Source organism: Salmo salar, chromosome ssa13 (assembly GCF_905237065.1).
Source record: "Salmo salar chromosome ssa13, Ssal_v3.1, whole genome shotgun sequence".
In the NCBI taxonomy this organism is placed as follows: domain Eukaryota; kingdom Metazoa; phylum Chordata; class Actinopteri; order Salmoniformes; family Salmonidae; genus Salmo; species Salmo salar.
The window spans coordinates 96,534,666-96,678,844 of NC_059454.1; the positions used below are offsets into that span (position 1 = coordinate 96,534,666).

The 144,179-nt window shown below is 45.2% G+C and overlaps 1 protein-coding gene and 1 long non-coding RNA gene across 2 annotated transcripts; both read right to left on the reverse strand.

Annotated features, from left to right (window-relative positions):
• Window positions 1-23,173: 23,173 nt before the first annotated feature.
• Window positions 23,174-86,522, reverse strand: LOC106568302 (zinc finger SWIM domain-containing protein 6). Its single transcript, XM_014138514.2, has 14 exons — window positions 86,021-86,522; window positions 53,776-54,132; window positions 52,087-52,235; window positions 51,807-51,957; window positions 42,353-42,523; window positions 41,620-41,817; window positions 41,337-41,483; window positions 39,568-39,714; window positions 34,847-35,107; window positions 34,618-34,753; window positions 32,947-33,104; window positions 32,654-32,817; window positions 27,789-27,870; window positions 23,174-27,592 (listed from the first exon to the last, which is right to left on the reverse strand). Exons 1-14 carry the CDS (start codon window positions 86,445-86,447, stop codon window positions 26,730-26,732), a joined length of 3,411 nt encoding a protein of 1,136 aa, XP_013993989.1. The 5' UTR covers window positions 86,448-86,522; the 3' UTR covers window positions 23,174-26,729.
• On the reverse strand, window positions 45,340-46,441 carry LOC123726104 (uncharacterized). The gene is made up of 2 exons (XR_006758402.1): window positions 46,209-46,441; window positions 45,340-45,374 (listed from the first exon to the last, which is right to left on the reverse strand). It is a non-coding gene; the product is annotated as an uncharacterized lncRNA (long non-coding RNA).
• Window positions 86,523-144,179: the final 57,657 nt, after the last annotated feature.

Sequence of the window (144,179 nt, forward strand, 5' to 3'; positions counted from 1 at the left end):
TGGTCAGGAGTTATAGACCAGGTGGATATTCATATGATAAGGAGTTATAGACCAGGTGGATATTCATATGATAAGGAGTTATAGACCAGGTGGATATTCATATGATAAGGAGTTATAGACCAGGTGGATATTCATATGATAAGGAGTTATAGGCCAGGTGAATATTCATATGAAAAGGAGTTATAGGCCAGGTGGGTATTCATATGATAAGGAGTTATAGACCAGGTGGATATTCATATGATAAGGAGTTATAGACCAGGTGGATATTCATATGATAAGGAGTTATAGGCCAGGTGGATATTCATATGATAAGGAGTTATAGGCCAGGTGGATATTCATATGATAAGGATTTATAGACCAGGTGGATATTCATATGATAAGGAGTTATAGACCAGGTGGATATTCATATGGTCAGGAGTTATAGACCAGGTGGATATTCATATGATAAGGAGTTATAGACCAGGTGGATATTCATATGATAAGGAGTTATAGACCAGGTGGATATTCATACGATAAGGAGTTATAGACCAGATGGATATTCATATGATAAGGAGTTATAGGCCGGGTGGATATTCATATGATAAAGGGTTTTTGACCAGGTGGATATTCATATGATAAGGAGTTATAGACCAGGTGGATTTTCATATGATAAGGAGTTATAGGCCAGGTGGATATTCATATGATAAGGAGTTATAGACCAGGTGGATATTCATATGATAAGGAGTTATAGACCAGGTGGATATTCATATGATAAGGAGTTATAGACCAGGTGGATATTCATATGATAAGGAGTTATAGACCAGGTGGATATTCATATGATAAGGAGTTATTGACCAGGTGGATATTCATACGATAAGGAGTTATAGACCAGATGGATATTCATATGATAAGGAGTTATAGGCCGGGTGGATATTCATATGATAAAGGGTTTTTGACCAGGTGGATATTCATATGATAAGGAGTTATAGACCAGGTGGATTTTCATATGATAAGGAGTTATAGGCCAGGTGGATATTCATATGATAAGGAGTTATAGACCAGGTGGATATTCATATGATAAGGAGTTATAGACCAGGTGGATATTCATATGATAAGGAGTTATAGACCAGGTGGATATTCATATGATAAGGAGTTATAGACCAGGTGGATATTCATATGATAAGGAGTTATAGACCAGGTGGATATTCATATGGTCAGGAGTTATAGACCAGGTGGATATTCATATGATAAGGAGTTATAGACCAGGTGGATATTCATATGATAAGGAGTTATAGACCAGGTGGATATTCATATGATAAGGAGTTATAGGCCAGGTGAATATTCATATGATAAGGAGTTACAGGCCAGGTTGTTATTCATATGATAAGGAGTTATAGACCAGGTGGATATTCATATGATAAGGAGTTATAGGCCAGGTGGATATTCATATGATAAGGAGTTATAGGCCAGGTGGCTATTCATATGATAAGGAGTTATAGACCAGGTGGATATTCATATGATAAGGAGTTATAGACCAGGTGGATTTTCATATGATAAGGAGTTATAGGCCAGGTGGATATTCATATGATAAGGAGTTATTGACCAGGTGGATATTCATATGATAAGGAGTTATAGGCCAGGTGGATATTCATATGATAAGGAGTTATAGACCAGGTGGATATTCATATGATAAGGAGTTATAGACCAGGTGGATATTCATATGATAAGGAGTTATAGACCAGGTGGATATTCATATGATAAGGAGTTATAGACCAGGTGGATATTCATATGATAAGGAGTTATAGACCAGGTGGATATTCATATGGTCAGGAGTTATAGACCAGGTGGATATTCATATGATAAGGAGTTATAGACCAGGTGGATATTCATATGATAAGGAGTTATAGACCAGGTGGATATTCATATGATAAGGAGTTATAGACCAGGTGGATATTCATATGATAAGGAGTTATAGGCCAGGTGAATATTCATATGATAAGGAGTTATAGGCCAGGTGGATATTCATATGATAAGGAGTTATAGACCAGGTGGATATTCATATGATAAGGAGTTATAGGCCAGGTGGATATTCATATGATAAGGAGTTATAGGCCAGGTGGATATTCATATGATAAGGATTTATAGACCAGGTGGATATTCATATGATAAGGAGTTATAGTCCAGGTGGATATTCATATGATAAGGAGTTATAGACCAGGTGGATATTCATATGATAAGGAGTTATAGACCAGGTGGATATTCATATGATAAGGAGTTATAGACCAGGTGGATATTCATATGATAAGGAGTTATAGGCCAGGTGAATATTCATATGATAAGGAGTTACAGGCCAGGTTGATATTCATATGATAAGGAGTTATAGACCAGGTGGATATTCATATGATAAGGAGTTATAGGCCAGGTGTTATTCATATGATAAGGAGTTATAGGCCAGGTGGATATTCATATGATAAGGAGTTATAGGCCAGGTGAATATTCATATGATAAGGAGTTATAGGCCAGGTGGATATTCATATGATAAGGAGTTATAGACCAGGTGGATATTCATATGATAAGGAGTTATAGGCCAGGTGGATATTCATATGATAAGGAGTTATAGGCCAGGTGGATATTCATATGATAAGGATTTATAGACCAGGTGGATATTCATATGATAAGGAGTTATAGACCAGGTGGATATTCATATGATAAGGAGTTATAGGCCAGGTGGCTATTCATATGATAAGGAGTTATAGGCCAGGTGGATATTCATATGATAAGGAGTTATAGACCAGGTGGATATTCATATGATAAGGAGTTATAGACCAGGTGGATATTCATATGATAAGGAGTTATAGACCAGGTGGATATTCATATGATAAGGAGTTATAGGCCAGGTGAATATTCATATGATAAGGAGTTACAGGCCAGGTTGATATTCATATGATAAGGAGTTATAGACCAGGTGGATATTCATATGATAAGGAGTTATAGGCCAGGTGGATATTCATATGATAAGGAGTTATAGGCCAGGTGGATATTCATATGATAAGGAGTTATAGACCAGGTGGATATTCATATGATAAGGAGTTATAGACCAGGTGGACACCATACTCAAACCCTCTAGTTCTGCATTCCTGCTGGTTTCTGTCTCGCCCTGGTACTCAATGTAGGTTCCTGATTGGCTGGCCAAGCAGGTAGAGATCAGTAACAGCCATGAAGAATGGTATCATGCAGAATACATCCACTAACACCCAGAGATGTTGGTAGAGAGAAAGAGAGATTTTGAAAATGCAATCCAATCTCTTTTACTGGTCACAATGCTACAGCACCAAAACATCTTTGATCTGGCGATCTTTTGTCCTCCCTCCCTCCGTCCATGGTACTGGGTAAGAGGTGCACAGGCAGGGACATGTTATAATCAGGCAGATGTAATAAGCAGGCAGTAAGACAGTGGTTTTAGGGTCATTAGTCAGAGACTGGGGCACAGTGAGAGGTGGTTTGATTACAACAGTACTGTGGGGCATTCTTCCCTCCAGACCTCACTACTCCTCTTCTTCATTCATATTCTACTCTTTAAACAACCCATTCACCAGTTACCACTGCTGCTGCTGCAGTCCTACACACACTGACAATATGATTCTCTCATACATGCACGCACACACACACACGCACGCTCGTGCACACACACACACTCTTAAGAACATACCCACAGTCGCACACACAAACGTGTATACAAAACACAGACTACAAACAAACATATTCACATTTGTATTTCTCATACATACATACACTATATATACAAAAGTATGTGGACACCCCTTCAAATTAGTGGATTCGACTATTTCAGACACACCCGTTGCTGACAGGTGTATAAAATCGAGCACACAGCCATGCAATCTCCATAGACAAACATTGCCAGTAGAATGGCCTTACTGAAGTGCTCAGAGACTTTAAAAGTGTCACCGTCATAGGATGCCACTTTTCCAACAAGTTACTTTGTAAAATTTCTGCCCTGTTAGAGCTGCCCCCGTCAACTGTAAGTGCTGTAATTGTGAAATGGAAACGTCTAGGAGCAACAACGGCTCATCCGAGAAGTGGTAGGCCACACAAGCTCACAGAACAGGATTGCCGAGAGTTCAAACTGCCTCTGGAAGCAACGTCAGTACAAGAACTGTTTGTCGGGAGCTTCATGAAATGGGTTTCCATGGCCAAGCAGCCGCACAGAAGCCTAAGATCACCATGCTCAATGCCAAGCATCGGCTGGTGGTGCAAAGCTCGCCGCCATTGGACTCTGGAACAGGGGAACCACGTTCTCTGGAGTGATGAATCTCACTTCACCATCTGGCAGTCCGACGGATGAATCTGGGTTTGGCAGATGCTAGGAAAACCCTAACTGCCCAAAAGCATAGTGCCAACTGTAAAGTTTGGTGGAGTAGGAATTTTTTAATTTTTTTATTTCACCTTTATTTAACCAGGTAGGCAAGTTGAGAACAAGTTCTCATTTACAATTGCGACCTGGCCAAGATAAAGCAAAGCAGTTCGACAACATACAAAAACACAGAGTTACACATGGAGTAAAACAACATACAATCAATGATACAGTAGACAAAAATAAGACTATATACAATGTGAGCAAATGATGTGAGATAAGGGAGGTAAAGGCAAAAAAAGGCCATGGTGGCAAAGTGAATAAAGTATAGCAAGTAAAACACTGGAATGGTAGAATTATAATTTGAAGAAAGTTCAAAGTTAAAATATAAATAATATGGTGCAAAGGAGCAAAATAATTAATTAAATAAATAAATACAGTAGGGGAAGAGGTAGTAGTTTGGGCTAAATTATAGATGGGCTATGTACAGGTGCAGTGATCTGGGAGCTGCTCTAATATGGCACGGCCAATTTTTCAGTTTTTTATTTGTTAAAAAAGTTTGAAATATCCAATAAATTTCGTTCCACTTCATAATTGTGTCCCACTTGTTGTTGATTCTTCACAAAAAATTACAGTTTTATATCTTTATGTTTGAAGCCTGAAATGTGGCAAAAGGTCGAAAGTTCAAGGGGGCCAAATACTTTCGCAAGGCACTGTACCTGCTGGAGCGCGTGCTACAGGTGGGTGCTGCTATGGTGACCGGTGAGCGGAGATAAGGGGGGACTTTACCTAGCAGGGTCTTGTAGATGACCTGGAGCCAATGTGTTTGGCGACGATTATGAAGCGAAGGCCAGCCGACGAGAGCGTACAGGTCGCAGTGGTGGGTAGTATATGGGGCTTTGGTGACAAAACGGATGGCACTGTGATAGACTGCATCCAGCTTGTTGAGTAGGGTATTGGAGGCTATTTTGTAAATGACATCGCCGAAGTCGAGGATTGGTAGGATGGTCAGTTTTACGAGGGTATGTTTGGCAGCATGAGTGAAGGATGCTTTGTTGCGAAATAGGAAGCCAATTCTAGATTTAACTTTGAATTGGAGATGATTGATGTGAGTCTGGAAGGAGAGTTTACAGTCTAACCAGACACCTAGGTATTTGTAGTTATTCACAAATTCTAAGTCAGAACCGTCCAGAGAAGTGATGCTGGACAGGCGGGCAGGTGCAGGCAGCGATCGGTTGAAGAGCATGCATTTAGTTTTACTTGTATTTAGGAGCAGTTGGAGACCACGGAAGGAGAGTTGTATGGCATTGAAGCTCGTCTGGAGGTTAGTTAACACAGTGTCCAAAGAAGGGCCAGAAGTATACAGAATGGTGTCGTCTGCGTAGAGGTGGATCAGATATTCACCAGCAGCAAGAGCGACATCATTGATGTATACAGAGAAAAGAGTTGGCCCAAGAATTGAACCCTGTGGTACCCCCATAGAGACTGCCAGAGGTCCGGACAGCAGGCCCTCCGATTTGACACACTGAACTCTATCAGAGAAGTAGTTGGTGAACCAGGCGACGCAATCGTTTGAGAAACCAAGGCTACTGAGTCTGCCGATGAGGATGTGGTGATTATCAGAGTCAAAAGCTTTGGCCAGGTCAATGAATACGGCAGCACAGTATTTTTTCTTATCGATGGCGGTTACGATGTCGTTTAGGACCTTGAGCGTGGCTGAGGTGCACCCATGACCAGCTCTGAAACCAGATTGCATAGCGGAGAGGGTGCGGTGGGATTCGAAATGGTCGGTAATCTGTTTGTTGACTTGGCTTTCGAAGACCTTAGAATAGAATAATGGTATGGGGCTGTTTTTTATGGTTCGGACTAGGCCCCTTAGTTCCAGTGAAGGGAAATCTTAACACTACAGCATACAATGACATTCTAGATGATTCTGTGCTTCCAACTTTGTGGCAACAGTTTGGGGAAGACCCTTTCCTGTTTCAGCATGACAATGCCCCCATGTACAAAGCGAGGTCCATATAGAAATGGTTTGTCAAGATCATTGTGGAAGAACTTGACTGGCCTACACAGAGCCCTGACCTCAACCCCATCGAACACCTTTGGGATGAGTTGGAACGTCGACTGTGAGTGCCCAACCTTACTAATGCTCTTGTGGCTGAATGGAAGCAAATCCCGGCAGCAATGTTCCAACATCTAGTGGAAAGCCTTCCCAGAAGAGTGGAGGCTGTTGTAGCAGCAAAGGGGGGATGAACTCCATATTAATGCCCATGATTTTGGAATGAGATGTTCGACGAGCAGGTGTTCACATTCTTTTGGTCATGTCGTGTACATACAAGCACAAAGGGAAACACAAAGCAAGACTCTTTCCGTCTCCCACCCACACATTGCATAAACATAAACACAGACACTTACACAGCTAATGCACAGAGCTTCTCAAATCCTGGCACACACACATACACACACAGCCCTACAGTGAAGCTCTCTTTCTATCTGACTCTTGCTCTCTCTCCCATAGGAATTATAGATACTATTTTTCACACATGCATACATGTACACAATGCAGATAAACTCTCTCTCTCTCTCTCTCTCTACACAGTACTGTACCTCTTTCTCTCTCTGTCTGTCACTACTTCTCTCTCCACCCTTTCCTTCTTGTGTTTGTGTGTGCCAGAGGCTTGAGTAGATGTTTATGTGTCCAAAAAGGCGAGAAACAGAACATATATTCCTATTCAAACTGTGAGAACATACATGCACAAAAAAAAGAGCGTTCGCTAGTGTGAGCCACATAGCTAGCTACGTGTGGTTCATTCCTGTTGTCTGGTATGCAGGAGACATTAACATATGCATGATATGTACATGAGGGATGGCTGAACCCTGCAGGGCCTTGCCTGGTGCTGTATTAGTATACATTATGTGTCACACCCCTCATTGACTTCACAAATTGGATTCTGTGGGATGGTGTTGTCGAGCTGTGGCTGCTGTACACACACACACACACACACACACACACACACACACACACACACACACACACTCTCTCTCTCTCTCTCTCTCTCTCTCTCTCTCTCTCTCATTCCTCTGTCTCGTGGTATATAGCCATATTCCCTGAGATGAAAGCAATGTGTGTTAAATGTGTGTATAATATATTATAGTGACTGGAGGTGGCTCAGTGAATAGAAGATAAGAAAGGGAGGAGAGGAGGAGAAAGGAGAGGAGAACGGAGAGGAGAAACGAGAGGAGAAACGAGAGAGCCGAGTGCTTGTTCTGCAGAATGAAAAAGCAAAAGCTCAGACGTGAGAGTGAGAGAGAGAGAGAGAGAGAGAGAGAGAGAGAGAGAGAGAGAGAGAGAGAGAGAGAGAGAGAGAGAGAGAGAGAGAGAGAGAGAGAGAGAGAGAGAGAGAGAGAGAGAGAGAGAGAGAGAGAGAGAGAGAGAGAGAGAGAGAGAGAGAGAGAGAAGGATTGATCTATTCTAAAGCAAACAGTAAAGGTCACAAGGATTAGAGAAGAGGGAGGAGGAGAGGAGAGAGAAGAGGGAGGAGGAGAGGAGAGAGAAGAGGGAGGAGGAGAGGAGAGAGAAGAGGGAGGAGGAGAGGAGAGAGAAGAGGGAGGAGGAGAGGAGAGGAGAGGGAAGAGGGAGGAGAGAGAAGAGGGAGGAGGAGAGGAGAGAGAAGAGGGAGGAGGAGAGGAGAGAGAAGAGGGAGGAGGAGAGGAGAGAGAAGAGGGAGGAGGAGAGGAGAGGAGAGGGAAGAGGGAGGAGAGAGAAGAGGGAGGAGGAGAGGAGAGGAGAGGGAAGAGGGAGGAGGAGAGGAGAGGAGAGAGAAGAGGGAGGAGGAGAGGAGAGGAGAGGGAAGAGGGAGGAGGAGAGGAGAGAGAGAAGAGGGAAAAGAGTAGGACAGAGAAGAGGGAGAGGAGGAAAGAAGATGGAGAAGAGAGAAGAGGGAGGAGAGGAGGTGAGAGAAGAGGGAGAGGAGGAAAGAAGATGGAGAAGAGGAGGAGAGAGAAGAGGGAGAAGAGGGGGAGAAGAGGAGGAGAGGAGGAGAGAGAAGAGGGAGGAGGAGAGGAGAGAGAAGAGGGAGGAGGAGAGGTGGGAGAAGAGGAGGAGAGAGAGGAGAGAAGAGGGAGGAGAAGAGAGAAGAGGGGAGGAGAGAGAAGAGGGAGGAGAGGAGGTGGGAGAAGAGGAGGGGAGAGAGGAGAGAAGAGGGAGGAGAAGAGAGAAGAGGGGAGGAGAGAGAAGAGGGAGGAGAGGAGGTGGGAGAAGAGGAGGAGAGAGAGGAGAGAAGAGGGAGGAGAAGAGGAGAGGGAAGAGGGAGGAGAGGAGGAGAGGGAAGAGAGGAGGAGAGGGAAGAGGGAGGACAGGAAGAGAGAAGAGGGAAAAGAGGAGGAGAGAGAAGAGGAGGAGAGGAGAGAGGAGGAAAATAAATCTGACGTCTCACACTTGATCAGGAATTGTGACTATTGGTCTCCATAGCAACTGAATAGTAGATATGGCCTAATTTGCTCCCTGAAGCTATGAGTATTTGTATTTTTTATTTGTATTTATTATGGTTCCCCATCAGTTCCTGCCAAGGCAGCAGCTACTCTTCCTGGGGTCCAGCAAAATGAAGGCAGTTTATACAATTTTAAAAACATTACAATACATTCACAGGTTTAAACTACCAATAGGACATTCAAAACTGTAATATCTTCTGCTTCACGGAGTCGTGGCTGAAGGACGACACTATCAACATACAGCTGGCTGGTTATATGCTGTTTATACCTCCCCATCTTTTACACCCCTGCTGCTCTCTGTTATTATCTACACATAGTCACTTTAATAACTCTACCTACATGTACATATTACCTCAATTACCTCGACTAACCGGTGCCCCCGCACATTGACTCTGTTCCCGTACCACCTGTATATAGTTTCGCTATTGCTATTTTACTGCTGCTCTTTAATTACTTGTTACTTTTATTTCTTATTCTTATCTGTATTTTTTAAACTGCATTGTTGGTTAGGGACTTGTAAGTAAGCATTTCACTGTAAGGTCTACACCTGTTGTACTCTTAAGTCCTTTTCTTGTGGCACCTGACCACACGGTGAATGAGTACATGCACGTAAGTGTGCTTGTGTGTGTGATGTTAGACGTTCTTTTCAATTCAAAGCTCATTTCAGGAGACGAGTCAAAGCAGTGTCGGTGCTGCAACTCACTACAAAGAGTGTTAAAAGTCTGTGTCTTCATCATGAAGTTTCTCACCCAGTCCACTTCGGTCAAGTTTCCAACAATGATTACTCACCAGTGATCACTGTGTTCCCGTGTTCAAATCAGACGACTGGCCGTGGCAGGTGCTGACGCTAACGTTGCCTTCTCAAAGCTTCTTGTCTTCTTGCCCTCCTATGACACCGAACGTTACCATGAGCCGCTCGCTCACAGCAGATGGGAGCTTCCGTCCATCTAGCCAAAATCCCACGTATTTGTCTCTGTGTCGTTGTCGCAATGGATTTAAAACCCTAGCAAACAGGCATGTCAACATTTGTACCATCAGCAGCAGCACTTGTTCCATGGAGAGTGTCATGATTGATCTGAGGTAAACAAAATACTTTAGGGGGCTGGTCAAGGTGCTGCGCGCACATACGCTTCAAGCCCCCGAGCCATGCCCGAGCCATGCCATGCCCAAGCCCTCTCTCGGCTCATGACATTCCCGTTGCTAATGTGAATAGAAAAGCTTATGTACATATTATGTTAATTAACATTTCGTCCAGATAGTTCCACTCCAAGTCTCTATCTCACCAGAGGGGAGCCAGGATAGTTTAGTGGTGGTATAATCTAACCTAGAAACACAGTTTATTATCCCTCCATTAGATACAATGAAATGGTCCTGGATCCCCTCTGGTAGAAAGGCCTCTGCTTTAACTAAGGTTTTTCAATGAACTTAACAATGTATGAATGTCTTTCTATCTCCCTCCATCTGTCATAAATCTTACAGGGTATGTGTTAGCGGAGAGGGGGGTCTAACGGTGTCTGGTGGGGAGTGGTTGGGGGCCATTTTGAATTTAAATCCACCCCTCCTTTCTTTGTATGAGATAATGAGTTGTAGAGGCCTGATCTGTTCATCATGGTGGCGAGCTGCCTATAGGCTCCTTAGGTTACTTCATAAATGGATGAATGGGGATCAGAAATCATGGGACTGGAGAGATTTGTAATAAGGCATGCTGCAACCCGGCACTAAAGGTATTAATTAGTATTTAATTATAAACCCTTCACCATAAATAACAATAAAAGTGAGGGATTCAGCAGGCTTTCACTGGAATACACTGGGGATGAGAGAGAGTGGGGATGAGAGAGAGAGATGGGGAGAGAGAGAGATGGGGATGGGGATGAGCGAGAGAGTTGGGGATGAGAGAGAGAGATGGGGATGAGAGAGAGAGATGGGGATGAGAGAGAGAGATGGGGATGAGAGAGAGAGATAGGGAGAGAGAGAGATGGGGATGGGGATGAGCGAGAGAGTTGGGGATGAGAGAGAGAGAGATGGGGATGAGAGAGAGAGTGGGGATGAGAGAGAGATGTGTGGGGATGAGAGAGAGATGGGGATGAGAGAGAGATGGGGATGAGAGAGAAATGGGGGAGAGAGAGAGGAAGGGGATGAGAGAGAGATGGGGATGAGAGAGAGATGGGGAGAGAGAGAGAGATGGGGATGAGAGAGAGATGGGGATGAGAGAGAGATGGGGGAGAGAGAGCGATGGGGATGAGAGAGAGATGGGGATGAGAGAGATGGGGAGAGAGAGAGGAAGGAGAGTGGAATAGAAAAATAAATCACTGTTTGTTAAGTGGATTGCCTCATTTGTTTGAATTGAAATCCCACAGAGGGAACGTGTTCATATAAAGCTCAGACAGTACAGTCAATTTGAAAGTCCTTTGTGTCTTCGAGGCAATACATCACTAATAAAATATAAATAAAAGGCTGTATCTCACCTAGGCTACTAACCTAGATAGGCCACCTGTCTCCACCATATTGCTTTCACCTAGGCTACTAAACTAGATAGGCCACCGGTCTCCACCATATTGCATCTCACCTAGGCTACTAAACTAGATAGGCCACCGGTCTCCACCATATTGCATCTCACCTAGGCTACTAAACTAGATAGGCCACCGGTCTCCACCCTATTGCATCTCACCTAGGCTACTAAACAAGATAGGCCACCGGTCTCCACCATATTGCATCTCACCTAGGCTATTAAACTAGATAGGCCACCGGTCTCCACCATATTGCATCTCACCTAGGCTATTAAACTAGATAGGCCACCGGTCTCCACCATATTGCATCTCACCTAGGCTATTAAACTAGATAGGCCACCGGTCTCCACCATATTGCATCTCACCTAGGCTATTAAACTAGATAGGCCACCGGTCTCCACCATATTGCATCTCACCTAGGCTATTAAACTAGATAGGCCTCCTGTCTCCACCATAGAAAAGTTCCGGAACTCCAATTTGAGCAGCAGCAGCTGAAAAATGAGCTCCTACAAATATTGAAATTTACATGGTTTTTAGAGTGAAGTACATTGGAAAAAAAGCAAAAGAAAACTGCAAGACTGAATAGGAGAAAAAACAAGCAACAAACAAAGAAGATAGGCTTTTGAAAAATAACTATTTTTCATAAAATTGTAGTTATCTTAGCAAGCTGAATTGTTTACCAGTTGCTAAGCAGTTGCTAGGGACTCTTTTGGAAGAAGCTAGCTAGCTAACGAAGAACAACAAAGAATATCTAGTTAACAGAAGAAAAGAAAGTGAAAATCAGGACAGAAGAAAAAGGATATCAAAGTGAAACAGTTCTCTAAAGACACAGGAGACAATAATACAAGAAACAACACTTCTGTAGCTTGTCAACTATGTGTCTGTCTATCCCTGTTCTCTCCTCTCTGCACAGGCCATACAAACGCTTCACACCGCGTGGCCGCTGCCACTCTAACCTGGTGGTCCCAGCGCGCACGACCCACGTGGAGTTCCAGGTCTCCGGCAGCCTCTGGAACTGCCGGTCTGCAGCCAACAAGGCTGAGTTCATCTCAGCCTATGCTACCCTCCAGTCCCTAGACTTCCTGGCGCTGACGGAAACATGGATTACCACAGATAACACTGCTACTCCTACTGCTCTCTCTTCGTCTGCCCACGTTTTCTCGCATACCCCTAGAGCATCGAGCCAGCGGGGTGGTGGCACTGGAATCCTCATCTCTCCCAAGTGGACATTCTCTCTTTCTCCCCTGACCCATCTGTCTATCTCCTCATTTGAATTCCATGCTGTCACAGTTACCAGCCCTTTCAAGCTTAACATCCTTATCATTTATCGCCCTCCAGGTTCCCTTGGAGAGTTCATCAATGAGCTTGACGCCTTGATAAGTTCCTTTCCTGAGGATGGCTCACCTCTCACAGTTCTGGGTGACTTTAACCTCCCCACGTCTACCTTTGACTCATTCCTCTCTGCCTCCTTCTTTCCACTCCTCTCCTCTTTTGACCTCACCCTCTCACCTTCCCCCCCTACTCACAAGGCAGGCAATACGCTTGACCTCATCTTTACTAGATGCTGTTCTTCCACTAATCTCATTGCAACTCCCCTCCAAATCTCCGACCACTACCTTGTATCCTTTTCCCTCTTGCTCTCATCCAACACTTCTCACTCTGCCCCTACTCGGATGGTATTGCGCCGTCCCAACCTTCGCTCTCTCTCTCCCGCTACTCTCTCCTCTTCCATCCTATCATCTCTTCCCTCTGCTCAAACCTTCTCCAACCTATCTCCTGATTCTGCCTCCTCAACCCTCCTCTCCTCCCTTTCTGCATCCTTTGATTTTCTCTGTCCCCTATCCTCCAGGCCGGCTCGGTCCTCCCCTCCTGCTCCGTGGCTCGACGACTCACTACGAGCTCACAGAACAAGGCTTCGGGCAGCCGAGCGGAAATGGAGGAAAACTCGCCTCCCTGCGGACCTGGCATCCTTTCACTCACTCCTCTCTACATTCTCCTCTTCTGTCTCTGCTGCTAAAGCCACTTTCTACCACTCTAAATTCCAAGCATCTGCCTCTAACCCTAGGAAGCTCTTTGCTACCTTCTCCTCCCTCCTGAATCCTCCTTCCCCTCCTCCCTCTCTGCGGATGACTTCGTCAACCATTTTGAAAAGAAGGTTGACGATATCCGATCCTCGTTTGCTAAGTCAAACGACACCGCTGGTCCTGCTCACACTGCCCTACCCTGTGCTTTGACCTCTTTCTCCCCTCTCTCTCCAGATGAAATCTCGCGTCTTGTGACGGCCGGCCGCCCAACAACCTGCCCACTTGACCCTATCCCCTCCTCTCTTCTCCAGACCATTTCCGGAGACCTTCTCCCCTTCCTCACCTCGCTCATCAACTCATTCTTGACCGCTGGCTACGTCCCTTCCGTCTTCAAGAGAGCGAGAGTTGCACCCCCTTCTGTAAAAACCTACACTCGATCCCTCCGATGTCAACAACTACAGACCAGTATCCCTTCTTTCTTTTCTCTCCAAAACTCTTGAACGTGCCGTCCTTGGCCAGCTCTCCTGCTATCTCTCTCAGAATGACCTTCTTGATCCTAATCAGTCAGGTTTCAAGACTGGGCATTCAACTGAGACTGCTCTTCTCTGTGTCACGGAGGCTCTCCGCACTGCTAAAGCTAACTCTCTCTCCTCTGCTCTCATCCTTCTAGACCTATCTGCTGCCTTTGATACTGTGAACCATCAGATCCTCCTCTCCACCCTCTCCGAGTTGGGCATCTCCCGGCGCGGCCCACGCTTGGATTGCGTCCTACCTGACAGGTCGCTCCTACCAGGTGGCGTGGCGAGAATCTGTCTCCGCACCATGCGCTCTCACTACTGGTGTCCCCCAGGGCTCTGTTCTAGGCCCTCTCCTATTCTCGCTATACACCAAGTCACTTGGCTCTGTCATATCCTCACATGGTCTCTCCTATCATTGCTATGCAGACGACACACAATTAATCTTCTCCTTTCCCCCTTCTGATAACCAGGCGGTGAATCGCATCTCTGCATGTCTGTCAGACATATCAGTGTGGATGACGGATCACCAGCTCAAGCTGAACCTCGGCAAGACGGAGCTGCTCTTCCTCCCGGGGAAGGACTGCCCGTTCCATGATCTCGCCATCACGGTTGACAACTCCCTTGTGTCCTCCTCCCAGAGTGCTAAGAACCTTGGCGTGATCCTGGACAACACCCTGTCGTTCTCCACTAACATCAAGGCGGTGACCCGATCCTGTAGGTTCATGCTCTACAACATTCGCAGAGTACGACCCTGCCTCACACAGGAAGCGGCGCAGGTCCTAATCCAGGCACTTGTCATCTCCCGTCTGGATTACTGCAACTCGCTGTTGGCTGGGCTCCCTGCCTGTGCCATTAAACCCCTACAACTCATCCAGAACGCCGCAGCCCGTCTGGTGTTCAACCTTCCCAAGTTCTCTCACGTCACCCCGCTCCTCCGCTCTCTCCACTAGCTTCCAGTTGAAGCTCGCATCCGCTACAAGACCATGGTGATTGCCTACGGAGCTGTGAAGGGAACGGCACCTCCATACCTTCAGGCTCTGATCAGGCCCTACACCCAAACAAGGGCACTGCGTTCATCCACCACTGGCCTGCTGGCCCCCCTACCTCTGAGGAAGCACAGTTCCCGCTCAGCCCAGTCAAAACTGTTCGCTGCTCTGGCACCCCAATGGTGGAACAAGCTCCCTCACGACGCCAGGACAGCGGAGTCAATCACCACCTTCCGGAGACACCTGAAACCCCACCTCTTTAAGGAATACCTAGGATAGGATAAAGTAATCCTTCTAACCCCCCCTTAAAAGATTTAGATGCACTATTGTAAAGTGGTTGTTCCACTGGATATCATAAGGTGAATGCACCATTTTGTAAGTCGCTCTGGATAAGAGCGTCTGCTAAATGAGTTAAATGTAATGTAAATGTAATGATATTGCATCTCACCTAGGCTACTAAACTAGATAGGCTACCTGTCTCCACCATATTGCTTTTACCTAGGCTACTAAACTAGATAGGCCACCGGTCTCCACCCTATTCTACTAGATAGGCCACCGGTCTCCACCATATTGCATCTCACCTAGGCTACTAAACTAGATAGGCCTCCTGTCTCCACCATATTGTATCTCACCTAGGCTACTAAACTAGATAGGCTACCTGTCTCCACCATATTGCTTTCACCTAGGCTACTAAACTAGATAGGCCACCGGTCTCCACCATATTGCTTTCACTTAGGCTACTAAACTAGATAGGCCACCGGTCTCCACCATATTGCTTTCACCAATTTGCTCCAGGGTTGACCCTGGACGTGACCCCACTCTCCAAGAATGTTTCCAAGGGGGTTGGGATATGCAAAAAATGCTTTCCCCACGTGAAATAGGACAAATATAAGCACCCACCAAATGATTACTACTGTTGCTTTCACCCGTCACGTTCTCTAAGATCAGTGACTATGAAGGAGGAGGAGGCAAGGAGAAGATATTTAGCACTCTTGAGGAGGCAGCAGCAGAAGGTACACCACAATCACCCCCACACCTTGTCAACACCCATCAACACTCTGGGAGGCCCTCTCTGTTGCTAGGTAACAGCAGAGGAGAGTTTCCTACCTCACCCCTAGTTGGGACTCTGATTGGACTGTCATTAGTGTTCCACTGTGGTACACTGATGGGAAGCTATTTTGGTTGAAGACACTTTTCCACCATGGTCCATTCATGCTATCTGGAATCCTTGGGACGTCCCAATGTTACCCCATTTAATATGAAATGTAAAATAATTAAGGGTTAGGTTAGGTGAGGGTTATGGTTAAGGTTAGGGTTAGGGTTTAGGGTAGGGTTGCCCCAAGGATCCCTGATAGCACTAACCTTTCTACCATCAAAGATAATTCATATTCATTATCGCAAGTGCAACTGAAAAAAAAGGGGGAAATATTTCAAGAGAAAGAGCTGACTGCCATTACTTAGCAGTGCTACTGAGACAAAAGAGCATCTTTATGAAAGACTTTCATAGTTGGCCTCAATCTATGCTTCTAAAAACTCAAAATAGTTTCGCTTTTAAAGACCTTTTCAAAAATAAAATATTTGCTGTTGCTATTTCTTTCAAAGTGACATTTATGGCACCCTATTCCCTATATAGGACACTGTGTGTGTGAGTGTGTGTGTGCCTGAGATGGTATGTTAATTCATGGCTATCCCCCCAACCCAGAGGAGGAGCAGGGATTAGGTAGGCCTATCTCCCAAGGACACCCTTTCAGGTGTGCGTGCATGTGACTCTCTCTATTCCCCTTTGCGTTCTTTAATCTTGTGAGGAGCGATAGTCTCATCACCCCGAAACCTCCTCAAAACACACAATACAGTATCTCCTTTGTACAACTATTTGAATTTACCATCAGATTCCCTTTATTTCCCCCAGCCCTGAGTTGTGTCAGCTACCTTAAAGCGTCCTACACAATGCTGTTTGAAGACTCTGTTCTCCATCTGTGGGTGAGGATCTGCTGCAGGATGGATCTACTGTGATATTATACAATTACCAAAGAGACAGTATATACATTGAGTACACCAAACATTAGGAACACCTTCCGATTATTGAGTTGCATCCCCTTTTGCCCTCAGAACAGCCTCAATTCCTTTCGGGGCATGGACTCTACAAGGTGTTGAAAGCGTCCCACAGGGATGCGGACCCATGTTGACTGCAATGCTTCCCACAGTTGTGTCAAGTTGGCTGGATGTCCTTTGGGTGTTGGACCATTCTTGATACACACAGGAAACTGTTGAGCATAAAAACCCAGCAGCATTGCAGTTCTTGACACAAACCGGTGCGCCTGGCACCTACAAACATACCCTGGTAGCCATTATTTTGGCTACCATGGCCATGCCTCATAGGATGACATTGTTCCCATCCATAGAGCACGAGTGGTCACTGAATGGTTTGATGAGCATGAAAACGTGTAAACTATATTCCATGGCCGTCTCAGTCTCCAGATCTCAACCCAATTGAACACTTATTGGAGATTCTGGAGCGGCGTCTGAGACAGTGTTTTCCACCACGGTTAAAAAAAAAACATTATGGTGTTGCATCCCTCTAATTGAGATCCAGGCATTTGTAGAATCTTTTTTTAAAGTTGTTTTGGCTTGTGGTGGCCCAACATGTTGATGTATTTTTGTAGTTTTATTGTCACATACACCAGATAGGTGCAGTGAAATGTGTTGCGAAATGTGTTGCTTTACAGGGTCAGCCATATTAGTACGCACCCCTGGAACAAATTAGGGTAAGTGTCTTGCTAAAAGGCACATCGAATGATTTTTCACCATCTCGGCGAGGGTATTCAAACCAGTGACCTTTCAGTAACTGGCCAGATGCTCTAACTGATATAATGTAATATTATAGAAGTATCACAGAGACAAAAGAAGAAGAAGGGTTGGTCTGTTAAATGCCACAGAAGCTGGACACTACGGGGCGATTTCGCAAACACATATTAAGCCTAAACCTAGACTAAATTGCACTTTTAAACTGGACTAACTGAAATTGCATTTCTCAGACATGGTTGAAAATAGTCTCAGATTTGCCCTAGTCTAGATTGAAAAAGTCTGATTACCAGAAGGACGATTAGAGTTAATCTAGATCTAAGTGAAGGTTTAAAGGAAACCTGGCCATCTGTTGGGGCGGTATGCAAATTGGAGTGGGTCTAGGATGTCCGGGAGGATGCTGTTGATGTGAGCCATGACCAGCCTTCAAAGCACTTCATGGCTACCGACGTGAGTGCCACGGGGCGGAAATCATTTAGGCAGGTTACCTTCGCTTCCTCGGGCACAGGGACTATGGTGGTCTGCTTGAAATATGTAGGTATTACAGACTCGGTCAGGGAGAGGTTGAAAATGTCAGTGAAGACACTTGACAGTTGGTCCGCACATTCACAAGGCCGTAGGGCCAGACGGATTACCAGGACGTGTAGTCTGAGCATGCACTGACCAACTGGCAAGTGTCTTCACTGACATTTTCAACCTCTCCTTGTCTGAGTCTATAATACCAACATGTTTTAAGCAGACCACCATAGTCCCTGTGCCCATGAACACTAAGGTAACTTGCTTAAATGAGTACTGACCCGTAGCACTCACATCTGTAGCCATGAAATGCTATGAAAGGCAGGTCATGGCTCACATCAACACCATTATCCCAGAAAGCCCCAACAGATCCACAGATGATGCAATCTCTATTGCACTCCACACTGGCCCTTTCACACCTGGACAAAAGAAACACCTATGTGAGAATGCTATTCATTGACTACAGCTCAGCGTTCAATATCATAGTGCCCACAAAGCTCATCACTAAGCTAAGGACGCTGGGACTAAACACCTCCCTCTGCAACTGGATCCTGGACTTCCTGACGGGCCGCCCCCAGGTGGTAAGGGTAGGTAACAACACATCCGCCACACTGATCCTCAACATGGGGGCCCCTCAGGGGTGCGTACTCAGTCCCCTCCTGAATTCCCTGTTCACTCTTTGTTTACATACTGTGTCCCATGGTGAGGTGGGTGTGGATGTGGGTGGGTTTGGGTGAGGGTGTGTGTGTGTCTGTTTGTGTGTGTGCGTGTGTCTGTTTCGATAAAGAATTAACACAGCATTGTACCACCACATCTAATGACGTAAATTAGTGTGACAGACACGGTGCATTAGGCCAGTGGGATTGTGAATAGAACCGCGTCGCTTCCAGCTCTGACATGGATTATAAGGAAGGCTGCTGAAACATTACATCTCTCTCTCTATTCAATACATTCACACCAAACAGCAGTATGTACTGTAGACTGCCTCACCATTGCTCCAGGGTAAGATGTTTATCCATCTACCTAATGGTTAAGGTTAGATGTAGGTGAGAGAATCTGATCCTAGATCTGTGGTTAAGGCCAATGTCGATCGCAAGCCACAGATAATGATGGTACTGAGGACAGGAGTGGTGTTCATTTACAGCCAAAATCAGATTATCAGGACATGATGTATTCCCACGACCTGAGCATGATGGATGGTTGATGCAGTCTAATCCCCTCCAGGTAGAGAGGGATGGATGGATGGGAGACAGGGATGGAGGGATAACTGCAATTATGTACTAAAACTAAACCAATTAAAACTTTGTGTAATTAAGACATCAAAGTCAGTGGGAAATGTCTGCAGACATTTGACTTCCAGGACACATATCTCTAGAATTCCACACCTAACCAGCAACTGATTTTGACGGAGTGACCATTCTTCTGTACCATGACAAGAACACTTAGAAATGAATGAATAGAGCAAGCTCAAATATGTCCATAGAAGACATGGAGACATTGTGAGATAAGCGACACATTGATTAGAGAGGAGGACGTGTTGTTGTTGTACGAGGAGAACTGTGGAGGTTAAACTACGCCAGGAACAGAGAAGGAGCTCCACTGTCCACACAAGCATTCAAATGTAGAGTTTACAAGGTTTGTTTGTGTTAGCTGAAATCAAATGCAGATCCTTTATACACGCACAGAGGAATCACAAACAGTAGCTAGTCTCTAAAGCGAGTGCATCGATCGGACAATATTGCTTTAGAATATGGAGGTGAGGGGTAAGGGAATAACAGATGTAGAATCAAAACAATGGGGTCAAGCCAGCTGAGAAAAAGTAAATCAATTTTAAATTACAAAAGAAAGATCACACATTCACACTTTTGAACAATCAATGGTTATGCTGCTTTGTATGTGTACTTTTTGCTGGCAGGTAAAATTGCTCAGCTCCTAGTTGTATACGTACGATTAGAACGGCTTTTCTTTCCTACCTGCAGTATCCTTAGATCTGACATGATCAGAGAATGCCTTAGATCTGACATGATCAGAGAATGCCTTAGATCTGTCATGATCAGAGAATGCCTTAGATCTGTCATGATCAGAGAATGCCTTAGATCTGTCATGATCAGAGAATGCCTTAGATCTGTCATGATCAGAGAATGCCTTAGATCTGTCATGATCAGAGAATGCCTTAGATCTGTCATGATCAGAGAATGCCTTAGATCTGTCATGATCAGAGAATGCCTTAGATCTGACATGATCAGAGAATGCCTTAGATCTGACATGATCAGAGAATGGCTTAGTTGAGAGGGAATGTTAAAAGAAGAAAATATTCCACAGCCACGTTGCACAATCGATAGAATCATACTCAAAAGTCTGAACAAGCAGCACAGCTCCAATAATGTCAGTAGCAGTCTCACAGTAGGGGCTCCATTCCACCTTTGCTAGACAGCTCTCCGCCTCGTTCGAGAATGTTGTGTTTAGGGGCTGGCTGTCTCCTGATAAAGTATCAAAGCACTGCTGTGAAACAAATCACAAAACAAGACGTGTCCATCAACACCAGACTTTTACAACGGGTCATTTCCTGTCCAGAGAGGAAGTGGAATGCAGACATCCACTAGTGCAGTGGTCGTTAGACTGAAATGGATACGGAGTCTCCTTCCTCTGGAGTCTGGACAGTCTCTGTGGTGATGTAAAGGAGTAGGATAAAGTTGACCCTTGACAGACAGATCAAAGCTCCTCTCTCCTTACCTCTCTGACCAGCTGTTTCTGTAGCAGGAAGGAGACGCATCACCATGAGAGACAGGATGGGAAGTGACTGATGGGTGTGACGGCAGACACAGGATTTGAACCAATTTAATGAGATGAGTAAGTGCTGGGCTGGATCAGAAATGTGTGCACCCTCAGGATCCCCCAAGAATAGATGGAGAAACAGTAGATTAGTTGCCAGTACTGAGAGGTGATATTACCTCAGCTATAGTTGCCAGTACTGAGAGGTGATATTACCTCAGCTATAGTTGCCAGTACTGAGAGGTGATATTACCTCAGCTATAGTTGCCAGTACTGAGAGGTGATATTACCTCAGCTATAGTTGCCAGTACTGAGAGGTGATATTACCTCAGCTATAGTTGCCAGTACTGAGAGGTGATATTACCTCAGCTATAGTTGCCAGTACTGAGAGGTGATATTACCTTAGCTTTAAACACAAACTTCTCTCTGGTCAAGGCTGTAACAGTTTGTTCTTCCAGAGGTAATGAGAGAACAGAAATCTGGAGAGAGAGAGAGAAAGACAGATGCAGAGAAAGAACATTGCCGTCCCAGATGGACTGGGAACCATGTGGCATTCCCGGGAACGAGAACAGGAATGGGATCATGGTCTGGTTCAGCCAGGATGTGTGTGTGTGTGTGTCCCAGCTGATCTCTGGTGCCAGATATGGGCTTACAGAAACACTCCACTGCCTGGCTATTTATACAGGAGATACACTCACTGACGTGGATACTGTAAATAAAATAAAATGTATTTAAAAGCCCTTTTTACATCAGCATGTCATAAAGTGCTTATCCATAAACCCAGCCTAAAACCCCAAACAATGAAGATGTAGAAGTACATCTGTACGATTCAAAGTGTGTGTGTGTGTGTATGTAACGCTCATTTATCATGAAAACCCCCAGTCTCAGTTTCTCTAACACCTTCTGAGAAGGGGGGGACTACATCTTGGAGTATATCTATATAATAGTGCATGTTAGAGTCCTGACAGGGGACAGCTCAGTCCTGACTCTGGTCCTGACTAGTCAGGTACAGACCTTTCTCCCTGTTTCAGGGACATGTATAAGAGGTCAGTCTTATCTTGCTCTCCCAAATACATAGGAAGGCGGAGATATATAGGCCTAATCTCAACCCCAACTTTTTTTTTTTTTTTATCTGGTTCCTGTTCAGTAGAGTTCATTGTAAGCTTGGGGATTTACTGTGGTCAGAACTGATACACACAAAACACTTCACAGGTAGTAAATCCAGACAGTGGTGATTGATTTGAATGGAACGACTACTGGGGGCGAGGGGGTCAAAACATTGTCAACAATAAGACAAGCCATAAGGCTGCTGAATAACTAATCAAAAATGGCCGCCGGTCTATTACATTACCCACCCCCCCATTTGTTTTTACACTGCTGCTACTCGCTGTTTATTATCTATGCATAGTCACTTCACCTCTACCTACATGTGTAAATTACCTCTAACCTGTACCCCCGCACACTGACTTGGTACCAGTACCCCCTGTATATGGCCTCGTTATTGTTATGTTACTTTTTTACTTTAGTTTATTTGGTAAATATTACTTCTTGAACTGCACTGTTGGTTAAGGGCTTGTAAGTAAGCATTTCATGGTAAGGTCTACACTTGTTGTATTCGGCGCATGTGACAAATAAAGTTTGATTTGAAATTGTTTAGAGTAATTGGGGCTGTTCCTGTTCCTCCATCCCCCTCTCTTTGTGGTTCCAACTCAAACTTCCTGTCCCCTCTACAGCCCCCCTAGATGCTGTTAACGATAAAAGACAGGAAGAGGAAGGAATCTTCCTATCGTCATCTAACCAAGTAAACTAAAGTGTCCAGCCTGTATCACAAAAAAAGATCTAGGGGAAATACTACTTTTGAATTCCACAGAATCATCTGGAGTGGAATGTTTACATCTCTCTATTAGAAACATCACGGAATATCAGGAGTGATAAAGAACAGAACACTTGGAATACTCCCCAAATACACTAAACACTAACACTGTTTCGAGGAAACAAGTGAGCAGGGAAAAAAAACCTTTCCTTTCTACTACTACTCTCAGTGGATTCATCGTTTCCCAGGAGAGGTCCAGCGTTTCACTCACTTACATTCTGGGATAAAAGAAAGGAAAACAGTGTTTCTCCTTTTTCCACTGATGATGCAGTGTGTAAAATAGCAGAACTAGGAACCTTCAAAAATAAATGCAATTAAACACTACACAAGATCTCCTCTCAAAAAACAAATTTTAATTAAAACAAAAAAGTTCAATCATTAACAAGTTTATAAAACAGTGATTTAGTTACATAAATAAATTGATATTGGTGTATCAAATCTGAATTTTAACATCATGAGCAATGTTGACACGGTTGAAGAAGTACAATCGTTTACCTATCATAATAAATAAAATGGAACATGAACGATATTTGTCTCTGGACAAAGGACCTATGGACAAACCTCTAGGGGAGGAGGGGACAAGAGACACCCCAAAACAAACAGAGGAGAAGGGCTTTTTAAAGCACAGAACACAGAACCATTCCGCTAAAAATGAAAAGACACTAAAAGTTGTAACCAAAGTCGGTTGGCTTTTTCAATTCAATGAACAAAGTTTGGTAGTCAGAACTCCCGTTTGGTTGTTTTAAAGCGTTAAGACAAGGCAAGAAAGAAGGCTGTTCTCGTTGAATAATTCTAGAGAGATAACTAAAAAGTTAAAAAAGGAGAAACATATAAAAAAGCGTAACAAAACAAAATTGAACAGTCAAGACCAACATAGCAACTTTCCGTCCTGCACAGTCAAGGAGTCGACAGAAGAGGCATGTTGTAGGTTCGTTGTAGAGGCATGTACATGTTTTCATTTGTTGTTGTGCATATAATGGAGATTCTTTTTTGTGACTTGAACACTGTGGAAGGAGACATGATGCGTGAACAAACCAAATTTCACCACAGCATATTACTATGCTAATTATTAGTAAAGAGTCAGGGATTATGTCGGATCTACATTTCACGGCTTCGTAGGCACTGGGCCGGAGTTCTCCATTTGTAATGCTAAGGCTCACTGATCGGGCTCCTGGGCAGTTTCTCTCTCTTTCTCTCCTCTTATACCACGCTGCCCAATACAACTGTGTTCAACTGGAGGATACATATATTTTGCTGGTCCATACAAAATACAACATCCATGTCATTTTTTGCAAACAGCCGGATCCTGTCAAGCAGTCCAGTGGATGTCAGTCTGTCTGTCTCTCCGGGGTCGCCCAGCTAACAGTCCTACTGAGATGACCCCTAACCTTTGACCATTGTCCTGGCCCCTGATGACGCAACGCGACACGTTTTAAAAGTCCTTCTGATATGTTTTGGTTATAAAAACCATGGTACTGCAGCTTCAAGTATTTTGCATTACATAGAATATGATTTAATAAATTAGTTAACGTATACATTTGTTTTCAATATTCAGACATATACTATCATATATACAGTACAATAAAATGCTCTCATTCTCTCTTTTTTATTTTCCTTTGCTTTTTTTGTTGAGAAATCCCTGAGAATGTATGTTGATAGTTGCTAAGTTTCCACAAGCGCAAGCACTATGACAGTATAATTGTGTTTTTCTGCAAGTGTGTGTTTACAGGTTGTTTCTGGAACTGCATGAGTTTCTGAATGTGTCCGTTACTATGTGTTTCTGCACGTGTCTAAAGCATCAGGGTAAACAACACTGCAGAGCCTCAGCAGACAGTCAGCCTGGAGTTGGTGATCCCTGTTACTAAAGCCTCAGCAGACAGTCAGCCTGGAGTTGGTGATCCCTGTTACTAAAGCCTCAGCAGACAGTCAACCTGGAGTTGGGGATCCCTGTTACTAAAGCCACAGCAGACAGTCAGCCTGGAGTTGGTGATCCCTGTTACTAAAGCCTCAGCAGACAGTCAGCCTGGAGTTGGTGATCTCTGTTACTAAAGCCTCAGCAGACAGTCAACCTGGAGTTGGTGATCCCTGTTACTAAAGCCACAGCAGACAGTGAGCCTGGAGTTGGTGATCCCTGTTACTAAAGCCACAGCAGACAGTCAGCCTGGAGTTGGTGATCTCTGTTACTAAAGCCACAGCAGACAGTCAGCCTGGAGTTGGTGATCCCTGTTACTAAAGCCTCAGCAGACAGTCAGCCTGGAGTTGGTGATCTCTGTTACTAAAGCCACAGCAGACAGTCAGCCTCGAGTTGGTGATCCCTGTTACTAAAGCCACAGCAGACAGTCAACCTGGAGTTGGTGATCTCTGTTACTAAAGCCACAGCAGACAGTCAACCTGGAGTTGGTGATCTCTGTTACTAAAGCCACAGCAGACAGTCAACCTGGAGTTGATGATCCCTGTTACTAAAGCCTCAGCAGACAGTCAGCCTGGAGTTGGTGATCTCTGTTACTAAAGCCACAGCAGACAGTCAGCCTGGAGTTGGTGATCTCTGTTACTAAAGCCACAGCAGACAGTCAACCTGGAGTTGGTGATCTCTGTTACTAAAGCCACAGCAGACAGTCAGCCTGGAGTTGGTGATCTCTGTTACTAAAGCCACAGCAGACAGTCAGCCTGGAGTTGGTGATCTCTGTTACTAAAGCCTCAGCAGACAGTCAACCTGGAGTTGGTGATCCCTGTTACTAAAGCCACAGCAGACAGTCAGCCTAGAGTTGATGATCCCTGTTACTAAAGCCACAGCAGACAGTCAGCCTGGAGTTGGTGATCCCTGTTACTAAAGCCACAGCAGACAGTCAACCTGGAGTTGGTGATCCCTGTTACTAAAGCCACAGCAGACAGTCAGCCTGGAGTTGATGATCCCTGTTACTAAAGCCACAGCAGACAGTCAACCTGGAGTTGGTGATCCCTGTTACTAAAGCCACAGCAGACAGTCAGCCTGGAGTTGGTGATCCCTGTTACTAAAGCCACAGCAGACAGTCAGCCTGGAGTTGGTGATCCCTGTTACTAAAGCCACAGCAGACAGTCAACCTGGAGTTGGTGATCTCTGTTACTAAAGCCACAGCAGACAGTCAACCTGGAGTTGGTGATCCCTGTTACTAAAGCCACAGCAGACAGTCAGCCTGGAGTTGGTGATCTCTGTTACTAAAGCCACAGCAGACAGTCAGCCTGGAGTTGGTGATCCCTGTTACTAAAGAGAAAAAAAACAAGAAATTGAAGACTGAACTGGATAGTGAACTGTTTGTGTTGTTATTTAACTGTTAACACACACTGACTACACTGAGTGGGGGAAGGAAGGGCTAAGGACAAGGGGGGAATAAAGCTGGCTCCGTACGAGGTACTGGTCACGTCTGATGGAGTTGCTCTGTTTGGTTTTAAGCCTTGTTTGTCTCATTGTCTCTGAGCTGTGAGCATTTGAACAGAGGGGGACAGGAGTGCTATGTGGACATCTCGCCACTGGACAACATATACTCAGTGTAAAAAGATTTTATTTTTCTCTTTAGTTCTCTCTCTCTCTCTCTCTCTCTACACTCTTTCACACTGTCTTTATACATAAAGGGACACGCACACACACACACACACACACACACACACACACACTTCCACAACATGACAATTGTATTTTTTGTTCGCTTGTTTGTGAACTAAATAGGGTCTATACACATTAATACCGATGTGGCCTTTGTTGTTTTCAGGTTTTTCTTTCACTTTTTCCATCACTTTTTAAGTTAAAAGGGATACAAAGGCAGAATCAAGTAAAAGGGGGCGTGATCGCTCTCAATCTCCATCTCAATAGATCCATCGACCAATCACAATAGTTTTTAAGTTTAGTCTTTCGTCAACCGAACCTCTCCCGTACGAGCATCATGAGTTTCTTCTTGCCCTTGTAGATCTGTTTGAGGTTGTCTATGAACTGGGTAAACTGGATGTGTCCGTCCTGGGCCATGAGGAACGTCTCTCTGGCCTTACTGAGGAACTCTATAAACTCGCTGTAGTGGCGCGGGCTGATGTGCGTGAGGCGAGAGTGCGTGGTGTTGATGTAGGCTCCGATGGTGGCGTCCAGCAGCTGCCTGAGTGGAGCCTTGTCCAGCGACATCAGCTTCCCAGAGTTCCTGCGGCTGTGCAGCGCCACCATGCCCGGCGTGGTCAATGTGCACCGTCTCAAAATGTCTGACAGCACAGTGGCGCACTTCACACTTTTCACCACCAGGGGGATGACGGCAGCCAGCTCATTCTTCCCCAGAGAGTGACTCAGAGCGCAGGCCCACAGCACGTCGTTGATAGCTGGGTGGGTGTCCTGGTTGTAGCTGAGGTTAAGGTGGGCCATGGCTAGCGTGGCCAGCTTGTATGCCCTCATGGGATATCCTCTGTGCTCCATGTACCTGGCTATCGTAAAGAGCTGTGTGTAGCTCATCCCCGTGACGGCCGCGTCCAGAACGATCTGGTAGGCTGTCTCGAAGGCGATGTGGTCCTTCTCACAGAGGGTGAGGGCGGAGAGGGAACAGTTCTGGGGGTCCTTCATGGCACACTGGAGGGCCAGTGTCCGGGCGGAGGAGGCCAGGTTCTCCTGCTGGTGACAGTCCAGGTGCAGCCGGACGATGGTGGTGTTGGACATGACGGTGGTGGCCACGATGCTGGTGGCCTCGGTCGGGGTGAACAGGGTGAACCAACTCTGCATGATGCTGTCCAACGCATACACACCTACAGCAGTGGAGAGCAGAGGAGAAGGTGGTGAGGTCATGAAAATATGTTCTACACACACATACATCACCATACACCCCAGTTGATACACCACAGTTGACATTATGTAGATTGGAAATCGGAACCCATTCAACAACAGGATACTTCTGTTCGGCAGCCACACACACTGGAAAACAGCATTTGAATAGTAACTCACCAACTTCTGTGGCACAGGTGACCAGCCACCGTACCATCTCTCTCCTCCTCCAGTTCAACGTGGACAGAGTCATTCTCATCACCTTCAGGGAAGAAAGGAACAGGTACAGGTTAGGGAGGTGTGTTTGTTTGCTTGCTTGCGTGCATGCATATATATGTGTGTGTGTGTGTGTGTGTGTGTGTGTGTGTGTGTGTGTGTGTGTATAAATAACTCAGCAAAAAAATAATAAATGTCCTTTTTCAGGACCCTCTCAAAGATAATTCGTAAAAATCCAAATAACTTCACAGATCTTCATTGTAAAGGGTTTAAACACCGTTTCCCATGCTTGTTCAATGAACCATAAACAATTAATGAACATGCACCCGTGGAACGGTCGTCAAAACACTAACAACTTACAGATGGTAGGCAATTAAGGTCATAGTTATGAAAATTTAGGACACTAAAGAGGCCTTTCTACTGACTCTGAAAAGCACCAAAATAAAAAAGCTGCCCAGGGTCCCTGCTCATCTGCGTGAACGTGCCTTAGGCATGCTGCAAGGAGGCATGAGGACTGCAGATGTGGCGAGGGCAAAAAAATTGCAATGTCCGTACTGTGAGACGCCTAAGACAGCCCTACAGGGAGACAGGACGGACAGCTGATCGTCCTCGCAGTGGCAGACCACGTGTAACAACACCTGCACAGGACCGGTACATCCGAACATCACACCTGCGGGACAGATACAGGATGGCAACATCAACTGCACGAGTTACACCAGGAACGCACAATCCCTCCATCAGTGCTCAGACTGTCTGCAATAGGCTGAGAGAGGCTGAGGGCTTGTAGGCCTGTTGGAAGGCAGGTCCTCACCAGACATCACCGGCAACAACAACACCTATGGGCACAAACCCACCTTCGCTGGACCAGACAGGACTGGCAAAAAGTGCTCTTCACTGACGAGTCGCGGTTTTGTATCACCAGGGGTGATGGTCGGATTCGCATTTATTGTCGAAGGAATGAGCGTTACACCGAGGCCTGTACTCTGGAGTGGGATCGATTTGGAGGTGGAGGGTCCGTCAAGGTCTGGGGCGGTGTGTCACAGCATCATCAGACTGAGCTTGTTGTCATTGCCGGCAATCTCAACGCTGTGCATTACAGGGAAGACATCCTCCTCCCTCATGTGGTACCCTTCCTGCAGGCTCATCCTGACATGACCCTCCAGCATGACAATGCCACCAGCCATACTGCTCGTTCTGTGTAGGATTTCCTGCAGGACAGGAATGTCAGTGTTCTGCTACGGCTAGCGAAGAGCCTGTTGGATCGGAGGGTGAGAGCTAGGGCCATTCCCAACAGAAATGTCCGGGAACTTGCAGGTCCCTTGGTGGAAGAGTGGGGTAACATCTCACAGCAAGAACTGGCAAATCTGGTGCTGTCCATGAGGAGGAGATGCACTGCAGTACTTAATGCAGCTGGTGGCCACACCAGATACTGACTGTTACTTTTGATTTTGACCACCCTTTGTTGAGGGACACATTATTCCATACCTGTTAGTCACGTCTGTGGAACTTGTTCAGTTTATGTCTCAGTTGTTGAATCTTGATATGTTCATACAAATATTTACTTATTTTGTTAAGTTTGCTGAAAATAAACGCAGTTGACAGTGAGAGGATGTTTCTTTTTTTGCTGAGTGTATATGCAGTTGAAGTCTGAAGTGTACATACACTTAGGTTGGAGTCATTAAAACTCGTTTTTCAACCACTTCATAATATCTTTGTTAACAAACTTTAGTTTTGGCAAGACAATTAGGACATATACTTTGTGCATGACAAGTAATTTTTCCACCAATTGTTTACAGACAGATTATTTCAATGTATCACAATTCCAGTGGGTCAGAAGTTTACAAACACTAAGTTGACTGTGCCTTTCAACAGCTTGGAAAATTCCAGAAAATTATGTCATGGCTTTAGAAGCTTCTGATAGGCTAATTGACAACATTTGAGTCAATTGGAGGTGTACCTGTGGATGTATTTCAAGGCATACCTTCAAACTCAGTGCCTCTTTGCTTGACATCATAGGAAAATCAAAAGAAATCAGCCAAGACCTCAGAACAAAAATTGTAGACCTCCACAAGTCTGGTTCATCCCTGGGAGCAATTTCCAAACGCCTGAAGGTACCATGTTCATCTGTACAAACAATAGTACGCAAGTATAAACACAATGGGACCATGCAGACGTCATACAGCTCTGGAAGGAGACGCGTTCTGTTTCCTAGAGTACTTTGGTGCAAAAAGTGCAAATCAATCCCAAAACAACAGTAAAGGACCTTGTGAAGATGCTGGAGGAAACAGGTACAAAAGTATCTATATCCACAGTAAAATGAGTCCTATATCGACATAACATGAAAGGCTGCTCAGCAAGGAAGAAGCCACTGCTCCAAAACCTCCATAAAAAAGTTAGACTATGTTTTGCAACTGCACATAGAGACAAATATTGTACTTTTTGGAGAAATGTCCTCTGGTCTGATGAAACAAAAATAGAACTGTTTGGCCATAATGACCATTGTTATGTTTGGAGGAAAAAGGGGGAGGCGTGCAAGCCGAAGAACACCATCCCAACCGTGAAGCACAGCAGTGGCAGCATCATGTTGTGGGGATGCTTTGCTGCAGGAGGGACTGGTGCACTTCACAAAATAGATGGCATCATGAGGCAGGAAAATTATGTGGATATATTGAAGCAATATCAGTCAGGAAGTTAAAGCTTGGTCGCAAATGGGTCTTCCAAATGGACAATGACCCCAAGCGTACTTCCAAAGTTGTGGCAAAATAAGGACAACAAAGTCAAGGTATAGGAGTGGCCATCAAAAAACCCTGACCTCAATCCTATAGAAAATTTGTGGGCAGAACTGAAAAAGCCTGGGCGAGCAAGGAGGCCTACAAACCTGACTCCGTTATACCAGCTTATTACACCAACTTATTGTGGGAAGCTTGTGCAAGGCTACCCGAAACATTTGACCCAAGTTAAATTTAAAGGCAATGCTACCAAATACTAATTGAGTGTATGTAAACTTCTGACCCACTGGGAATGTGATGAAAGAAATAAAAGCTGAAATAAATCATTCTCTACTATTATTCTGACATTTCACCTTCTTAAAATAAAGTGGTGATTCTAACTGACCTAAAACAGGTTATTTGAACTAGGATTAAATGTCAGGAATTGTGAAAAACTGAGTTTAAAATGTATTCGGCTAAGGTGTATGTAAACTTCCGACTTCAACTGTATGTATGTATGTATGTATGTATGTATGTATGTATGTATGTATGTATGTATGTATGTATGTATGTATGTATGTACACTACCGGTCAAAAGTTTTAGAACACCTACATTTTTTGTTGTTGAAATTCACACAGTTTAATGTCTTAACGTACTCAAATTAAAGCATAGAACAAATAAACAAAACAATTACATGATTTATTTTTTGTTTAACAGAATGCAATCTACATTTTTGACTGAAAGTAGCCACCTTTTGCAGACACACTCGTGGCATTCTTTCTACAATGGAAATCAAATATTGCTCGGAAATTCCTTCCCAACACTGTTGCAGAAGTTCCCACAAATGTGTTGCACTTGTAGGTTGCTTTACTTTCACCCTTCTGCCCAGTTCATCCCAAACCAGCTCAATGGGGTTTAAGTCTGGAGACTGTGCAGGCCATTCCATGATTTGAAGCCTTCCGTCTTGTTCTTTTCTTCTAAGGTAGTTCTGACATAGCCTGGGGAGTATGTTCTGGGTCATTATCTTGCTGTAGGATGAACCCCTGACCAACTAGACGTACACCACTGAAAAATGCTGTGGTAGCCGTTTTGGTTCAGGGTGCCACTCACTCCGTGCAAGTCGCCGACTCTGGATCCAGCAAAGAGCCCCAGACCATCACGCTTCCTCCTCCATGTTTGACAGTTGGTGTCACACACTGAGGAACCATCCTTTCGCCTACTCAACGGCGTACCAAAACCCTGCGTGATGAACCGAAGATTACACATTTTGATTCATCAGTCCATAAGACCTTCTGCCAGTCTTCAGTAGTCCATTGGCAGTGCTTCATGGCCCAGGCAAGCCTCTTTTTCATATTTAGCAATGGCTTTCTTACTGCCACTCGACCTGTCAAACATGCAGCTCGAAGTCTTCTCTTCACAGTTGAAACTGAGACTTGATTACTTCGACCAGTGTTAAGCTGTGCTTGAAGAAGATGTCCTGTGAGTCGACTATCACCCAAGCTGTTGACTCTCAGAAACATGTCTTCTGATTCTGTTGTGGCTTTGGGTCTGCCAGACCTCTTCCTGTCAAAGTTTCAAGTGCTTTTTGATGGTGACACCTTGGCTTTCTTTGCAATTTCTCGAAAGGAAACACCTACACATTTAAGGGTTATAATGGTCTGTCTTCCTTTGTTAATTGCCTTTTTCCTCGCCATTATGATAGCAATATACTACTTCCTGTAGTACAATACTGTCCAAATAATGCTTAAGAGGGTGTAGTAACAGTCTGTTCCAACACCACTTTAATACAGACAGAGGGTTTGTAAGTAATCAACAAAAGTTGGGACACATGTAGGAATTTTTCGCATCAATTTTCAAAGCTTAATTTACTTCCATCGCTGCAGAACAGCTGTAAGTTGTTAACCCATTATTTGTTCCCTGAAAAAGGCCTTTTTAAATAACTGTGAAATGTACATTATTTTTCAGTTTTTGGTAACCTAAACATTTTTTAAACCTCTGGCAGTTTACCGCTTACCTTTGTACCATTTCAGGATATTCACTGGACTTGAACTGCATAAATGTCTATAAAACTGGGAAAATGGGGGTGGCTAAAACATTTGACCGTAGGGGAAATATGTTACCTGAAGGCCCAGCTCCAGTGAGACTTTAAGCAGTGTGAGGTCTGGCAGGCTGTCCATCAGAGTAGCGATCTTGAAGGCATCCTGAGCCAGTTTGAAGATGTGAGACGAGGAGTGGATGTTCTTCTGGATGGACTCTAACACCGTTTCTAACTTACGCCCATCACCTGAGAGACAAAAACCCAATTTAAAACCACCTATTTGCAGAAAAAAAAACATTGTCTGAGCATGTGTGTATTTTTGTGTTTGTACAGTGTGTGTGTTCGTACATACAGTACGTTTGTTTGTGTACGTACCTTTGGCTGCGGTAAGCATGGTGGAGGCCAGTTCACATTGTTGTGACTCTATGTGAGACAGAGTGAACCAGCGAGGGTAGCGGTTAGGGACCATAGATACTATATGGTGAGGTCTGGATAGATCACCTGATGGAGCCGTGGTTTCCAGGACCGGTAACCTAAAGACACACATTTAATACACTGATGTTTAATATAACTGTTTTGCTTCTAATAAGGAAGCATGGGCCTTTAAGGGGTCTTCTAAGGCTTATGGGAAATCCTGGTCTCTCTGCAAGATTCAGTACTTCTGTTAAAACAGAGTTCAGAAATAGAAAGTCTTCATGCCACTTGCTATATCTGATGCTGATTCTAGACTGGGTTGTTGAAAATAAAGATTTAAATATAATACAATTCAGAAGAGTTTAACATGGGCAAAATTAAATAAAGTTGTATAAAAGTTTCATAAGCCTCTCAACGGTCAGAAAGATACCCAAATGAAACCCCACGTCATAAACGAGTGCACAAAACATTATGGACACCTGCCCTTTCCATGACAGACTGACCAGGTGAAAGCTGGATTACTGATGCCACCTGTTAAATCCAGTGTAGATGAAAGGGAGGAGACAGGTTAAACAAGGATTTATGCTTTGAGACATGGATTGTGTGTGTGCCATTCAAATGGTAAATAGGCAAGACAAAAGATTTAAGTGCCTTTGGGAGAGACAGACAGGGAGAGAGAGGGAGAGACAGACAGGGAGAGAGAGAGGGAGAGACAGACAGGGAGAGAGAGGGGAGAGACAGACAGGGAGAGAGGGGGAGAGACAGACAGGGAGAGAGAGGGAGAGACAGACTCTCACTGTTAACTGCGTAAATATTTGTATGAACATAACAGGATTCAACAACTGAGACATAAACTGATTGTGCGTTCCTGGTGTAACTCAGGCAGTTGTTGTTGCCATCCTGTACCTGTCCCGCAGGTGTGATGTTCGGATGTACCGATCCCGTGCAGGTGTTGTTACACGTGGTCTGCCACTGCTAGGACAACCAGCTGTCCGTCCTGTCTCCCTGTAGCGCTGTCTTAGGCGTCTCACAGTACAGACATTGAAATGTATTTCCCTTGCCACATCTGCAGTCCTCATGCCTCCTTGCAGCATGCCTAAGGCATGTTCACGCAGATGAGCAGGGACCCTGGGCATCTTTCTTTTGGTGTTTTTCCAGTCAGTAGAAAGGCCTCTTTAGTGTCCTACACTTTCATAACTGTGACCTTAATTGCCTACCGTCTGTAAGCTGTTAGTGTCTTAACGACCGTTCCACAGGTGCATGTTCATTAATTGTTTATGGTTCATTGAACAAGCATGGGAAACAGTGTTAAACCCTTTACAATTAAGATCTGTGAAGTTATCTTTGAAAGACAGGGTCCTGAAAAAGGGATGTTTCTTTTTTTGCTGAGTTGATATATAAATAAAACTGTATTATTCAACCAACCATTCTCCTGAACTCATTTTAAGTGCTGTTTAATTATTTAATAAGGATTCCAGCGAAAGGGAGCTTTGTGATTAAACAGCACCCAGGATAGCTTCCTGTCTCGTCACAGACACACACACAGAATTTGAGACTCAAATGAGGCTGAGCTCCTTTTTCAACTGAAGTGTTATTTTCTGATACAGGTTTGTGTGTGCGTTTTGTACTCACCTCATGGCTCTCAGTGCAATTTTGTACGCCAGTTCAGCGTCGTGAGGTAGTAGGGAGGTGAAGAGATACTTGGCGAAAGTATGCATGGGAACACTCTCTCTGTAGAGCAACTCTCCTAGACCACTGTATGGACCAGCTACAGGAGACAGAATACCGGGTTAGGGAGTAGAGGTAGAGAGAGAGGGTGTGGGTGTGTGTGTGTATGTGTGTGTGTATATCTCCCCCTCACCCTCTAGCAGGAAGACTGCTTGCTTGCGGAAGATCTTGACCAGGGCATCATTCAGTTCCACTTCCTGGAGCTTGGCCAATAGCTGCTCTTCGTTGCGACACACCTTCTCCTGGGCGTATAGGCCATCAGGCATCACCCTCTGCTGCCCTAAGCCAATCAGAGCCGCCTCTACAGCCAGTGCTACGAACGATTGGCCATCGTCCAGGAAGTGTTGTGCTGGGAAGAGGTGGGGCTCCGACCTTTTGGCTGAACTCACAGAGCCTGTAGAAAGAAAAAGAAAGAAACGAAACAAAAGAAACCACATAAAAAAACAGCACGTCTTTGAAATGTTACCAAATCTAATACAGTGAAACAGCAAGGTTGTGGATCAACCTGTCAGATTCAATACAGCAAGGTAGTGGATCAATCTGTCAGATTCAATCTACAGCAAGGTAGTGGATCAATCTGTCAGATTCAATCTACAGCAAGGTAGTGGATCAATCTGTCAGATTCAATCTACAGCAAGGTAGTGGATCAACCTGTCAGATTCAATCTACAGCAAGGTTGTGGATCAACCTGTCAGATTCAATCTACCGCAAGGTTGTGGATCAACCTGTCAGATTCAATCTACAGCAAGGTAGTGGATCAACCTGTCAGATTCAATCTACAGCAAGGTAGTGGATCAACCTGTCAGATTCAATCTACAGCAAGGTTGTGGATCAACCTGTCAGATTCAATCTACAGCAAGGTTGTGGATCAACCTGTCAGATTCAATACAGCAAGGTAGTGGATCAATCTGTCAGATTCAATACAGCAAGGTAGTGGATCAACCTGTCAGATTCAATCTACAGCAAGGTTGTGGATCAACCTGTCAGATTCAATCTACCGCAAGGTTGTGGATCAACCTGTCAGATTCAATCTACCGCAAGGTTGTGGATCAACCTGTCAGATTCAATCTACCGCAAGGTTGTGGATCAACCTGTCAGATTCAATCTACAGCAAGGTTGTGGATCAACCTGTCAGATTCAATCTACAGCAAGGTTGTGGATCAACCTGTCAGATTCAATCTACAGCAAGGTTGTGGATCAACCTGTCAGATTCAATCTACAGCAAGGTTGTGGATCAACCTGTCAGATTCAATCTACAGCAAGGTTGCTGTAGATTGAATCTGTGTTCAGTAAGGTTATTATAGTAAATTAAAACTGAAACTCAACTGAAATATATATAATTAACAAAATCGGTAAAAAAATACAAATAAAAAACACACTACTATTATTATCTTTGACTCGAAAACAAAATAAAAACCATCTTGAATTATGTTCAGTTTTAGTTTTTGAGAGGCAAAAATCGAATGAGGTTTTCAAGCTTTTTCCCCTAGTGGGATTTTCAAGCTTCTGAATCTGGCGGGGCACATTGAGATTGACTTTATAATTTACTGATAGACTCAGTGAGATAACGAGCAGCCCCGCAGAGATTGGGCACATTTGAGTGGCAAGGCTAAAGAAATCAACTGTAGACAAAAGTCAAGGAGTGGAGTTGGGGGAGGTGACTCTGTAACAGTCGGACACTAATGTGGTTTTCTAACAGCAAGGCTCAGATCAACATGGCAGTGTTGCCACTGTTTCTAAAAAGGTTTTCTTTATAATGTCCCACCCCCATATCACACACTGAAAGCATATTATTATTATGCATGATGCAGAATTAATTAGAGAGAGCCTCAAATCACATGTATTTCTATATATCCACTGTACACATAAATTAAGGAAAATTGGTCCCTGTTTCAGTCATGTGTTTGGTCACATTCGTGTGAGTCAAACAAAAAAACCCTAATGATTATTTGACAATAGAGCCTCCCACCGTGCAGGCGATGGCTGCAGGATGAAGTCCGTGAGGAGCAACTGCAGAAACTTGCAATCGACTGCAGTCAAAACTTCACCTTAGACCACATAATTTTTGTAAAGTTCATGCAGTCGACATGTCTGACAATTATTTTCCCCAGAATGCAACACACTTTAAAAAGGTGCGTCTTTTGAGATGAGCACGATGCAAGACTGCTCTCACACGGTCACACCGAGTATCTGCGCATGTGCACCGGTGCGCTTCACGCTGCTACAACCTGGTAGCTACTGAACCAAAACAGTGAAGAAGTTTAGCGTCGCGCTTCAACGCTCCTGGTTGTTGACCCACTACTACTGTTTACTTCATGTATCTACGTCATCTCACTGAGTCTACCTTTAAACCTAACCTATGAACTGACCCATCACCTTATACATTACTGCCTCACAGTGGCAAGAAGTGACATCCCCCCACAAACAGTGTATTGGATAGGCTTCTTTCTGTCACTAACATAAAAACTAAATCATATAAAAACGAAATACATTTTTATAAAGCTTTAACTCAATAAAAATGAAGAAAGTGGATCTGAAAACAAACTAAAACTAAGCTGAATTTCAAATAAAACCTTAAAAACGAATATAAATAAAAACACAAAACTATAATAACCTACAATACAGTCACCTCCATTATTATGAAATTAGCTCTGTGCTGTCCCAGAACACTACAACATGCCATTTCAGTGATGCAGAGCTACTGGGTGTCCAGGTGTTAGTTTAACCTCCAGCACCAACACACCAGATACGGATATAGTCGGATATAGTCTACAGTCTGCACCAAAATGACTTATTTCAACCAAGGCCAAAGTCTCTTAGGGCTTCACAATGATCAATGTTTGATGTGCTGGTTCCGTAATTGAGATATATACGTTGATCAAAAATATAAACGCAAGATGTAAAAGTGTTGGTCCCATGTTTCATGAGCTGAAATAAAAGATCCCAGAAATGTTCCATAGCAACAAAAAGCTTATTTCTCTCACATTTTGTGCACAAATTTGTTTACATCCCTGTTAGTGAGTACTTCACCATTGCCAAGATAATCTATCCACCTGACAGGTGTGGCATATCAAGAAGCTGATTAAACAGCATGCTCATTACATAGGTGCACCTTGTTCTGGGGACAATAAAAAGCCACTAAAATGTGCGGTTTTGTCACACAACACAATGCCACAGATGTCTCAAGTTGAGGGAGCTTGCAATTGGCATGCTGACTGCAGGAATGTCCACCAGAGCTGTTGCCAGAGGATTTAATGCTAATTTATTTACCATAAGCCACCTCCAACGTCATTTTAGAGAATTTGGCAGTACGTCCAACCGGCCTCCCAACCGCAGACCACATGAATGCCGTTGTGTGGGTGAGCGGTTTGCTGATGTCAACGTTGTGAACAGAGTGCCCCATGGTGGAGGTGGGGTTATGGTATGGGCAGGCATAAGCTGTGGACAATGAACCCAATTGCATTTTATCGATGGCAATTTGAATGCACAGGGATACCGTGACGAGATCCTAAGGCCCATTGCCGTGCCATTCATCCACCGCCATCACCTCATGTTGAGGTGTTGAGGAATGATAATGCATGGCCCCATGTCGCAAGGTACTGTGTGTGTCCAAACTTCTGAATGGTACTGTGTGTGTGTGTGTGTGTGTGTGTGTGTGTGTGTGTGTGTGTGTGTGTATATACATACACTACCGTTCAAAGGTTTGGAGTCACTTAGAAATGTCCTTGTTTTTGAAAGAAAATAACATTTTTGTCCATTAAAATAACATAAAATTGATCAGAAATACAGTGTAGACATTGTTAATGTTGTGTAGACATTGTTAATGTTGTAAATGACTACTGTAGCTGGAAACGGCAGATTTGTTATGGAATATCTACATAGGCGTACAGAGGCCCATTATCAGCAACCATCACTCCTGTGTTCCAATAACACGTTGTGTTAGCTAATCCAAGTTTATCATTTTAAAAGGCTAATTGATCATTAGAAAACCATTTTGCAATTATGTTAGCACAGCTGAAAACTGCTGTTCTGATTAAAGAAGCAATAAAACTGGTATTTTTTAGATTAGTAGAGTATCTGGAGCATCAGCATTTGTGGGTTCGATTACAGGCTCAAAATGGCCAGAAACAAAGAACTTTCATCTGAAACTCATCAGTCTATTCTTGTTCTGAGAAATTATGGCTATTCCATGTGAGAAATTGCCAAGAAACTGAAGATCTCGTACAACGCTGTGTACTACTCCCTTCACAGAATAGCGCAAACTGGCTCTAACCAGAATAGAAAGAGGAGTGAGAGGCCCCGGTGCACAACTGAGCAAGAGGACAAGTACATTAAAGTGTCTAGTTTGAGAAACAGACGCCTCACAAGTACTCAACTGGCAGCCTCAATAAATAGTTCCCACAAAACACCAGTCTCAACGTCAAGAGTGAAGAGGCGACTCCGGGATGTTGGCCTTCTAGGCAGAGTTCCTCTGTCCAGTGTCTGTTCTTTTTGCCCATCTTAATATTTTATTTTTATTGGCCAGTCTGAGATATGGCTTTTCTTTGCAACCCTGCCTAGAAGGCCAGCATCCCGGAGTCGCCTCTTCACTGTTGACGTTGAGACTGGTGTTTTGCGGGTACTATTTAATGAAGCACACACAGTGTCTGGTCTAGAAGAAAAGGAACACTAGTACCTGTCTGACAGAACCAATCACACCCAATCATCACTGATGACATCACTAATTTCTTCCTCAGCCATCCTCCAATCACAGCTCATGAATAAGAGATGGAGCAGAATAAAAAAAAAAACTGTAGAATTACAATGCATTACATATGCAGGAAAGAGAGTGAGAAAGTGTGTGCGTACGTGTACCTGAGAAGTCTAGGAAGGCGTTGCCCCCCTCCTCGTCTCCCCGTCCAGTGTCCAGTAGGGTGCTGAACAGAGTGCCAATAGGGTCCAGCGGGTGGCCCACCCACCCCTCCATGTTAGTGACTGACGTCATGCCTTTATGGAGCAGCTCTGGAGAGGACACGGACCACATACTGTTATTACTCTATTTACACATTTAATACACAGTTATTACTCTATAGTTACACAGTTAACACACGTATTACTCTAGCTACGCAGTTAACACACGTATTACTCTAGCTACGCAGTTAACACACGTATTATCCTACGTATTTACGTATTAGGGTACCTGAGGTTTGATTATAAACTTTGTTTGACTTGTTTGGAGAAGTTTATTGGTAACGTTTGGGATTCATTTTGAAGGAGGGAAACCGGTGGATTATTGAATGAAGTGCGCCAGCTAAATTGAGTTTTTGGGGATATAAAGAAGGACTTTATCTAACAAAACGACCATTTGTGATGTAGCTGGGACCCTTTGGAGTGCCAACAGAAGAAGATCTTCAAAGATAAGTTATTTATTTTATCGCTATTTCTGACTTTCGTGGCGTCTCTGCCTGGTTGGAAAATGCTTTTAATGCTTTTGTGTGCTGGGCGCTGTCCTCAGATAATCGCATGGTGTGCTTTCGCCGTAAAGCCTTTTTGAAATCTGACACAGCGGCTGGATTAACAAGTTAAGCTTTTAACTGATGTATGACACTTGTATTTTCATGAATGTTAAATATGACTATTTCTGTAATTTGAATTTCGCGCGCTGCAATTTCACCGGAAGTTGTCGAGATGGGACGCTAGCGTCCCACTGATCCGAAAGTTAACACTGTTATTACTCTAGTTACACAGCTAATACACTGTTATTACTCTATTTACACTGTTATTACTCTAGTTACACAGCTAATACACTTATTACTCTATTTACACTTATTACTCTAGTTACACAGCTAATACACTGTTATTACTCTATTTACACTGTTATTACTCTAGTTACACAGCTAATACACTGTTATTACTCTATTTACACTGTTATTACTCTATTTACACTTATTACTCTAGTTACACTTATTACTCTAGTTACACAGCTAATACACTGTTATTACTCTATTTACACTGTTATTACTCTAGTTACACAGTTAATACACTACTAACTCTATTTACACAGTTAATTCAATCAAATTTATTTATAAAGCCCTTTTTATGTCGGCCGATGTCACAAAGTGCTGTACAGAAACACAGCCTAAAACCCCAAACAGCAAGCAATGCAGGTGTAGAAGCACGGTGGCTAGGAAAAACTCCCTAGAAAGTCAAGAACCTAGGAAGAAACCTAGAGAGGAACCAGGCTATGAGAGGTGGCCAGTCCTCTTCTGGCTGTGCTGGGTGGAGATTATAACAGCACATGGCCAAGATGTTCAAATGTTCATAGATGACCAGCAGGGTCAGATAATAATAATCACAGTGGTTGTAGAGGGTGCAACAGGTCAGCACCTCAGGAGTAAATGTCAGTTGGCTTTTCATAGCCGATCATTCAGAGTTAGAGACAGCAGGTGTGGTACACTGTTATTACATGGTTTATACATAGCTAATACACTGTTAGTACATTGATATTACAGTTTATATACCGTCCCTACAGTTAGTACACCGGTATTATATTGTTAACATACAGGTACAGACAAAGACAGGAGTGAGAGTGAGGCCGTCCTTTAGTGAAACAGTATAAATGAAACGATGAAGAACTAACTGACCTTTTTTGTGGTTGCGGAGGAGCTGTAGTTGTTTCTGTTGCTGCCGTTTGAGTGTGTTGACAATAGCAATGGCCAATCGCAAGGCTTCCCTAGGATAACCATGTGACCGCAGTGCGTCAACCCTCGCACACGCTGTTGGGACGTGCTCTGCAAGAAGGAGGGGGGATTTCAATAGACTACCAAAACCAAAGCTACTTCAACTAAATAAAACAAAAAAATCCCAAAAATGCCATCTAAATCCCTCCCCTCCTTTCGTCATTGTCAACAACAAATACACACTCACCGTGCCAGAGGGGCCAGCCGCGGGCGTCAAACAGTGCCCCTCCACTGCCGTGGTTGTCGTGTGGACAGTGTGTGTGTGTGTGTGTGTGTGTGCAGAGGTCATGTGTGATGACACACTGCAGATGTGTGTCCTGCCAGTGCAGGTCGCAGGCCTCAATGGCCCTCGTAAACACTGTCCTATGAGGACGAGACGACAAGTCTGGGAGAGAGAGAGGGGTGAGAGAGGGCGATTAGGGAGAGGGGTGAGGGTGGGTAGAAAAGGGGAGCGAAAGAAGAGGACAATGTGAGAATTTTCATTAGAAAACGTTGCTTTGATCAGCCACCTAAAGCTAAAGCTTCCTGGGTGAAATGCTCATTCACTGCACTGTTCCTACTCAGAAGCCTGATATACATTTTTTAAAGGGATTGTATTTTCTCTAATTTAGCTCAGGCAGGGACAGGGGCAGCCGTAGCGATAAGACCCCGCTTGGGTTATTGGGCTTATTCCATCAGACAGAGAAACTAATAAGAACAGCTCGTAGGGCAGAGACATGGAGAGAGGGAGAGAGTTGATTAAAAGAGAGGCATGGAGACCGAGCGAGGGATCAACAGAGAGTGATGAAAAGAAGGAGGCTTTTCTCGCACACGCAGTGTGGTTGTCCCACCTGGGTGGCAGGGGCGCCCTGAGGCAGTGTGTTGGTCAGGTGTGTGTGAGATGTGTGCATGTTTGTCTGTCTACGTGTGCGTTTTCTCACCTGGGTTGCCGTGCGGTAGTGCGTGTGTGAGGTTGGGTAGTTCGTTGCCATGGTTTCCGTCCTCCCATGGACACACATCGACGCTGTTCCACCGTCTAAGCTGTCTCAGCCACACACACTTCTGCTCCGACTTACAGTGGGGGTTCAGCACAATACACATCCACAGGGTGCCTACACACACAAAGGATGTTTCTGTCATTATTATTCATCCTTGAATCATGTCATTTGATTCTGTGAAAAGGGAAAAATAGATGCCATTAAAAGGTTTTGGACCTTGTGTTTATCTTTTCAATAAACACATGCCTGCCACACACACTTTGATTACCTGAAGCATGAGCTGAAAGGGAGATGGGTTATGGATGAAGGGAGTGAGGGAAGGATAGAGGCAGAGGAAAGAAGAGCGATTTAGAGAGTAAACCGAAGGTATCAAAAATAAGTATGCAGGAAAAAAAACAGGGAAAAACAGTGACAATTATGAAAAATGAACAGAAAAAGAGGACAGATGACAGAATGAGACACGAGGAGAGAGAGGTGAAGCTAGAGAACAGGAGGAGAGGGGGATGAGATGGGAAGGAGGGAAGGAAGGGGGGGAGGAGTCACTTTATTCTCTGTCTTTGTTTGCACGGCATCAAGGACAACAGAAAGAAGAGAGGAGAGGGGAGAAAACAGAGAATGGATGAGATGGGAAGGAAAAGTAGGGAGTGAAGAAAATTAAGAGAAAGAATGAAGAGGAGGAAAGATTGCAGAAAGGGAGAGAAGGAAAGAAGACAAAGGGAAGAGGAAGAGGAGAATGTGCATCCATCAAGCAGGAAGAATCTCCAAAACATTAAAAATGATTATGCATTCAAATTATCCAGAAATAAGACATGAACTATCCTTAGAACAGAAACAGAGAAAGAAACTAAAACAGACAAAGAAAGGGGGGATACACTTCCAACAATCAACTACCATGACAACAGGGTTGTGGTTATGGGATGTTGCTTGGGCAGGTTACTATTGGATGTTGTTGCTAGACTAGGGCTGAGTTCTACTGGATCTGGTTACTAGACTAGGGTCTATCTAAACTCCCCCCCCGATTAGACACTAACAAGGAATAATTCCTAAAGCCTTCCTGCTTATCGTGAATATGGACAGTGTACAGTTCAGTATTCACACACAGCTACTTCAGCTGTGGTTCATTATGACAAGAGGAAAGGAAAAGAGAGGGACTACAGAAACACATTCTACACTGTATATCCAGTGGTCTCCTTTAGCTGGCTGGCACCCACACACACGTCCGCAATGAGAAATCATGGCTTCTATTTCTCCCTCCTCTCCAACCTAAGCCAGATGAGAACCAGCGTCTCAGACTCCAAACGATCCAACACACACATTCATTAAAACAACATTGGGCTCAGCAAGATGGATTTATCTCCTGACACACACTCACACAGAAATCCACACACACACACACACAAGCACACGCCATCACACTTCACCCCCTCGCTCCCACCCCCCTTTATTTCCTTGGATGGGTCTAATTTGAGCATTCAACCCACATTTCATCTGTTCTGTCAAAAGAGGGAAAGAGAGAAAGAAAGAAAAATAGAGGGAGAAAGAGAGAGAGCAAACGAGAGAGAGCAAAATACCCAGCTCACAATATCAGAACCCATTTTAGGTTGTAAAAAGCAGATTTCACAAAACACCTAGCTCACACCCTACAAATACATAACAGACTGACAATACACTCCTGATACATGGCAAACACTACCCATCATGCAATCAGTCGTCATATTACAATGTGCAGAGAGATAGTGCCTTCAGGCGATTTTTTTCTCACCATCTGCACACAATACCTCGAAATGACAAAAGTGGGAAAATGTTTAGATTTTTTTGCAACCAATGACCACTGACAGAACAAAAAAGTTCCTTGGCTGAGATGGGAGAACAACCGTCTCTGCAGCACACCAATCTGGCCTTTATGGGAGAGTGGCCAGACGGATTACACTTCTGACAAAAAGGCACATGACAGCACACCTGTAGTTTATAAAAAAGGCACATGACAGCACGCCTGGAGTTTATAAAAAAAAAGGCACATGACAGCACACCTGTAGTTTATTAAAAAAAAGGCACATGACAGCACACCTGTAGTTTATAAAAAAAAAGGCACATGACAGCACACCTGTAGTTTATAAAAAAGGCACATGACAGCACGCCTGTAGTTTATTAAAAAAGGCACATGACAGCACACCTGTAGTTTATTAAAAAAGGCACATGACAGCACGCCTGTAGTTTATAAAAAGGCACATGACAGCACGCCTGTAGTTTATAAAAACAAGGCACATGACAGCACACCTGTAGTTTATAAAAAAAGGCACATGACAGCACACCTGTAGTTTATAAAAAAGGCACATGACAGCACACCTGTAGTTTATAAAAAGGCACATGACAGCACGCCTGGAGTTTATAAAAAGGCACATGACAGCACGCCTGTAGTTTATAAAAAGGCACATGACAGCACGCCTGTAGTTTATAAAAAAAGGCACATGACAGCACACCTGTAGTTTATAAAAAGGCACATGACAGCACGCCTGGAGTTTATAAAAAGGCACATGACAGCACGCCTGTAGTTTATAAAAAGGCACATGACAGCACACCTGTAGTTTATAAAAAGGCATATGGCAGCACACTTGTAGTTTATAAAAAGGCACCTGACAGCACACTTGTAGTTTATAAAAAGGCACCTGACAGCACACTTGTAGTTTATAAAAAGGCACATGACAGCACACCTGTAGTTTATAAAAAGGCACATGACAGCACACCTGTAGTTTATAAAAAGGCACATGACAGCACACCTGTCGTTTATAAAAAGGCACATGACAGCACGCCTGTAGTTTATAAAAAGGCACATGACAGCACACCTGTAGTTTATAAAAAAGGCACATGACAGCACGCTTGTAGTTTATAAAAATAGGCACATGACACCACACCTGGAATTTTTTTTTTTAAAAGGCACATGACAGCACACCACATGACAGCACACCTGTAGTTTATAAAAGGCACATGACAGCACACCTGTAGTTTATAAAAAGGCACATGACAGCACACCTGTAGTTTATAAAAAAAGGCACATGACAGCACACCTGTAGTTTATAAAAAAAGGCACATGACAGCACACCTGTAGTTTATAAGAAAGGCACATGACAGCACACCTGTAGTTTATAAAAAAAGGCACATGACAGCACACCTGTAGTTTATTAAAAAAAGGCACATGACAGCACACCTGTAGTTTATTAAAAAAAAGGCACGACAGCACACCTGTAGTTTATAAAAAAAAGGCACATGACAGCACACCTGTAGTTTATTAAAAAAAAGGCACATGACAGCACACCTGTAGTTTATTAAAAAAGGCACATGACAGCACACCTGTAGTTTATAAAAAAAGGCACATGACAGCACGCCTGTAGTTTATAAAAACAAGGCACATGACAGCACGCCTGTAGTTTATAAAAAAAGGCACATGACAGCACACCTGTAGTTTATAAAAAAAGGCACGACAGCACACCTGTAGTTTATAAAATAAAGGCACATGACAGCACACCTGTAGTTCATAAAAAAAGGCACATGACAGCACACCTGTAGTTTATAAAAAAGGCACATGACAGCACACCTGTAGTTTATAAAAAAAAGGCACATGACAGCACACCTGTAGTTTATAAAAAAAAAGGCACATGACAGCACACCTGTAGTTTATAAAAAAAGGCACATGACAGCACACTTGTAGTTTATAAAAAGGCACCTGACAGCACACTTGTAGTTTATAAAAAGGCACATGACAGCACGCCTGTAGTTTATAAAAAGGCACATGACAGCACACCTGTAGTTTATAAAAAGGCATATGGCAGCACACTTGTAGTTTATAAAAAGGCACCTGACAGCACACTTGTAGTTTATAAAAAGGCACCTGACAGCACACTTGTAGTTTATAAAAAGGCACATGACAGCACACCTGTAGTTTATAAAAAGGCACACGACAGCACACCTGTAGTTTATAAAAAGGCACATGACAGCACACCTGTAGTTTATAAAAAGGCACATGACAGCACACCTGTCGTTTATAAAAAGGCACATGACAGCACGCCTGTAGTTTATAAAAAGGCACATGACAGCACACCTGTAGTTTATAAAAAAGGCACATGACAGCACACTTTTAGTTTATAAAAAGGCACATGACAGCATACCTGTAGTTTATAAAAAAGGCACATGACAGCACACCTGTAGTTTATAAAAAGGCACATGACAGCACACCTGTAGTTTATAAAAAAGGCACATGACAGCACGCTTGTAGTTTATAAAAATAGGCACATGACAGCACACCTGTAGTTTATAAAAAAAAGGCACATGACAGCACACCTGTAGTTTATAAAAAAAAAGGCACATGACAGCACACCTGTAGTTTATAAAAAAAGGCACATGACAGCACACTTGTAGTTTATAAAAAGGCACCTGACAGCACACTTGTAGTTTATAAAAAGGCACATGACAGCACGCCTGTAGTTTATAAAAAGGCACATGACAGCACACCTGTAGTTTATAAAAAGGCATATGGCAGCACACTTGTAGTTTATAAAAAGGCACCTGACAGCACACTTGTAGTTTATAAAAAGGCACCTGACAGCACACTTGTAGTTTATAAAAAGGCACATGACAGCACACCTGTAGTTTATAAAAAGGCACACGACAGCACACCTGTAGTTTATAAAAAGGCACATGACAGCACACCTGTAGTTTATAAAAAGGCACATGACAGCACACCTGTCGTTTATAAAAAGGCACATGACAGCACGCCTGTAGTTTATAAAAAAGGCACATGACAGCACACCTGTAGTTTATAAAAAAGGCACATGACAGCACACTTTTAGTTTATAAAAAAGGCACATGACAGCATACCTGTAGTTTATAAAAAAGGCACATGACAGCACACCTGTAGTTTATAAAAAGGCACATGACAGCACACCTGTAGTTTATAAAAAAGGCACATGACAGCACGCTTGTAGTTTATAAAAATAGGCACATGACACCACACCTGGAATTTTTTTTTTTAAAAGGCACATGACAGCACACCACATGACAGCACACCTGTAGTTTATAAAAAGGCACATGACAGCACACCTGTAGTTTATAAAAAAGGCACATGACAGCACACCTGTAGTTTATAAAAAAAGGCACATGACAGCACACCTGTAGTTTATAAAAAAAGGCACATGACAGCACACCTGTAGTTTATAAGAAAGGCACATGACAGCACACCTGTAGTTTATAAAAAAAGGCACATGACAGCACACCTGTAGTTTATTAAAAAAAAGGCACGACAGCACACCTGTAGTTTATTAAAAAAAAGGCACGACAGCACACCTGTAGTTTATTAAAAAAAGGCACATGACAGCACACCTGTAGTTTATAAAAAAAAAGGCACATGACAGCACACCTGTAGTTTATTAAAAAAAAGGCACATGACAGCACACCTGTAGTTTATTAAAAAGGCACATGACAGCACACCTGTAGTTTATAAAAAAGGCACATGACAGCACACCTGTAGTTTATAAAAAGGCACATGACAGCACACCTGTAGTTTATAAAAAAAGGCACATGACAGCACACCTGTAGTTTATAAAAAAAAGGCACATGACAGCACACCTGTAGTTTATTAAAAAAAGGCACGACACCACACCTGTAGTTTATTAAAAAAGGCACATGACAGCACACCTGTAGTTTATTAAAAAAGGCACATGACAGCACACCTGTAGTTTATAAAAAAAGGCACATGACAGCACACTTGTAGTTTATAAAAAAGGCACATGACAGCATACCTGTAGTTTATAAAAAAAGGCACATGACAGCACACCTGTAGGTTATAAAAAAAGGCACATGACAGCACACCTGTAGGTTATAAAAAAAGGCACATGACAGCACACCTGGATTTTTTTTTTTTAAAGGCACATGACAGCACACCACATGACAGCACACCTGTAGTTTATAAAAAGGCACATGACAGCACACCTGTAGTTTATAAAAAGGCACATGACAGCACACTTGTAGTTTATAAAAAAGGCACATGACAGCACACTTGTAGTTTATAAAAAAGGCACATGACAGCATACCTGTAGTTTATAAAAAAAAGGCACATGACAGCACACCTGTAGGTTATAAAAAAGGCACATGACAGCACACTTGTAGTTTATAAAAAAGGCACATGACAGCACACCTGTAGTTTATAGAAAAGGCACATGACAGCACACCTGTAGTTTATAAAAAAAGGCACATGACAGCACACCTGTAGTTTATAAAAAAAGGCACATGACAGCACACCTGTAGTTTATAAAAAGGCAAATGAAAGACTCAGGCAAAAGATTCTGTGGTCTGATGAGATGAAAATGTATCTCTTTGGCCTGAATGTAAAGTGCAATGTCTGGAGAAAACCAGGCACAGCTCATCACACCATCATGCTATGGGGATGCTTTTCAGCGGCAGGGCCTGGGAGACTGGTAAGGATAGAGGGACCAATGAATGGAGCCAAATACAGGCAAATCCTTGATGAGAACCTGCTCCAGAGTGCAAACGACCTTAGACTGGCGCAAAGATTTACGTTCCAACAAGACAATGACCCCAAGCATACAGCCAAAGCAATGCTGGAATGTCTTCAGAACTAGAATGTGAAAGTCATTGGGTGGCCCAGCCAAAGCCCAGACTTGAATACCGATGAAAAATATGTGGAAAGACTTCAAGCTTGCTGTTCACCACGCTCCCCATCCAACTTCACCCCCTAGAGTCGATGTCCGCGCCTCCATGGAAATCTAAATAGTATAATAAAAACATCCCCATTAAAATCGATCTGTTTAAACTAGAGATGTCATTTCTATTGCATGGGCTGCGTCTCAATCCCCCAAGTCTGCCAATGGCGTCACGGGCCGCGTCTGAAGTCGGTACCACCAATCTGCGTCTGTAGTGTCAGAACAGTTTGGGCAACACACTAATATTGTTTTGCTCTAGGACACCCACAAGCCTCACAAGACTCGTCTGAAGGTAGCCCAGTACCAATTTGAAAAATATACAGTACCAGTCAAAAGTTTGGACACACATACTCAATCAAGTTTTTTTTATTTATATCTTTACTATTAAGAATAGTGAAGACATCAAAACTATGAAATAACACATATGGAATCATGTAGTAACCAAAAAAGTGTTAAATCAAAATATATTTTATATTTGAGATTCTTCAAGTAGCCACCCTTTGTCTTGATGACTGCTTTAAACACTCTTGGCATTGTCTCAACCAGCTTTATGAGGTAGTCACCTGGAATACATTTCAATTAACAGGTGTATCTTGTTAAAAGTTCATTTTTGGAAGTTCGTTCCAACTTAATGAGCTTGAGCCAATCAGTTGTGTTGTGAAAAGGTAGGGGTGGTATACAGAAGATAGCCCTATTTGGTAAAAGACCAAGTCCACATTATGGCAAGAACAGCTCAAAATAAGCAAAGAGAAATGACAGTCCATCTTTAAGAAATCTGGAAAATGTTAAGAACTTTCAAAGTTTCTTCAAGTGCAGTCGCAAAAACCACCAAGCACTACGATGAAACTGGCTCTCGTGAGGACCGCCACAGGAAAGGAAGACCCAGAGTTAACTCTGCTGCAGAGGATAGGTTCATTAGAGTTAACTGCACCTCAGATTGCAGCCCAAATAAATACTTCACAGAGTTCAAGTAACAGACACATCTCATCCTCAACTATTCAGAGGAGACTGTGTGAATCAGGCCTTCATGGTCGAAGTGCTGCAAAAGAAACCACTAATAAAGGACACCAATAACAAGAAGAGACTTGCTTGGGCCAAGAAACACAAGCAATGGACATTTGACCGGTGGAAATCTGTCTTTTGGTCTGATGAGTCCAATTTGAGATTTTTGGTTCCAATCGCCGTGTCTTTGTGAAACGCAGAGTAGGTGAACGGATGATCTCTGCATCTGTGATTCCCACCGTGAGGCATGGAGGATGAGGTGTGATGGTGTGGGGTGCTTTGCTGGTGACAGTCTGTGACTTATTTAGAATTCAAGTCACACTTAACCAGTCTGGCTACCACAGAATTCTGCAGTAATACGCCATCTATCTGGTTTGGCATTAGTGGGACTATAATTTGTTTTTCAACAAGACAATGACCCAACACATCCAGGATGTGTAAGAGCTATTTGACCAACAAGGAGAGTGATGGAGTGCTGTGTCAGATGACCTGGCCTCCACAATCACCCGACCTCAACCCAATTGAGATGGTTTGGGACGAGTTGGCTGCTTTTCCTTCACTCTGCAGTCCAACAAGTGCTCAGCATATGTGGGAACTGCAATACTGTTGGAAAAGCATCCAGGTAAAGCTGGATGAGAGAATGCCACTTGGCTACTTTGAAGAATCGAAAATCTATTTTGATTTGTTTTACACTTTTTTTGCTTACTACATGATTCCATATGTGTTATTTCATTAGTTTTGATGTCTTCACTATTATTCTACAATGTAGAAAATAGTAAAGATAAAGAAAAACCCTTGATTGAGTATGTGTGTCCAAGCGTTTGGCTGGTACTGTATATGGAAGCAGTTTAGTGCCATTTTTTGTTCGTTAAATATGAGTAAAAAAAACTAACTAAAACATCCTGATCTTTCTTATATGTCTCAGATATAGGACACACACTTTAAAACAAACTCCCTTTTGATATTTTTTGCACACGTATGAATCTGTTATTCAATGAGTTTCTATGGGACAATAGCAGTAAGGCCAAATTCAATGTTTCATCAAATAATTGTATGTATACATCTTTTTTTATACCTAAAGGGGTCCTAAAACTCTAAATCAAATAGCTAAATTATCCCTGGTATGACAATCTTAAAACAATTCCATATGTTAGCTTAGTAGAACCCAGCAAAGCTGATACAGACATACCCAAGACGACTCACCGCTGTAATCGCTGCCAAAGGTGCTTCTACAAAGTATTGACTCAGGGGTGTGTATACTTACTGTATGTAAATGAGATATTTCTACATTTAATTTTCAATAAATGTGCACTAATTTCTAAGAACATGTTTTCACTTTGTCATTATGGGAGAGTGTGTGTAGATGGGTGCAATTTTTTATTTATTTAAATCACTTTTGAATTCAGGCTGTAACACAACTAAATGTGGAGTAAGTCAAGGTGTATGAATACATTCTGAAGGCACTGTAGGTCTAACACCACTGACCAACACAGAATCAAACAGTACCAGGTTCACAACGACACTCATATGTGTGCATGTGTATTCTCTTCAGCGCCTAGTTCTTCCAAGTGATGTCGGTCCTTGTGTGTGTGTGTGTGTGTGTGTGTGTGTGTGTGTGTGTGTGTGTGTGTGTGTGTGTGTGTGTGTGTGTGTGTGTGTGTGTGTTGTGCATTGCCTCTTACCTAGCTCATCCCACAGCTGTCTGTATTTGTCGGTCATGGTGGTTCCCTGTTGTCTCCACAGTGCCAGACGAGGGTCGCCCATAAACTGTTCTGTGATCAGCGTTAACATCCTGGCACCGTTGGAGTCACGCATCTTCAACATCTCTCTCACCTAGAGGAGAGAGGGAGGGAGAGGGGGAGAGAGCGGGGGGGGGAGAGGTCAGCAAAGAGACAAGGGCTGTGTTTGTTTGTGTGTGTGTGTGTGTGTGTGTGTGTGTGTGTGTGTGTGTGTGTGTGTTACCTTGCTGAACAGCAGGTTGAGTTGTTTCCCAGAGCCATGGTATCCTCCCTGTGAAAGGAAGAGTTTCACCTGCTCCTGGACCTGCTCCTCATCCAGGTGCCAACAGTTCTCATCATCTACACTGGCCCCTGCCGTGGGGTCTGGGGCCCCTACACACATGGAGACAGAGAGAGGTTAGTCTCACACACACAGCTCATTATTTAGATTGAATGATTTTCCATGTCTCAGCGAAAGCATTGGGCTCTCTCAGACAAACAAAAACCAAACAAGATGAAAATAGCCCTCATATGACACCAGCTTAAGTAAAGTATCATCACATCAAGTGGCTGAAACCATCTCACCAGAGAAAGCATCCAAGCTAGCGAAACAGTGCCCCTCTGTCTTACTATATGTAGGTCATGTATCTGATTCTGTCTGGCCAAAAAGAGTCCAGAGAGCATCAGATACATGGGCTACACACACTATATATTTACATTTTTAACATTTTAGCAATTTAGTAGACAAGCAACTTACAGTAGTGAGTGCATACATTTTCATACTTTGGGGAATTCCCCCATGGGAATCGAACCCACAACCCTGGCTTTGCAAGCACCACGCTCTACCAACTGAGCCACATGGGACTAGAAATACAAACGTGCTGAAGGGGGTAGCTCGTAAAAATAGTCTGTCCTTGGCTGCTACACCCACTACCAAATTACAAACTGCCTCTGGAAACAACATCAGCGCAAGAACTGTTTGTCGGGAGCTTCATGGAATGAGTTTCCATGGCCAAGCAGCCACACACAAGCCTACGATCACCATTCGCAATGCAAAGCGTCAGCTGGAGTGGTGTAAAGCTCGCCACCATTGGACTCTGGAGCAGTGGAAACACGTTCTCTGGAGTGATGAATCACGCTTAATCATCTGGCAGTCCAACGGACAAATCTGGGTTTGGCAGATGCCAGGAGAACGCTACCTGCCCGAATGCATATTCCCAACTGTAAAGTTTGGTGGAGGAGGAATAATGGTCTGGCATTCTAGACAATTCTGTGCTTCCAACTTTGTGGCAACAGTTTGGGGAAGGCCCTTTCCTGAACTTGATTGGCCTGCACAGAGCCCTGACCTCAACCCCATCAAACACCTTTTGGATTAATTGGATTGCCGACTGCGAGCCAGGCCTAATCACCCAACATCAGTGCCCAACCTCACTAATGCTTGTGGCTGAACGGAAGCAAGTCCCTGCAGCAATGTTCCAAGATCTAGTAGAAAGCCTTCCCAGAAGAGTACAAGCTGTTATAGCAGCAAAGGGGGGACCAAATCCATATTAATGCCCATGATTTGGGAATGAGATGTTCAACGAGCAGGTGTCCACATAGTGTACATGATCTCTGCCTTGACGATTGCAGTATTATCAGCAGCACCTGTCTTTTTACTAAAATAATGTGTTAATTTAGGTCATTTTTTGGTTACAATTACATCTTTCTTTTTCTCTTCACTGCCCTGCTCTGAAAGCACCACATTGCTGCAGCTTCATTCAATGTAAGTCAAGTTTGCAATCATATCTGGTAGGGATTCACTGGAGCCAGCCAATCATATCAGCCAGGGGGAAATCTATTCCAGAAACACACACACACACACACACACACACACACACACACACACACACACACACACACACACACAACCAACCAACCAACCCACCCCACTCACCATGGACCTGGTTGATCTCAGAGTTTGTTGACAGAATCTCATCAGCTAGTTTCTGAGCAGTGGGCAGCACCTCCGTGTGGTGTACTGTTATCAGGTACTGAACAAATTTCTGCAGCTGGTCTCTGTTCATCTGGAACAGTGTCTCTGAGATGGGCAGGTGCAGTTTGACCTGCTCGGGCTTCCGTACGCGGTACAGGGCCAGCGCTACCACATGCGCGCAGTAGAAGATGTCCTTGTTGCCACAGCTGCATGTGACCGCGGTGATCTTGCAGCGGTCGAAGCTGACACTCACGCTGCAGACGAGCTCGGATTCCGACGGCGTGGCCGGTTCTGTTACCGTTCCGCTGAGGTGGAACCCTGAGAAAGAAAAGAGGAGAACCATTAGACGATCAGTCAGTCAATCAATCAAGAAGTCAATCAAATTGTATTCATGTAGCCTAATAGATTAACACAGAAGTGCGTAACAAAGTCATGTTCGGAATATTTGAACACCCCAATGGCATTCATGTTGTTGTCATTAACCTGTGGGTGTGTGGCTCAGCATCCTATACGTGCAGAAGACCCACTGTACCAGCTAGCTACTAGTCAGATTATAATGGTAAGGGGGGGAAAGAAAGAGCAGTCCCTGAAGCGAAGAGAGGGGAACATATCTCTTCTTTCTCTCTCTGGGGAAAATGTTAAACTGCTGATCTCTAGAGTCCCTCAGTGTAACGAGTGATGCCCTCCTAATGTAACAGAGCTCAGCCGTCACTCACTCACGCATGATCCCCCCACCCACACACCTATTTTCTGTAAACATGACATTCTCTGGCTAAGAGGTCACTCATTAGTTCCCCCCCCGCTAACCACACCAACAGCCAGGACTTTTGGGAAAATGTCTGGGAGGAAGCCCTTTCCTGCCGATAACGTAGCAGGCCTCTGAAATCCACACCGACAGCCAGGACTTGTGGGAAAATGTCTGGGAGGAAGCCCTTTCCTGCCGATAACGTAGCAGCCCTCTGAAAACCACAGGCGTAATACAGACATCACTGAGAGGCCCTCAAAATGGCAGCCATATATCCTGTCTGGTTGGGCCTGGGATCAAATCAGTTGGCTCTAAACGGCCATGTTAGAGAGGATTTAAAAAGGGATGATATTGTGCAAACTGATACGCAAGTAGGCTACATTTACTGAGTACATCTCTTCTCAAAAACATCCTGCTCAAAGTCTGAATTCAGGTTTCCTTCTGTTGACATCACAGATCTGCACAAAATAAGAAAATCATAGCCCCAACAGTAAAATAACAAATTCACATAATGTACAAGCTCTTTACTGCTACAGCTGTGTTCCCTCCACTGTATTTAAACCTCATTTTTCGTAAACAACAGAGAAAAGAAAGATAATAACACAAGGGGGAAAAAACACAATGAGTAACGATAACTTGGCTCTACACGGGGTACCAGTACCGAGTCAATGTGCAGGGGTACGAGGTAACCGAGGTAGATACTGTATGTACACATTAGGTAGGGGTAAAGTGACTAGGCAACATTATAGATAATAAACAGTAGCAGCAGCGTATGTGATGAGTCCAAAGATTTGGTGCAAAGGGGGGGGGGTTCAATGGAGATAATAAAATAAACATATTTAACTGAATCTTTATTTAACTAGGCAAGTCAGTTAAGAACAAATTCTTAATTACAATGACAGCCTGCTCTGGCCAAGCCCTCCCCTAACCCGGACGACGCTGGGCCAATTGTGCGCTGCTCTGTGGGACCACCAATCATGGCTGGTTGTGATACAGCCCGGGATCGAACCCGGGTCTGTAGTGACACCTCTGGCACTGCGATGCAGTGCCTTACATTGCTGCGCCACTCAGTCCCCGAAATAGCTACCCGACTAACTATTTAGCAGTCTTTTGGCTTGAGGAGAAAGGGGAAGTCCAAACAAAGGTATCCATTTTATTTTGGGCTTTCTCAAAGTACACACACATAGACACAGGAGGAGAGGTTCTGCTACCCAGTACTGGAGGCTCTGGATCAGGTTCTCCCCACTATGATATGCTAATCTGTCACATTGCTACTTTTCCTGACTGTCTCCCGAGAATCCTCTGTGAGCCTGATATTGATGGGCTGAAATGGTGTATCTACACAACATAACCAAAAGTATGTGGACACCTGCTTATCGAACATTATTATGGGCATTAATATGGAGTTGGTCCCCCTTTGCTGCTATAACAGCCTCCACTTTTCTGGGAAGGATTTCCACTAGATGTTGGAACATTGCTGCAGGGACTTGCTTCCGTTCAGCCACAACAGCATTAGTGAGGTCGGGCACTGATGTTGGGTGATTAAGCCTGGCTCGCAGTCGGCGTTCCAATTAATCCCAAATGTGTTCGATGGTGTTGAGGTCAGAGGTCTGTGCGGGCCAGTCAAGTTCTTCCACACCGATCATGACAAACCATTCCAGTATGGACCTCGCTTTGTGCACGGGGTCATTGCTTTGTTGAAACAGGAAAGGGCCTTCCCCAAGTTGGGCCAGAAAGTTGGAAGCACAGAATCGTCTAGGATGTCATTGTTTGATGTAGAGTTGAGATTTCCCTTCACTGGCACTAAGGGGCCTAGCCTGAACCATGAAAAACAGCCCCAGACCATTATTCCTCCTCCACCAAACTTTACAGTTGGCACTATGCATTCGTGTGGGTAGCGTTCTCCTGGCATCCGCCAATCCCAGATTCATCCTTCAGACTGCCAGATGGTGAAGTGCGATTCATCACTCCAGAGAACGCGCTTCCACTGATCCACAGTCCAATGGCGGCGAGCTTCACACAACTCCAGTCGACACTTGGTATTGCATTTGGTGATCTTAGGCTTGTGTGCAGCTGCTTGGCCACGGAAACCCATTTCATGAAGCTCCCAACGAACAGTTCTTGTGCTGATGTTGCTTCCAGAGACAGTTTGGAACTCGGTAGTGAGTTGTTTTTTTACACGCTACACGCTTCAGCTGTCCCGTTCTGTGAGCTTGTGTGGCCTACCACTTCGCGGCTGAGCTGTTGTTGCTCCTAGACAATTCCACTTCACAATAACAGCACTTACAGTTGACCGGGGCAGCTCCAGCAGGGCAGAAATTTTATGAACTGACTTGTTGGAAAGGTGGCATCCTATGACGGTGTCACGTTGAAAGTCACTGAGGTCTTCAGTAAGGCCATTTTACTGCCAATGTTTGTCTATGGAGATTAATGGCTGTGTACTCGATTTTCTACACCTGTCAGAAACGGTGTGGATGAAAAAAAAAAATCTGTGCTTAAGCAGGGGACAAATAGTCCTTTGGTCTGAGATAGATTTTATAAGAATTCAATAACTGTCACAGGGGAGGTTTGGGAGACAGCACACACACACACACACACACACACGTTTCGCTACGCGACAGGCTTTTGCTCAATCAAAATACAGGAAACTCACACGTGACTAACAGAAGACGGGGGAGAGAGAGGGTGAGTGACAAAGAGAGCAGCGAGCAAAGAGAGAGGTATAGGCGAGAGGAGAGAGAAAGAGGGAAAACCCCTCCTTTCACTCCTCCATTTCCTTCCTACCAACCAGCTGACACAACGACACAGGGGATCACCTTTTACACACACGCTTGCGTAAGTACATCCCCCGGTTGGCAGTTGCTTGCTAATGTACTAGTTCACACACACACTAACACTGAGGGCACTCCCCTGTATTATATGGCCCAACCCAGGTCATGCATGGCCCACAGCTGAACTACTGACGTCAGAGAAGAGGAAGGGAAAGAGAGAGAGGGAGGAGGGAGAAAGAGAAGGGAGAGGCAGAGAGAACTCCAAAACAGGGGAGGAGACTGCTGGGCTGGTGGGAAGCTTGGAAAGCCCTCAGCTGAGTGTGTGTAGAGATATTTGGCGACGTGCCAGAGCCCTGAGCTCAGCATTCTGTAATGCACTTCCCCTCTTCTGCTCTGTAGCTTGCATAATACTGCTTAGCGCTGCACGACAACCAGACTTAACCCTTACTTACCAAAACAACGAGACAACCCTTAACTACCACTACAGACCATAATACTGCCTAGCGCTGAGCGGCTACCAGACTTAACCCTTAACCTCTTAGATGTAATAGCAAAATGTAGATTGCTGCCTAAATAGACACACCCAAAAGTAAATGCTATTCATGTGTGATTACATGATTCTGACATGCCAAAACTTGGTATATTTGGAAAGATGATATCTGGGAGATTATGAGGAAATTATCAGAAGATCGATAAGAGTTGCATAGTTCAGAAAACACAAGATCAAGCACACACAAAACAACTCTTTGTTTTTTTTATTTTGAAAGTTATATTTGACTGACAAGTTAAAAGTGAATTACTGAAGCCAAGAGCTGGAAACACATCAGATGGCTTCCACAACATGTGAACAATATCAGGAAATAGAAATGGGATTGACACACCTAACTAAACTCAGCAAAAAAAGAAACCTCTTACTGTCAACTGAGTTTATTTCAGCAAACTTAACATATGTAAATATTTGTATGAACATAACAAGATTCAACAACTGAGACATAAACTGAACAAGTTCCACAGACATGTGACTAACAGAAATTGAATAATGTGTCCCTGAACAAAGGGGGGGGGGGGGGGGTCAAAGAAAGTAACAGTATCTGGTGTGGCCAACAGCTGCATCAAGTACTGCAGTGCATCTCCTTCTCATGGACTGCACCAGATTTGCCAGTTCTTGCTGTGAGATGTTACCCCACTCTTCCACCAGGGCCCCTGCAAGTTCCCAGACATTTCTGGGGGGGAACGGCCCTAGCCCTCAGCCTCCGATCCAACAGGTCCCAGACGTGCTCAATGGGATTGAGATCCAGGCTCTTCACTGGCCATGGCAGAACACTGACATTCCTGTCTTGCAGGAAATCACGCACAGAACGAGCAGTATGGTATGACTGGGGGCATTGTCATGCTAGAAAGTCATGTCAGGATGAGCCTGCAGGAAGGGTACCACATGAGGGAGGAGGATGTCTTCCCTGTAACACACAGTGTTGAGATTGCCTGCAATGACAACAAGCTCAGTCCGATGACGCTGTGACACACCGCCCCAGACCATGACGGACCCTCCACCTCCAAATCGATCCCACTCCAGAGTACAGGCCTCGGTGTAACGCTCATTCCTTCGACGATAAACACGAATCTGACCATCACCCCTGGTGAGACAAAACCACGACTCGTCAGTGAAGAGCACTTTTTGCCAGTCCTGTCTGGTCCAGCGACGGTGGGTTTGTGCCCATAGGCGACGCTGTTGCCGGTGATGTCTGGTGAGGACCTGCCTTACAGGCCTACAAGCCCTCAGTCCAGCCTCTCTCAGCCTATTGCAGACAGTCTGAGCACTGATGGAGGGATTGTGTATTCCTGGTGTAACTCGGACAGTTGTTGTTGCCTTCCTGTACTTGTCCCGAAGGTGTGATGTTCGGATGTACCGATCCTGTGCAGGTGTTGTTACACGTGGTCTGCCACTGCGAGGACGATCAGCTGTCCGTCCTGTCTCCCTGTAGCGCTGTCTTAGGCGTCTCGCAGTACGGACATTGCAATTCATTGCCCTGGCCACATCTGCAGTCCTCATGCCTCCTTGCAGCTTGCCTAAGGCACGTTCACACAGATGAGCAGGGACCCTGGGCATCTTTATTTTGTGTTTTTCAGAGTCAGTAGAAATGCCTCTTTAGTGTGCTAAGTTTTCATAACTATGACCTTAATTGCTTACCGTCTGTAAGCTGTTAGTGTCTTAACGACCGTTCCACAGGTGCATGTTCATAAATTGTTTATGGTTCAATGAACAAGCATTGGAAACAGTGTTTAAACCCTTTACAATGAAGATCTGTGAAGTTATTTGTATTTTTACGAATTATCTTTGAAAGACAGGGTCCTGAAAAATGGGCATCTCTTTTTTTGCTGAGTTTAGAAATGGGCAGATGTTTTAGTAAACGGTGTCGGGTGTGGTCTCGGGATGTTTCCAAGTGTCCCTAAACCTCTCCAAAGTGGCATAATGTCTGTTAATTAGATCATTCCAGTGCTATTACAGTTGAAGTCGGAAGTTTACATACACTTAGGTTGGAGTCATTAAAACTTGCTTTTCAACCACTCCACAAATTTCTTGTTAACAAACTATTGTTTTGGCAAGTCGGTTAGACATCTAATTTGAGCATGACAAAAGTAATTTTTCCAACAATTGTTTAGAGACAGATTATTTCACTTATAATTCACCGAATCACAATTCCAGTGGGTCAGAAATTCACATCCACTAAGTTGACTGTGCCTTTAAACAGCTTGGAAAATTCCAGAAAATGATGTCATGGCTTTGGAAGCTTCTGATAGGCTTGGCATCAGTTGCTGGGACTGCTACTCTCTATTCAATGATCCTGCCGACCAAGGACAGGTCTGAGAAACTATTTGGCGTTGCGGCTAGCCTAGCTGCTAGCTGCATATCAAGCTAGCAGGGCTTGAACGCAGCCTGTGACACGGTTAGCCTTTGTGGCTGGGACCGGGGATTGTCCCAGGTTTGTGGCTGTCTAGATCCCTGCTGTTTGTTGTTTTCAATCTTGTGACCTGCCCTGTCTGGAACTGCGAGGAGTAACAGCGAAACATACGTTGCTAGCTACAATGACAAAGACCAAAGCCGGCGGGAGTCCCGTTGAGGACAGTGGTGTGACTCTACCACACGTGAAGTGTCTTTTAAAAGAACAAAAGAGTTCTACAAGCAGTTTTTACAACAACAAGAAAATAGCTTCAAGTGTTTTGTCCAAATACTGGTGGAGTCAACTAATAAAAGAATGGACGACCTGACCAGAGAGGTCCAGGACCTGAAGAACAGTATGTAGTTCTCCCAGGGTCAGCTCGATGAGTTGAAACAGGAGAACGGCAAGAGGACAACAATCTGTAAGTCATTGAGAGAGGACATCAGTTCTGTGTGTGAATCCATGAAGTCGGATTTATCCGTCATTGTTATCTCAAGGGACAATCAAGGCGGAACAACATGTTTGTGGACGGAATTGCAGAATCTCAACGTGAGACCTGGACGGAGTCTGAGGACAAAGTGAAGGAAATTCTCTCTGAAAAATTGAAGATGGACCACAGGGAGATTGAGGACTATCCTGAAGCTGTCCGCCAGAAGAGGAAAGAACTGATCCCAGCCATGAAAGCTGCCAGAGCGCGTGGGGACATTGCTTACATCTGCTATGACAGGCTCATTGTCCACCCTCCCTCCCAAAAGCCTGGAAGGAATGAGAAAGCCAAGCCTATGGGTTCGTAGCTTCAAACCCGCAGCACACACACACACACACACACACACACACACACACACACACACACACACACACACCAATTGATTAATGGACTGCTGAATGTATATATTTTTCTCTTGCTTGGTTTGCTCTTTTCAGTATTATGTCCATCTCTGATAAGCTACCCAGGAAAGGGCTGAAAACAGCCCATATTAATATATGTAGCCTTAGAAATAAGGTTCATGAAATCATTAACTTGCTCCTGCATTTGATGATACAGCAGTAGCAATACAAGGATATTACATCCATCAAAGAGACAGAAATGCATATGGGGAGGTGCTGCTGTGTGTGTGTGTGTGATATATATATATATATATATATTCAGAACCATATCCCTGTAATGCTTAGAGAAGATGTTATGTCAAGTGTTATTGAAGTGTTGTGGTTGCAGGTTCACCTGGCACATCTAAAGCCTTATCATTTGGGGTGTTGCTATAGGCCACCAAGTGCTAACAGTCAGTATCTAAATAATATGTGTGAAATAGTTGATAGTGCATGTGATGTAAACAGAGAAGGTCTACTTTCTTGGGGACCTGAATATTGACTGGTTTTCATCAAGCTGTCCGCGCAAGAGAAAGCTTCTCACTGTAACCAGTGCCTGTAATCTGGTTCAGGTTATTAATCAACCTACCAGGGTTTTTACCAACACTACAGGAACAAGATCATCCACATGTATAATCACATTTTTATTAATACTGTAAAACTTTGTTCTAAAGCTGTATCCGTACCCATTGGATGCAGTGATCACAATATTGTGACTATACCCAGGAATGCCACAAAGTTCCAACAGTTGGGCCTGAAATAGTGTATAAGATATCATACAAAATATTTAGCTGTGACTCATGTGGATGTTAAAAATATTTGTTGTTCTGATGTGATTAATAAGGAGCATCCAGATGCTGCACTTGATGAATTTATGAAATTGCTTCTTCCAATTATTGATAAACATGCACCTGTTAAGAGTTCTAACAGTCAGTTTCTTAAGGCTCCGTGGATTGATGAGGAATTGAAAAACTGTATAGTTGAAAGAGATGGGGCAAAAGGAGTGGCTAATAAGTTTGGCTGCACATCTGACTGGCTGACTTACTGCAAATTGAGAAATGTGACTAAACTCAACAAGAAAAAAGAAGAAACTGTATTATGAAGCAAAGTTCAATGATATAAAGAACGATGGAAAAATAATTGAGTACTTTAAATTATAGGCAGAAAGACTAATTCAACTCCATCTTTTATCGAATCAGATGGCTTATTCATCACAATCATTTGATGTTGCCAATTATTTATATTTGGCAAACCTTAGGCAGGAAATGCCAACGAACGAGCCATCGTATTTATGCATAAAAAAATAATCATGAAGAAAAGCATTGCAAGTTTGAATTTTGGAAAGTTAGTGTGGGAGAGGTGGAAACATTATTGTTATCAATCAATAATGATAAACCTCCTGGCATTGACAACTTAGATGGAAAACTACTGAGGATGACTCTATGGCCACTCCTATCTGTCATATATTTAATCTGAGCCTAGAGGAAAGTGTTGTCCTCAGGTCTAGAGGGAAGACAAAGTCATTCCGCTACCCAAAAGTGGTAAAGCGGCCTTTACTGGTTCTAACAGCAGACCTATAAGCTTGCTGCCAGCTCTTAGCAAACTTTTGGGAAAAAATGGTGTTTGACCAAATACAATGCTATTTCTCTGTAAACAAATTAACAACAGACTTTCAGCATGCTTATAGAGAAGGGCACTCAGCATGTACTGCACTGACACAAATGACTGATGATTGGTTGAAAAATTTTTTGAATAAGAAGATTGTGGGAGCTGTACTGTTACATTTTAGTGCAGCCTTTGATATTATTGACCATAACTTGTTGGTGAAAAAAAACTTGTTTTACGGCTTTTCAACCTCTGCCATATCATGGATTCAGAGATATCTATCTAATAGAACTCAAAGGGTTATCTTCAATGGAAGCTTCTCTAATGTCAAACATGTAAAGTGTGGTGTACCGCAGGGCAGCTCTCTAGACTCTACTCTTTTCTATTTTTACCAATGATCTGCCACTGGCAATAAACAAAGCATGTGTGTCCATGTATGCTGATGATTCAACCATATAAGCATCAGCAACGACAGCTAAGGAAGTCACTGAAACCCTTAACAAAGAGTTGCAGTCTGTTTTGGAATGGGTGGACAGTAATAAACTGGTCCTGAACATCTCTAAAACTAAGAGCATTTATTTGGTACAAATCATTCCCTAAGTTCTAGACCTCAGCTGAATCTGGTAATGAATGGTGTGGCTGTTGAACAAGTTGAGGAGACTAAATTACTTGGTGTTACCTTAGATTGTAAACTGTCATGGTCTAAACATATAGATTCAATGGTTTTAAAGATGGGGAGAGGTCTGTCCGTAATAAAGAGATGCTCTGCTTTTTTTTACACCACACTCCAAAAAGCAAGTTCCGCAGGCTCTAGTTTTGTCTAATCTTGATTATTGTCCAGTCGTGTGGTCCAGTGCTGCAAGGAAAGACCTAGTTAAGCTGCAGCTGGCCCAGAACAGAGTGGCACGACTTGCTCTTCATTATATGCGCAATGCGCAGACCAGCTTGCTGGTGTGTTCACAGATATAGTCAATCTCTCCCTATCCCAGTCTGTTGTCCCCACATGCTTCAAGATGGCCACCATTGTCCCGGTACCCAAGAAAGAAAAGGTAACTGAACTAAATGACTAATCGCCCCTTATCACTCACCTCTGTCATCATGAAGTGCTTTGAGAGAATAGTTCATTTTACTTCCACCTTACCTGCCACCCTAGACCCTCTTCAATTTGCTTACCGCCCCAATAGATCCACAGACGATGCAATCACCACCACACTGCCCTGTCCCATCTGGACAAGCGGCATAACTATGTAAGAATGCTGTTCATTGACTATAGCTCAGCCATCAACACCATAGTACCCTCCAAGCTCATCAAGCTCGAGGCCCTGGGACTGAACCCTGCCCTGTGCAGCTGGATCCTGGACTTCCTGACGGGTCGCCCCCAGGCGGTGAAGGTAGGAAACAACACCTCGTTGCTGATCCTCAACACTGGGGCCCCACAAGGGTGCGTGCTCAGCCCCCGCCTGTACTCCCTGTTCACCCATGACTGCGTGGCCAAGCACGCCTCCAACTTAAATCATCAAGTTTGCAGACGACACAACAGTAGTAGGCTTGATTACCAACAACGATGAGACAGCCTTCAGGGAGGAGCTGAGGGCTCTGGGAGTGTGGTGCCAGGAAAATAACCTCTCACTCAATGTAAACAAAACAAAAGGAGATGATCATGGACTTCAGGAAACAGCAGAGGGAGCACCCCTCTATCCACATCGGTGGGACCACAGAGGAGAAGGTGGAAAGTTTCAAGTTCCTTGGCGTACACATCACTGACAAGCTGAAATGGTCCACCCACACAGACAGTGTGATGAAGAAGGCGCAACAGCACCTCTTCAACCTCAGGAGGCTAAAGAAATGTGGCTTAAAACCTAAAACCCACAAACTTTTACAGATGCACAATTGAGAGCATCCTGTCGGGCTGTATCACCACCTGGTATGGCCACTGCACCGTCCACAACCGCAAAGCTCTCCAGAGGGTGGTGCGATCTGCCCAACGCATTACCGGGGACAAACTTCCCGCCCTCCTGGACACCTACAGCACTCTAAGCCATAGGAATGCCAAAAGATCATCAAGGACGTCAACCACCCAAGCCACTGGCTGTTCGCCCCGTTATCATCCAGAAGGCGAGGTCAGTACAGGTGCATCAAAGCTGGGGCCAAGAGACTGAAAAACAGCTTCTATCTCAAGGCCATCAGACACACTAGCACATCAGGGGCGGCTGCTTCTAAACCGATAGGAGTCACTGGCCACTTTTAGAAATGGATCACTAGCCACTGTAATAATGTTCCGTATCTACCATTACTCATCTCATATGTATAAACTGCACTCCAAACTATTCTATGGTATCTTAGTCACTTGTAAATTGTGTTTACATATTGGATCACCCATTTCATATGTATATACTGTAGTGCACTCTATGACTGTTAAACAGTAATCTCTAGCACCTAATCTATGCCTATAGACATAGATTATGAATCACGGAAATGAAACACTTGCCACTTTAATAATGTCTCCGTATCATCGTTTTTTTTCTATTATTTAACTAGGCAAGTCAGTTAAGAACAAATTCTTATTTTCAATGATGGCCTAGGAACAGTGAGTTAACGGCCTTGTTTAGGGGCAGAATGACAGATTTTCACCTTGTCAGCTCGGGGATTCGATCTTGCAACCTTTTGGTTACAAGTCCAACGCTCTAACCACTAGGCTACCTGCCGCCCCCACATTACTCGTCTCATGTGTGTAAACTGTACTCTATACTATTCTACGGTATCTTAGTCACTTTAATTGTTTGTAAATGTTGCATCACCCATCTCATATGTATATATTGTACTCTATATTATACCACTGTATCTTAGTCCAATGCCGCTCTGACGTGTGTGTGTCGGTATATATATATATATATCTTAATCCATTCCTTACTTAGCTTTATGTGTTTTTCAACTCCACAAAGCGAGTGACGTCACCGATTGAAACACTATTAGCTCGCAACCCACTAACTAGCTAGTCATTTCACATCAGTTACACAAGTCATTTTTCCAATAATTGTTTACAGACAGATTATTTAACTTATAATTCACTGTATCACAATTCCAGTGGGTCAGAAATGTAAGTTGTATACAGTTGAAGTCAGAAGTTTACATACACTTAGGTTGAAGTCATGAAAACTCGTTTTTCAACCACTCCACAAATTTCTTGTTAACAAACTATAGTTTTGGCAAGTCGGTTAGGACATCTACTTTGTGCATGACAAGTAATTTTTCCAATAATTGTTTACAGACAGATTATTTCACTGTATCACAATTCCAGTGGGTCAGAAGTTTACATACACTAAGTTGACTGTGCCTTTAAACAGCTTGGAAAATTCCAGAAAATGATGTCCTGGCATTAGAACCTTCTGATAGGCTAATTGACAAAATTTGAGTCAATTGGAGGTGTACCTGTGGATGTATTTCAAGGCCTACCTTCAAACTCAGTGCCTCTTTGCTTGACATCATGGGAAAATCAAAAGAAATCAGCCAAGACCTCCACAAGTCTGGTTCATCCTTTGGAGCAATTTCAAAACGCCTGAAGGTACCGCGCTCATCTGTACAAACAATAGTACCCAAGTATAAACACCATGTGACCATGCAGCCGTCATACCGCTCAGGAAGGAGACGCGTTCTGTCTCCTAGAGATTAACGTATTTTGGTGCAAAAAGTGCAAATCAATCCCAGAACAACAGCAAAGGACCTTGTGAAGATACTGGAGGAAACGGGTACAAAAGTATTTATATCCACAGTAAAGCGAGTCCTATATCGACATAACCTGAAAGGCCGCTCAACAAGGAAGAAGCCACTGCTCCAAAACCGCCATAAAAAAGCCAGACTACAGTTTGCAACTGCACATGGGGACAAAGATTGTACTTTTTGGAGAAATGTCCTCTGGTCTGATGAAACAAAAATAGAACTGTTTGGTCATAATGACCATCGTTATGTTTGGAGGAAAAAAGGGGAAGCTTGCAAGCCGAAGAACACCATTCCAACCGCGAAGCACGGGGGTGGCAGCATCATGTTGTGGGGGTGCTTTGCTGCAGGAAGGACTGGTGCACTACACAAAATAGATGGCATCATGAGGATGGAAAATGATGTGGATATATTGAAGCAACATCTCAAGACATCAGTCAGGAAGTTAAAGCTTGGTCACAAATGGGTCTTCCAAATGGACAATAACCCCAAGCATACTTCCAAAGTTGTGGCAAAATGGCTTAAGGACAACAAAGTCAAGGTATTGGAGTGGCCATCACAAAGCTCTGACCTCAATCCTATAGAAAATGTGGGCAGAACTGAAAAAGCATGTCCGAGCAAGGAGGCCTACAAACCTGACTCAGTTACACAAGCTCTGTCAGGAGGAATGGGCCAAATATTCACAAAATGTATTGTTGGAAGCTTGTGGAAGGCTACCCAAAACGTGTGACCCAAGTTAAACAATTTAAAGGCAATGCTACAAAATACTAATTGACTGTATGTAAACTTCGGACCCACTGGGAATGTGATGAAAGAAATAATAGCTGAAATAAATCTCTCTACTAGTATTCTGACATTTCACATTCTTAAAATAAAGTGGTGATCCTAACTGACCTAAGACAGGGAATTTTTACTATGATTAAATGTCAGGAATTGTGAAAAACTGAGTTTAAATGTATTTGGCTAAGGTGTATGTAAACTTCCGACTTAAACGGTATATGTTGTGAAACTGTTAGGTATTACTGCACTGTCGGAGCTAGAAGCACAAGCATTTCGCTCCACCTGCAATAACATCTGCTAAACACGTGTATGTGACCAATAAAATGTGATTTGATTTTGATTTGTAAAATCAGGGGGCTGATATTAATACTATGTATGCCAGTCTCTCTTTGCTAAGAGTTGAGTAGAGACTGACTGCATCACTTCTTTTCATAAGAAACATTGATGTGTTGAAAATCCCAAAATGTTTGCATAGTCAACGCTCTGACACACACACCCACCAGACATGCCACCAGGGGTCTTTTCACAGTCCCCAAATCCAGAACAAATTCAAGAAAGTGTACAATATCATATAGAGCCATTATTGCATGGAACTCTGTTCCATCTCATATAGCTCAAGTGAACAGCAAACCTGGTTTAAAAAAAACAGATAAAGCAACACCTCACAGCACAACGCCTCTCCCCTTTTTGACCTAGATAGTTTGTGTGTATGCATTGATATGTAGGTTACATGTGCCTTTAAAAAATGTTTTATGTAGTTCTGTCCTTGAGCTCGTCTATTAAATGTTCTGTATTATGTCAAGTTTCATATGGACCCCAGGGGCCGGATTCACGAAACATTACTTATGAAAAAAACGTAAGAAGTTTAAGGAAAAAAATAGGAAGTTCATAAGAGTTCGTAAATGCAATTCCTCAAAATGTTCTTAGGAATTTGTAAATATCTTTAAGATCTTCGCAAATATCTCCTTATGTAGCATTGACAATAGTGACGTGCTTGAAACCAATAAATAAGCCTGTGACAGGGAAGGCACTTTTTTTTTTGTGGTTATTTTTCACACATTATAGCCATCTGACTAGCTATATCAAAATCAAAAATGCATAAAAAGAGATTGAAGTCATGGTGGAGGAAATAGCAGCCAGGAAAAGGTTGATGTTGGGGAGACTTGATAACTGCGGGGTCACTGCAGAGACCAAAAAGAAAGGACGGGCGAGAGTGGCCGAGTCGGTCTATGCCATCGGGGGTATGGCCGTAAAAAATAAGTGGTTCGACATCAAGTCAGCTACTAAGAAGAGAGTTGAGAGACCATTCATGTGGACCAGATGGAGGAGAAGGTGTCGTCCATCATAGAGATGGTGGTAGAGGGACTGTGCGACCAGTAAGTTAGTTAGCTACGTTAACTAGCTAACATGTAAAGACATTATAGCCAACATTAGCTAACGTTAACGTCGTTAGCTAAGTCAGCCAAGTTCTTCTTTGCAAATTGATGAGATAGCGCTAGCTGTTTAACACTTCTAGAATACTGTAATATATTGTTAATTACTAGCTAGCTAGATAATGCGTGTATAATTTGTATTCTTTCTGTATTTAAATATCCGGTAGCCAACTGTGTCTGCAGCGCAAGAAAATGTTCATGGTTACAAAAGTATCCATTTATCTCAAGACAAGAGTTTAGCTGTCCTAAAGTTAAAGCATTATTTTCAAGAATCCTATTTATTCTTCCCTTTTTTCTTAGGAAGAAACTTAGGAAAACCCTTAAGAACATTTCCAATAACTTTATTAAGGAATAGCAACTTTGCTTAACTTTCTTCTTAAGTCTATAGTTAAGGAAAAAATGGCAGTTAAGAAATTTCTTCTTAAAACTTCTTCGGGGTCGGTGTCCCTTCCACGGGATGGTTGAGCTAACGTAGGTTAATGAGATTAACATAAAAGATTTAGATGCACTATTGTAAAGTGGTTGTTCCACTGGATATTATAGGTGAATGCACCAATTTGTAAGTCGCTCTGGATAAGAGCGTCTGCTAAATGACTAAAATGTAAATGTAAAAAAATGTTGCAAGTAACAAGACAATTTCCCAGGATATAGACATATCTGCTATTGGCAGAAAGCTTCAATTCTTGTTAATCTAACTGCAATGTCCAATTTACAGTAGCTATTACAGTGTTTGAGGAGAGTGCACAATTTTGAACATTTGGCCAGTCTTGATACAACATTTTGAACAGAAATACAATAGTTCATTTGATCAGTGTAAAACTTTTCACATACACTGCTGCCATCTAGTGGCCAGAATGTATATTGCACCTGGGCTGGAATAGTACATTATGGCCCCTCTTGCATTTCAAAGACGGTACAAAAAAAAATACAAAAGAACGGTTGGTTTTTTCTTTGTATTATCTTTTACCAGATCTATTGTGTTATATTCTCCTACATTCCTTTCACATTTCCACAAACTTCAAAGTGTTTCCTTTCAAAATGGTACCAAGAACATCCTTGCTTCAGGCCCAGAGCTACATGCAGTTAGATTTGGGTATGTCATTTCAGGCGAAAATTTAAAAAAAGGGGCGGATCCTTAAGAGGTTGTTAAGAAGGTTTTGTGAATCCGGCCCCAGGAGAGTAGCCGCTGCTATTGCAACAGCTAATGGGGATCCTAATAAAATACAAAAAAAGACCAACTACCATTACAGAACATAATACTGCCTAGCAGTGCACGGCAACCAGACTTAACCCTCAACTACCACTACAGACTATATACACATACTCACTATCTAGAGCTGCATTAACCCTCAACTACCACTACAGACTATATACACATACTATCTATCTAGAGCTGCATTAACCCTTAACTACCACTACAGACTATATACACATACTATCTATCTAGAGCTGCATTAACCCTTAACTGCCTACCACGGCAACTAGGCTTAACTACCATTTTAAAAAGGTAGACTGTGATATGACGTAGATTTAGAAAGTAATCAGCATAGTGGGTCAATTTCCGCAACAACTAAGAGCAATGAAGCGCGAGGCTCGACTTCTCTGTTTTGGTCCCGTGACTACCACCCTGGAAGAGCGTAAAGCGAACCCGTGCACATGCGCAGATGCTGTGTGAGACTGTGTAAGAGCGAAGTCTTGCATCTCGCTGATGTCAATATCTGTGGTGCTGCTCTGAATTAGAGGAATCAATGTTATCACTCCACATACAATGGAGTCAACGGATGATTAACTATAGGTCCAGTAAATGGAAAACTGAGAAGGGCTTTTAGTGGGGCATAATAAGGGTCAGCCCATCATGGCCTGTGAGAGAGCAGTGGCACCCTATGGGGCGGTCTGTCCAGTTGGTTGCCCGTCGAGACGGCTGGCTAGAGGGGCCATTCTGGTTCTCACAGCACTGTGACAAAGACCGCCTTTAACTGTGTAGTTATTAGACAATGGCTAGCTACCCTCCCATTCCTTACCTCTGCCACACAGCCAATAGGAATAGAGCATGCTCTGTAGACAACAACAAGAGGTGTGGGGAGGGTGTGAGAGGGAGTGCATGAGGGGGGAACAGGGTGTAGGGTGGAGAGGCGTGTGTCTGTGTGTGTGTGTGGAGGAGGATGCTCCACAAAGCTCTGAATTGGGTCAATGAGGATTTGAGTAAAGTAGGCCAATCTGTGTCCCTCTGAAGACGTCTCCTCATATGGAGCGTCTCCTCACTGTACCAACACACACTCACCAATTAACAGAAGGTTATATCTGACAACACTGCCGCTGTCGCTACGTGTGGTGCCGTAAAACCAAGGTGCACGAACTGACAATTTAAACCTTTCAACTCAGAGCTTCCGTCATCCCATATACGCGATGAAAACGGCAGATTTTGTAATTGATGAGTGCCTAATGCAGTGGCTGTACAGTAACATGCTATAAGTTATGTCAGAGCTCTATTGGTTTTGACTGACAGTCGTTCTGAACTTGAGGACTGCGCTCAACAAGAAGATGCTCCCATCCCTCCAGCTAATTGGGCCACTTTTGCACATTTGTTGTTGTCGGAGTGAGGACAATGCTTTAAATCATGAGGAGTCGATGTGTTCTGAAAGATGAGATTTGTATTTATTATGGATCCCCATTAGTTCCTGCCAAAGCAGCAGCTATTCTTCCTGGGGTCCAGCAAAATGAAGGCAGTTTATATAATTTTAAAACACTACAATACATTCACAGATTTCACAACACACTGTGTGCCCTCAGGCCCCTACTCCACCACTACCACATATCTACAGTACTAAATCCATGTGTATGTATAGTGTGTATGTTATCCTGTGTGTGTGTGCGTGCATGTATGTATCTGTGTCAATGTTTGTTTTGCTTCACAGTCCCCGCTGTTCCATAAAGTTTTTTTTTTATCTGTTTTTTAAATGTAATTTTACTGCTTACGTCAGTTACTTGATGTGGAATAGAGTTTCATGCAGTCATGGCCCCATGTAGTACTGTGTGCCTCGCATAGTCTGTTCTAGACTTGGGGACTGTAAAGAGACCTCGTGGCATGTCTTGTAGGGTATACATGGGTGTCGGAACTACTGGCACACAGCTCAAACAGACAGATCTGATGTTGAGGAGTATAATAAATATCGCATTGATGTCATACAAGCAAACCACACACCCATGAGTCTAAAGGTGCACTTCACATTTCCATTTCCAGTGTCAACGTTTATGGTCTCCACATTGGCAGTAGAATAAAGCTTTCAAATGATGCCCACTTGACACAGATTGCGATTTATAATGGAACTTTTTGGGATTGCGTAAACAGCAACAGTAATTGTGTGATTCTGGGGACGCAAGGCTGTGTTCCAAACAAAAGACTACAAGTGTGTTTGTTTCAGTTCCTCAATGGCAAAGCTAAGAGAGCTCAAAAAAGCCCCTTATCATTGAAGGCTCTTTCCTTGAGTCATAAAGGTGCATTAACATGACGTAGGAACTGTACACAGTTGGAAGAAGTGTGACCACTTGGAGACTCCAGTTAGAGCTCGTACTCAATCCCTTCTAATAGTTTCTCCCCCCTCATCTTGCACCTACTCCAAATATTTTTATCATGTTACGGAATGTATCCAGAGTATTTTCAGATTTCATTATCAATAAATGCTGTGAAAAGTACAGTACATGTAAAATGCACATCAAATCAACAGTGTAATGTTTGGATTCAGTCTTGTGTCATGTGACCTGTTGTGTCCTCACCTTTTGGTCTGATAATTTCCCCATAATGTCCAAAGTGTTCTTTTTTAATTGCTATCATGGTCATGCATATGATTTGTATAGTTCTTCTGTTAGAAACATTTCAATTTGCCCATTTCCACAATGTAAGGGATTCCCATGTGGCTCAGTTGGTAGAGCATGCTGCTTGCAATGCCAGGGTTGTGGGTTCGATTCCCCCAGGGACCAGTACAAAAATATATGCACTCACTACTGTAAGTCGCTCTGGATAAGAGTGTCTGCTAAATGACTAAAATGTAAATATAAAGGGGTTACTGACTACAATTCATTGGACTATTCAATAACTATAAGGATCATTTTTTCTTGAACTTCAATGTCTAGGTTTTCCTTTATGCCACTAAAGCCAGTAGCAGACTGTATACATACTGTATACCTCAGAGAAGAAGAGATTCTTCCCAACCAGACACCCTGCAGCTCTGTCTGAAAACAACATGAATTGACCTCAGGAAAAAGGACAGACACCCTATACAACAAGAGACTCAAACCCACACAGCAATGGTTTAAAACTACCTCAGAAAAACAGAGAGACCTTGGAAAAAGGAGAGAAAGAAAGGTCCTTAACAACAGTGGAGGAGGTGTAAAGAGTCTGGCAGCTCAGACTGGACACTATTGTAGCTGTGTTTATGGCGTCCATTTCACTGGCCACAAAAGGGACCGATATGTGTGTGTGCCGTCACGCGTTAAGTTAGCTGGTGTAGGCCGCTCTCTTTTTCTCTGTTTATGGCCTCCAACAGTGACACAGTCACACACGCACACTGATCCACCAAAATGTACTATGCATTGGAGAACTTCTACTTATTTAGTTTCTTTCTTGTTTTGGCTGTTTTTGATATTCTTCTCCTCCTCAATTTTTCTCCATCTTGTATTTCAGTTGAAGTGTTCAGAGCAGTCACTGCATTGCAAACAGCAATCATCCCTTTCCTATGCTCACTGACTTAAGACTTGAAAACAGAGAGAAGGGGATGGCGTTTAAAAAGCACACTTTAGGGAGGGAGAAAGGGACAGACGGAAAGGCATGGTGATTGCCTACGGAGCTGTGAAGGGAACGGCACCTCCGTACCTTCAGGCTCTGATCAGGCCCCCCTACCTCTGAGGAAGCACAGTTCCCGCTCAGCCCAGTCAAAACTGTTCGCTGCTCTGGCACCCCAATGGTGGAACAAGCTCCCTCACGACGCCAGGACAGCGGAGTCAATCACCACCTTCCGGAGACACCTGAAACCCCACCTCTAAGGAATACCTAGGATAGGATAAAGTAATCCTTCTAACCCCCCCCCTCCCCTTAAAAGATTTAGATGCACTATTGTAAAGTGGTTGTTCCACTGGATATCATAAGGTGAATGCACCAATTTGTAAGTCGCTCTGGATAAGAGCGTCTGCTAAATGACTTAAATGTAATTGTAAATGTAATGGATGAACAGATTTTACAGACAGTACAGAAAGAGCGAATCTGGCTGCTTTTAAGTGAGAGGGGACGCGCAGACAAGCATAGTACACTATAGTTACCTCAGAGAGGGGTAAGTTGCTTTTCTATTTTTATTGATAATTAGTAGCAGTTAAGTAGCAATTAGTTGTACTTCTATAACAAACAATTGTATTTATTTCTCATAAGTGTATGGAAAAATCAAGGAAAGCTGAAAAGGACAGAGGGCAAGGGGGAAAGATGAAGAGTTGATTATGATCCACAGCTAACAAACACATTCCCTCTCCTAAGAACAGCACAACACTGTAACCCAAATCTGTCACACACATACACACTGACTGCACTGATTACCAGTCCAACTCCTGGAAGCAAAGACCTGCTGAGAAATTAAACTGTCAGAGTAACAGGTGGAGGGAAAATAAAAATGGCTGGCATTACATTTGTTCTCTTTTTAATTTCAGTAGCGTTCCCTGACGTATACTGTCCCAAATCATTTCTTTAGCCTCACACACACACACACACACTGCTGGGAGCACAAATAGTTATCTTTCCCAAAGGTCTCTCGTTCCCACCACTCGGATAAACAACTCCAGACAAAAGATCCATTCTGCTGGTGTTGGCAGAGGGAGCATGTTAAAGAAACTAAACTAGCTACACAGCTTCAAACTATAACAGATGAATGGCACCTCAGAACAACAGTGTGACCAAGCTGTGCTACACAGCCAGGAGGTTTCAATGAGGCTGGGAAACATTTACTCAACAGGATAGACACCATTCATTACTGAAAATGAAGGAATTACATAAAGGTGTGAGAGAAAGACAGTGAGAGACTGACAAAGAGAGACCGAGAGAGAGAGAGAGAGAGAGATGGGAAAAGGATGCAGCTCTGGGTTCTATTACAGAGATGTGTTTGCTAAACCCCTCCAGTGTTGAGCTGTGGAACATGATGGAGCTCTCACAGCCTCTCACAGCAGAGCAGCCTTCCAGTGAGCCAAGTTTGGTCAGCTGTTATAATGGCCAGCTGCAGAGCGGTGTGTGTTACCGTCCATAACCTCTGGTTCCGTCCTAATGTTTAAAAAGAGAGTAACACACACACACCTGCATTTGGAGGAGGGGGGGGGGGGGGTCACCCAGATGGCCTTTAACATTTCAACTCCAACAGTTGTACATTAACAGAGAATCCATCCCAGTGTAGGTGACGAGGGCAGCACGTGACCTCCTTCCACCTGTCAGTAAACAGCACCTTTCCCTTGCCCCGTCACGTACTTCTACCATGCAAGCTCATACACGCTTACTTCAGTGTTAGGGTCTAGCCTCTTCCTCCTCTTTGTCTAACATTACACCAACATCCTGGTTCTGACTGGTAGGGTCCTGTTGTAGCAGAAACCCCCAACCCTAACTAACCCTCAACGAGCAGGAAATTCATGAGTAACTGATTTATGGCAATGACACACTCTTACCCACAAACATCACACACACACACACCTTACGCCATGGTACACGACAGAGAGAGGTAGTAACACTCCTATGACTCAGACATTCTGACTGCTGGTGTGTGTGTGTGTGTGTGAAGTTGTAAGAGTCAGTGTGGGAGTGGGTGTTACTGATAACTGAGGGAGTTGTTGTACAGTAATGTTCAGTGGAACAATAACTGCCAGTCAGTTAGATGACAAAATAACAGACAGCAGATGTGGAAATCCTTTATGGCTTTTGAGTGTGACTAAGAATAACCGCTTCAGCTGTGTGTGTTTGTCAGGGCCATAGGCTACAGCCCTGCTTGTCTGTTCTGGAAAATCAGCAGACCAGCTCAGCACTTCCTCTCCTCGCTGCTTTACTCAGCACACGCACCTACTGATACGCTTGCCCCTCTGCTTGCCCCTCCCTGACCTTTCCCCTACTCTCCATTTCCCTCCCCCTCACCCTGTACCAGTGAACCAGTTTCCCTTCAGGCTGGTCTGGTTCTCTGCTTCATTCGTTCAGATGGATTTGGCCATCACACACACAGAGAATACCCGTTCAGAGAAACCACACAGGAAAGCCAGGTAGGGCATGTGTGAGCCTGTGTAGGACCCAGAGGGCTGTGTGTGTTAGTAGTCTGGCTGCTATGGTAACCAGAGGGGCCCACTAAAGCCCCTAATCTCTAATTTGTCCGTCATTAGTCAGACAGAGACAGGGAGGAGAGAAAGAGAGAGGGAGGAGAGAAAGAGAGAGAGGGAGGAGAGCAAGAGAGAGAGAGAACAAGAGAGAGCAGGATAGGGGAGAGAGAGAGAACAGGATAGGGGAGAGAGAGAGAACAGGAGAGAGAGCAGGATAGGGGAGAGAGAGAGGAGAGAGAGCGGGATAGGGGAGCGAGCAGGATAAGGGAGAGGGGGAATGTAACCCAACCCAGAGAGTCCCTGAAGGAAGTGGTGCGTTAAAGCAGGAAGCAGCAAATGCCTGATAATAGGTGACTGGGGGTTCAGGAGGTCAGTGAGCACACACACACACACACACACACACACACACACACACACAGCCCATTACGTCTCTCTACAGGTTCAGTAGAAGTGTTCTATAAAACAGAGAGCAGGCCAAGGTCCAAACACAGGGTATTACCCTGGGAGCCTACCTAGTACCTAGCATCCTGTCTGGCCATCCCTGTCCCTTCCTCAGGATGCTGGCTAAACACACCGGACATACGGCTGACACCCCGACGTGTGTGACGCACAACCAGAGTGTCCCACAGATACACACAGTGTGGTAGAGCTCTGGCACCTCAACATGCTAACACTATTTATATTCAGAGATGGGCTAGGTGAGGAGAAGAGGGGACGGGATGGGGAGATGTGTGAATGTGTGGGTCTGTCTGACATCTCATTAAGAAAGGTACGTACAGCACATAGAAGCTCTCATCTGTAGACGAGGTATTTTCCGTCTTCTAATGACCCTTGGACTAGCTAGGCCTCTCCTCTGCCTTAATCTGACTCACTGAAGAAAATAAGATTTAGGAAACATGGCAAGTAGCAAAGCAGTGTGTTTTGGGTGTTAGAATGTTCTAGAAGTATCAAGCATGGTGTGTTTGGAATGTTACAGGCAGGCAGGTAGTTGTTGGCTCAGGGGACTGGTTCCTAATAGTTCCATGCTGCCAGAGTTTTGTTGGGTGTTGCGCTGAGCAACAGTAATCCCATGATGCTTTGGGAGCAGCAGGCTTTGACTTGATCAGAGCTCTATGGGTACAAATAATCCTTTACAGACACATCCCCTTTAAGGGAGGCCACTGGGTGTGTGTGTGTGATAGATGTGGTCTGTACGGCTGATAAGAAGAAAGATAAAGCCAAATTGGGGTATGTGGCCATTTGTGTTTCAAGTTTCATTAGTCGTATGTACGGGATATGCATGGTATACATCGTCCAACAAAATGCTTCTTGCAGGTTCCTTCTCGACAATGTAACAACAATAATGTGTGTGTGTGAGTGAGTGAGTGAGTGTCTACTTTTGCTCATGTCTGTATTTTTCCTCCTGAATCCAGGGGTAAATTATGTAGTTTGCGAATTTCAGCCGCACGGAGCTGGAAAATACCTAGGCAGAACTCCAGGACTTAGAACAACAGGAAAACTAGACAGGATTTACACACGGGACATGAGAAACGACACCAGAGGAAACATTTCACCTCTACCGCGGCGACCTCTCTTCCCACCCTTCACCATACTGCTTTAGTTTTCAACCTCTCTCTACCATCCCTGTCAACCTCCCTCTCCAACTACCACTACCGCAGAACCACTACAATACTACAACATATTTTACAATCTTATGAAATATTTACCAATCTGTACACCATACTAAGAAAAGCCTAAATAGGCCTACATCCCCGCCTATTGATAAACTACGTCAGACTAACTCTGATATCTCGAAAACGCTTCATATTCATGTAGGCTGTACAGATCTGGACTTCTCTGCTATAATGTGTGTGATACCCTTTGTGTGGTGCAGTGCTGCCTTGGTTCACTGCCTAGCCATACTGCAGCACCAATAAAAATAGATAATGTGAGGCAGAAACAGTCGCCATTTGCTCTCACTTTTATACTGATAAACAACATCGAGCCCAGTAGAGAGACAGAGTGTGAGTGAGTGAGTGCACGCGATCGTTCAGGAGAACGCCGGAACATTGATTGGGTATAGGATTGCAGATGAGATAGCCAGCATTAAAATCAGTGCCTAAATCTGGTAGGGCCTTGGGGTTTCACGTGCACTGCAGTGACTGAGTGTTACATTAGCGCCAGTAAACAAACATATTCTACTTGCATTCTGTTCAGTACAATTCTATTGTGCGTGTTCAACACCATCACTTCAGAATCAAACTCCTCCCTTTACCACAGTGGAATTCACCAACAGGCTAGGCCACATCTCTCACATAACAGACATGAGTCTATAAAGCCTAGCCAGCCTCCCCATAAGGCATTGTCAGGTGTGTAAACCATAACCAGCTGTACAGAACTCCACCATATGTACAGACCCTATGTTTTATGGAGAATACATATGAACATTCACCATCTCACACTTCAAAGCACACGGGTCAAGGTGTGTGTGAATATATATATACTGTGTGTGTGTCTAACTGAGATGATGATGATAGGAGGGGAAAGATCAACATTGGTCTTACTGAGCGACAATGGAGGTTATGAATGTGTTATTATTACTCAACGTGTCATTATCCTACCATTATTACCCTGAACACTCGTCTGGTAGCTGGAGATCATGTCAGGCCTGTTCTGCCGTCCTTCGCGCAACCTTTACACTTGCTTTATCTGGAACAAAACCCGGCCTTCTGGTACACTATAGTGAATGTAGCCAGAAGTAGTGTCCTGTGCTGTAGTCTGGTTGTAACAGAGGGAGGGACATCAAAGCCCTGTGTGAGAGTCTGATCTGAGGCAGGGTGAGATTTGACTGTGTGGTGACACTCTGCCATCCCCACGCCAGGACCAGACCACAGCCATCAGCTCTAACCACTGACCAGCAGGATGCACCTGTAATGAGGAAGAAGACTTGCTCTATCACTCTCCTGCGCTCCTCCTCCTTCATGTCTCTGAAACATGAGTAGACGAGCAGCTATAAGAGCTCAGGCTTTGATACTGACTTACCCTTAAGTATACCGTCTTCCTTCCCTCCCCTCAGCCCAGTGTCCCTAGAGCCTCTACAGCAACAGGCCCATGCCAAGTATTCAATTCTGCACTCTGATGGTGAAAGCCTCGGCAACACTAATCTCAGTGATGTTGTAATGAAGTTAGCCTAGGTTGAACAGAAATAGCTTTAAATAGAGGTCAACTGCTGTAAATGGAGGTAAATGGCTGTAAATGGAGGTAAATGGCTGTAAATAGAGGTAAATGGCTGTAAATGGAGGTAAATAGAGGTAAACGGCTGTAAAATCCAGAATAGTGACAGAAGCTCTAAATACAGAAGCATCCAGAAACACTTGACACACAAACCCTTTGCATCGTGTCCTCTACTTAATATGTAATGATCTGAAAAGAGTTGGAAGAAATAGTGAAAGTAACATGGCGGAAGCCCCTCGTGGCTGTCTTTCACCTGCTCAACTCTCTCATATCAGTACCGAAGGAGGAGAGGAGACAGAGGACCAGAGAAACAGTTAGGCAGTGAAGCCTAGGTTCTGTAGACCTTGGCCCTGATATGCACATTCTGTCATGCATGACTAGCAGTGTGTATGGCCTGCATGGTTCTAATGAACGCAGCCCACTAAACAGTGTTGGGGCTCACACAAAGAAAATTAACATGTCCAGCTCCCTGTCTGATGATAGACTGGGTCTACGTCGCTCACATATCTTATGGCAGACAGTCTTAATGCCAATCATATCTGGATTAAGTTGCAGCCACAACATTCTCCTTCCTGGCCCAGTGTCATATGGTCAGAGGCAACGTTGTTGTACAAACATGACATCAGGTTATACTGGGGTGCTTGTATCTTTATCTAGCAGCATATTCATCTGGTATGTTATGTCATGTTAAATGGCCAAACTGTCCTGTCAACACTAGATACTGGTCAGTGAATGACAGAGCAAGACAGTTCACACCAGCCTACATTCTGGTCGACACAAATACACTCTGACTTCCCTCAGTAGAGAGAGTAAAACCTTTGATATCTTTGATAATCATAACCAGAAGACAGCATCTCTCCCATCCCCCAAAACAACACATACAGGCAGACACGCACGCATGGATCCGCGCGCACACACCATAACATCTCACTCAAATCCTCCAAAGTCCTGTCTCAGCAATAAGACACTCACAGCTAATAGGATCAGTGCTGACGAACTCTGACCTCATAGAACAGAGACTGATGGAAACAGACAGACAGGGGGGAGGAGATCGTGAGAGATGGGGTCACCGAGGTAAAGGAGAGGGGGAGGGGTTGAACTTGACCCCGTTGGGGTGCCGTGGGAGGGGTTTAGGAGCTGCTTTACAAGCTGGATCAATGTTGACACGACACGCGCTGCTAGAGGACAGGATAATGCATTTATAAAGGGGATAATGAATATTAACGTCTAATAATGAGGTTATGAATGCATGATACATAAGACACTACATTAAGGTCTGTGAATAGAAAGACATGGTTATAAACGTGTAATAGGCCTACACCATTTATAACCAGTTATTGGAGGATGACAACACATTGCATAATAATAACAACCTTGTAGGCACGTATGAAGACATTGGTTATAAAAAAGGCAAATATTTATTTCCCTTGACTTTTCTACGTCTGCCTTATCACGGTTCTGTATTCCACATGCCCATATGGAAAAGGACTCTGCCTTGCCTGCACCTGCTTGCACAGTGAAATGTGTATTTATCCACACAGAAAGGACGGACACACACACACACACACACACACAGCAACGTGTCAGTGTTTATAGACCGCTAACAGCAGTGATAGATCCCTGTGAGAGAGAGGAGTGCTAGCCATAGCCCATCCTGTGTGTGTGTGTTTCTCTCTCGTCCAGGCAGTCATGTCCATGACATGTTTACTATGGGCTGGCTATCAGATAAGTAGCTTTCCAAGCAGCAGGACCTGAGCAGGCTAGATAGGTAGGGCCTCTAATTTGGCCTTGGGATAAAACAGACCGACTGGGACAGCTGCCAGTGACAGACAGTTCAGCAGAGACATAAACAACAGTATGTTTTTCATCCAAAACAACATTGAGGAATATGATATGTAACACTTGACTTAATACCCAGTGTCGTAACACAGTCATAACCATGTCATAATAGCTAACATAACATGGTCATAACACTGTAATGACCCATATTTTTACACCTGCTGTGACATATATTGTGTTATTTTATGACTGGATATGACACCTAAAGTAAAAAAATAAAAATAAACATTTATTCAAATTAGCCTACGTGTCAACAGTATGTTTCTGATATATTTATACACACACAGTACCAGTCAAAAGTTTGGTCACACCTACTCATTCAAGGGTTTTTCTTTATTTTTACTATTTTCTACATTGTAGAATAATAGTGAAGACATCAAAACTATGAAATAACACATATGAAATCAAGTTACCTCTGCTGCAGATAAGTTCATTAGAGTTAACTGCACCTCCAATTGCAACGCAAATAAATGCTTCAGAATTCAAGTAAAAGACATCTCAATATAAACTGTTCAAAGGAGACTGCATGAGTCAGGCTTTTGTGGGTGAATTGCTGCAAAGAAACCAATACTAAAGGACACCAATAATAAGAAGAGACTTTCTTAGGGCAAGAAACGCGAGTAATGGACATTAGACCGGTGGAAATCTGTCCTTTGGTCTGATGAGTCCAAATTTGAGATTTTTGGTTCCAACCGCTGTGTCTTTGTGAGATGCAGAGTAGGTGAACGGCTGATCTCCACGTGTGGTTCCCACCTTGAAGCATGGAGGAGGAGGTGTGATGGTGCTTTGCTGGTGAGACTGTCTGATTTATTTAGAATTCAAGGCACACTTAACCAGCATGGCTACCACAGCATTCTGCAGCGATATGCCTTCCCATCTGGTTTGCGCTTAGTGGGACTATCATTTGTTTTTCAACAGGACAATGGCCCAACATTGTGTGGCTGTGTAAGGGCTATTTGACCAAGAAGGAGAGTGATGGAGTGCTGCATCAGATGACCTGGCCTCCACAATCACCCGACCTCAACCCAAATGAGATGGTTTGGGATGAGTTGGACCACAGAGTGAAGAAAAAGCAGCCAACAAGTTCTCAAGCCAACAAGAACTCCTTCAAGACTGTTGGAAAAGCATTCCTTATGAAGCTGGTTGAGAGAATGCCAAGAGTGTGCAAAGCTGTCATCATGGCAAAGGGTGGCTACTTTGAAGAATCTCAAATATATTTTGATTTGTTTAACACATGACACAGTGAGTTATTTCATAGTTTCGATGTCTTCACTATTATTCTACAATGTAGAAAATAGTAAAAAAAAATATATATATATAAATAAATGGATCGAGTAGGTGTGACCAAACTTTTGACTGGTTCTGTGTATAGAAATATATCAGAAACATACTGTTGATACATAGGCTATGGTGTAATGGAATGTTTTGTCTTGTGTGGTAGGTTGACACTTATGTAGATGTCATAACCAGCCATAAAATAAAACAATATATATCACAACAGGTCTAACTATATGTCAGTGTTATGACCATATTATAAAAACAGGTTATGTCAGCTGTTATGACATGTTATGACCGTGTCATAACGTGTTGGGTGTCAAGTAAATTTTTATCATATGATTTTGACCTTCATTAAGGTAATAATAATTAGGTTAAGCAGGCAGTTAACCTACATGTCACATATACTGTGTGTGTATGTGTACTTCCTGTGTAGAGAGGGTGTGTACTGTATACCACACTGTACATATGCATGTGTGCCAAACAGATCTGTAACGGATCCTCTCCCCCAGGTCTGTTCACAACGAACCCCCCTCTCCTATTCTTCCCCCTCTTGCTGAAGCACGTGTGGGAAGATTGCATGTTTTATTTATCAATTCTTGGCTCCATTCTTCCAGTAAATTCCAGGCTGTGGTGCAAGCAGCCAAGAAACCCTCCCTGGGTTTTTTATGCTGTCATTCCCCATTGCTAGCATGCAGATTGAGCCCTACGCACACGCTTATACACACACAAAGGAGAGAGGCATGCTCATCTCTGCCAGATAAAAAGGGAAAATCGGCAGCAAACCCCGTGGAAAACAAGGAGAAAGGAGAGCCTCTTGATAGAGGAGGAATCATTTATCTTCTTTCTTTCCCAATATGAGCAGAAAGACTAGAGGATATACAGCAGGGTCGGAGATAATTGACACTCTTGATAAAGATGAGCAAAAATGACTCAAATAAATCATTTAAATATTGAGCTATAATGTATGCACAAAGGGGGAAATTATATTTTATACTAATACAATTTCTCAGAGAAAGAGATTTTATTTAACAAGTCAACAAACAAAAACATTTCTCCAAAAAAAGGTAGGGGTCAAAATGATTGACACCTCTGTTTCCAATACCTCCTGTTGTGAGGAGAACGGCACTGAGCATTTTTCTAAAATGTTTGAGGAGTTGACGAACATATTGGGAGAGATCTTAGACCATTCCTCCATACAGAACCCTTCCAGATCCTTGAAATCCTTCATCAGTCCTTATGGACTGCCCTCTTTAATTCAAACCACAGGTTTTCAACGGGTTTCCAGTCTGGAGACTGAGATAGCCATTGCAAAATGTTGAGACCAATTAACCATTTTTGTGGATTTTGATGAGTGCTTGCAGTTATGTCTTGCCGGAAAATCCACTTACGAACAACTTTCAGCCTCCAGGCAGAGGTAACCAGGTCTTCGGATAAAATGTCCTGGTTCTGGGTAAAGTTCATTATGTCGTTGACCTCAACAAAAGCCCCAGGACCAATGGAAGCAAAATAGCCCCATAACATAAAAGATCCACCACCATATTTTACAGTAGGTATGGGTTTATTTTCTACTAATGCATTCTAATTTCAACATTAAACCCAACACTGGTGTGATTGGCCAAAGAGCTCTATTTTAATGTCATCTAACAAATGTAAACGCATGGATATTGCTAAAACGACATTTTGCACAGATTGGAACCAGTGCTTTGGTCAGATTAAATGAAAATAGAGCACTATGGCCACACCCACCTATGTTCGGTTTAGCGTACAAATTGGAATGCATAAGCAAAAAGAGCCCCATACCTACTGTGAAATATGGTGGTGGATTTTTGGATGAAAGGGCAGTCCATAACAGCAGACGAAGGATTTCAAGGATCTGGAAGGATTCTGTATGGATGTGTTTTCCAACTCTTTTAGAAAAAGGGTCAGTGCCATTATCCTCTAAAGGTGTGTTATTGAAAATGTATTGAAAACAGGGGAGTCAATAAAAATATTACCTTTTACTAAATATTACAAAAAATATTTCTCTGAGCAATTGTATTAGTAAAAAATATAATTTCCAAATTATTTTGAGCATACAATAGAGCTCAATATTTGAATTATTAATATTATACAGTCATTTGCTCATCTTTATCAAGGGTGACAATTTCAGACCCGCTGTAGCGGTGCTCTACCTATAAACTAGATAAAGACACAGGCCTGGGTCTATAGTATAATGTGTTAGATAGTCAGCAGCCTGGAGCTCTGTTGGCACTGTGGCTAGGGCACAAAGCCCAGCCCATCCACTGCGTTCAGAGGGAGGAGGGGACAGGGAGGGAGGAGGGGACAGGGAGGGATGGATTGCCATGCAGAAAATTACTTTTGCATATTGTATTACAATTCAGATTAACCACGCAGAGTAATGGGATTAGAACGCTCAACGCTTTCCAAAGGCGGGGGATGGAGAGCTCTAATGAACTCACAACAAAGGTGGCATATGAGTTGGAATATGGAGGGAGCCCCGCAGGTATCTCAGCGTCCGCAGGGGGGTACATTACGTGACCATGCGTTCATTAGAGTATGTAAGGATACATTTTGGTAGGCCTGCTAATGATTATTACAATGACGTGTCTCAGTTATTTCCATCCTGGCGTCAGAACATTTGCTAAAATAACAAGGAAATAAGCACACTTGACCCAATTAGCAGCAAATTGGTGCATATCAAGGTCCATAAAAAAATAGTCTATGTGGCTTTAAATCGCGATTACTTCCACTCCTTTCCACAAGCAGTGAAAATAAATAAAAACACGCCTTTGTTTGCCTTCCTTTTGGAGGGTGACAGAAAGCTGAAAAGACAAATGAACATGAAAATGGGAACAAAGTACCAAGGCTTTCAATGGGAATGCCTCACGGCTGTTCGATATGCGCACTGGGTAGGCTACAATACGATCCTCGGTCAAAGCTGTGTTACCAAAACTGCTATTTCTCAGTTACTCAAATATCACATGATTTGATTGCATAACAGTCGTTTTAGTCTACATATTTCTAGTGAAGAAATAGGATGGCACGTACGTAGAAACTGTCAATTCAGCTGAGAGCTATGTTCTAGCTGGTTAAACCAGAAAACCTCCCCAATGCCTTTCACTTCGGAAAATAAACACAGTCGACAAGGTTCAGCCCTGAACCTTATTACGCGACACACTCACTGCCCAGAAAAGCATCGCCTTTTTCAGTTCAAAGTATGAAAATAGGCTATTAGCCTATTTGTGGCAGGCTAAATGAAAATATGAACCAAATGTTCGAATGCGAGTCAAGTATATGGTCACATTTATTAAATCCCCCATCTACTTCCGTAATGGTTACGCTATTTTTCAACAGACAAAATCCCTTCAAGCATAGCACATGTATTATGGTACATAGACATAGCCAACTGTGTATTATAATAGCCGTTATATTGTTAGAAAAATATAATTCGGATTTTAGTAAAAAAGGACCATCGTATAGCCAACACACATAGCGCCAACGCAGCTCGGCGATTTAACCCTCCCCCCTTTTGTCGCCTCATTCCCCTTTGTTCAAACCTAATTCAACACACTTCCTTTTTCGTTTCTCGCTGCTTTAGTAATATATTTCAAACTATGTTGTTTCGTGTTCTAGTTTTGACCATAACTCAAATAAAATAAAATGTTATTTTTCCTCCGCTTGGGTCCTTCTACTCACCGACTTGCAATACGTTGTCCACACAGCCGCTCTCCAACAGAGCGATGCCTCGTCTGAAAGGCAGCCGCGTCTCATCACTATTTTCCCCGCTAGTTCCACTCTCCTCTCCCCCTGTACTGAACGAAGAATACATGCAGATCTCCCGTTCACTCCGTGGAAAAGACCAGTAAACGATCCGTCTCTGTACAGGCTCCGGGATCCGTTCGAAGCGCTCCTCTACCCGTTGAAACGGCCACTTCTCAGCCACTTTCCGGGCCGAGATGTCCAACAGAGACTCCGGGGTCTGGCTTTTGCTCGACCCGCCTTGGGCCGCACCCGAACCGCCACATAACGTACCCCCGGCCCGTTGTCCCTGTCTACAATTCGTGTTATAACCCGGTCTACAGCAGAGCCGTTTGGCTGGGGGCTGCTGAACGCGCTCCGCCATGATAGCAGTGCTTTAACATCGACGGCGGAAGTCAACGTACCATATAAACGGGATAAGGAAGGGAAAAGGTTACCCTTGAATCGATTGTATGCCGTGTATGGGCAAATGGACCTTATTTGGGCATGGTGGGCGGTCCGTTTACAATGTTGTCAAATCCCTTTGTGTTGACAAATGAAGAAAGGGGCGGGGCCTATCTGGTTCTAAAAAGGGAATGAAAGGCGGAATTCCCGAACGTCGGCAAATCCTTTGTGAGGCCGCTCGTTCGAACAGGACGAGTTGGGAAGGGGCCGGGAAACTTGTATATATGTTTTTCAGGATGAACAGGCATTGTAATGAAAATGATGGGCGACCATTGACATTTCTCTCGCGATTGACGGACTGAGAAGGTAGTCGTGGCCGCAAAACACGACAAATGGGGGTAAAGGAGGGGTTGGATCCGTTGGGTGGTGATTGTAACTGTCAGTTGGCCGGGCCTCGTGGCTCGGGGAGAGGGGGACGGGCGTGCTGGAATACAGAGACGCCCTATGTGACGTACAGTTCCAAAGGAATGTGGTGGGCATGAAAAGAGGTAAAGGTTGAGAGAGAAGGAGTAAGAAAGGAAAAAGAGGGGGGAGAGAGAGCCATAAAAATGGGGTAAAGGTAGAGAGAGAGAGAAGGGTAGAGATAAATATGCAGAGTGGAGGTTAATTTAATCTGATGTGGGAGTCTCAGTGGTGTTCAGTAAAACCCTGCAGCCTGGAGGCAGGCTTAATTGATTAGAAAATGTGATGTATTATTGCATCTAAAATGGAGAGTGTTGTAATCTTTGGACAATCAATGCAATGTCATTCATTGCAACAGATTCAGACAAGTCAGCTCGTTCCCCCTCTATCTTAGATTTTATTCTCTTTGATTTATTTTCATAATTTTTGTTATTTTAGGGGTATTATTCCTATCCACAACATTGTTATTACAGTAGGACAGATCTCTCATGTCACATTTTCTCCCCTTATTGAGAGGAGTAATTACACAGGAACAAGACAGACCAAGTCCCTCAGCCCAGCTGCTGTCAATGGGCCTTAACGGACTGCCCTGCCTCAATGCTCCCCTGAAGGCAGGCAGGAATCCACTGTGCCAAAGAGGTAATTTCTCAGTGTGATTCATGTCTCGATAGAGTGGGGAGAGAGCTCGGGGGAACCCAGAAGTGTCCTTCTGTTTTGTCCCCAGGGGATAAATAAAGTTGTGTTTAATTGTTTAGGTGTTGGTGACATGGGTCAGCCAAATGAAAGCCATACAGCAAAAAAAAATAAAAAGGGGGAAAGTGTGTGTGGTTTTTTCATATTTAAAAAAGTGTGTGAGCATAAGTGTGTTTGGGTCCAACTCGGCCTCTGAAACACCACCACGGGTTACTTCTGGTGACTCTGAAACATCACCACGGGTTACTGCTGGTGGCTCTGAAACACCACCACGGGTTACTGCTGGTGGCTCTGAAACACCACCACGGGTTACTGCTGGTGGCTCTGAAACATCACCACGGGTTACTGCTGGTGGCTCTGAAACATCACCACGGGTTACTGCTGGTGGCTCTGAAACACCACCACGGGTTACTGCTGGTGGCTCTGAAACATCACCACGGGTTACTGCTGGTGGCTCTCACGGGTTACTGCTGGTGGCTCTGAAACATCACCACGGGTTACTGCTGGTGACTCTGAAACATCACCACGGGTTACTGCTGGTGGCTCTGAAACACCACCACGGGTTACTGCTGGTGGCTCTGAAACACCACCACGGGTTACTGCTGGTGGCTCTGAAACACCACCACGGGTTACTGCTGAGCTGGCCACTGATGTGCTAAGTGTGTTTGATTTCTTCATTGTTAGAAAGGCAGCCATGTTTGTTTACAGACCCTGTCGGTTTTTCTGTCATCTGCCATTTTGACATTCTGTTTGACTTTACTGTCTTACTGGTACTTACTTAAAATTATTTTATTTGACTGAAGTATACCTGGCACAATATGGTCCATAGTGATGCTTATGCAATAGTTATTATCATCAATGTTGGTGTTGGCATACCTCTGGTATATCTTTGTATGTTTCTCTTTCTCCTCTGATCAGCTTAGTTGTTTCTCTTTCTACCGTAGGCAACAATTTCCCGCATATATCCATTTACACTTACATTACCACCTGCCGATGCTTCCCCATCTTCCCCATTCTAATGAACAGTAGTTGCTCCACGCTGGGTGAGTGATATGAGGCTGGTGGCTGAATATGTTTTCCATTGTCTCATCTCACCATGCAGTGACAGGCAGATACAGTCAAGCAGCCTCTGGGATAACTGAGCCTATTCTCTCAGCATGGGAGGAGCAGCGGGGGTCTGGGGAGATATATACATTAATACACACACACAGATACATGCAAACACACACACATCACATACACAAACAGTACAGTACATATGTGTTGTCTAATGTATATGCTGTAAATGTATAGTGACACAAATCAAATCTCTTTAGTTCTATTGATTTGTGAAATAAAATAATAGAACTCAACATTGATTGCGAAATATTGGTCCTTTCATGAGTCACATAAATGCAGACAAAATGACAGTTTCTACTGTAGCTGGAGAAGAAATACTGCCCTTCATGTTTTAAATATGATTCTGTATTTCCATGTCATTGTACAGTCTCTCAATTTATATTTTATAACTCATTATAGTAATGTGGTTCTTATCATCTATTTTCCACCCTGTATCTTTTCATCAGGCTGAAATCACATTGAGTAAACCATGTTCTCTCTCAATTCAATTTAAGGGCTTTATTGGCATGGGAAACATATGTTTACATTGCCAAAGCAAGTTAAATAGACAATAAACAAAAGTGAAATAAACTATATATTTTTTACAGTAAACATTTTACTCACAAAAGTTTCAAAAGAATAAAGACATTTCAAATGTCATATTATGTGCAAATAGTTAAAGTACAAAAGGGAAAACAAATTAACATAAATATTGGTTGTATTTACAATGGTGTTTGTTCTTCACTGGTTGACCTTTTCTTGTGGCAACAGGTCACAAATCTTGCTGCTGTGATGGCACACTGTGGTATTTCACCCAATAGATATGGGAGTTTATCAAAATTGGGTTTGTTTTCGAATTCTTTGTGGGTCTGTGTAATCTGAGGGAAATATGTGTCTCTAATATGGTCATACATTTGTCAGGAGGTTAGGAAGTGCAGCTCAGTTTCCACCTCATTTTGTAAGCAGTGTGCACATAGCCTGTCTTCTTTTGAGAGCTAGGTCTGCCTACAACGGCCTTTCTCAATAGCAAGGCTATGCTCACTGAGTCTGTACATAGTCAGAGCTTTCCTTAAGTTTGGGTCAGCCACAGGTATTCTGCTTAGGTAGTCTCTGTTTAGGGCCAAATAGCATTCTAGTTTGCTCAGTTTTTTTGTGAATTCTTTCCAATGTGTCAAGTAATTATCTTTTTGTTTTCTCCTGATTTGGTTGGGTCTAATTGTGTTGCTGTCCTGGGGCTCTCTGGGGTCTGTTTGTGTTTGTGAAGAGAGCCCCAGGACCAGCTTGCTTAGGGGGACTCTTCTCTAGGTTCATCTCTCTGTAGGTGATGGTTTTGTTATGGAAGGTGTGGGAATTTAACGTCTCTTTTATGGATTTTGATAATTAGCAGGTATCGGCCTAATTTTGCTCTTGATGCATTATTTGGTCTTTTACGTTGTACCCGGAGAATATTTTTTGCAGAATTCTGCAAAAAGTCTCAATTTGTTGTTTGTCCCATTTTGTGAATTCTTGGTTGGTGAGCGGACCCGAGACCTCACAGCCATTAAGGGCAATGGGTTCTATAACTGATTCAAGTATTTTTAGCCAGATCCTAATTGGTATGCCTCGCAGATCGTTCACAGCTTTGTGGAAATGACCTGTGGCACTGATGTTTAGGCCGAGGTATGTATCGTTTTTTTTTGTGCTCTAGAGCAACGGTGTCTAGATGGAATTTGTATTTGTGGTCCTGGCAACTGGACCGTTTTTGGAACACCTTTATTTTTGTCTTACTGAGACTTACTGTCAGGGCCCAGGTCTGACAGAATCTGTACCGAAGATCTAGGGGACAGAAGCAACAGATCATCAGCAAACAGTAGACATTTGACTTCAGATTCTAGTATGGTAAGGCCTGGTGCTGCAGACTGTTCTAGTGCCCTTGCCAATTCGTTAATATATACAGTGCCTAAGGAAAGTATTCAGACCCCTTGACTTTTTCCACATTTTGTTAGGTTACAGCCTTATTCTAAAATGTTTTAAATAAAATAATTTCCTCAGCAATCTACACACAATACCCCATAGTGACAAAGCAAAAACGGGTTTTTAGAAATGTTTGCAAATGTATTAAAACCAAAAAACAGAAATACCTTATTTACATAAGTATTCAGACCCTTTGCTATGAGACTCGAAATTGAGCTCAGGTGCATCCTGTTTCCATTGATCATCCTTGAGATGTTTCTACAACTTGATTGGAGTCCACCTGTGGTAAATTCAATTGATTGGACATGATTTGGAAAGGCTCACACCCGTCTATATAAGGTCGCACAGTTGACAGTGCGTGTCAGAGCAAAAACCAAGCCATGAGGTTGAAGGAATTGTCCGTAGAGCTCTGAGACAGGATTGTGTTGAGGCATAGATCTGGGAAAGGGTACCAAAACATTTCTGCAGCATTGAAGGTCCCCAAAAACACAGTGGCCTCCATCATTCTTAAATGGAAGAAGTTTAGAACCACCAAGACACTTCCTAGAGCAATGGGGGGACAAAGACCTTGTTCAGGGAGGTGACCAAGAACCCAATAGGCACTCTGACAGAGCTCTAGAGATCCTCTGTGGAGATGGGACAACCTTCCAGAAGGACAACCATCTCTGCAGAACTCCACCAATTAGGCCTTTATGGTAGAGTGGCCAGACGGAAGCCACTCCTCAGTAAAAGGTACATGACAGCCGGCTTGGGGTTGCCAAAAGGCACATCAAGACTCTTTAACAACACTCTCTGGTCTGATAAAACCAAGATTAAACTCTTTGTCATGAATGCCAAGCGTCACATCTGGAGGAAACCTTGTACCATCCCTACGGTGAAGCATTGTGGTGGTAGCATCATGCTGTGGGGATGTTTTTCAGCGGCAGGGACTGGGAGACTAGTCAGGATAGAGGCAAAGATGAACGGAGCAAAGTACAGAGAGATCCTTCATGAAAACCTGCTCCAAAATGTGATATTTTAATAAATTACCAAAAAAATGTGTTTTCTTTGTCGTAATGGGTTATTGTGTGTAGATTAATGAGGGGGAAAAAAACTATTTTATCAATTTTAGAGTAAGGCTGTAACCTAACAAAATGTGGAAAAAGTCTAGGGGCCTGAATACTTTCTGAAGGAACTGTATGTTGAAGAGGGTGGGGCTTATTAAGCTGCATCCCTGTATCCATACCCATTGGATGCAGTGATCACAATATTGTGGCTATATCTAGGAAGGCCAAAGTTCCAAAATCTGGGCCTAAAATAGTGTATAAGAGATCATACAAAAGATTTTGCTGTGACTCTTATGTGGATGATGTAAAAAATATTTGTTGGTCTGTTGGAGCATCCAGATGCTGCACTTGATGAATTTATGAAATTGCTTCTTCCAATTATTGCTAAACATGCACCTTTTAAGAAACTGACTGTTAGAACTGTTGAGGCTCCAAGGATTGATGAGGAATTGAACAAATGTATGGTTGAAAGAGATGGAGCAAAAGGAGTGGCTAATAAGTCTGTCTGCACATCTGACTGGCTGACTTACTGCAAATTGAGAAATTGAGAAAACTCAACAAAAAAAAGAAGAAACTGTATTATGAAACCAATATCAATGATATAAAGAACGATGGAAAAAAAACTTGAGTACTTTAAATTATAGGCAGAAAGACAAATTCAACTCCATCTTTTATTGAATCAGATGGCTTATTCATCACAAAACCAGTTGATGTTGCCAATTATTTTAATGATTACTTCATTTGCAAAGTGGGCAAACTTAGGCAGGAAATGCCAACAATGAACAGTGAGCCATCGTGTTCATGCATAAAAAAACAAACAATGAAGAAAAGCATGGCAATGACTTTCGTAAAAAGCTTTGCTTTGAATTTCGTAAAGTAACATGCTGACCAGACTGCACGAGCGCAAGTTGATTTTGTCCACCCACACCAGATGTGATCAGGACACGCAGGTTGGAATATCAAAGCAAACTCTGCACCAATTGTATTAATTTGAGGACAAGTTGAAAAGCATTAAAGATTTATGGCAATTTAGCTAGCTAGCTTGCTGTTGCTAGCTAATTTGTCCTGGGATATAAACATTGGGTTGTTATTTTACCTGAAATGCACAAGGTCCTCTACTCCGACTATTAATCCACAGATAAAACGGTCAACCAAGTTTCTTTCTAGTACTCTCTCCTCTTTCCATCAGGCTTCTTATTTTTCTTTGGACTTTATATGGCAGTTGGCAACCAACTTTAAGGTGCATTACCACAACCGACTGGAGTGTGGACCTCAGTTCATCTTTCAATCACCCACGTGAGTATATGCTCCTAAAAACCAATAAGGAGATGGGAGAGACAGGACTTTCAGTGCGTCGAGCGTCACAAATAGAACCATGTTCTATTTTAGCGCCTGGCTACCTAGACCCTCGGGAGCAGTGTGGATGCAATGATTGAATAACAGGTATGTGTACATTTATTTTGCAATGATCGCGCACGCAACGTGTCTGGTCTGATCAGCATGTTAGTGTGGGAGAGGTGCAAAAATTATTGTTATAGATCAATAATGATAAACCTGGCATTGACAACTTAGATGGAAAGCTACTGAGGATGGTAGCTGACTCTATAGCCACTCCTATCTGTCATATCTTTAATCTAAGCCTAGAGAAAAATATTTCTCCTCAGGCCTGGAGGGAAGCCAAAGTAATTCTGCTACTTTGTGGTAAAGCGGCCTTTACTGGTTCTAACAGCAGACCTATAAGCTTGCTGCCAGCTCTTAGCAAACTTTTGGAAAGAATTGTGTTTGACCGAATACAATGCTATTTCTCTGTAAACAAATTAACAACAGACTTTCAGCATGCTTATAGAGAAGGGCACTCAGCATGTACTGCACTGACACAAATGACTGATGATGTCACGTCCTGACCAATATTTAGGTATTATTTCTATTATATTTGGTCAGGACGTGGCAGAGGTATATTTGTTTTGTATTATGGGGTTTTGTGTGTGGTGTAGTGGGGTGTATTAGTTTGGTATAGGTTCTAGGTTTGTTTTTCTATGTGTAGTTTTGGGTGCTGGACTCTCAATTGGAGGCAGGTGTTTCTAGTTGCCTCTGATTGGGAGTCCCATAAGTAGGTGTGTGTTTGTTTGGTTTTCGTGGGTAGTTGTTTTTGCACTGCGTGTTGTGTGCCTGCAAAACTGTTCCTGTCGTGTATATTGTTTTCCAGTGGATGCGTTACTCTTTTTTGAATTAAAACATGAGCATCCATATTCCCGCTGCAGTTTGGTCTATTCAACACGGCTCTTTTTGTGACAGAACTACCCACCACCAAAGGACCAAGCAGCGGAGAAGAGGACAGAGGCAAGTGAGGGAGGAATGTTGGAGGCAGCCCCAATCATTTTTTAGGGGGGGCACAAGGGCTATTTGGCGGGGCGAGATTACAGCCCCAGGCCAGCTCCCCGTACCCTTGTAGGGCAGACTGGACAGGTCCCGTGCTTTGGGGTTGGGGCTGTGGTGAGGCCTGGGATTTTCAGGCCGGTAGGCAAGGTACCAGCGCCCCGCATGTGCCAGGGGCGAAGTAGGCATCGAGCCGGAAGGGGTGATGCCAACCCTGCGCTCAAGACCGCCAGTGCGCCCTTTCGGTCCGGTGTTTCCCGCCAGACGCACTAGCATGGAGGTGCGTGTCTCCAGGCTGGCACGTCCTATACCAGCCCCACGCATCAGGAGTCTAGTGTGTCAACCCAGCCTCGCCAGTCAACAGTCGCCAGAGCTGCCCGCCAGTCAACAGTCGTCACCAGAGCTGCCCGCCAGTCAACAGTCGTCACCAGAGCTGCCCGCCAGTCAACAGTCGTCACCAGAGCTGCCCGCCAGTCAACAGTCGTCACCAGAGCTGCCCGCCAGTCAACAGTCGTCACCAGAGCTGCCCGCCAGTCAACAGTCGTCACCAGAGCTGCCCGCCAGTCAACAGTCGTCAGAGCTGCCCGCCAGTCAACAGTCGTCAGAGCTGCCTACCAGTCAACAGTCGTCAGAGCTGCCCGCCAGTCAACAGTCGCCAGAGAGGTCAGACTGCGCTGAACTGCCGGAGTGGCCAGACTGCGCTGAACTGCCGGAGTGGCCAGACTGCGCTGAACTGCTGGGGTGGCCAGACTGCGCTGAACTGCCGGAGTGGCCAGACTGCGCTGAACTGCCGGAGTGGCCAGACTGCGCTGAACTGCCGGAGTGGCCAGACTGCGCTGAACTGCCGGAGTGGCCAGACTGCGCTGAACTGCCAGAGTGGCCAGACTGCGCTGAACTGCCGGAGTGGCCAGACCTGACCTGCCGGAGTGGCCGACTGCCCTGACCTGCCGGAGTGGCCAGACTGCTGACCTCCGGAGTGGCCAGACTGCCCTGACCTGCCGGAGTGGCCAGACTGCCCTGACCTGCCGGAGTGGCCAGACTGCCCTGACCTGCCGGAGTGGCCAGACTGCCCTGACCGCCGAGTGGCCAGACTGCCCTGACCTGCCGGAGGGCCAGACTGCCCTGACCGTCCCGAGTGGCCAGACTGCCCTGACCGTCCCGAGTGGCCAGACTGCCCTGACCGTCCCGAGTGGCCAGACTGTCCCCCGGCCCAGCCCGAGGGGCCCTCCTGCTCTCCGGCCCAGCCCGAGGGGCCCTCCTGCTCTCCGGCCCAGCCCGAGGGGCCCTCCTGCCCGCCCTCCTGTCCCCCGGCCCAGCCCGAGGGGCCCTCCTGTCCCCCGGCCCAGCCCGAGGGGCCCTCCTGTCCCCCGGCCCAGCCCGAGGGGCCCTCCTGTCCTCCGGCCCAGCCCGAGGGGTCCGTCTGCCTGGCGCAGCTATCGGCTCCATTCGAAGTGGGCGACGCCGAGGGTGGAGCAGGGTCCACGTCCTGCACCGGAGCCACCTCCAGGATAGGTGGGTTGGGGAAGGAGGGTGTAGCACAGTGCCGTCGTTGACGGCAGCCACCCTCCCTTCCCTCCCTTATTGTTTAGGGGGTATTGCTTTTTGGTTTTGTTGGGGTAATGGGGATTTTTTGTGTTTTCTTTTAAGGTGCATTCCGGGGTCTGCACCTTTAGGGGGGGGTAATGTCACGTCCTGACCAATATTTAGGTATTATTTCTATTATATTTGGTCAGGACGTGGCAGAGGTATATTTGTTTTGTATTATGGGGTTTTGTGTGTGGTGTAGTGGGGTGTATTAGTTTGGTATAGGTTCTAGGTTTGTTTTTCTATGTGTAGTTTTGGGTGCTGGACTCTCAATTGGAGGCAGGTGTTTCTAGTTGCCTCTGATTGGGAGTCCCATAAGTAGGTGTGTGTTTGTTTGGTTTTCGTGGGTAGTTGTTTTTGCACTGCGTGTTGTGTGCCTGCAAAACTGTTCCTGTCGTGTATATTGTTTTCCAGTGGATGCGTTACTCTTTTTTTGAATTAAAACATGAGCATCCATACTCCCGCTGCAGTTTGGTCTATTCAACACGGCTCTTTTTGTGACAGATGATTGGTTGAAAGAAATTGATCATAAGAAGATTGTGGGAGCTGTGCTGTTAGATTTCAGTGCAGGCTTTGATATTATTGACCATAACCCGTTGTTGAAAAAATGTATGTGTTATGGCTTTTCAACCTCTGCCATATCATGGATTCTGTCACGTCCTGACCAGTAAGGGGGTCATTTTGTTATTATAGTATGGTCAGGATGTGGCAGGGGGTGTGTTTGATTTATATGTCTTGGGTTTTTGGGTATGTTCTATGTTGTCTATTTCTATGTTTGAATGTCTATTTAGTCTATTTCTATGTTCAGGTTTGGTTTGGCCTTCAACTGGAAGCAGCTGTTCTTCGTTGCTTCTAATTGGAGGCCAAATTTAAGTAGGGGGGTTTTGTCACTGTGTTTGTGGGTAGTTATGGTCCATGTATAGCTGTGTAGCCTTACAGGACTGTTTTTCGTCGTCGTCTGTTATTTTTATTAAGTGTTCACGTGTATCCAAATAAAAAAAGGAAGATGAGCACGAGACCCGCTGCGCCTTGGTCCACTTTTTACGACGCACCTGACAGAACTACCCACCAAACGAAGACCAAGCAGCGGGGATTGGAGCACCAGGGAGAGGGATGGACTTGGAGTGATGAACGACGATTCTGGGAGGACAAACTAAGGGAGCTAGAGGAAACCAGGAGGCATCCCCCAAACATTGTTTTGGGGGTGCACATGGGGAGTTGGGCAGAGTCAGGATGCAGACCTGAGCCAACTCCCGGTGCTTATTACAGGGAGCGACGGATCAAAAAAGCACCGAGCTATGCGGAAATGCGTACTATATTACCCAGAAGCATTCAAAGGCTGGTGCGATTGGTTAAAGCTCCTCAGTATGGCCAGGCGATGTTGAGCACTCAGCCAGGAAGGGTTGTGCAGGCTGTATGCTCCAGACCTCCAGTGCGTCTCCAGGGTCGAGTTTACCCTGTTCCTGCTCCTCGCACTAGCCCTGAGGTGCGTGTTACTAGGCTGGCGCCGCCAAAGCCAGCCCCACGCATCAGGCCTCTAGTGCGCCTGCCCAGTCCAGTACGTCCTGTTCCTGCTCCTCGCACTAGCCTTGAGGTGCGTGTCACCAGTCTGGCGCCTCCAAAGCCAGTCCCACGCATCAGGTCTCTAGTGCGCCTACCCAGTCCAGTACATCCTGTTCCTGCTCCTCGCACTAGCCTTGAGGTGCATGTCACCAGTCTGGCGCCTCCAAAGCCAGCCCCACGCACCAGGCCTTTAGTGCACTTGCCCAGTCCAGTACGTCCTGTTCCTGCTCCTCGCACTAGCCCTGTGGTGCGCGTCTCTAGTCTGGCACCTCCAAAGCCAGCCCCACGCACCAGGCCTTTAGTGCGCCTGCCAAGTCCAGTACGTCCTGTTCCTGCTCCTCGCACTAGCCCTGTGGTGCGCGTCCCTAGTCTGGCGCCTCCAAAGCCAGCCCCACGCACCAGGCCTTTAGTGCGCCTGCCCAGTCCAGTACGTCTTGTTCCTGCTCCTCGCACTAGCCCTGTGGTGCGTGTCCCTAGTCTGGCGCCTCCAAAGCCAGCCCCACGCACCAGGCCTTTAGTGCGCAGTCCCCGTCTAGAGCTTCCGGCAACAGTCCCCGTCTAGAGCTTCCGGCGACAGTGCCCCGTCTAGAGCTTCCGGCGACAGTGCCCCGTCTACAGCTTCCGGCGACAGTGCCCCGTCTAGAGCTTCCGGCGACAGTGCCCCGTCTAGTGCTTCCGGCGACGTCCCACAGTCCGGAGCCGACAGAGACGGCCCACAGTCCGGAGCCGACAGAGACGGCCCACAGTCCGGAGCCGACAGAGACGGCCCACAGTCCGGAGCCGACAGAGACGTCCGCCAGTCCGGCGCAGCCAGAGTCGTCCGCCAGTCCGGCGCGCCAGAGTCGTCCGCCAGTCTGGCGCAGCCAGAGTCGTCCGCCAGTCCGGCGCAGCCAGAGTCGTCCGCCAGTCCGGCGCAGCCAGAGTCGGCCGCCAGTCCGGCGCAGCCAGAGTCGGCCGCCGGTCCGGCGCAGCCAGAGTCGCCCCTCAGCCCAGAGCCTTCAGCGGACAGGTTAGGTTGGGGACTAGGGCCAGAACCAGAGCCACCTCCATAGGGGGGAGTTTGGGGAAGGGGGGGTGTTTGCACAGGAACCGTCGGTGACGGTGGCCACCCTCCCGTCCCTCCCTTTAGTTTTTTGTTGTTGTTGTTGTGGGTTATTGTTGGGGTCTTTTGGTTAAGGTGCATTCGGGGTCTGCACCTTTGGGGGGGGGGGGGGTACTGTCACGTCCTGACCAGTAAAGGGTCATTTTGTTATTATAGTATGGTCAGGACGTGGCAGGGGGTGTGTTTGATTTATGTGTCTTGGGTATGTTCTATGTTGTCTATTTCTATGTTTGAATGTCTATTTAGTCTATTTCTATGTTCAGGTTTGGTTTGGCCTTCAATTGGAAGCAGCTGTTCTTCGTTGCTTCTAATTGGAGGCCATATTTAAGTAGGGGGTTTTTGTCACTGTGTTTGTGGGTAGTTATGGTCCATGTATAGCTGTGTAGCCTTACAGGACTGTTTTTCGTCGTTGTTTGTTATTTTTGTTAAGTGTTCACGTGTATCCAAATAAAAAAGGAAGATGAGCACGAGACCCGCTGCGCCTTGGTCGACTTTTTACGACGCAGCTGACAGATTCAGAGATATCTATCTAATAGAACTCAAAGGGTTATCGTTAATGGAAGCTTCTCTAATGTCAAACATGTAAAGTGTGGTGTACCGCAGGGCAGCTCTCTAGACTCTTTACTCTTTCCTATTTTTACCAATGATCTGCCACTGGCAATAAACAAAGCATGTGTGTCCATTTATGCTGATGATTCAACCATATACGCATCAGAAACGACAGCTAATGAAATCACTGAAACCCTTAACAAAGAGTTGCAGTCTGTTTTGGAATTGGTGGCCAGTAATAAACTGGTCCTGAACATCTCTAAAACTAAGAGCATTGTATTTGGTACAAATCATTCCCTAAGTTCTGGTAATAAATGGTGTGGTTGTTGAACAAGTTGAGGAGACTAAATTACTTGGTGTTACCTTAGATTGTAAACTGTCATGGTCTAAACATATAGATTCAATGGTTGTAAAGATGGGGGAGGTCTGTCCGTAATAAAGAGATGCTCTGCTTTTTTGGCCCCACATTTCAAAAAGCAAGTCCTGGAGGCTCTTTTGTCTTATCTTAATTATTGTCCAGTAGTGTGGTCGAGTGCTGCAAGGAAATAACTAGTTAAGCTGCAGCTGGTCCAGAACAGAGCGGCAAACCTGGTTTCAAAAAACAGATAAAGCAACACTTCACGGCACAACGCCTCTCCCCTATTTGACCTAGATAGTTTGTGTGTGTTGGTATTGGTATGTAGGCTGCCTGTGCCTTTTTAAAATAACATTTTTATTGATGTAGTTCTGTCCTTGAGTTGTTCTCGTCTATTAATGTTATGTATTATGTAATGTTTCATGTTTTGTGTGGACCTCAGGAAGAGTAGCTGCTGCTTTTGCAACAGCTAATGGGGATCCTAATATAATACCAAATACCCCACAGCCCTGTGGAAAGGAAGTGTGTGTTTTTTGCATACTTGTTGTTTGTGTACATGGATTTTATGTCATGTTTTTCCCCCACCACCACTTTCCATCAACTTCTATAGCAGACCCTCATGCCAAATTGAGTCAAAAGCTTTTTTGAAATCAACAAAGCATGAGAAGACTTTGCCTTTGTTTTGTTTCTTTGTCAATTAGGGTGTGGAGGGTGAATACGTGGTCTGTCGTACTGTAATTTGGTAAAAAGCCAATTTGACATTTGCTCAGTACATTGTTTTCACTGAGGAAATGTATGAATCTGCTGTTAATAATAATGCAGATGATTTTCCCAAGGTTGCTGTTGACACATATCCCACGGGAGTTATTGTGGTCAAATTTGTCTCCACTTTTGTGGATTGGGGTGTTCAGTCCTTGGTTCCAAAATACTGGGGAAGATGCCAGAGCTAAGGATGATGTTAAAGAGTTTTAGTATAGCCAATTGGAATTTGTGGTCTATATATTTAATTATTTTCTTTAGGATACCATCAACACCACAGGCCTATTTGGGATGGAGGGTTTGTATTTTGTCCTGTAGTTCATTCAATGTACTTGGAGAATCCAGTGTGTTCTGGTAGTCTTTAATAGTTGATTCTAATATTTGTTTAAGATCATGTATATGTTTTTGCTGTTTGTTCTTTGTTATAGAGCCAAAAATATTGGAGAAGTGGTTTACCCATTCATCTCCTTTTTGGATAGATAACTCGTCATGTTGCTTTTTGTTTTCCAATTTTTCCAGAAGTGGTTCGATTCTATGGATTCTTCAATTACATTGAGCTGATTTCTGACGTGCTGTTCCTTTTTCCGTAGTGTATTTCTGTATTGTTTTAGTGATTCACCATAGTGAAGGCGTAGGCTCAGGTTTTCTGGTTCTTTATGTTTTTGGTTGGATAGGTTTCTCAATTTATTTCTTAGGTTTTTGCATTCTTCATCAAACCATTTATCATGGTTGTTCATTTTCGTAGGTTTTCTGCTCGTCTCTCTCTCTCTTTCTCTCTCGCTCTCTCTCTCTCCAAGAATTTCACTTGCAATAAGAACATGGCTGACATGACTCTTGGAACTTCATAAATCATGGAAATGTGACAGAAATACTGCATAAAATCGGAATATATACAAAACTCATAGTCCTATAAGTTTGATAGACTTAATTGTAGATGGATTCCTATTCCTACCTGACACTGTTGCCCATTATTGAATAAGGACTTATACAGCATCTTCCATTGAACATATAAGTATTTTCATCTTATTCAGTCATAAAGGTTCCTCTCAAAGCTACGATAACATGATTTCTATAGCCAGACCTCTCTAACGCAGAGGCTAAGACGGCAACTGAGGAAGATAACGGACGACACTGCTGCTAGCACCAGGGGATCACACACACACACACTTTTCTTTCTCTCACTCACTCACTCACTCACAAACACACACACACACACACACACACACACACACACACACACACACACACACACACACACACACACACACACACACACACACACACACACACACAGATCCTGTCATGCCAGGCTCATTTGCATCCTCATCAGTATGCATGAAATCTCAGGCTGAACTGTAATACCCTAACTGCTGCATAATACACTCTAATGAGTATGAAAGTGAGCATGACAATTAAAACTCACATTAATCACTAAACGCTACTCTCAAGGAAGATGGCAGATAGAGAGGGAGAAGGGAGGACGGGAGTAAGGAGGGATAGCAGAGAAGCAGTAGAGGGCAGGACGGGAGTAAGGAGGGACAGCAGAGAAGCAGTAGAGGACAGGAGTAAGTAGGGATAATAGAGAAGCAGTAGAGGGCAGGAGTAAGGATGGATAATAGAGAAGCAGTAGAGGACAGGAGTAAGGAGGGATAATAGAGAAGCAGTAGAGGACAGGAGTAAGGAGGGATAATAGAGAAGCAGTAGAGGGCAGGAGTAAGGAGGGATAATAGAGAAGCAGTAGAGGACAGGAGTAAGGAGGGATAATAGAGAAGCAGTAGAGGACAGGAGTAAGGAGGGATAATAGAGAAGCAGTAGAGGACAGGAGTAAGGAGGGATAATAGAGAAGCAGTAGAGGACAGGAGTAAGGAGGGATAATAGAGAAGCAGTAGAGGACAGGACGGGAGTAAGGAGGGACAGCAGAGAAGCAGTAGAGGACAGGACGGGAGTAAGGAGGGACAGCAGAGAAGCAGTAGAGGACAGGAGTAAGGAGGGATAATAGAGAAGCAGTAGAGGACAGGAGTAAGGAGGGATAATAGAGAAGCAGTAGAGGACAGGAGTAAGGAGGGATAATAGAGAAGCAGTAGAGGGCAGGACGGGAGTAAGGAGGGACAGCAGAGAAGCAGTAGAGGGCAGGACGGGAGTAAGGAGGGATAATAGAGAAGCAGTAGAGGGCAGGAGTAAGGAGGGATAATAGAGAAGCAGTAGAGGACAGGAGTAAGGAGGGATAATAGAGAAGCAGTAGAGGACAGGAGTAAGGAGGGATAATAGAGAAGCAGTAGAGGGCAGGAGTAAGGAGGGATAATAGAGAAGCAGTAGAGGACAGGAGTAAGGAGGGATAATAGAGAAGCAGTAGAGGACAGGAGTAAGGAGGGATAATAGAGAAGCAGTAGAGGACAGGAGTAAGGAGGGATAATAGAGAAGCAGTAGAGGACAGGAGTAAGGAGGGATAATAGAGAAGCAGTAGAGGACAGGAGTAAGGAGGGATAATAGAGAAGCAGTAGAGGACAGGAGTAAGGAGGGATAATAGAGAAGCAGTAGAGGGCAGGAGTAAGGAGGGATAATAGAGAAGCAGTAGAGGACAGGAGTAAGGAGGGATAATAGCGAAGCAGTAGAGGACAGGAGTAAGGAGGGATAATAGAGAAGCAGTAGAGGACAGGAGTAAGGAGGGATAATAGAGAAGCAGTAGAGGGCAGGACAGGAGTAAGGAGGGATAATAGAGAAGCAGTAGAGGACAGGAGTAAGTAGGGATAATAGAGAAGCAGTAGAGGACAGGAGTAAGGAGGGATAATAGAGAAGCAGTAGAGGGCAGGAGTAAGGAGGGATAATAGAGAAGCAGTAGAGGACAGGAGTAAGGAGGGATAATAGAGAAGCAGTAGAGGACAGGAGTAAGGAGGGATAATAGAGAAGCAGTAGAGGACAGGATTAAGGAGGGATAATAGAGAAGCAGTAGAGGACAGGAGTAAGGAGGGATAATAGAGAAGCAGTAGAGCACAGGAGAGAGGGGATATAAGAGGGGTAAAGAGATGGAGGACAAGGGAGGGTGCTGAGGATAGGGGGATCATGGAACACACTGGAGAGAATGGAGAAAGAGAAGAAGGGGTGGAGGAATAAGATGTAAGGGATGGAGAAGAAGTTAGGTAAGAGAGATTGTTAGAAAGATTGATAGAGAGATTGATAGAGAGATTGTTAGCGAGATTGATAGAGAGATTGTTAGAGAGATTGTTAGCGAGATTGATAGAGCGATTGTTAGCGAGATTGATAGAATAAGAAAGTGACAGACATTTTCATGTATTACATGATTTTCTTTCTTCATAACGCATTCTATACATTTTTTTGCGTGCTTCTTACAAATTTACAATAAGCAATTTGTGTCCCTTTCACAATAATCTGAGATACTGGGTTTGCTACCCTCCTCCTATCTCTCTTTTTCTTTCCCACTTTCTCCATCCTGTTAAAATAGAAATACCTAAAACAGCACCATTGTGTAATGAAACCATGAAAAGTAGTGCACCTAAGCTGAGATCTGGTGTTCAGAGGCGTATGTGGCAGGGGCTACTAACAATCACAGATTACAAAAAGAAAGCCAGTAATGTTGTGGACGAGCTAAAAACCTTTTTCTCCCGCTTCGAACATAACGACTCTGAGCTGCCGAGGAGAGCCGCTGAGGAAAACGAGGTCTTCACAGAGGACGTATGTAAGTCATTCAACTTTGTTAACCTTTGCTAGGCTGCCGGCCCTAGCCGCGGCCTCAGAGCATGTTCAGAGCAGCTTGCTGTTGTGTTTTTCTGACATTTTCAATCTCTCTCTAGTCCAGGCTGTTATTCCCAGCAGCTTCAAGATGTCCACTATAATCCGGTGCCCAAGAAAGGGAAAGTAAAAGGACATGTTTTACCAAATTGCCACGCACGCTGCCCAAATTGCGGGCTTCCCAAATAGGCATAGGCCTACACTTACAGCTATTTTTTAAAAGAAGCTATTGATCCTCTGTGGCTAAATCATATACTCTCTGGTGAAGCATTTTGAATGCTTTTATTTAGAAGTTAATAACTATATAATTTGGGCAGAGCATCCTAACAGTGCACTGTGCACCCGCCAACTTTCCTTTACCATTCACAAGAGGCTGAAACCAGTGATCTGTATATAATGAGGAGATGCTCATGACTCCGACCTAACAATGGGAGTTGTTGTCCCAAAGGCGGGAAGGCAGGCGACAAGCTTAGGTTCTGCATATTATGCCCATAGAAACATATTGGGCTTATTTTTGGAGAGAATGAGCCCTCTTGCTTTGAAATTCTCTCACCGGAGAAAGCATCCTAGTGAGCAAAACAGCACCCTTCTGTCTTACTATATGTATCCCATGTATCTGATGTTGTCTGGCCAGAAAGAGTATGACATGCCATACTTTTTTTGTTCAGACATTTTTGTCCAGATAAAGCATGTTTACATGGTTTACACATGGTGAGACAGAGGGGTGCTATTTCACTCGCTCTGATGCTTTATCTGAGACTGATGCGTCTTTCTGTTGGCGCGCGTCTCGTTCAAATAAATGATAAATATTTCAATATTTTATTTGGACGGGCAAGGAAGTACGGTAGGGCGGGCCAGGCCCCTTAAGGCCCACCCACAACGTCAGCACTGTTGGTCACTCAGGAATATTCGCTGTATTCTTGGTAAGCAACTCCAGTGTAGATTTGGCCTTATGTTTTAGGTTATTCTCCTACTGGAAGGTGAATTCATTTTCCAGTGTCTGGTGGAAAACAGACTGAACCAGGCTTTCCTCTAGGATTTTGCCTGTGCTTGGCTCCATTCCATTTCTTTTTTATCCTGAAAAACTCCCCAGTCCTTAACAATTACAAGCATACCCATGATGCAGCCACCACAATGCTTAAAAATATGGACAGTGGTACTCAGTAATATGTTGTATTGGATTTGCTTTGTATTGGATTTGCTTTGTACACTTTGTATTTAGGACAAAAAGTGAATTGCTTTTCCACATTTGTTGCAGTATTACTTTAGTGCCTTGTTGCAAACAGGATGCATGTTTTGGAATATTTTTATTCTGTACAGGCTTCCTTCTTTTCACTCTGTCAATTAGGCTAGTATTGTGGAGTAAATACAATGTTGTTGATCCGTTCTCAGTTTCTACAGTCACAGCCATTAAACTCTTAACTGTTTTAAAATCACCATTGGCCTCATGGTGAAATCCCTGAGCACTTTCCTTCCTCTCCGGCAACTGAGTTAGGAAGAACGCCTGTGTCTTTGTTGTGACTGGGTGCATTGATACACCATCCAAAGTGTAATTCAATTCAAATCAAATCAAATGTTTATTAGTCACTTACAAGCCCCTAACCAACAATGCAGTTTAAAAAATATGAATAAGAACAAGAAATAAAAGTAACAAGTTGTTAAAGAGCAGCAGTAAAATAACATTTACATTTACATTACATTTAAGTCATTTAGCAGACGCTCTTATCCAGAGCGACTTACAAAATGGTGCATTCACCTTATGATATCCAGTGGAACAACCACTTTACAATAGTGCATCTAAATCTTTTAAGGGGGGGGTTAGAAGGATTACTTTATCCTATCCTAGGTATTCCTTAAAGAGGTGGGGTTTCAGGTGTCTCCGGAAGGTGGTGATTGACTCCGCTGTCCTGGCGTCGTGAGGGAGCTTGTTCCACCATTTGGGTGCCAGAGCAGCGAACAGTTTTGACTGGGCTGAGCGGGAACTGTGCTTCCTCAGAGGTAGGGGGGCCAGCAGGCCAGTGGTGGATGAACGCAGTGCCCTTGTTTGGGTGTAGGGCCTGATCAGAGCCTGAAGGTATGGAGGTGCCGTTCCCTTCACAGCTCCGTAGGCAATCACCATGGTCTTGTAGCGGATGCGAGCTTCAACTGGAAGCCAGTGGAGAGAGCGGAGGAGCGGGGTGACGTGAGAGAACTTGGGAAGGTTGAACACCAGACGGGCTGCGGCGTTCTGGATGAGTTGTAGGGGTTTAATGGCACAGGCAGGGAGTCCAGCCAACAGCGAGTTGCAGTAATCCAGACGGGAGATGACAAGTGCCTGGATTAGGACCTGCGCCGCTTCCTGTGTGAGGCAGGGTCGTACTCTGCGAATGTTGTAGAGCATGAACCTACAGGATCGGGTCACCATCTTGATGTTAGTGGAGAACGACAGGGTGTTGTCCAGGATCACGCCAAGGTTCTTAGCACTCTGGGAGGAGGACACAAGGGAGTTGTCAACCGTGATGGCGAGATCATGGAACGGGCAGTCCTTCCCCGGGAGGAAGAGCAGCTCCGTCTTGCCGAGGTTCAGCTTGAGCTGGTGATCCGTCATCCACACTGATATGTCTGACAGACATGCAGAGATGCGATTCACCGCCTGGTTATCAGAAGGGGGAAAGGAGAAGATTAATTGTGTGTCGTCTGCATAGCAATGATAGGAGAGACCATGTGAGGATATGACAGAGCCAAGTGACTTGGTGTATAGCGAGAATAGGAGAGGGCCTAGAACAGAGCCCTGGGGGACACCAGTGGTGAGAGCGCATGGTGCGGAGACAGATTCTCGCCACGCCACCTGGTAGGAGCGACCTGTCAGGTAGGACGCAATCCAAGCGTGGGCCGCGCCGGAGATGCCCAACTCGGAGAGGGTGGAGAGGAGGATCTGATGGTTCACAGTATCAAAGGCAGCAGATAGGTCTAGAAGGATGAGAGCAGAGGAGAGAGAGTTAGCTTTAGCAGTGCGGAGAGCCTCCGTGACACAGAGAAGAGCAGTCTCAGTTGAATGCCCAGTCTTGAAACCTGACTGATTAGGATCAAGAAGGTCATTCTGAGAGAGATAGCAGGAGAGCTGGCCTAGGACGGCACGTTCAAGAGTTTTGGAGAGAAAAGAAAGAAGGGATACTGGTCTGTAGTTGTTGACATCGGAGGGATCGAGTGTAGGTTTTTTTCAGAAGGGGTGCAACTCTCGCTCTCTTGAAGACGGAAGGGACGTAGCCAGCGGTCAAGGATGAGTTGATGAGCGAGGTGAGGAAGGGGAGAAGGTCTCCGGAAATGGTCTGGAGAAGAGAGGAGGGGATAGGGTCAAGTGGGCAGGTTGTTGGGCGGCCGGCCGTCACAAGACGCGAGATTTCATCTGGAGAGAGAGGGGAGAAAGAGGTCAAAGCACAGGGTAGGGCAGTGTGAGCAGGACCAGCGGTGTCGTTTGACTTAGCAAACGAGGATCGGATATCGTCAACCTTCTTTTCAAAATGGTTGACGAAGTCATCCGCAGAGAGGGAGGAGGGGGGAGGGGAAGGAGGATTCAGGAGGGAGGAGAAGGTAGCAAAGAGCTTCCTAGGGTTAGAGGCAGATGCTTGGAATTTAGAGTGGTAGAAAGTGGCTTTAGCAGCAGAGACAGAAGAGGAGAATGTAGAGAGGAGTGAGTGAAAGGATGCCAGGTCCGCAGGGGAGGCGAGTTTTCCTCCATTTCCGCTCGGCTGCCCGGAGCCTTGTTCTGTGAGCTCGTAGTGAGTCGTCGAGCCACGGAGCAGGAGGGGAGGACCGAGCCGGCCTGGAGGATAGGGGACAGAGAAAATCAAAGGATGCAGAAAGGGAGGAGAGGAGGGTTGAGGAGGCAGAATCAGGAGATAGGTTGGAGAAGGTTTGAGCAGAGGGAAGAGATGATAGGATGGAAGAGGAGAGAGTAGCGGGAGAGAGAAAGCGAAGGTTGGGACGGCGCAATACCATCCGAGTAGGGGCAGAGTGAGAAGTGTTGGATGAGAGCAAGAGGGAAAAGGATACAAGGTAGTGGTCGGAGATTTGGAGGGGAGTTGCAATGAGATTAGTGGAAGAACAGCATCTAGTAAAGATGAGGTCAAGCGTATTGCCTGCCTTGTGAGTAGGGGGGGAAGGTGAGAGGGTGAGGTCAAAAGAGGAGAGGAGTGGAAAGAAGGAGGCAGAGAGGAATGAGTCAAAGGTAGACGTGGGGAGGTTAAAGTCACCCAGAACTGTGAGAGGTGAGCCATCCTCAGGAAAGGAACTTATCAAGGCGTCAAGCTCATTGATGAACTCTCCAAGGGAACCTGGAGGGCGATAAATGATAAGGATGTTAAGCTTGAAAGGGCTGGTAACTGTGACAGCATGGAATTCAAATGAGGAGATAGACAGATGGGTCAGGGGAGAAAGAGAGAATGTCCACTTGGGAGAGATGAGGATTCCAGTGCCACCACCCCGCTGGCTCGATGCTCTAGGGGTATGCGAGAAAACGTGGGCAGACGAAGAGAGAGCAGTAGGAGTAGCAGTGTTATCTGTGGTAATCCATGTTTCCGTCAGCGCCAGGAAGTCTAGGGACTGGAGGGTAGCATAGGCTGAGATGAACTCAGCCTTGTTGGCTGCAGACCGGCAGTTCCTGGAACTCCACGTGGGTCGTGCGCGCTGGGACCACCAGGTTAGAGTGGCAGCGGCCACGCGGTGTGAAGCGTTTGTATGGCCTGTGCAGAGAGGAGAGAACAGGGATAGACAGACACATAGTTGACAAGCTACAGAAGTGTTGTTTCTTGTATTATTGTCTCCTGTGTCTTTAGAGAACTGTTTCACTTTGATATCCTTTTTCTTCTGTCCTGATTTTCACTTTCTTTTCTTCTGTTAACTAGATATTCTTTGTTGTTCTTCGTTAGCTAGCTAGCTTCTTCCAAAAGAGTCCCTAGCAACTGCTTAGCAACTGGTAAACAATTCAGCTTGCTAAGATAACTACAATTTTATGAAAAATAGTTATTTTTCAAAAGCCTATCTTCTTTGTTTGTTGCTTGTTTTTTCTCCTATTCAGTCTTGCAGTTTTCTTTTGCTTTTTTCCGATGTACTTCACTCTAAAAACCATGTAAATTTCAATATTTGTAGGAGCTCATTTTTCAGCTGCTGCTGCTCAAATTGGAGTTCCGGAACTTTGCAACAATAGCGAGACTATACACAAGGGGTACCGGTACAGAGTCATAGTGCGGGGGCACCGGTTAGTCGAGGAAATTGAGGTAATATGTACATGTAGGTAGAGTTATTAAAGTGACTATGCATAGATAATAACAGAGAGTAGCAGCAGAGTAAAAGAGCCATTATGTTCAGGAGTCTTATGGCTTGGGGGTAGAAGCTGTTTAGAAGCTCTCGATGGTGCAGCTGTAGAACCTTTTGAGGATCTGAGGACCCATACCAAATATTTTCAGTCTCCTAAGGGGGAATAGGTTTTGTCGTGCCCTCTTCACGACTGTCTTGGTGTGCTTGGACCATGATAGTTTGTTGGTGATGTGGACACCAAGGAACTTGAAGCTCTCAACCTGCTCCACTGCATCCCTGTCGATGAGAATGGGGGCGTGCTCGGTCCTCCTTTTCCTGTAGTCCACAATCATCTCCTTAGTCTTGATCACATTGAGGGAAAGGTTGTTGTCCTTGTACCACATAGCCAGGTCTCTGACCTCCACCCTATAGGCTGTCTCGTCATTGTCGGTGATCAGGCCTACCACTGTTATGTCGTCAGCAAACTTAATGATGGTGTTGGAGCCGTGCCTGGCCGTGCAGTCATGAGTGAACAGGGAGCACAATAGGAGACTAAGTACACACCCGTGAGGGGCCCCAGTGTTGACGATCAGCGTGGCGGATGTGTTGTTACCTACCCTTACCACCTGGGGGCGGCCCGTCAGGAGGTCCAGGATCCAGTTGCAGAGGGATGTGTTTAGTCCCAGGGTCCTTAGCTTATTGATGAGCTTCGTGGGCACTGGTGTTGAACGCTGAGCTGTAGTCAATGAACAGCATTTTCACATAGGTGTTCCTTTTGTCCAGGTGGGAAAGGGCAATGTGGAGTGCGATTGAGATTGCGTCATCTATGGATCTGTTGGGGCGGTATGTGAATTGGAGTGGGTCTAGGGTATCCGGGAGGATGCTGTTGTTCTGAGCCATGACCTGCCTTTCAAAGCACTTCATGGCTACCGATGTGAGTGCTACGGGGCGGTAATCATTTAGGCAGGTTACCTTTGCTTCCATGGGCACAAGGACTATGGTGGCCTGCTTGAAACATGTAAGTATTACAGACTCAATCAGGGAGAGGTTGAAAATGTCAGCGAAGACACTTGCCAGTTAGTCCGCGCGTGCTTTGAATACACGTCCTAGTAATGCGTCTGGCCCAGCGGCTTTGTGAATGTTGACCTGTTTAAAGGTCTTGCTCACATCGGCTACCGAGAGCGTTATAACACAGTCATCCAGAACAGCTGGTGCTCTCATGCATGCTTCAGTGTTGCTTGCCTCGAAGTGAGCATGAAAGGCATTTAGCTCATCTGGTAGGCTCGCGTCACTGGGCAGCTCGCGTCTGGGTTTCCCTTTGTAGTCCGTAATAGTTTTCAAGCCCTGCCACATCCGACGAACGTCAGAGCCAGTGTAGTAGGATTCAATCTTAATCCTGTATTGACGCTTTGCTTGTTTGATGGTTCGTCTGAGGGCATAGCGGGATTTCTTATAAGCGTCCGGATTAGTGTCCCGTTCCTTGAAAGCAGCAACTCTAGCCTTTAGCTTGATGTGGATGTTGCCTGTAATCCATGGCTTCTGGTTGGGATATATATGTACGGTCACTGTGGGGACGACGTCGTCGATGCACTTATTGATGAAGCCGATGGCTGAGGTGGTATACTCTTCAATGCATTGGATGAATCGCGGAACATATTCCAGTCTGTGCTAGCAAAACAGTCCTGTAGCATAGCGTCCGCGTCATCTGACCACTTTCGTATTGAGCGAGTCACTGGTACTTCCTGCTATAGTTTTTGCTTGTAAGCAGGAATCAGGAGGATAGAATTATGGTCAGATTTGCCAAATGGAGGGTGGGGGAGAGCTTTGTATGCATCTCTGTGTGTGGAGTAAAGGTAGTCTAGGATTTTTTTCCCTTGGTTGCACATGTGACATGTTGGTAAAATGTAGTAAAACAGATTTAAGTTTGCCTGCATTAAAGTCCCCGGCCACTAGGAGTGCCCCTTCTGAGTGAGCATTTTCTTCCTTGCTTATGGCATTATAGAGTTGGTTGAGAGCGGTCTTAGTGCCAGCTTCGTTCTGTGGTGGTAAACAGACGGCTACGAATAATATGGATGAGAACTCTCTTGGTAGATAGTGTGGTTTACAGCTTATCATAAGGTACTCTACCTCAGGCGAGCAATACCTCAAGACATCTTTAATATTAGACATCACGCACCAGCTGTTATTGACAAATAGACACACACCCCCGCCCCTCGTCTTACCAGACTTCTCTGTCCTGTCAGTGCATGGAAAATCCCGCCAGGTCTATATTATCCTTATCATCGTTGAGCCACGTCTCTGTGAAACATAACATATTACAGTTTTTAATGTCCCGTTGGTAGGATAATCTTAATCGTAGGTCATCAATTTTATTTTCCAATTATTACACGTTAGCCAATAGTTACCCATTATTACCTAGACAGACTCACAGCTGTAATCGCTGCCAAAGGTGCTTCTACAAAGTATTGACTCAGGGGTGTGATTACTTATGTAAATTAGATATTTCTCTATTACATTTTCAATAAATGTGTAAAAATGTCTAAAAACATGTTTTCACTTTTTCATTATGAGGTATTGTGTGTAGATGGGTGAAAAAAACACTAATTTAATCCATTTTGAATTCAGGCTGTAACACAACAAAATGTAGAATAAGTCAAGGGGTATAAACTTTCTGAAGCCACTGTATACCACAATAAACATCAAAGTTGAAATGCTTTTGATCAAGAAGTTGGCGTGAAATCTCCGCTGCTCTCTATCAGCACCATGGACAGCACCCTACACACTAAAGTTCGATTTTGATAAAAGCCAACCATCTAGATTGTTTCTTACCTTTTCAGAAGAGTTGGAGCCTGCTTGATACTTGGTGGAAATTCTTGATTAATCGATCATTCCTTCTTTTTTTTTACTCCAAATACAAACTTATAGATAGGAACAACAACTTACATATGCAGAGAAACAACTACTACATGTTATCTGCCCAAACCCACATGCTCACACTGTCACGGATCCCTCCGGAACTTTCATTATGCACACCTGGCCCTTATTCCCAGTGATTAGTAATTGTATAAGTGTGCCTTTGGTTTACCAATGTCTTGTCGATTATTGTTACGATGTCCGTTAGTGCGTGTGAGTACCTGTGCTGTGTGTTTTGGCTTTCGTGCCATTGTGGATTGCGCAGATGATTACGGGTCTCGTCCCATGTGTTAATCATCGTGCGCTTGTGTTATTTCTTCGAGGTACTCCTGGCTCTTTTGTTTGGGTTTCAACCCTATATTTCGTATGGTGTTTGTTTGGTCTTCGTCCCCGTGCCTTTACACGGCACGCAGTAATTTGGGGTAAAGAAATAAAAAAAACTATTACGCATTCCTGCGCCTGTCTCCCGATCCCTTCATACCAACGTGACACACACCCCCATCCCGAGTGACTGCATTATTGTTTTGCCGCTTGGTCTTAAATTGTACCAATTCTTGGTCACCCATGCTATTTTAATAATAAATCATTCGATTTTTACATTGTGTTAATGATTGATTGATTTCCAAGTTTTTAGTGTATGTTTTTTCAAGATGATTTTTGAGAAGAGAATCGTCCAGCCCATTGGGTATCGCACTACACCCCCATATGCCATGTCTTGAAATATGTAGACAGACAGTTTAAAAGTACTGTCACGTCCTGACCAGTAATAAGGGTTATTGTAGTTTGGTCAGGACGTGGTAGGGGGTATTTGTTTTATGTGGTTCGGGGTGGTTGTGTGTTTAGTGGTGTGTTTGATTTATTATTCTGGGGTTTTGGGCACTGTTCTATGTTAATGTATTTCTATGTTTAGTCTAGTTCTTTGTATTTCTATGTTTAGTTTATTGGGGGTTGAACCCTCAATTGGAGGCAGGTGTTTTCTCGTTGCCTCTGATTGAGGGTTCTATAAATAGGTATGTGTTTGTTTTAGTATTTGTGGGAGATTGTGCTGTGTATAGCTTTGTGCCTTACCGGCCTGTTATTAGTCGTTGTGTTTTTTTGTGTACATGTTGTTTTGGTTCACCTTCTTGTTCATTTAATAAAAAGAAGATGAGTGCACATTTCCCCGCTGCGTCTTGGTCCACTTTACCCTACGACAACCGTGACAGAATCTCCCACCAACCAAGGACCAAGCAGCGGGGTAAGGAGCAACGGGAGAATCATATGGACTATCGGGAGTTTTGGACGTGGGAGGAGATTTTGGCCGGAGAGGGCCCATGGAGGAAGTCTGGTGAGAACCGGGAACGCTACTGGGGAACACGGCTGGCGTTCAAACTGGAGAGGCAGCCCCAATAAAACATTTTTGGGGGGCACATGAACAGATCGGCGGAGCCGAGGATGGAACCAGAGCCAGTCGGGGTAAAATTGGAGGTGAGCGACGCAGAGACTATTTTAGGAGTTGATGGGAAAATTGGAGATGAAAACTATGAGAGAGCTACTGTGTTGGTGTATTAGGCACTACATTCGCCCTACAGAGCGTGTCTGTAAATTTATGTCACCTGAGTCAGCTCTACATACGTGTCCTGAGTTGCGTGCTAGCCGGCTGGTGAAGACAGTACCAGCACCACGCACCAGGCCTCCAGTACATCAGCCCAGTCCAGTATGTCCTGTTCCCGCTCCACGCACTAGCCCTGAGGTGTGTCTCCAGTCTGATACCTCCAGTACCAGCCCCACGCACTAAGCTTCCAGTGCATCAGCCCAGTCCAGTACGTCCTGTTCCCGCTCCTCACACTAGCCTTGGGGTGCGTGTCCCTAGTCTGATACCTCCAGTACCAGCCCCACGCACTAGGCTTCCAGTGCATCAGCCCAGTCCAGTACGTCCTGTTCCTGCTCCCCGCACTAGCCCTGAGGTGCGTGACCCCAGGCTGGTACCTCCACTACCAGCCCCACGCATCAGGCTTCCAGTGCGTCAGCCCAGTCCCGAGCTTCCGATGACAGTGCCTCGTCCAGAACTTCCGGCAACAGTGCCTTGTCCAGAACTTCCGGCAACAGTGCCTCGTCCAGAACTTCCGGCAACAGTGCCTCGTCCAGGACTTCCGGCAACAGTGCCTCGTCCAGATCTTCCGGCAACAGTGCCTCGTCCAGGACTTCCGGCAACAGTGCCTCGTCCAGAGTATCCGGCAACAGTGCCTCGTCCAGAGTGTCCGGAACCAAGAGAGACGGCCCACTGTCCGGAACCAAGAGAGACGGCCCACTGTCCGGAACCAAGAGAGACGCCCCACTGTCCGGAACCAAGAGAGATGGCCCACTGTCCAGAACCAAGAGAGACGGCCTACAGTCCGGAGCCGGGTGAGTCTGCCTGCAGTCCGGAGATGAGTGAGTCTGCCTGCAGTCCGGAACCGAGTGAGTCTGCCTACAGTCCGGAACCGAGTGAGTCTGCCTACAGTCCGGAACCGAGTGAGTCTGCCTGCAGTCCGGAACCGAGTGAGTCTGCCTGCAGTCCGGAACCGAGTGAGTCTGCCTACAGTCTGGAGCTTCCAGAGTCGGCTTACAGTCTGGAGCTCCCAGAGACACTCTACAGCCCTGAGCATTCAGCAGGGGTGGACAGGTTGGGTGGGGGAAGTAGACCTGAGCCTGAGCCACCTCCAGTATAGGTTGGTTGGGGAGAGGGGGGGTGTAGCACAGGAGCCATCGTTGACGGCAGCCACCCTCCCTTCCCTCCCTTTAGTTTAGGGGATTTATTTTTGTTTTGGGGTTATTTTGTTAATTTGTGTGAGGTGCATCCGGGGTCTGCACCTTTGGGGGGGGGGATACTGTCACGTCCTGACCAGTAATAGGGGTTATTTGTTATTGTAGTTTGGTCAGGATGTGGCAGGGGGTATTTGTTTTATGTGGTTCGGGGTGGTTGTGTGTTTAGTGGTGTGTTTGATTTATTATTCTGGGGTTTTGGGCACTGTTCTATGTTAATGTATTTCTATGCCTTACCGGCCTGTTATTAGTCGTTGTGTTTTTTTTGTGTACGTGTTGTTTTGGTTCACCTTCTTGTCCATTTAATAAAAAGAAGATGAGTGCACATTTCCCCGTTGCGTCTTGGTCCACTTTACCCTGCGACAAATGTGACAAGTACATTTACATTGTACTTCTGACAGCCAACTTTCTACCTCCGCCCATAACTTTCGGACTTCACAGCATGGATTATTGAGCGATTATTAGTTTTACACTTAAAACATGACTCTGCCGTTGTGCTGTAGAATTTGTGAATTCTGTACATTAGTTTGTACTGGATTAAGCGTACATTTTGGTTAACTGTAATTTCGTTAGTTAAGCTCCAACTTTCCCTCCATCTAGTGCCAACATCAGTTCTTTTTATGTCTTGGTTCCAATAATTAATATTTTTTCAGTTGGATATGCTTAATCGATCATTCCATTCTCCCCGAAAATGTATTGTAAGATCTCTCTCAGATGCCAGTTGTTATAGTTGAGTTTTCCTCAGGTGTAGCATGCTTCTTTTGTACTGACTGAACACGTTTGTTACGTCCAATGTCCCACAGTGGTTGCTGGTTTGAAACAAGGAACTCAACAATGTCCACAATCACTGACCCATGCGATATCTTGCCAGCTGCCCATCATTAAGAAGTGTTGATACCTCAGTACAGCACTTTAAACTTTTTCTTTCCACAGGGCAGTGTCACGTCCTGACCCTAGTAAGATGTCATTTTCTATAGTAGAGTAGGGCAGGGCGTGACAGGGGGTGTTTTGGGCTAATCTATGTTTTCTATTTAAATGTTTAGGTACTAGTTTGTCTATTTCTATGTTGGGATTGTTTGGGGTTGATCTCTAATTGGAGGCAGCTGATCCTCATTGCCTCTGATTAGAGATCGTATTTAAGTAGGGGTTTTTCTCATTGTTGTTTGTGGGTTATTATCTTTTGTGAGTGTGTGTAACGGCTGTCTTCTGTGGAAATGGACCAAGGTGCAGCAAGTATGTGAATACTCATCTTTAATAAAAATAAAGGAGTAGAGCATCCACTTAACAATACAAACAAAATATAAGACAGGAACAGTTTTGCAGGCACACAACACGCAGTGCAAAAACAACTACCCACAAAAACAAGTGACAAACATACTCCTACATATATGACTCCCAATCAGGAACAACGATCCCCAGCTGTTCCTGATCAGGAGTCACAAGACCAACACAGAACACAAGACTGCCACGTCCTGACCCCAAAACTACAACAACAGCTCCATCTGCTGGTCAGGACGTGACAGTACCCCCCCCTCAAGGTGCAGACCCCGGAATGCACCTAACAACGAAAAAACACCAACAAACAAAATCCCCAACAAAACCCATAAACAATAACCCCTAAACAATAAGGGAGGGAAGGGAGGGTGGCTGCCGTCAACAACGGCACTGTGCTACACCCTCCCTCCCCAACCCACCTATCCTGGAGGTGGCTCCGGTGCAGGACGTGGACCCTGCTCCACTCTCGGCGTCGCCCACGTCGGTGGAGCCGATAGCTGCGCCAGGCATACGGACCCCTCGAGCCGGGCCGGAGGACAGGAGGGCCCCTCGGGCTGGGCTGGGGGACAGGAGGGCCCCTCGGGCTGGGCCGGGGGACAGGAGGGCCCCTCGGGCTGGGCCGGGGGGCAGGAGGGCCCCTCGGGCTGGGCCGGAAAGCATGCGGGCCACTCGGGCTGGGCCGGAAGGCATGCGGGCCACTCGGGCTGGGCCGGAAGGCATGCGGGCCACTCGGGCTGGGCCGGAAGGCATGCGGGCCACTCGGGCTGGGCCGGAAGGCATGCGGGCCACTCGGGCTGGGCCGGAAGGCATGCGGGCCACTCGGGCTGGGCCGGAAGGCATGCGGGCCACTCGGGCTGGGCCGGAAGGCAGGAGGACCACTCGGGCTGGACCGGAGGGCAGGAGGACCACTCGGGCTGGACCGGAGGGCAGGAGGACCACTCGGGCTGGACCGGAGGGCAGGAGGACCACTCGGGCTGGACCGGAGGGCAGGAGGACCACTCGGGCTGATCCTGACAGGCCGGGCACCCTGGCAGATCAGGGCAGGCGGGCACCTCTGGCAGAACCGGGCAGTCTGGCCACTCTGGCAGAACAGGGCAGTCCGGCCACTCCGGCAGAACAGGGCAGTCCGGCCACTCCGGCAGAACAGGGCAGTCCGGCCACTCCGGCAGTTCAGGCAGACCGGCCACTCCGGCAGTTCAGGGCAGTCCGGCCACTCCGGCAGTTCAGGGCAGTCCGGCCACTCCGGCAGTTCAGCGCAGTCCGGCCACTCCGGCAGTTCAGCGCAGTCCGGCCACTCCGGCAGTTCAGCGCAGTCCGACCACTCCGGCAGTTCAGCGCAGTCCGGCCACTCCGGCGACTGTTGACTGGCGGGCAGCTCCGACGACTGTTGACTGGCGGGCAGCTCCGACGACTGTTGACTGGCGGGCAGCTCCGACGACTGTTGACTGGCGGGCAGCTCCGACGACTGTTGACTGGCGGGCAGCTCCGACGACTGTTGACTCCTGATGCGTGGGGCAGGTATTGGACGTACCAGCCTGGAGACACGCACCTCCATGCTAGTGTGTCTAGCGGGAAACACCGGACCGAAAGGGCGCACTGGCGGTCTTGAGTGCAGGGTTGGCATCACCCCTTCCGGCTCGATGCTCCCCTTGCCCTGGCACCTGCGGGCGCTGGTACTGGGCGCACTGGGCTGTGCGTCCGTATAGGCGAGATGGTGCGCACCTCAGCGTAACATGGCGCCCTCCACCTCGTACGCACCTCCCTGTAGTCACGGGTAGCTGGCTTACGGCTCTTCCCTGGCCTGGCCAAACTACCCGTGTGCCCCCCCCCAAAAAAATCTTGGGGCTGCCTCTCGGGTTTCCTAGCCAACCGTGTTCCAGCGTAACTTTCCCGATGGTTCCTCTGTCCAGCTGCCTCCACTCTCCTGAGTGCCTCCACCTGTTCCCATGGGAGGCGATCCCTTCCGGCCAGGATCTCTTCCCAGGTGTAGGCTCCCTTGCCGTCCAGTACGTCCTCCCATGTCCATTGTTCCCTTTTCTTCTCCTGTGGCTTCCTCCTCTTCTGCTGCTTGGTCCTTTGGTGGTGGGTAGTTCTGTAACGGCTGTCTTCTGTGGAAATGGACCAAGGTGCAGCAAGTATGTGAATACTCATCTTTAATAAAAATAAAGGAGTAGAGTATCCACTTAACAATACAAACAAAATATAAGACAGGAACAGTTTTGCAGGCACACAACACGCAGTGCAAAAACAACTACCCACAAAAACAAGTGACAAACATACTCCTACATATATGACTCCCAATCAGGAACAACGATCCCCAGCTGTTCCTGATCAGGAGTCACAAGACCAACACAGAACACAAGACTGCCACGTCCTGACCCCAAAACTACAACAACAGCTCCATCTGCTGGTCAGGACGTGACAGTGTGTTTGTTCCTCCTGCGCCACGGTTTGTTGTTTTCCTATTTTCAAGTTATTTATGTATTGCATTAAGTTTCACGTTTAAATAAATATGTGGAACTACGAAAACGCTGCATCTTGGTCCGCTCCTTCGAACAGCCGTGACAGAATAACCCACCAACGAAGGACCAAGCAGCGTGGAATGGAGCAGCAGGAGAAATGGACTTGGGAGGAAATTTTGGATGGGAAAGGACCCTGGAGTCAGGCTGGGGAGTATCGCCGACCGAAGGAGGAACTTGAGGCAGCGAAGACAGAGCGACGATACTACGAGGCGTTATATGCACCGAAAGGCAAGACTGAGATGCAGCCCCCCAAAAAACTTTGGGGGGGGCATACGGGGAGTTTGGCTAGGTCAGGGGGGAGCCCTGACTTAACTTCCCGGGCGTACAGGAGAGACCCGTGGAGCAAACCGGAGCCAAGAATGGAGTCAAGCACGGAGCTTGACGTGAGATTCCGGAGGGAAGTACTGGCGGAGAGGGCACGACTGAGCAGGCGTGCAGAGAGGCAAGCGATGTATTGCGCACTATCTCGCCCATCCGCACGCACAGTCCGGTGCGGTCGGTACGGGCTCCGCAGCGTTGCCATGCTAGAGTTGGCACTCAGCCAGGAAGGAGTGTGCCGGCTCAGCGCATCTGGCCGCCAGTGCGTCTCCTCGGCCCAGTTTATTCTGCGCCTGCTCTACGCACAGCAGCCCTCATTCCCCAGCACAGCTCAGTTCGCCCTGTGCCAGCGCTCCGCCCGTGCTGGGCTACAGTGACCATCCAGCCAGGACGGGTTGTGCAGGCCGTGCGCTCCAGACCTCCAGTGCGCCTCCAAGACCCAGTGTACCCTGTGCCTGCTCCGCGCACTCTACCTCCAGTGCGCCACCATAGCCCAGTACGCCCTGCTCCCTGCACTAGCCCGAAGGTATGTGGTACTAGCCTGGCGCCTCCTATACCAGTCCCACGCAGCAGACCTCCAGTGCGTCACCAGAGCCCAGTACGTCCTGTTCCTGCTCCCCGCACTCGCCCTGAGGTGCGTGTTACTAGTCTGGCGCCTCCTATGCCAGCCCCACGCATCAGGCCTCCAGTGCGCATCCATAACCCGGTACAGCCAGTGCCTGCTGTGAGCACTCGGCCCTTAGTGCATCTCCCCAGTCCGGTGAGACCGATTCCTGCTCCTCGCACTCTCCCTCCAGTGCGCGTCCATATCCCGGTACAGCCAGTGCCTGCTGTGAGCACTCGGTCCTCAGCGACGCTCCTCAGCCCGGAGCCTCCGGCGGCGCTCCTCAGCCCGGAGCCTCCGGCGGCGCTCCTCAGCCCGGAGCCTCCGGCGACGCTCCTCAGCCCGGAGCCTCCGGCGACGCTCCTCAGCCCGGAACCTCCGGCGACGCTCCTCAGCCCGGAGCCTCCGGCGACGCTCCTCAGCCCGGAGCCTTCGGCGACGCTCCGCAACCGGTGTCTTCGGCGGCGGTCTGCAACCCAATGTCTTCGGCGGCAGCCTTTAGCCCAGAGTCTTCAGCGGCAGTTGGCGGTCCGAAGCCTCTGGCGATGATCCATGGTCTGGTTCCTCCGGACATACAGAAGCGGGGGGATCAGCGGGTGGTCGGGGTACTATGCCCGGAACCAGAGCCGCCGCCATAGACATTAGTCACCCACCCTGTGTGTTTTATGTGTTTTTTGGGGTTTTTTTTGTCTGTGTGCATTTGGAGTCTGCACCTTTGGGGGGTGGGGTACTGTCACGTCCTGACCCTAGTAAGATGTCATTTTCTATAGTAGAGTAGGGCAGGGAGTGACAGGGGATGTTTTGGGCTAATCCATGTTTTCTGTTTCTATGTTTAGGTTCTGGTTTGTCTATTTCTACAGAGAAAAAAAATGTATGAAATGAGATGAAATTAAATGTATGCATTCACTACTGTAAGTCGCTCTGGATAAGAGCGTCTGCTAAAATGACTAAAATGTAAAATGTAAAACGTGGGATTGTTTGGGGTTGATCTCTAATTGGAGGCAGCTGATCCTCATTGCCTCTGGGGCATTCCCTGTAGCTCAGTTGGTAGAGCATGGTGTTTGCAACGCCAGGGTTGTGGGTTCGATTCCCACGGGGGGCCAGCACAGAAAAAAAAATGTATGAAATGTATGCATTCACTACTGTAAGTCGCTCTGGATAAGAGCGTCTGCTAAATGACTAAAATGTAAAATGTAATTAAAGATTGTATTTAAGTAGGGGTTTTTCTCATCGTTGTTTGTGGGTTATTATCTTTTGTGAGTGTGTTTGTTCCTCCTGCGCCACGGTTTGTTGTTTTTCTATTTTCAAGTTATTTATGTATTGCATTAAGTTTCACATTTAAATAAATATGTGGAACTACGAAAACGCTGCATCTTGGTCCGCTCCTTCGAACAGCCGTGACAGGCAATGCATTTCAAATGCTCTTTGCTTGACGCGTGCTTAGCGAATACTTTGGTACTATCAATATCATGCTTCCAGTTAGAATACCTAGCTTGGGTGAAGTCCTTGTCTGCGTTAACGTTAGACCCAACAAATCAAATCAAATCAAACTTTATTTGTTACATGCACCGAATACAACAAGTGTAGACCTTACCGTGAAATGCTTACTTACAAGCCCGTAACCAACAGTGCAGTTCAATAGGTAAGAAATGATTTACCAAATAAACTAAAGTTAAAAAATATATATATAAAAAGTAACACTAACACACTAATACAAAATAACGAGGCTATATACAGGAGGTACCGGTACCGAGTCAGTGTGTGGGGGTACAGATTAGTTGAGGTGGTTTGTACATGTAGGTAGGGTTGACGTGAGTATGCATAGATAATAAACAGCGAGTAGCAGCAGTGTACAAAACAAATGGGGGGGGAGGGGGGGTCAATGTAATAGTCCGGTGGTAATTTGATTAATTGTTCAGCAGTCTTATGGCTTGGGGATAGAAGCTGTTAAGGAGCCTTTTGGTCCTAGACTTGGTGCTCCGGTACAGCTTGCCGTGCGGTAGCAGAGAAAACACATGCAGCATCTGCAATAACCAAGTATTCCAGCCACTCTTCCTATGAACCAGTTGCTATTAAATGAAAATGTTTGGACAGTAAACCTGTCAGGAACATTTGTAGGTGGAGGGGCTGTGGAGCTGTTATCCTGGTGGCGCTTGTAGAAGGGTGGGTAGGCTCTGCACGCGGAGCTAGCTGGAGCTCGGCAGCATCATCGCTGCTGTGCTTGGCGGTGGCCTTGGTGGTTTGATGCTGCTGCTCATCCCTTTCCTTCTCCTTTTTGCTTTATTTGGGTACTTTGGCGAAGCTAATTTCTGAAACCCATCGTGACAGTGTTAGCCTAGTTAGCTAGCTCGAACTAGCTAATCTAAGGCTGATAACACTAACACTTTTTTATAACTAGCTAAGAAGCTAACTGAACTTGTAGTGGGGCATGAGGCAGAGTTCAGTGAAGGAGTTTCAATGGTAAACTTGACCCTGCCTTTATAAATCAAAATCAAATATTACAGGCAGAGGCGTACCACGTTATTCACTTAGCCTACAACAAATGAGAAGTGTTTTTTTAACCACCCCAGTGCCTTTCCTTAGCCCCCCTACACACACACCGTGTTGCGCCCTGTCCAGTGCGCTGACACAGCGCAGCGGAGATACAGATTTTGCGCCAACCTGTCACTCAATGGTTTGTACTTTTTTGCCATTTTTATGGACATAAAACTAAAACTGAGGGGGCACAAGTTTCAAATGAGGGGGCTAAGCCCTATTTTGCCCACTTGTGGAGCCGGTCCCGGTTAAGGTTTAGGATAGGGTTAAAACAAAAAACTATTCAAACAGGTGCCTAGCACTGGGATTGAACCCGTGATCCTCAGAGCTGGAGCTCACCGATGCTCCTAGTGGCAGGTATTGAAGCCCTCTCCCAACGTCCTAGGGACCTGGACGGATGTTGAATATTGCATTGGATCTGGAGTGACCTTGCTGGATACAAATAGTCTTCATCTCAGTGTGCAGAGAGAGTGTCAGAGAAGTCACAAACACATCCACACACACATGCACACACACACATTCACACTCACACGCACTATTACATTGCATTACCGTAGTAACGACCACCGTAAAAACTAACATTGTAAAGTCATAAGACCATCATGCTTGATTGAATTAAGTCCAGGCACAACAGAATGAAATTACATTTTTTTGCATCTACTAATCAATTTTTTGTTTTAATGGTATTTTGGGCCATTAATATTAGTAATTTTAAAAAGTAAACATAAAAATATCAAACATTTGATGAAAATGTATAATTTCTTTACTTTATTATACTACCATCATTAAAATGTAATGAATTTTCACCACTTTTTAAATGGACATACAGTACCAGTCGAAAGTTTGGACACCTACTCATTCAAGGTTTTTTTTCTTTATTTGTACTATTTTCTACATTGTAGAATAATAGTGAAGACATCAAAACTATAAAATAACTCATATGGAATAATGTAGTAAGAAAAAAGTGTTAAACAAAACAAAATATATAGTATGGCGTATCGCTGCAGAATGCTGTGGCAGCCATGCTGGTTAAGTGTGCCTTGAATTCTACATGTAAATAAATCACAGACAGTGTCACCAGCAAAGCACCCCCACACCATGACACCTCCTCCCCCATGCTTCAAGGTGGGAACCACACATGCAGAGATCATCCGTTCACCTACTCTGCATCTCACAAAGACACAGCAGTTGGAACCAAAAAGATCTTTCAGAAAATAGGGCTATCTTCTGTATACCACCCCTACCTTTTCATAACACAACTGATTGTGTCAAACGCATTAAGAAGGAAATAAATTCCTCAAATTAACTTTTAACAAGGCACACCTGTTAATTGAAATGCATACCAGGTGACTACCTCATGAATCTGGTTGAGAGAATGCCAAGAGTGTGCAAAGCTGTCATCAAAGCAAAGGGTGGCTACTTTGAAGAATCTCAAATATAAAATATATTTTGATTAGGTTAACACTTTGTTGGTTACCACATGATTCTATTTGTGTTATTTCATAGTTTTGATGTCGTCACTATTATTCTACAATGTAGAAAATAGTAAAACTAAAGAAAAACCCTTGAATGAGTAGGTGTGTTCAAACTTTTAACTGGTACTGTACAGACATATTTTAAGATGTCAAAGCTCACAAAAATTGAATCCCACATAATTTTAAAGCCCATTTCATACAAAATGCTACAAATTGAAATATACACTCAGTGGCCAGTTTATTAGTTGCGCCCATCTAGTACTGAGTCGGTCCCCACCGTAGCCATGGAGGGATGCACCTGGTCAGCAACAATGTTCAGTTATGCTGTGGTGTTCAAACTTTGGTATCAAGGGACCTAACGTGTGCCAGGAAAACATTCCCCACACCATTACACCACCGCCACCGGCCTGTACCGTTGACACCAGGCAGGATGGGGCCATGGACTCATGTTGCTTATGCTTAATCCTGACGCAACAGGAACTGGGATTTGTTGGACCAGGCATTGTTTTTCCACTCCTCAATTGTCCAGTGTTGGTGATCTGGAGCCGCTTCTTCTTGTGTTTCTTCTTGTGTTTAGCTGATAGGAGTGGAACCCGGTGTGGTCGTCTGCTGCAATAGCCTATTCGTGACAAGGATCTACGAGTTGTGCATTCTGAGATGCCGTTCTGAACACAACTGTTGTATTGCACCTTTATTTGCCTGTTTGTGGCCCACTTGTTGGCTTGCACGATTCTTACCATTCTCCTTCAACTTCTCTCACGAACGACCTGTTATCGCCCACAGGACAGCCGCTGACTAGATGTTTTTTGTTTGTCGCACCATTCTCGGTAAATCCTAGACACTGTCCTGAACCATTTTCATGAATGGGTACCTAATAAACTGGCCACTGAGTTTATGTAGTAACTTACTTTAAAGATATTTAGTTTAAATAGGCGTCTGGCGTTTGCTAAGTGTTCTGCCATGGCCAGCGAAGAGCCCGGATCTCAATCCCATTGAGCACGTCTGGGACCTGTTGGATCGGAGGGTGAGGGCTAGGGCCATTCCCCCCAGAAATGTCCAGGAACTTGCAGGTGCCTTGGTGGAAGAGTGGCGTGACATCTCACAGCAAGAACTGGCAAATCTGGTGCAGTCCATGAGGAGATGCACTGCAGTACTTAATGCAGCTGGTGGCCACACCAGATACTGACTGTAACTTTTGATTTTGACCCCCCCCTCCCCCCCCCCCCCTTTGTTCAGGGACACATTATTCAATTTCTGTTAGTCACATGTCTGTGGAACTTGTTCAGTTTATGTCTCAGTTGTTGAATCTTGTTATGTTCATACAAATATATAGAGGACGTTTCTTTTTTGCTGAGTTTATATAGTACATTTTGTGTGGTTACCTTTAAATATATTCTCCAGACTTTCACAGAGGCATATGTTGTCAAATTTTTATTATCTTCAGAAAAATGTGTTCAGTATTTTACAGATAGAAAGATGGAAAAAGTTTTTTTCACCAATCTTCTCTGTAAAAGTTCAGTCCTGGAGTGTCCCAACAAAATAAAACCAAAATATTGGTTGAATTTCATCCAGTGTTCAGAAAAATGTATTTGCAGCATATGCAAATATTCACATATTTAATGCGATATCCCCTCATTTGCATATTTTAATACAATATCTCAGAAACATTGTAATACAAAAAAGTATTGTATTTGTGTCTACATTCAACTGGAAAAAATGTATTCAATCAATTAAGTTGGAATCCCTTTGTTGCTATTGTGTGCATGGTGTGTATGTTACTAATGCCTCATTATACAATTCCACCATGTGTCCGTCAAGACAGAAGCATTTACAGCTCTCTTTGTTTTCCGCAATATGCCTCGGCACACATACACACACACACACTCCTTTGTCCTACAGATCTGCAATTGCACAGAGGTGTGTGTGATTACATGTGTGCGTTCCTGCATGTATGTGTGTGTGTGTGTGTGTGTGTGTGTGAGTGTGTGTGTGTAGGGAGGGGTTGGGGCACAATAAAAGCCCCATCTGCATTTCCCTAAATCAGAGGGCAAATTTGTCCGATCCAGCCGAGTGGCCCAAGAGCAAGGCCCTGGGCCTAGTGTGTGTGTGTGTGTGTGTGTGTGTGTGTGTGTGTGTGTGTGTGTGTGTGTGTGTGTGTGTGTGTGTGTGTGTGTGTGTGTGTGTGTGTGTGTGTGTGTGTGTGTGTGTGGACCTATAGGGCCTCATAAGCCAATCATTGTCACAGCAGCCACATGTCATCATAAATTCTGCATGCAGTTTATGTTTAAAACATATTTTCTTCAGCCCCTCTTCCTTCCATCCCTCCACCCGTCTTTCTACCCTGCCCCCACAAACAGATGGAGACATAGTGCACACAATATGAACACATGCAGACATGCCTACACATTCTGTCCCGTCGTTCTCTTTCTCGACGTCTCTCCTTCTCTATCTTATTCCATCTATCTTTTTCTCTGTGATAAGTGATAGAGGAGTTGATTGCTATGGTGACCTGGCCTGCATGCGACCCTATCTTTAGATAGATAACAGGTTGGTGCCAAACCAGGCCCACCATGGACACACCAAACGTAACCATCCACGGACACACACTGTCCATTCAACTTCAGCAGGAGGGACAACTGCACAGAGAAGACAATGAAAAACATAGAGCGAGTGAGAGAAAGAGAGCGAGTGAGAGTGAGAGACAGAGAGAAAGAGAGACTGACAGAGAGAGAAAAAGACAGATAGAGACAGAGAGAGAGACAGAGACAGTGAGAGAGACAGAGAGAGAGAGACAGAGAGAGAGAGACACTGAGAGAGACAGAGACAGAGACAGAGAGAGAGAGAGACAGAGAGAGACACTGAGAGAGACAGAGACAGAGAGAGAGAGAGACAGAGAGAGAGAGAGAGAGAGAGAGAGAGAGAGAGGGGGGGGGCAGCAAGAAAACGTATTGTGTTGGAGGCTGATACAGGGAAAGGGTAAAGTGCTGCAGAATTCTGCTTAAATTAGTCTGTTAAACATTGATGGAAACCAATCTACTGGGGAAGCAGACAATGTGGATGTGAGGGGGAGAATCTACTGGGGAAGGATGTAGACAATGTGGATGTGACTTGGAGAATCTACTGGAGGAGGAAGTAGACAATGTGGATGTGACTGGGAGAATCTACTGGGGAAGGACGCAGACAATGTGGATGTGACTGGAAGAATCTACTGGAGGAGGAAGTAGACAATGTTGATGTGACTGGGAGAATCTACTGGAGGAGGAAGTAGACAATGTGGATGTGACCGGAAGAATCTACTGGAGGAGGAAGTAGACAATGTGGATGTGACTGGGAGAATCTACTGGAGGAGGAAGTAGACAATGTGGATGTGACTGGAAGAATCTACTGGAGGAGGAAGTAGACAATGTGGATGTGACTGGGAGAATCTACTGTGCAAGGAAGCAGACAATGTGGATGTGACTGGGAGAATCTACTGTGGAAGGAAGCAGACAATGTGGATGTGACTGGGAGAATCTACTGAGGAAAGAAGTAGACAATGTGGATGTGACTTGGAGAATCTACTGGAGGAGGAAGTAGACAATGTGGATGTGACTGGGATAATCTACTGGGGAAGGATGTAGACAATGTGGATGCGACTGGGAGAATCTACTGGGGAAGGAAGTAGACAATGTGGATGTGACTGGAAGAATCTACTGGGGAAGGAAGTAGACAATGTGGATGTGACTTGGAGAATCTACTGGGGAAGGAAGCAGACAATGTGGATGTGACTGGGAGAATCTACTGTGGAGGAGGAAGTAGACAATGTGGATGTGACTGGGAGAATCTACTGGGGAAGGAAGTAGACAATGTGGATGTGACTGGGAGAATCTACTGGGGAAGGAAGTAGACAATGTGGATGTGACTGGGAGAATCTACTGGAGGAGGAAGTAGACAATGTGGATGTGACTGGGAGAATCTACTGGAGGAGGAAGTAGACAATGTGGATGTGACTGGGAGAATCTACTGGGGAAGGAAGCAGACAATGTGGATGTGACTGGGAGAATCTACTGAGGAGAGGAAGTAGACAATGTGGATGTGACTGGGAGAATCTACTGGAGGAGGAAGTAGACAATGTGGATGTGACTGGGAGAATCTACTGTGGAAGGAAGTAGACAATGTGGATGCGACTGGGAGAATCTACTGTGGAAGGAAGCAGACAATGTGGATGTGACTGGGAGAATCTACTGGGGAAGGAAGTAGACAATGTGGATGTGACTTGGAGAATCTACTGGAGGAGGAAGTAGACAATGTGGATGTGACTGGGAGAATCTACTGTGGAAGGAAGCAGACAATGTGGATGTGACTGGGAGAATCTACTGGGGAAGGAAGTAGACAATGTGGATGTGACTGGGAGAATCTACTGGGGAAGGATGTAGACAATGTGGATGTGACTTGGAGAATCTACTGGGGAAGAAGTAGACAATGTGGATGTGACTGGGAGAATCTACTGGGGAAGGAAGCAGACAATGTGGATGTGACTGGGAGAATCTACTGGAGGAAGGAAGTAGACAATGTGGATGTGACTGGGAGAATCTACTGGAGGAGGAAGTAGACAATGTGGATGTGACTGGGAGAATCTACTGGAGAGGAAGCAGACAATGTGGATGTGACTGGGAGAATCTACTGGGGAAGGAAGCAGACAATGTGGATGTGACTGGAAGAATCTACTGGAGGAGGAAGTAGACAATGTGGATGTGACTGGGAGAATCTACTGGGGAAGGAAGTAGACAATGTGGATGTGACTGGGAGAATCTACTGGTGGAAGGAAGCAGACAATGTGGATGTGACTGGGAGAATCTACTGGGGGAGGAAGTAGACAATGTGGATGTGACTGGGAGAATCTACTGGAGGAGGAAGTAGACAATGTGGATGTGACTGGGAGAATCTACTGGGCAAGGAAGCAGACAATGTGGATGTGACTGGGAGAATCTACTGGGGAAGGAAGTAGACAATGTGGATGTGACTGGGAGAATCTACTGGGGAAGGAAGTAGACAATGTGGATGTGACTGGGAGAATCTACTGGGGAAGGAAGTAGACAATGTGGATGTGACTGGGAGAATCTACTGGGGAGGGAAGTAGACAATGTGGATGTGACTGGGAGAATCTACTGTGGAGGAGGAAGTAGACAATGTGGATGTGACTGGGAGAATCTACTGGAGGAGGAAGTAGACAATGTGGATGTGACTGGGAGAATCTACTGGAGGAGGAAGTAGACAATGTGGATGTGACTGGGAGCATCTACTGGAGGAGGAAGTAGACAATGTGGATGTGACTGGGAGAATCTACTGGAGGAGGAAGTAGACGATGTGGATGTGACTGGGAGAATCTACTGGAGGATGAAGTAGACTATGTGGATGTGACTGGGAGAATCTACTGAAGGAGGAAGCAGACAATGTGGATGTGACTGGGAGAATCAACTGGAGGAGGAAGCAGACAATGTGGATGTGACTGGGAGAATCTACTGGCGAAGGAAGCAGACAATGTAGATGTGACTTGTAGAATCTACTGGGGAATGAAGCAGACAATGTGGATGTGACTGGGAGAATCTACTGGGGAAGGAAGCAGACAATGTGGATGTGACTGGGAGAATCTACTGGAGGAGGAAGCAGACAATGTGGATGTGACTGGGAGAACCTACTGGAGGAGGAAGTAGACAATGTGGATGTGACTGGGAGAATCTACTGGAGGAGGAAGTAGACTATGTGGATGTGAGTGGGAGAATCTACTGGAGGAGGAAGTAGACAATGTGGATGTGACTGGTAGAATCTACTGGAGGAGGAAGTAGACAATGTGGATGTGACTGGGAGAATCTACTGGAGGAGGAAGTAGACAATGTGGATGAGACTGGGAGAATCTACTGGGGGAGGAAGTAGACAATGTGGATGTGACTGGGAGAATCTACTGTGGAAGGAAGCAGACAATGTGGATGTGACTGGGAGAATCTACTGTGGAAGGAAGCAGACAATGTGGATGTGACTGGGAGAATCTACTGAGGAAAGAAGTAGACAATGTGGATGTGACTTGGAGAATCTACTGGAGGAGGAAGTAGACAATGTGGATGTGACTGGAATAATCTACTGGGGAAGGATGTAGACAATGTGGATGTGACTGGGAGAATCTACTGGGGAAGGAAGCAGACAATGTGGATGTGACTGGAAGAATCTACTGGGGAAGGAAGTAGACAATGTGGATGTGACTTGGAGAATCTACTGGAGGAGGAAGTAGACAATGTGGATGTGACTGGGAGAATCTACTGTGGAAGGAAGCAGACAATGTGGATGTGACTGGGAGAATCTACTGGGGAAGGAAGTAGACAATGTGGATGTGACTGGAAGAATCTACTGGGGAAGGATGTAGACAATGTGGATGTGACTTTGAGAATCTACTGGGGAAGGATGTAGACAATGTGGATGTGACTGGGAGAATCTACTGGGGAAGGAAGCAGACAATGTGGATGTGACTGGGAGAATCTACTGGAGGAGGAAGTAGACAATGTGGATGTGACTGGGAGAATCTACTGTGGAAGGAAATAGACAGTGTGGATGTGACTGGGAGAATCTACTGTGGGAGGAAGTAGACAATGTGGATGTGACTGGAAGAATCTACTGGGGAAGGAAGCAGACAATGTAGATGTGACTTGGAGAATCTACTGGGGAAGGAAGTAGACAATGTGGAAGTGACTGGAAGAATCTACTGGGGAAGGAAGTAGACAATGTGGATGTGACTTTGAGAATCTACTGGGGAAGGATGTAGACAATGTGGATGTGACTGGGAGAATCTACTGGAGGAGGAAGCAGACAATGTGGATGTGACTGGGAGAATCTACTGGAGGAGGAAGTAGACAATGTGGATGTGACTGGGAGAATCTACTGTGGAAGGAAATAGACAGTGTGGATGTGACTGGGAGAATCTACTGTGGAAGGAAATAGACAATGTGGATGTGACTGGGAGAATCTACTGGGGGAGGAAGTAGACAATGTGGATGTGACTGGGAGAATCTACTGGAGGAGGAAGTAGACAATGTGGATGTGACTGGGAGAATCTACTGGAGGAGGAAGTAGATGATGTGGATGTGACTGGGAGAATCTACTGGAGGATGAAGTAGACTATGTGGATGTGACTGGGAGAATCTACTGAAGGAGGAAGTAGACAATGTGGATGTGACTGGAAGAATCAACTGGAGGAGGAAGCAGACAATGTGGATGTGACTGGAAGAATCTACTGGGGAAGGAAGCAGACAATGTAGATGTGACTTGGAGAATCTACTGGGGAAGGAAGCAGACAATGTGGATGTGACTGGGAGAATCTACTGAGGAAGGAAGCAGACAATGTGGATGTGACTGGGAGAATCTACTGGGGAAGGAAGCAGACAATGTGGATGTGACTGGGAGAATCTACTGGAGGAGGAAGTAGACAATGTGGATGTGAGGGAAACAATCTACTGGAGGAGGAAGTAGACTATGTGGATGTGACTGGGAGAATCTACTGGAGGAGGAAGTAGACAATGTGGATGTGACTGGAAGAATCTACTGGAGGAGGAAGTAGACAATGTGGATGTGACTGGGAGAATCTACTGGAGGAGGAAGTAGACAATGTGGATGTGACTGGAAGAATCTACTGGAGGAGGAAGTAGACAATGTGGATGTGACTGGGAGAATCTACTGTGGAAGGAAGCAGACAATGTGGATGTGACTGGGAGAATCTACTGTGGAAGGAAGCAGACAATGTGGATGTGACTGGGAGAATCTACTGGGGAAAGAAGTAGACAATGTGGATGTGACTTGGATGATCTACTGGAGGAGGAAGTAGACAATGTGGATGTGACTGGAATAATCTACTGGGGAAGGATGTAGACAATGTGGATGTGACTGGGAGAATCTACTGGGGAAGGAAGCAGACAATGTGGATGTGACTGGAAGAATCTACTGGGGAAGGAAGTAGACAATGTGGATGTGACTTGGAGAATCTACTGGAGGAGGAAGTAGACAATGTGGATGTGACTGGGAGAATCTACTGTGGAAGGAAGCAGACAATGTGGATGTGACTGGGAGAATCTACTGGGGAAGGAAGTAGACAATGTGGATGTGACTGGAAGAATCTACTGGGGAAGGATGTAGACAATGTGGATGTGACTTTGAGAATCTACTGGGGAAGGATGTAGACAATGTGGATGTGACTGGGAGAATCTACTGGGGAAGGAAGCAGACAATGTGGATGTGACTGGGAGAATCTACTGGAGGAGGAAGTAGACAATGTGGATGTGACTGGGAGAATCTACTGTGGAAGGAAATAGACAGTGTGGATGTGACTGGGAGAATCTACTGTGGGAGGAAGTAGACAATGTGGATGTGACTGGGAGAATCTACTGTGGAAGGAAATAGACAATGTGGATGTGACTGGGAGAATCTACTGTGGGAGGAAGTAGACAATGTGGATGTGACTGGGAGAATCTACTGGAGGAGGAAGTAGACAATGTGGATGTGACTGGGAGAATCTACTGGAGGAGAAAGTAGATGATGTGGACTTGACTGGGAGAATCTACTGGAGGATGAAGTAGACTATGTGGATGTGACTGGGAGAATCTACTGAAGGAGGAAGTAGACAATGTGGATGTGACTGGAAGAATCAACTGGAGGAGGAAGCAGACAATGTGGATGTGACTGGAAGAATCTACTGGGGAAGGAAGCAGACAATGTAGATGTGACTTGGAGAATCTACTGGGGAAGGAAGCAGACAATGTGGATGTGACTGGGAGAATCTACTGAGGAAGGAAGCAGACAATGTGGATGTGACTGGGAGAATCTACTGGGGTAGGAAGCAGACAATGTGGATGTGACTGGGAGAATCTACTGGAGGAGGAAGTAGACAATGTGGATGTGACTGGGAGAATCTACTGGAGGAGAAAGTAGATGATGTGGACGTGACTGGGAGAATCTACTGGAGGATGAAGTAGACTATGTGGATGTGACTGGGAGAATCTACTGAAGGAGGAAGTAGACAATGTGGATGTGACTGGAAGAATCAACTGGAGGAGGAAGCAGACAATGTGGATGTGACTGGAAGAATCTACTGGGGAAGGAAGCAGACAATGTAGATGTGACTTGGAGAATCTACTGGGGAAGGAAGCAGACAATGTGGATGTGACTGGGAGAATCTACTGGGGAAGGAAGCAGACAATGTGGATGTGACTTGGAGAATCTACTGGGGAAAAAGTAGACAATGTGGATGTGACTGGGAGAATCTACTGGGGAAGGAAGCAGACAATGTGGATGTGACTGGGAGAATCTACTGGAGGAGGAAGTAGACAATGTGGATGTGACTGGGAGCATCTACTGGAGGAGGAAGTAGACAATGTGGATGTGACTGGAAGAATCTACTGGAGGAGGAAGTAGACAATGTGGATGTGACTGGGAGAATCTACTGGGGAGGAAGTAGACAATGTGGATGTGACTGGGAGAATCTACTGGAGGAGGAAGTAGACAATGTGGATGTGACTGGGAGAATCTACTGGGAGGGAAGCAGACAATGTGGATGTGACTGGGAGAATCTACTGGAGGAGGAAGTAGACAATGTGGATGTGACTGGAAGAATCTACTGGAGGAGGAAGCAGACAATGTGGATGTGACTGGGAGAATCTACTGGGGAAGGAAGCAGACAATGTAGATGTGACTTGGAGAATCTACTGGGGAAGGAAGCAGACAATGTGGATGTGACTGGGAGAATCTACTGGGGAAGGAAGCAGACAATGTGGATGTGACTGGGAGAATCTACTGGAGGAGGAAGTAGACAATGTGGATGTGACTGGGAGAAATCTACTGGAGGAGGAAGTAGACAATGTGGATGTGACTGGAAGAATCTACTGGAGGAGGAAGTAGACAATGTGGATGTGACTGGGAGAATCTACTGGAGGAGGAAGTAGACAATGTGGATGTGACTGGGAGAATCTACTGGAGGAGGAAGTAGACAATGTGGATGTGACTGGGAGAATCTACTGGAGGAGGAAGCAGACAATGTGGATGTGACTGGGAGAATCTACTGGGGAAGGAAGCAGACAATGTGGATGTGACTGGGAGAATCTACTGGGGAAGGAAGCAGACAATGTGGATGTGACTTGGAGAATCTACTGGGGAAGGAAGCAGACAATGTGGATGTGACTGGGAGAATCTACTGGGGAAGGAAGCAGACAATGTGGATGTGACTGGGAGAATCTACTGGAGGAGGAAGTAGACAATGTGGATGTGAGGGAAACAATCTACTGGAGGAGGAAGTAGACAATGTGGATGTGACTGGGAGAATCTACTGGAGGAGGAAGTAGACAATGTGGATGTGACTGGAAGAATCTACTGGAGAAGGAAGCAGACAATGTGGATGTGACTGGGAGAATCTACTGGAGGAGGAAGCAGACAATGTGGATGTGACTGGGAGAATCTACTGTGGAAGGAAGTAGACAATGTGGATGTGACTTGGAGAATCTACTGGAGGAGGAAGTAGACAATGTGGATGTGACTGGGAGAATCTACTGTGGAAGGAAGCAGACAATGTGGATGTGACTGGGAGAATCTACTGGGGAAGGAAGTAGACAATGTGGATGTGACTGGAAGAATCTACTGGGGAAGGAAGTAGACAATGTGGATGTGACTTGGAGAATCTACTGGGGAAGGATGTAGACAATGTGGATGTGACTGGGAGAATCTACTGGGGAAGGAAGCAGACAATGTGGATGTGACTGGGAGAATCTACTGGAGGAGGAAGTAGACAATGTGGATGTGACTGGGAGAATCTACTGTGGAAGGAAATAGACAGTGTGGATGTGACTGGGAGAATCTACTGGAGGAGGAAGTAGACTATGTGGATGTGACTGGAAGAATCTACTGGAGAAGGAAGTAGACAATGTGGATGTGACTTTGAGAATCTACTGGGGAAGGAAGTAGACAATGTGGATGTGACTGGGAGAATCTACTGGGGAAGGAAGCAGACAATGTGGATGTGACTGGGAGAATCTACTGGAGGAGGAAGTAGACAATGTGGATGTGACTGGGAGCATCTACTGTGGAAGGAAATAGACAGTGTGGATGTGACTGGGAGAATCTACTGTGGGAGGAAGTAGACAATGTGGATGTGACTGGAAGAATCTACTGGGGAAGGAAGCAGACAATGTAGATGTGACTTGGAGAATCTACTGGGGAAGGAAGCAGACAATGTGGATGTGACTGGGAGAATCTACTGGGGAAGGAAGCAGACAATGTGGATGTGACTGGGAGAATCTACTGGGGAAGGAAGCAGACAATGTGGATGTGACTTGGAGAATCTACTGGAGGAGGAAGTAGACAATGTGGATGTGACTGGGAGAATCTACTGTGGAAGGAAATAGACAGTGTGGATGTGACTGGGAGAATCTACTGTGGGAGGAAGTAGACAATGTGGATGTGACTGGAAGAATCTACTGGGGAAGGAAGCAGACAATGTAGATGTGACTTGGAGAATCTACTGGGGAAGGAAGCAGACAATGTGGATGTGACTGGGAGAATCTACTGGGGAAGGAAGCAGACAATGTGGATGTGACTGGGAGAATCTACTGGAGGAGGAAGTAGACAATGTGGATGTGACTGGGAGCATCTACTGGAGGAGGAAGTAGACAATGTGGATGTGACTGGGAGAATCTACTGGGGAAGGAAGTAGACAATGTGGATGTGACTGGAAGAATCTACTGGGGGAGGAAGTAGACAATGTGGATGTGACTTGGAGAATCTACTGGGGAAGGAAGCAGACAATGTGGATGTGACTGGGAGAATCTACTGGGGAAGGAAGCAGACAATGTGGATGTGACTGGGAGAATCTACTGGAGGAGGAAGTAGACAATGTGGATGTGACTGGGAGAATCTACTGTGGAAGGAAGCAGACAATGTGGATGTGACTGGGAGAATCTACTGGGGGAGGAAGTAGACAATGTGGATGTGACTGGGAGAATCTACTGGGGGAGGAAGTAGACAATGTGGATGTGACTGGGAGAATCTACTGGGGAAAGAAGTAGACAATGTGGATGTGACTGGGAGAATCTACTGGGGGAGGAAGCAGACAATGTGGATGTGACTGGGAGAATCTACTGGAGGAAGGAAGTAGACAATGTGGATGTGACTGGGAGAATCTACTGGGGAAGGAAGTAGACAATGTGGATGTGACTGGGAGAATCTACTGGGGAAGGAAGTAGACAATGTGGATGTGACTGGGAGAATCTACTGGGGAAGGAAGCAGACAATGTGGATGTGACTGGGAGAATCTACTGGAGGAGGAAGTAGACAATGTGGATGTGACTGGGAGAATCTACTGGGGAAGGAAGTAGACAATGTGGATGTGACTGGGAGAATCTACTGGGGAAGAAGCTAGACAATGTGGATGTGACTGGGAGAATCTACTGGAGGAGGAAGTAGACAATGTGGATGTGACTGGGAGAATCTACTGGAGGAGGAAGTAGACAATGTGGATGTGACTGGGAGAATCTACTGTGGAAGGAAGCAGACAATGTGGATGTGACTGGGAGAATCTACTGGAGGAGGAAGTAGACAATGTGGATGTGACTGGGAGAATCTACTGGAGGAGGAAGCAGACAATGTGGATGTGACTGGGAGAATCTACTGGGGAAGGAAGCAGACAATGTGGATGTGACTGGAAGAATCTACTGGAGGAGGAAGTAGACAATGTGGATGTGACTGGGAGAATCTACTGGGGAAGGAAGCAGACAATGTGGATGTGACTGGGAGAATCTACTGGGGGAGGAAGTAGACAATGTGGATGTGACTGGGAGAATCTACTGGAGGAGGAAGTAGACAATGTGGATGTGACTGGGAGAATCTACTGGAGGATGAAGTAGACAATGTGGATGTGACTGGGAGAATCTACTGGGGAAGGAAGCAGACAATGTGGATGTGACTGGGAGAATCTACTGGAGGAGGAAGTAGACAATGTGGATGTGACTTGGAGAATCTACTGGAGGAGGAAGTAGACAATGTGGATGTGACTGGGAGAATCTACTGGGAGGAAGCAGACAATGTGGATGTGACTGGGAGAATCTACTGGGGAAGGAAGCAGACAATGTGGATGTGACTGGGAGAATCTACTGGGGAAGGAAGTAGACAATGTGGATGTGACTTGGAGAATCTACTGGGGAAGGAAGTAGACAATGTGGATGTGACTGGGAGAATCTACTGTGGAAGGAAGCAGACAATGTGGATGTGACTGGGAGAATCTACTGGAGGAGGAAGTAGACAATGTGGATGTGACTGGGAGAATCTACTGGAGGAGGAAGTAGACAATGTGGATGTGACTGGGAGAATCTACTGGGGGAGGAAGTAGACAATGTGGATGTGACTGGGAGAATCTACTGGGGAAGGAAGCAGACAATGTGGATGTGACTGGGAGAATCTACTGGAGGAGGAAGCAGACTATGTGGATGTGACTGGGAGAATCTACTGGGGAAGGAAGCAGACAATGTGGATGTGACTGGGAGAATCTACTGGGGGAGGAAGTAGACAATGTGGATGTGACTGGGAGAATCTACTGGAGAAGGAAGCAGACAATGTGGATGTGACTGGGAGAATCTACTGGGGAAGGAAGCAGACAATGTGGATGTGACTGGGAGAATCTACTGGAGGAGGAAGCAGACAATGTGGATGTGACTGGGAGAATCTACTGGGAAGGAAAGTAGACAATGTGGATGTGACTGGGAGAATCTACTGGGGAAGGAAGCAGACAATGTGGATGTGACTGGGAGAATCTACTGGGGAAGGAAGTAGACAATGTGGATGTGACTGGGAGAATCTACTGGGGAAGGAAGTAGACAATGTGGATGTGACTGGGAGAATCTACTGGAGGAGGAAGTAGACAATGTGGATGTGACTGGGAGAATCTACTGGAGGAGGAAGCAGACAATGTGGATGTGACTGGGAGAATCTACTGGAGGAGGAAGCAGACAATGTGGATGTGACTGGGAGAATCTACTGGAGGAGGAAGCAGACAATGTGGATGTGACTGGGAGAATCTACTGTGGAAGGAAAGTAGACAATGTGGATGTGACTGGGAGAATCTACTGGGGAAGGAAGCAGACAATGTGGATGTGACTGGGAGAATCTACTGGGGGAAGGAAGTAGACAATGTGGATGTGACTGGGAGAATCTACTGGGGAAGGAAGCAGACAATGTGGATGTGACTGGGAGAATCTACTGGAGGAGGAAGTAGACAATGTGGATGTGACTGGGAGAATCTACTGGAGGAGGAAGCAGACAATGTGGATGTGACTGGGAGAATCTACTGTGGAAGGAAGCAGACAATGTGGATGTGACTGGGAGAATCTACTGGGGAAGGAAGCAGACAATGTGGATGTGACTGGAAGAATCTACTGGGGAAGGATGTAGACAATGTGGATGTGACTTGGAGAATCTACTGGGGAAGGAAGTAGACAATGTGGATGTGACTGGGAGAATCTACTGTGGAAGGAAGCAGACAATGTGGATGTGACTGGGAGAATCTACTGGAGGAGGAAGTAGACAATGTGGATGTGACTGGGAGAATCTACTGGAGGAGGAAGTAGACAATGTGGATGTGAGGGGAAGAATCTACTGGAGGAGGACGTAGACAATGTGGATGTGACTGGGAGAATCTACTGGGGAAGGAAGCAGACAATGTGGATGTGACTGGGAGAATCTACTGGGGGAGGAAGTAGACTATGTGGATGTGACTGGGAAAATCTACTGGAGGAGGAAGCAGACAATGTGGATGTGACTGGGAGAATCTACTGGGGAAGGAAGCAGACAATGTGGATGTGACTGGGAGAATCTACTGGAGGAGGAAGTAGACAATGTGGATGTGACTGGGAGAATCTACTGTGGAAGGAAGTAGACAATGTGGATGTGACTGGGAGAATCTACTGTGGAAGGAAGTAGACAATGTGGATGTGACTGGGAGAATCTACTGGAGAAGGAAGTAGACAATGTGGATGTGACTGGGAGAATCTACTGGAGGAGGAAGTAGACAATGTGGATGTGACTGGGAGAATCTACTGGGGAAGGAAGTAGACAATGTGGATGTGACTGGGAGAATCTACTGGAGGAGGAAGTAGACAATGTGGATGTGACTGGGAGAATCTACTGGAGGAGGAAGCAGACAATGTGGATGTGACTGGGAGAATCTACTGGGAGGAAGCAGACAATGTGGATGTGACTGGGAGAATCTACTGGGGAAGGAAGCAGACAATGTGGATGTGACTGGGAGAATCTACTGGGGAAGGATGTAGACAATGTGGATGTGACTTGGAGAATCTACTGGGGAAGGAAGTAGACAATGTGGATGTGACTGGGAGAATCTACTGTGGAGAGGAAGCAGACAATGTGGATGTGACTGGGAGAATCTACTGGAGGAGGAAGTAGACTATGTGGATGTGACTGGGAGAATCTACTGGAGGAGGAAGTAGACAATGTGGATGTGACGGGAAGAATCTACTGGAGGAGGACGTAGACAATGTGGATGTGACTGGGAGAATCTACTGTGGAAGGAAGCAGACAATGTGGATGTGACTGGGAGAATCTACTGGAGGAGGAAGTAGACAATGTGGATGTGACTGGGAGAATCTACTGGAGGAGGAAGCAGACAATGTGGATGTGACTGGGAGAATCTACTGGGGAGGAAGCAGACAATGTGGATGTGACTGGGAGAATCTACTGGAGGAGGAAGCAGACAATGTGGATGTGACTGGGAGAATCTACTGGGGAAGGAAGTAGACAATGTGGATGTGACTGGGAGAATCTACTGGGGGAGGAAGTAGACAATGTGGATGTGACTGGGAGAATCTACTGGAGGAGGAAGTAGACAATGTGGATGTGACTGGGAGAATCTACTGGGGAAGGAAGCAGACAATGTGGATGTGACTGGGAGAATCTACTGGGGAAGGAAGTAGACAATGTGGATGTGACTTGGAAAATCTACTGGAGGAGGAAGCAGACAATGTGGATGTGACTGGGAGAATCTACTGTGGAAGGAAGCAGACAATGTGGATGTGACTGGGAGAATCTACTGGGGAAGGAAGTAGACAATGTGGATGTGACTGGAAGAATCTACTGGGGAAGGATGTAGACAATGTGGATGTGACTTGGAGAATCTACTGGGGAAGGATGTAGACAATGTGGATGTGACTGGGAGAATCTACTGGGGAAGGAAGCAGACAATGTGGATGTGACAGGGAGAATCTACTGGAGGAGGAAGTAGACAATGTGGATGTGACTGGGATAATCTACTGGAGGAGGAAGCAGACAATGTGGATGTGACTGGGAACAATCTACTGGAGGAGGACGTAGACAATGTGGATGTGACTGGGAGAATCTACTGTGGAAGGAAGCAGACAATGTGGATGTGACTGGGAGAATCTACTGGAGGAGGAAGTAGACTATGTGGATGTGACTGGGAAAATCTACTGGAGGAGGAAGCAGACAATGTGGATGTGACTGGGATAATCTACTGGGGGAAGCAGAGAATGTGGATGTGACTGGAAGAATCTACTGGAGGAGGAAGTAGACAATGTGGATGTGACTGGGAGAATCTACTGTGGAAGGAAATAGACAATGTGGATGTGACTGGGAGAATGTACTGTGGAAGGAAGCAGACAATGTGGATGTGACTGGGAGAATCTACTGGGAGGAAGTAGACAATGTGGATGTGACTGGGAGAATCTACTGGAGGAGGAAGTAGACAATGTGGATGTGACTGGGAGAATCTACTGGAGGAGGAAGTAGACAATGTGGATGTGACTGGGAGAATCTACTGGAGGAGGAAGTAGACAATGTGGATGTGACTGGGAGAATCTACTGGAGGAGGAAGTAGACAATGTGGATGTGACTGGGAGAATCTACTGGAGGAGGAAGTAGACAATGTGGATGTGACTGGAAGAATCTACTGGAGGAGGAAGCAGACAATGTGGATGTGACTGGAAGAATCTACTGGGGAAGGAAGCAGACAATGTAGATGTGACTTGGAGAATCTACTGGGGAATGAAGCAGACAATGTGGATGTGACTGGGAGAATCTACTGGGGAAGGAAGCAGACAATGTGGATGTGACTGGGAGAATCTACTGAGGAAGGAAGCAGACAATGTGGATGTGACTGGGAGAATCTACTGGGGAAGGAAGCAGACAATGTGGATGTGACTGGGAGAATCTACTGGAGGAGGAAGTAGACAATGTGGATGTGAGGGAAACAATCTACTGGAGGAGGAAGTAGACTATGTGGATGTGACTGGGAGAATCTACTGGAGGAGGAAGTAGACAATGTGGATGTCAGGGAAACAATCTACTGGAGGAGGAAGTAGACAATGTGGATGTGACTGGGAGAATCTACTGGGGAAGGAAGCAGACAATGTGGATGTGACTGGAAGAATCTACTGGGGAAGGAAGTAGACAATGTGGATGTGACTTGGAAAATCTCCTGGAGGAGGAAGTAAACAATGTGGATGTGACTGGGAGAATCTACTGTGGAAGGAAGCAGACAATGTGGATGTGACTGGGAGAATCTACTGGGGAAGGAAGTAGACAATGTGGATGTGACTGGAAGAATCTACTGGGGAAGGATGTAGACAATGTGGATGTGACTTGGAGAATCTACTGGGGAAGGATGTAGACAATGTGGATGTGACTGGGAGAATCTACTGTGGAAGGAAGCAGACAATGTGGATGTGACTGGGAGAATCTACTGGAGGAGGAAGTAGACTATGTGGATGTGACTGGGATAATCTACTGGAGGAGGAAGTAGACAATGTGGATGTGACTGGGAGAATCTACTGGGGAAGGAAGCAGACAATGTGGATGTGACTGGGAGAATCTACTGTGGAAGGAAGCAGACAATGTGGATGTGACTGGGAGAATCTACTGGAGGAGGAAGTAGACAATGTGGATGTGACTGGGAGAATCTACTGGGGAAGGATGTAGACAATGTGGATGTGACTGGGAGAATCTACTGGGGAAGGAAGCAGACAATGTGGATGTGACTGGGAGAATCTACTGGGGAAGGAAGCAGACGATGTGGATGTGACTGGGATAATCTACTGGAGGAGGAAGTAGACAATGTGGATGTGACTGGGAGAATCTACTGTGGAAGGAAGCAGACAATGTGGATGTGACTGGGAGAATCTACTGGGGAAGGAAGTAGACAATGTGGATGTGACTGGGAGAATCTACTGGCGAAGGATGCAGACAATGTGGATGTGACTGGGAGAATCTACTGTTGAAGGAAGCAGACAATGTGGATGTGACTGGAGAATCTACTGGGGAAGGAAGTAGACAATGTGGATGTGACTTGGAGAATCTACTGGAGGAGGAAGTAGACAATGTGGATGTGACTGGGAGAATCTACTGTGGAGGAGGAAGCAGACAATGTGGATGTGACTGGGAAAATCTACTGGGGAAGGAAGCAGACAATGTGGATGTGACTGGGAGAATCTACTGGGGAAGGAAGTAGACAATGTGGATGTGACTGGGAGAATCTACTGGGGAAGGAAGCAGACAATGTGGATGTGACTGGGAGAATCTACTGGAGAAGGAAGTAGACAATGTGGATGTGACTGGGAGAATCTACTGGAGGAGGAAGCAGACAATGTGGATGTGACTGGGAGAATCTACTGGGGAGGAAGTAGACAATGTGGATGTGACTGGGAAGAATCTACTGGGGAAGGAAGTAGACAATGTGGATGTGACTGGGAGAATCTACTGGGGAAGGAAGTAGACAATGTGGATGTGACTTGGAGAATCTACTGGGGAAGAATGTAGACAATGTGGATGTGACTGGGAGAATCTACTGTGGAAGGAAGCAGACAATGTGGATGTGACTGGGAGAATCTACTGGAGGAGGAAGTAGACTATGTGGATGTGACTGGAATAATCTACTGGAGGAGGAAGTAGACAATGTGGATGTGACTGGGAACAATCTACTGGAGGAGGACGTAGACAATGTGGATGTGACTGGGAGAATCTACTGTGGAAGGAAGCAGACAATGTGGATGTGACTGGGAGAATCTACTGGAGGAGGAAGTAGACTATGTGGATGTGACTGGGAAAATCTACTGGAGGAGGAAGCAGACAATGTGGATGTGACTGGGAGAATCTACTGGGGAAGCAGACAATGTGGATGTGACTGGAAGAATCTACTGGAGGAGGAAGTAGACAATGTGGATGTGACTGGGAGAATCTACTGTGGAAGGAAATAGACAATGTGGATGTGACTGGGAGAATGTACTGTGGAAGGAAATAGACAATGTGGATGTGACTGGGAGAATCTACTGTGGAAGGATGTAGAGAATGTGGATGTGACTGGGAGAATCTACTGGAGGAGGAAGCAGACAATGTGGATGTGACTGGGAGAATCTACTGGAGGAGGAAGTAGACGATGTGGATGTGACTGGGATAATCTACTGGAGGAGGAAGTAGACAATTTGGATGTGACTGGGAGAATCTACTGGAGGATGAAGTAGACTATGTGGATGTGACTGGGAGAATCTACTGGAGGAGGAAGTAGACTATGTGGATGTGACTGGGAAAATCTACTGGAGGAGGAAGCAGACAATGTGGATGTGACTGGGATAATCTACTGGGGGAAGCAGACAATGTAGATGTGACTTGGAGAATCTACTGGGGAAGGAAGCAGACAATGTGGATGTGACTGGGAGAATCTACTGAGGAAGGAAGCAGACAATGTGGATGTGACTGGGAGAATCTACTGAGGAAGGAAGCAGACAATGTGGATGTGACTGGGAGAATCTACTGGGGAAGGAAGCAGACAATGTGGATGTGACTGGGAGAATCTACTGGAGGAGGAAGTAGACAATGTGGATGTGAGGGAAACAATCTACTGGAGGAGGAAGTAGACTATGTGGATGTGACTGGGAGAATCTACTGGAGGAGGAAGTAGACAATGTGGATGTGAGGGAAACAATCTACTGGAGGAGGAAGCAGACGATGTGGATGTGACTGGGAGAATCTACTGAGGAAGGAAGCAGACCATGTGGATGTGGCTGGGATAATCTACTGGGGAAGGAAGTAGACAATGTGGATGTGACTTGGAAAATCTCCTGGAGGAGGAAGTAAACAATGTGGATGTGACTGGGAGAATCTACTGTGGAAGGAAGCAGACAATGTGGATGTGACTGGGAGAATCTACTGGGGAAGGAAGTAGACAATGTGGATGTGACTGGAAGAATCTACTGGGGAAGGATGTAGACAATGTGGATGTGACTTGGAGAATCTACTGGGGAAGAATGTAGACAATGTGGATGTGACTGGGAGAATCTACTGTGGAAGGAAGCAGACAATGTGGATGTGACTGGGAGAATCTACTGGAGGAGGAAGTAGACTATGTGGATGTGACTGGAAGAATCTACTGGAGGAGGAAATAGACAATGTGGATGTGACTGGGAGAATCTACTGTGGAAGGAAGCAGACAATGTGGATGTGACTGGGAGAATCTACTGTTCAAGGAAGCAGACAATGTGGATGTGACTTGGAGAATCTACTGGAGGAGGAAGTAGACAATGTGGATGTGACTGGAAGATCTACTGTGGAAGGATGTAGACAATGTGGATGTGACTGGGAGAATCTACTGGGGAAGGAAGCAGACAATGTGGATGTGACTGGAAGAATCTACTGGGGAAGGAAG

Excerpts from the sequence above, each read along its gene's own strand:
- LOC106568302 (XM_014138514.2), bottom strand. The coding sequence starts at position 86,447 with ATGGCGGAGCGCGTTCAGCAGCCCCCAGCCAAACGGCTCTGCTGTAGA. Across the intron at positions 51,958-52,086 it reads TCAACCTGCTGTTCAGCAAG|GTGAGAGAGATGTTGAAGAT; the intron begins GTAACACACACA and ends TCTCTCCTCTAG. Across the intron at positions 32,818-32,946 it reads CATGCTTACCGCAGCCAAAG|GTGATGGGCGTAAGTTAGAA; the intron begins GTACGTACACAA and ends TTTGTCTCTCAG.